General features: G+C 40.2%; 3 protein-coding genes across 11 annotated transcripts; all 3 read left to right on the top strand.

Moving 5' to 3' along the window:
* The first annotated feature begins 25,195 nt into the window (after nt 1-25,195).
* On the top strand, nt 25,196-106,692 carry POC1B (POC1 centriolar protein B). Of its 9 annotated transcripts, none has more exons than XM_068936906.1 (12): nt 25,196-25,483; nt 25,872-25,956; nt 34,565-34,736; nt 35,515-35,694; nt 37,049-37,156; nt 38,083-38,198; nt 38,581-38,714; nt 39,478-39,546; nt 44,006-44,158; nt 53,751-53,837; nt 81,969-82,193; nt 83,474-84,550. In XM_068936906.1, the coding sequence occupies exons 1-12, from the start codon at nt 25,469-25,471 to the stop codon at nt 83,576-83,578; spliced, it is 1,449 nt and encodes a 482-aa protein (XP_068793007.1). In that variant the 5' UTR covers nt 25,196-25,468; the 3' UTR covers nt 83,579-84,550. The 9 variants fall into 9 exon arrangements, with proteins under 9 accessions (XP_068793007.1, XP_068793018.1, XP_068793033.1 ...); XM_068936917.1 differs by lacking the exon at nt 83,474-84,550 and adding an exon at nt 104,498-106,692 and having other exon boundaries at nt 25,268-25,483; XM_068936932.1 differs by lacking the exon at nt 83,474-84,550 and adding an exon at nt 101,198-103,068 and having other exon boundaries at nt 25,268-25,483.
* Nucleotides 26,102-30,951, top strand: GALNT4 (polypeptide N-acetylgalactosaminyltransferase 4). The gene has a single exon (XM_009674606.2). It carries the CDS (start codon nt 26,304-26,306, stop codon nt 28,050-28,052), a length of 1,749 nt encoding a protein of 582 aa, XP_009672901.2. The 5' UTR covers nt 26,102-26,303; the 3' UTR covers nt 28,053-30,951.
* Nucleotides 106,693-124,214: 17,522 nt separating the features above from the next.
* On the top strand, nt 124,215-129,317 carry DUSP6 (dual specificity phosphatase 6). The gene is made up of 3 exons (XM_068936873.1): nt 124,215-125,360; nt 125,957-126,394; nt 127,796-129,317. Exons 1-3 carry the CDS (start codon nt 124,958-124,960, stop codon nt 128,101-128,103), a joined length of 1,149 nt encoding a protein of 382 aa, XP_068792974.1. The 5' UTR covers nt 124,215-124,957; the 3' UTR covers nt 128,104-129,317.
* Nucleotides 129,318-144,179: the final 14,862 nt, after the last annotated feature.

Here is a 144,179-nt window from a genome sequence, read left to right as displayed (position 1 = left end):
AGGAAGAGGAAAATGGAATCATGGAATAGTCTGAAGAAAATAAAGGAAACACATGCATTAATGCCAAACCAATGGGTAAATATAGGAGTTGTAGCAACTGTGTGAGCAGCCTAAAAATGATGAAATGACGCTCAGGGACTTAGAATAATAGCAACTTATCTAGTGTATGTGTTAAAAGTAAACAAAAAAAAATCTAATATTCATGGAACGATAACCCATGTATGGCTGACTTTATTGGGAAGTTGTTCCAAAAGCCTGTTAAGTTCAGTGTCTGCTAGTAGTGCCAGCTTCTGCTGAATCCTAGAAGAATCTAAGCCCTGCATGAATTCGATTGCCTTAACATCAGTATTGCTTTTCTAATGCAACTGCTTGGCTTTAAAGAGCTCCTGCTTTTTCCACCCACCCTCTCCTTTCCCCCCAGCAGTGCATGTCTTCTCATCTTACAGATTTCAAGCCCTCACTGAAATTTCTAAACTTTGGCTGAGCATGGCCAGCATGGAGGGTCCAGCTCCAATTTATTTATCTCCAGACCTAACTGGCCTGCTCATTCAGGGCAATATCATGAGAATTCCTGGGCCAGAGTCAAGAGCCTGAGAGCTGCTCCCATTTATCTTCTCTTCTGGACTGTATACAGAACCATCTACCCACCATCTTCAAGCGACTGCAACATCTATCAAGGAGATGGCTTACACAGTCTGACTCAGAGACCTCCTACAGGTACTAATTGCCTTTCTTTGTCCAGAGTGATTTGGTTAGAAAATTATGGGATTGGCTTAAACACCTGGAAGAGGACAGCATGAAATAAGTAGCTGCCTGGATAGTGGCACTGTTCTGTTGCAACACATAAAGCTAGAGGTAGTACTTAGGACAGCAAATCTAATGAAGCAAAGGAGTCTTCCTCAGTAGTGGAAGCAAATTGGATGTGGCTCTGATGCTTTCTTAATAACTTGACAGTATTATCAGCAAATTATATGTAACAGGGAAAGAGTGATATGGTCCATTCTGCCCAAAATATTAACAGCTGCAAGGAAGCAAGCAGGCTTCTCCTGCCCTCTATAGAGCAGGCAGAAAACTTCTGTTGTCCACTTAAGACTTCATGACTACATTATAGCTTGTTAGTCTTCTGGATCTATACCTAGACGTTATCCAGAAGGATGTTCAGCATTGCAGAAGATAGAAGCATTGCTTCCAGCCATATCTGATTATCTTTAAGGTTTAGTGAATTCCTCTTCAACATCTTACTGCTACTGAGTGTGCCTAACAAACCTAGTTATCTAAAAAACAGTGAAAATGTGAGGCTGAAAAGGGTTCCTTGGCTTGCCCCTTCTGGGAGAAGCTGGGAATTCAAGCTTGTAAAAATGATTAGCAGAGAGATTTCTGAAAAATAACAGCTTTGGCTGATGTAAATGTTAGCTCTATAATACTGAAACATCACCTGACATGTCAATTCTGGTGTACAGACAGATGTCAATCCAGCTGTGTCAATCCAGCTGTGGATCCAGTTGCTCAGTGAAACTAAGTATGCATTCTGTATCCCTTTGATTCATTCTGTATCCCTTTGATCCCTTTGATTCATTCTGTATCCCTTTGATTCATTGCAAAGCAGGCAGTATCTAACAGTACTCTGAACATCTTCATCTGTCTGCTTTCCTAGGATGCCTCTTTTTCAGGGCATGAAGCTGAAGTATACTGGAAGACCGTAAGTACGATTATACAGAAAACTTTCTGTGGCTGCTTTCTTAGTAAAGGCACAACCTTAGCTTTGCTGTATGACAACTGCTAAGGCACAAAGTGACTGCTGGCTTTTCCTGTTCAGGCGTTTTTGAAGCCCCCATGATGGGCATCTAGCAATAGCATAGTTTTGGAAGACACCTTAAGAGGATGATTCTTCCATTCACATCTAGAAGGGAGGGAAGACATTGGGAATGAGTAAGTCACTGTACCAAAGTGAATAAAATGATCTAACTGAATTCTGTCTCTGGAAGAAAGTTCTCAGCACAATCCGTCATGTCACTATAGCTCTATTCTATTTGAATTTATACATTGTTCAAAAGCACTTAAGTTATCTGCATATGTCTTTTGAAGTCAGTATATCCATTTAAAATGAATCAAATTCCATTGAGTTTACTGCTTTTCCATATGCAAGCAGTATTTAATAAGTACTAAATAGATAACTTAAGTATTAAATATAAATACATCCTTTTTCATTTTGAAATCAAATTATAAACAGACTTGAAGACTGTGACAAATCAGAGTTTAGGAACAGCGACTTGCCTTCAAGCTAGTCAGCAACCTGTAGTACTACATTAAAATAAGGCTTCCTTCAGACTGCATTTATTCCCACTAGTTCAGTTACCCAAATCTACTTTATGCATAGACTTTCTGGTAAATGGAAGCATTCATTTTGTCTGAAGATAGTTTGTTTTTATTTTTTAAAGCAAACACTCCCCCACTTTCGTAATTGATAGTGTGAACAATTCTGAACTTAAAATGCAGTTTTGGTTGCAAAATAGTGCCCTTAGAGGCACTAAGGGTATTCTGAGTGAGGCTATTGCAGTCCATTACCCAGTCTCTTTTTCATGCAACATTTCAGTTGCATACAATTCACTTGATTTGACATTTCAGGAAGCAGAGTTGTTGATTTATGACTTTTTTTGTAGAATATACACAGTCCTTTCCTGTCTGCTTCCATAGTTCTAAAAACAGTGGTTTTAGCGGAAAGACTTAGTCTCCTTTGCTCTAGCATATACCACTTAAATTTAAAGGTAGAAGAGCACATGCAGGAAAAACCTGACTGTTTTAGGGCTTAAAATCTAACTGCAGCATATAGCAGAAGTGGCTACAGATATTTGTATGCTAGTAAGACAGTGTGTATTTCAGCTCCAAGTTATGACACTAAGTAGGTGTCTAAATTCCCACTGTAGTTCTCAGAACCTGGAGAGTGATTCAGCTGACCTGCCACTAAGTGTCTGGTTTGATGAACTGAGCGGCTGTGGAGGCTTTAACAGCTAATGGTCTAAAGATAGCATTTGGTTGCCTAAACGCAGGTCTCCGGAGTCATTTTAAGCACTTAGTGGAAGAACCACTATTCTAAAACAGTGCAATTCTCCCCTATGCCCAGTGTCATCTGTGGCATCTGAAGTGGCCCTGTTTGTTCAATGCCACCCATGTGGCTGCACAATCTGGAGCTGAATCCTACTCTATCTAGAAGTTATGATTGCAGTACATCACTGCTTACACCAATATCAAGCTGTCAAATACTGGTAAGCAGAGAGAGTGTGGAGATACTACTAAGCAGTTATGCAAGTGTTTCATGTTCTCCCTTCATGCTTGAAGGTAGCAAAGAAAGCAAAAAAGGTGTACGCTGGTTAATCTCCCTTGTCAACTTAGTCTGCAATAACATGGCAGACAGCATCTCATTCTTTTTATCCTATTTCTCTAAATTGGTACTGAAAAACCTTGGGAGGGAGGGGAAAAAAAAAAAAAAACCTCGATGAGGAAGTTCACAGTATACATGGATAACATGGGTATGGATTAACTAGGGGAAAAGAAGATATGGTATCAACTTCTGAATTTGTGTTATGGATTAGCAAAAGAAACTTAACAAGAGGACAACTTGAAAAGATTAACACAAAGTTTGCTGGGAAATTCCTAAGCAATGGTTGTATTGCATCTTAAACTTCCTTTCCTTATTCTGTTTTTCAAGAAAAACTTAGTTGAACCTTTAGAGCTAGACAAAGCATTCCAGAGACCATTTTGTGTAAAGGTGAAAAAGCAGTCATTGTGGCTTATAATTGATAAGGGAAATGGAACTTCTATCTTGCTTTACTTTGAGGATGCAGAGGCTTTGTATTTACATTATAATGCTCCTTGTGATTCTCTACCAGATACTAGTTTAGCTCAAAACTTTAAAAAGCTTATTTAAAGAACATTTATTTAAGAGCAAATTTAAATAGTGTTTAAATAAAGAGTTTAAACTTCTGAAGTGTTACCCTTAGCCTTTGCTCATGTCTGCATTTCAGCAGTAATTTAGTCTCTTAAAGGATATATGCTTCTTTTGACTACTATTGTTTATCAACTTTACCCATTTAAAAAAAATGTGGCAAAGCTAGTCCAGTTAAATGATATTAGGCAAATACAGAGTGACTGGCAAATCAAAGGACAAGAATGGAGATCCACAAATTTGGGAGCTGGTAATGACTGTCAGCTTGGAAGATAAGCGTTCAGTTTCATCACTGTCTTTGGCAGTCAGCAGAATAATAAGCAAAGTGCTTAGACCTGCCATGATCTCCTTGGTTCAGCAATGGATTGGATAAAATACACCTTTCCCCTTTCAGCCCCTTCCTTTCTCCTCCCTCCATTCCCCCCCGCCCCAAAAAAAAAATAAAGCATTACATCCTTCCCCTAAGTGTAACTTGCCACAATTGTTTACACATACCTAGTGGGCAGGAGTAAAGAAGGTGGAGAGACTCTTCTCAGCATTGCCCAGTGAACAGACAAGAGGCAACGGGCACAAACTGAAACAAAAGAAATTCCATTTAAGCATAGGAAAAAAGCTTTTGTACTGTGAAGATGGTCAAATGCTGGAACAGGTTGCCCAGAGGTTGTGAAGTCTCTATCCTTGGAGATATTCAAAACCTGACAAAATAGTCTTGGACAACTTGCTGTGACTGGCCCTGTTTGGAGCAGGGGTATCGGACTAAACGGTCTCCAGATGTTCCTGCCAACCTCAATCATTCTGTGATTCCGTAAAATCCTTAAGCAAAAGAGAGGGTGAGACTCTATAGGGTTTCTCCATTAGCCTCATGGATGCTATGTGGACGTGGAGATGGAACTCAACAAGCAAATTATCACTGATCAAATGATCATTTTGAGCCAAATAATAAAATTAATGATTAAATTTGCACCAAAACAAGAAAGGAACTGCCACTTGTCTTTCTGTTGTCTTAAACTGACCTGACCAATGGGCTGCTGATATTTTCCTGCTGTAGAGCTCTGACCTCTGTTATAGTAAGCCTTTCTGAGGGATGGCTGATGGGGGGTAGTCTGTGTGTCAAGAATGTCTGTCTTAAAAATGCATCAATGTTAGTTATGCTCTGTGAGAACATGATGGGCCTTCTGAATGTTGATACTCATATTGTTGTTTTTCTAATGGAAGAAGGCTGTCCTTGTAGCTTCAACTTTTCTGTTCAAATCTAGTTCTTTCCATACTTCTTGTCAAAAGAGCTCTCCTTGACAGTACTGGAAGATTATACCATTTTAAAAGTATTTCCAAAATGGTATCATTAAAGCATAATCAACTATACTTTGCTTCATGTTTTTCATCTAAAATGTTACAACTATAAGGCTTCAAGTTATTACTGGACCCTGTACTGACCCCTGGGTGTGACACCGCTAGCTACAGCCCTCCAACTAGACTTCACGCTACTGATCACAACCCTGAGCTCTGCCCTTCAGCTAGTTTTTAGTCCACCTACTGTCTGCTCAACTAGTCTGTAGTTCATCAGTTTGTTTATGAGGGTGTTATGGGAGACAGCACCAAAAGCCTTACTGAAGTCAAGGCAGACTACAGTTTTAACTGATCCAAATAGGGAACATATTTTTAATAATATTTTCAATAATAACGGAAGACAATTTAAACTGGATTGAGAAACTGCCTTTTCTCTTTACCATAGTTCATAGAGTTGTTATCTAATTGAGGGAAATATCAGTTAAATTGAATGAAGTATCAGTTCCACTGTTAAATAGAAATACCCCCTCTTTTGCCTCATTACGATCACACTTGGAGAGTTTAGTGTTATATCAGGCTCAGTTTCTTTTTACTTATTTTCACATAATGGCATACACAATTTTAAATTAATGTAGTTTGCAGATAGTGTTATGCTAATACAGAGAGCCTAATGCTATAAAGCTGCCATTTGAATCTTAAAACAGATGTAACAGGAAAAACTTTGTCAGCTATTCAAAGTGCAAGATGTATGGTAAAACTAGCTAGCTGGCTGACCAAATGTTAAAGTAATGTAAGATGATTCAAGCAGAAATTTGGTATTCTAGCTATTGGAAAAAAAAAACTGAATATCTGCAAAATAGGCTGTCATAGCAATGTGTTATTTATTTAAAAAAAAAAAAGCTTTTGCAATTAAGAAAGATTTTAAATAAGTATGTAGAGAGGATGTGGTGGGAGTGCCTACAACACTAAATCTTTAATATGCTGTGTTTTGGGTCTGTATCTATCTGGATGCCATCTGACTTAATGGTGCAGAAACACTTTAATTTGCTTCTGTACTGCCAGAATATTGCTATGTATTTCACTTCAAAGGCATTAGTGTTTCAATAAAGGATGAAGTAAACTCTATAGCAGGAGGTTAAGAGCTTGGGATAGGAGTGGTTGCCAGGCATACTCTAGATACATCAGTACCTGAACACAATTCTATTACAGCTTTAGCTCTCATTAACTTTATTTTTTTTCAAAAGGACTACAAGCAGTTCAAGTCCAAATATCAATTAAATGATCATGGCAGCTTGATCCTAATCAACATGATCAGCAGTTTTTTTTAATGTGCTTAAATCAAGTGCTACAGGCTTTTTGATCGTTGGATGAGGATCATGAGCTGATAAAATTCCACTTGTGAATGTAATACTGTTTTGTATTAACTTTCTTCATTGCTATCCCTACAGGCAATCAGCAAAGCTGACAAGACTCCTCTATTTGTCTTCCAAAGACATACCTGATCTCTGATATTTTCAGACACGGAAATATATTCCTTTATGCTATTGTAAGCTCAGTTTCAAACACTGCTTTGTCAGTTAAACAGTTAAGCAATAGAAAGTATTTCTAAATTGACTGCAGCTGGGATATTGCCAAAAACAAGACAAACGCTCTTGTGGCTTCCTTGCCTTGCTTCAGCATTGCAAAGCTTGATGGTTGTACTGTAACTTAAAAGCTGGGCCCCTGAGGAAACTTTTTTGAGAAATGCATTCTACCATTGAGCACCCTAATACAACTATATAGCACAAGAACTTTACCTCTGGGAAGAAGTAAAGTTATTCAGTAAAATGGATTAGCCATTCCCAAGAATGAAATGGGAGAGAGAAGTGTTATTTTTCTTTTAACGCTTGTCACTTTGCTGCTATTCTGTCATTTCTCACCTTAGAAAAAGTTTGGACAGTTGTCAAGGAGGCTCTCTTGGTGTTGTGGATCTCTTTGCTATCCCAGTAGAAAACACGGACAAGTTGCAACTTGTTAAATATCCATGTATTCAGCTTTGTCAGTTGTCCAGCAAAACTTGCTGAAACTTTTACCTGTTCTGAGCAAGCTGCTTGGTCCAGTTGCAGGGGCTGGCCTGGCTGCAACAGATCCTTTCACCCTGCAGTGTTCTTAGCCCATGAAACTGGTTCAAGTCACTTCCTCTGCTCTTCTTCATACAGTGTCCTGGCAGTTGTGTCAGTTCAACTGTTTCTGTGACAGCATGGTGAACCACACTGGAACCAATTCTGGTTAAACCTTTGCTACCTAAGCTAGTGCTGCTACTGTGAGAAACGCTTGTCAGATGCTATGAGGTACACAGGCTCCTCTCAGGACAGCAAAACTTGAGGAGAAAGCTTCTCCCCTCTATGGCACCCCAGTAACCTAGAGATGGAAGAAACAACAGCTAACACACTGTGGGCAAAGGAAGTCAAGCAGGAGGTGAAAGGGGAGGGTGGGAGAAAAGCATGAGCAGAAAGGAGGCTGCTTGAAAGCTTCAAAGGAAGCAAAATGAAAACCTGATGGTGTACACTTATATAGACAGGATAGGATTGAAAGGAGCAAAAGGAACAAAGATACAACTCGAAAGGTATGCAACTAGTAAAACAATCCTTCAGGTACAGGCACTAACCTTAAGAGTGCTACAAACTCTGTCCTTCTATCGCTACATATCTTTGCTTGAGCATCTCATTTATTTTCTCCACTTTTTGCTCTCATTTACAGAAGAGAGCCTACTGAGGTCTGTGCTATGAATCTGAATACTTACATTGGACAACCAAAGTGGCTGGTGGTATCATATCACATAACTATCAGCGTTTATCAGGAGCGTAAAAGACTAGAATATCGAATGTTCTAAGTAAATAGATGTGAAAAACTTTTATCTAAAGCTTTTTATTTAAAATACCAAAATTAAGTGTGGCTAACTTTGGAAGGGCTAGTCTAAAACTGGCATGTCACAGTAAAATGTGCCTATGTGTAAGTAAGTGTTCCCATGCTTTTGATAAAGATGCAAGTTTCATGATCACATGAAGTACTAAGGAAGAAACTCTTCCTTGAAACAGAGGGGATGAATAAGGGCCATTTAGTGAAGGAACCTGTTGTAGCAAGCACATAGGATCCTTTTCTAACAACAGCTGGAAAATCCACCCTGTTCTTTAGGTGCCAGCACAAGCTGTTTATATCACCAGTAAGCTGTCATCTTCAAAACAAAGTCTAGTTAGTGATGGGTTCTCTTAAATTAGCATGAAAATAGCCAGCAAACTTAATTTCTGAAGGTTAAGACTTGGCGCAAAAGATTTGAGTGGCGCACAAAGCAAATTAGGTGTTATGGTCCCTAATAGGCCACTTGTGATTACTTAGCTACTTAGTCTACATCAAAGGTACTGCGCTGTGTAGGTGGTAGCCTTACACTATACTAAAGTAAAACCAGATGAAGAGCTCCTACAGCTAAATCATTATTGTAGCAGCCAGCTGCAATGCGGTGGTTCAAAACCTATCCATTCAAAAATTTGACTGCCAGTTTTTGAATGGGCAGAAACCATCAGAGCACGAATCCTGCCACTTTATCTGCAAAAGCTGTTTTGCCCAGATAGCCATCCTAACTTCGAGAGGGGAGAGCCACTTGACTTTTGCTTTCGTTTCTGCAGCGCTCAGGGATTAGGACAACTTTAAAGTGCTGCATATCTTGCCTGCTATGAGGCCCCATCAGCCCTCCCCACAGCTGGGACCAGTCTACGTTGTACCTGTATGCCAAGTGCCACTGGAAAACAGACTGGCTCCAGATGGAGATTTTGTATATTTTATGTCCATGCACAGCAGCCCTATGATTAGAAATGTGCAAAATGACTAAAAACAAATAATGGACAATTCTGTGATATGAAAGATGTTGCAAGGAATCTGAATAGCGTCCTCTCAAAAAACTGTTTACATTTACAGGACAGCAAAGAAAACTTGGGGTATTTTTCTGTGTTTCTCTGTTGTCAAATTTAAGTATTCAGATCTATAGCACAGACCCCATTAGGTTCTCTTCTGTAAATGAAAGCAAGATGTGGAGAAGAAGAACATGGTACATTCCGCTTCTAACTTTTCACCACTCTACAATATATGGGTTGTTAAGTGATTCAGAAGTCTGCCCCTGTGAAAGAAAAGCGGTCATAACGCTGAGATCAGCATAAAATGCCTTGCCTTATTAGTGCCCCTCTAAGAAATCGTAAAGCATGCTGACCCAATTCCAGCTAGGCATGTATTTGGCCTTCCTGCAGGAGAAAAAGGGGAATTTAAAACAAAACAAAAAAGATGTAGAGAGGAACAGTTGCAGCTTGGACTTTCTATCCCCAGAGTAATCCACCATACTAACATGCCTCCTCAGTGGGATGGGTCCCACTGGTTAGATGTATCACTTCACAAGCAGCATTTGACAAGATGCAACTATTCTGTTCGCTCCTTGAATCAGGCTAGTGTCTAGCTGCCTCATTTATGGTAGCAGCTCTTTTGTATTTGATGCAGGTATGCAAACGGAACCATGTAGTTAATTATAAAACATCTGTATATCTGAAGTTCCACAGTACACCTTTTCATCTTTTTGAGTGCAGCAGCTGCACAACTCTGTCATTATCTACTTGTGGGTTTGCCAACTGACATGCTGGAAGATTTTTCCTGTCCAAGCATCCAGTGCTGCAACAGCAAAAAAAAGGTTACATATGCAGTCTTCCTTTCTCTAGGCAAAGAGGTCCTTTCCCTGTTCTGAGATAGCAATGATGCATGACATACATAACAGTTAGCGTTTAGGGTTGCGGATGAAGTGGCAAAAATAGAGTTTGTAAGGCTTTCTACCTCTCCTGTGACTCACTGTTCTCTGTAACAAGCCTGAAACCGAAGCAGCTGACTGCTGATCACGAACACCTGACCTCACCTTACTTCTGTCCCTCTGAAAACTAACCCAAGGGAAGGGTGGAACCAGGTTCTCCAAGTTCTTATAACTGTACTAAAAAGTGTAATTGTCTGTCTAGTTCAGTCCTGAACAATGAACTTTTCTAATTCAATGCCCAAGTCCCTCCGGATCTGTTATGAGACGCTCAGTCAAAGATCCTATTTAGAGGATGAGTAGTAAGCATAAGTAGTGTGGATCTGGGAGAATGGTATTATGACATTGCTAAAGAAACGCATATAATGCACAGGCATGTGCTATGCACTTAAAGTCTATGATGGGGCAGACCCTGGCCTTCATCAAGAACTTGGCAGGAAGAACTAAAGCCACAGGTATATCATGGAACATGCACCAAGGTATGCTGCTGGAGACTGTCTCTACCCCACTCAGTGTACTTTCCTGACTGTTCCCTTCTCCATCTCTCTGGCTACAATATACTCCTCCTCTGTACAGAGGCAAAAGAGGGGACTGTTGAGCTGCAAATCATAGCATAGACCCAGAAGATCAGTTGGGCCATTGTCCTCCCCTTGTCATTTTTGCAACTGCATGCTCCCTTCCTCCACTTGTAGGTGCAGATGTTTAGGCACCTTTAGGTTCCAATAATAGCGGCATTTTTTTCCCCCACTTGTTTCTATAATTACATTAGTTATCACTTCTCTTGTACTTTGTACATGGCAGTTCTGTACATTGGTTTTAAGCACTTTAGGTTTTTGTTACATTTTTATGTGCTTTTACTACTTAATTATATTTGGTATATTCATATGTATTTTTCCCTAGTCCTGCTTCAATAAATGCAGACAAGTAAGCTTATGAAGGATGGGGAGTAAGGTTATTTGCGTTTTCTCCTGAGCTTTCTTCTGACATGAGCCCTGCCACAACTGCTTAAATCAAATGGAACAAGAAGGGATACAACATGCTGTACTCTATTCAGTTCTCATAAACAGACAGGACCTAGTTGGTCTGATCAGAAGCTTGAGCCTTGTGGTTATCTGAAAGGAGGACAGGTCCAAACATGCATTCTGCAATGTGCAGCAGCTACTGAAGCAATAATTAAGGACTCCCAGGCAATAAAAATCAGCTTGCCAGTGAAATAATCCTCTTCACAGGGCAAGAAAAGAAAAAGCAAGTTTCGTGAGCAGAAAAGGTGCTATAGCTCTCACACAAGCTGCATCTTATCTTCAGCCTGAGTTGAACTGCAGAACACGGGCTCTATGCACCCTCTTAAACCAGCCAGTTGCAACAAAGCAAGCCACGGTCTGGAGCCCACCACCACAAAATATCATCTTGCTGATGGGCTCAGCTGCATAGACTAGAATGCATATCCCACAGAATTGTTTGGAAGCTCATGCATGTAAAGCCACCTAGGATCTTTTGTATGTTTATCATACAGAGGTAGCATGTGACAAACACTATCCTTATTGCTGATGTAACCTATCTACCACACAACTGACTGTTGTCTTCTGCACTCCACTCTTCTGCCAGTCAGTCAGGTTTAATGGAAGCTTAATGTCACCAGCTCTCTGAAAACCATAGCGTCCCTCTTCTCCACGGTCAAGGGGACTTGCATGTTCATCTGCTGTTTCAAGAAGCAAGGGGAAGTTTAGCACATATCTCCATTCACAGAATGACAAAATTATGTATATTGTAAGGTAACTCCAGAGGTCATCTAATTCAACCCCTGCTTAAAAGACATCCAGTTATACCAGGTTGCTCAGGAACTAGTTCAGTCAAGTTTCAAATATCTCCAAAGACAAAGATTCCACAACCTCCTTGTGCAATATATTTGACCACCTTTTAGGTAAAACACTTTCTTCCTTGTATCTAGTTGGAATTTCCCATGTTCCAGTTTGTACCCATTGCCTCTCATCCTACCACACTGTACCTCTGAGAACTGTTTGGCTCTACCTTCTCTAATACTCTACTATTAGTTGTGTAAGATCTTCCCTTAGCGTCCTCTTATTAAGGCTGGAGGAATTCAGTTCTCGGCCTCTCCTCCCACATTACGTACTCCAGTCCCTGAATCATCTTGGCTCTGCACTGGTCTCATTCAAGTCAACAATGTCTTGTCTCTCCTTTTGCAGAGAATAAAACTAGACGCAGTGCTCCAGATGTTGTCTTCCAAGCGCTGCATAGAAGAATCACTTCCCTTGACCTCAGCCAGTCAGCCACCAGCATATACTGTTACATGGAGCTGTTCCAGCCTTGATGCACTTGGCTTTACAGAACTTCATGAGGTTCCTATCAGCCCATTTTTCCAGTCTGTTGAGGTTATTATGAATAGCAGCCCTGCTTGCCAGCAGATCAACTGCTCTTCCAAATTTGACAATTGTCTGCAAACGTGCACAGAGCACACTCTACCCCAACATCCAGGTCATTAAAACAAACGTTAAACAGTACTTTCCTAATATCAGTGCTTGAGAGATGCTACTGGAAACTAGCTGTCAGATGGACAGGTGGACATAGGATTTGCGATTGTACATCTAGCCTGGTGGTCCAGCCAGTTTTCCAAGTAATTTATCATCCACCTAGCCAAACCACATCTCACTAGTTTGGCTGTAAATATACTATAGGAGATCATGTCATAGGCCTTGCTGAAGTCAAGGTATATATCATCCACTGTTTTCCCCTGATGTATACAAACGCTCATCTCATCATAGAAGGCAATCAATCAGGTTACTTATGAATGATTTGCCCTTGTTAAATCCATAATGGCTGTTCTCAGTCACCATCTTGTCCTTCATGCATTTCAAAATGGCTTTGAGGAGGATTTGCTCTACAACCTTGCCAGGAACTGAGGCAAGGCTCACCAGTCCATAATTCCCCAGAATCTCCTTTTTGCTCTTGTGAAGTTGGGTGTGCTATTTGCCTTTTTCTAGTCATCAGGAATGTCTCTGGATCAATGTGATATTTCAAAAGTGATGGAATGCAGCCTTGCAATGGTATTATCCAGCTCCCTCAGTGCCCTCTGATATATCTTGTCTGGTCCCATGGACTTGTATATATGCAATTGGTTTAAGTGCTAACTGTATCTTCCTCTACTGGGGATAACGTTTCACCCCTCACACTCTGCTAGTAAGCTCAGGGAATTGGGAGGTTGGAGCACAAACCTTATAATTGAAAATATAGACAAAGAAAAGCATGAAGCACCTGAACCTTGTCCATGTCCTTTGCCAGTAGGTCCCGAGCCCCACTGAGTGGTGGGCCCACACTTTCCACAGCCTTCCTTTTGCTGCCACGGTACTTGAAGAAATTCTTGTTGCTCTTTACATCCCTCTTTACTTCCAGCTCCAGCTGAGCTTTGGCTTTCCTCCATCACTGTGTACTCAGGGGATTACATTAAGACTGCCTTCTTCCTCCTGAAGCTCTACATCCAATCTTCGTCTTCCTATGTTTGCCTCACCGACTTTTACCTCCAGCCACTGCTCCTTGTATACTCAGGCAGCGTATAGGATGGATAATACAGCCAAAGATGAGACCATCAGTATGACTTATCTGAGTAACAATCCAGGCATGTAATACCACCTGCCACATATGACCAAGAAAAAGCACTTTGAAACTACTGGTGTTGCTTGCAAATTTGTACAGCTCAACAAGAATCATCTAAAGAAGATCTGTTCCACCCTGGCTGCCTGTGTAGGAGGCTACAAACCAATCCAGTGAGACCCAGCAATGCCACACTCCAGTGCAGCTTCCGTCAAAATGGCAGGAAGTAGAACTATCACATACCTATCTAAACACATTCCACAACGCAACAGGCCTGCATCCAGCAATCCAAATGCAAGATAAGCTGGAGGAAAAAAGATGCGAGGCAATAAGAAATTTCAGACAGTAATACTTCTGAGGCTTATATCTGCACAGTGTTGCTATTTAAGTGCCTAAGTTAAGACTGCAGCTGTACACTGGAGCATGCAATGGGGGCTCAGTCCTGAATACCCAGAATGAGCACGTGGCTGCAACCCATGACAGTTCCCTTCTGGTACATATGTCCAAACTGGAAAAGAGAGGGAAACACACCAAAAGTCAAGCTGTAACTGAACCATGCACTCAGGCGGGGTAACTCAGAAGCATGCCTGAGGCTGATTTAAGCATATCCACTGAAGCATATATCCAAGTGGCTTCAAGCTATAAATTCTGATTAATAAAGAAATAAGACCCATTTCAAACACTTCAGCCTTCTATTTTGTAGAAATAAACATCCAGTCAACCTTATTAGTCATAACAACTGTTTTAAGAGTGTTTGTATCATGGTCTCTGGAATTGCTATTCATTAGCTTGAGCGCAGTATCATGTTAAGGCTCACGTTCAGATGTCATATAGCTATACTCAGACGATGTAAGCCCTCTAAAAGCTCAGTATAGCACTTGACCTGATTCCTCTACAACTTCAGGTCTGGCTCAGCACAGAATCAGCATTGTTACACTGCTTCGAGTCAAAGCTAGTTCTGGAAGCAATAGAGCATTGCCAGTAATATACTATTAAAAATAAACCTGCGGGGAGCTGCACATGAACTAGTAGTGAGCTGTGTGGAAACAGCTCCATAATCTCTGTTCCTGTGATATAATTACTGACAACTTAAATAATCCACCCATGAGAAATGAAGACTTGATTGTAGTGGAAAGTAGTAGCACTTTCCAATACCATATAGACAACTGTATTTGTATTTGCATGCATATTTACAGTAAATGAGTTTCCTTCACAAATGAGCATCCTAATATGAAATGGGGGGGGGCTACTTCTCCAAAATTCAAATAAGAGATAACTACAAAATACGTGCTTTAGTAACTGCAAATTATAACATGCAAGTCTGAAAGACTAACAATATAAATTAAAAAGTGATTAAATCTCAGGAAAGATAGTAAAGCCTGTCTCCTACCTCAGATTGAAAAAGGATGCCAGATGAAGAAAAAATTGATGGGGACAGTAGAACCTGCTAATTCAAAGGTGTTCTTACCTAGTCAAAATGTAGGGTCGAGGGGAGGAGGGAGCAGGAAGAAGCTTAGTGGACAGGTGGTTTCAGCAGAACGTAGAGAGGAAGCCTAACAGAAGAAAGAAGACTAAATCAAGGTTGTGAAGGAAAGTTTTATATAAAAATTCAGGAAGATGACATTGCTGTAAAGAAGCAACCACCACGATAGCACACTGCACAGGTTGTAGTAGTAAAAACCAATGAAATTTCAAGGGTTTTAATTAATCGTCCCTACAATTATCATATTATTTTTTAGTTTAATTTTTTTGTATTCTAATGAACAGTTGCTTTCAAAATTGAAAGACTTATCCTCTGCTGTGCACACTTACTAGAGGACAATTCAATCGCATGATCTTATCATCAGCTCATAACACTTTTCATTTTAAGAATAGAAAAAGTGATGAGGGAAATCAAGATGTCATGATATAGGCTTAATTTAGCAAATTCACTAGGCATATCTACAAAAGCAGTTTACAAGGACAGAAAAATGCTGTTGGTGAGATGCCACAGAGTTACTTTACAAACCTGCCTCTCCTTGCCATCCATTGGAATCTTTCCATCTTTAACTAAAACTCCTCAATAAGTTCAAAAGAGGGACTATATAGCCAGTGGTTCCGGATGAGTAAACAACTGTGAAGTTTGTAAACACCACTGGAAGGAAGGAGAACTGGTGTGAGAAACGTTAAAAATACAGGGTAATGTAACGTATCTCTAACGATCACTGAAAATGTCTTGTTTAGCGTTACCAACCCTTCTAGCAATCAGTAAATTGTCCTACTTTTAGAGGTAGCAGAAAATTAACCTAAAAATTATTATCTAAAGCGCTTGAAACATTACAGAGCCTTTGTTGTTGTTACTGTTTGAGCATGAGCTGGCAGCTGTATGCTAATGAAACGGAGAAAATGAACTAAGGATGTAGTTTCACAGTCTCTTTAAAACAATGTATTGGCTAGGTATTGCCAAAAGGAGCGGGCCCACACTCAGCAACAAGATCCCACCGCTTACTGTGTGCCAGCTCTAGCATTAATCTGACTCCAATCAAGGCAATAAACTAGCATAACACCAAACCAACAATACATACATAAACAATACACAACAGTTTTGCTGGCTTAGCACTCTAAACCAGTTCTTACCTATGTCAGATGACCACTAATGCCAGTATGAAAAGAAGGAATAATGTTACTCCTTTTGGCAGCAGCTTACCACTAGATTTGTTTAGGTCTATTTTAGTACTACAGCTAAGTATAAATGTAGCACATGGATGCAAGAATATTCAAAATTAACCCAGTTAACTTGATTTAAAAAGCAACTGAAATGAACTAGTCTTAATCTAGCACATTCTAACACACTGTTACTGCATAAACCGTGACACACCTTGCTGATACTGGAGCGTCCATTAAGTTTCAGCCTGCGCTAGGAGCCACTTAAACTAAATTTATAACTTACCAACCTAAGAGATATTTAAAACATAAAATATGGGTTCTGACTCAAGCCTAGGATGCACTGTGAACCCAGGCAGTGCCTACACACCTAATACCTCTTGCTACAACTTGCCGAGAATTCCAGAGTTCAATTATTTTGACTACTTAAATTCCAACCGAATATCTAAGGCAATGAGAGAAACTCTGAAATGACCATTCCATAAAAATCTGAATAGCTAGTATAAAACAAAAACTACAGACACATGCTCAAATACAATGTTACTAATGTAAACTTAACCAGCTAATGTTACAGAAGTGATTACTTCTGTCTTAATATAACATAAAGAATATGAACAATAACAAATAGGATGTGAAGAAGATCCGACACAAAACCGTGGACAAGTCTGAAATAATAGCATTACTTGTGAAAAAAATGTCACAAGCCAAGTACGATTGTGTTATGCTCTTCTGTATGTAATTTTAGCTAGTGGCTTTGCTCAAAAACAGAACTTTGAATTTTATTGCTAAGTAATTATTTTGTTCTGAATACCCTTGAGGTATACCCTGAAATCAGAATTGGGAGTCAGGCACAAATTCTGTTTCTGATGTTGCTGGAATTCCCCATAAAATTTCCACAAATGACTGTAACTTTTTAAAGCATTATTTTCTTCAGAGCCTTTATCTCTGTGTATATCTGTATAAAATTTAGAAAACAAGTAACTTTCTCCCTGTAGAACAAATCACTAACAGAATGAGAAAAATACTTAGTCTCTGCATAAAAAGCACCATATTAAAGTATCCGATTACTTTTTCTGTAATATGCACATCTGGTAATTTTTTATTCAAGCCCACTAGTTCCCCAAAGCCTCAAAGTTTAACACCTATGCATCCCTTCCTGTTTTAGAGATATTAAGTTCTGTTCCTCCAAGTTCAGAATAAAAAACATGCTTGTCTTCCGTCTCCATTGGCATATCATCACCCAACCTCACTGTTATGCTCTGGATTATTATACTACCTTACCTCTCCTTTAAGATCTGAACATGTTTCATTCACTTCCTCATGTTTCTGTCTCACACGATGTTTGTCAATCTACATACAAAGGAAAAAGACTGTGTATTTTGTGAATGTTTCTAACCTCTTTTTGGATTCCTGAAATATACTGATCAATAGTAATTGGAGGTGATAAAAAACAGATGCATTTTCTACATTTCTACAGATGCATTTCTGTATTTTCTAGTTAACTCTAACGTATAGGTAGGTATATTTCCCTTTGGAGAGCTGAGTCCAACATCTCCAGTTTAATCATTCAAAACCTAACTTTTCTAGTTTTAGTATAGTCTGGTTTAAAACAACATGAACTTATCAAATGTTCATGTTAATACAAACTCTGCTAATGTCCAAATACCAAGTTTTTTCTTTAACACCCAGCAAATGGATTTACTGCCACCTTTTATTCCTAAATTTGTTAAGCTAGAATTTGCTAAGTCAGAATTTGATTTCACAAAATTTGGACTTCAAGAAAAGCTTTAGTTTTTCTAAAATTGATCAAGTGAGCTCAGATATCAAGAAGTCTTTTTTCTAGTGACATTTTAATTTCTCTTGTTCCTGCTTATTCCATTTCCTACTTTATTCTCTTTATTAGTTTATGTATAGTGTTGCCTTGTGGTACATAAATAAGTAGATACCTCATCAAGCTACATATCTCCAAATAACACTTCTATGTACTGCAGTTACCTCCTTCTCACTTTCATTGATTTAGTCTTACAATTAATATCCACATTATAATAGATGATGCTATTGTTCAGCTATACTAAATGGAGATATTCCACCAATGCCATTTTATATGGCATCTGCTGAAGCACGAATAAATTTAGTCTAACCTTTGCTGCATTGTACTAAGTTCTTCCCAACTTGTTCTAAACTTCATAAACCTCGTAAGGCACATAAAAACTCCTAATTTTAAACACACTTTACCACATATCTTGCTAAAGTAACTTGATTCCAACGCATCATTTTAAAATATACAATACCCTAAAAAATGGCATGTAAATAGCAAACAGACATCATTATCACACATCAATTTAGAAAACAATTGCTTTACTTACTATCAGAGAAGTTAGACGCGAGCACGCAAATAAAAACCTATTTATCAACATACCCATGCTACTGGCAACACAATTGACATTACTGATATTGGCTATTCATTAAAACATTAAAATAAAAAAAAAGGAGAGAGAGGAAAAGGTTCTTAAAATTTAGAATTGCATATGGGTGTACAGCCAGGTAGTGATGTCACTGCTACAAAATATCATATTAAATCCCAGAAAAGTTCATTAGTCAGACAAATCCCATCACCAGAAAATAATGAGCGGTGGCAAATGTTCTCACAGAATTGAACAATGCATATATAATTATATAAACTGTTATACAGTTATAATCTGGCATTGAAGATAACACTAACAGAGGTTTACATGCAGGTCACTGCATGCTACAATTGCATATTACTATATGAGACATTTTTACTGTGCTGTTTGGGTATCAGGGAGAAATACTTTGGAATTTAATATCTGAAGTCATTAGAAATGACTTTTTTCCATAAAAGCAGCTAATTAAACACAAAAAAATCTTTTTGAATAACAGCCATTTTTATACAAATTCTAATGAATTTAAGACAAGTTCTTTGGCAGAGTAACTGTCGCTGTCAGCTTCTAATCTAGAACATTATTTGGCTTACAGCACCACTTTTAAATTACGTAGTTTTCCTTTCTACATGCTTCCCTTGATGCACTTTAAGATCTCTTATTTATCCTTCAGTAGAAATACAATCTATGTATAAAACAAGGAAAACTCTCTCACATCCATCAGCTGCAAGCACACCTTCCAACATTAAAAACTATTTTTAGATTTCTGTATTTCTTTACCATGTTTAAGCAACTCCCTATTACATGTCCTTGCTTTTTAAGCATTTTTCAAGAATGAATAACTTCTGTATTAAGTCATTTGAGTCTAAATGTAAATTTGTTACCAATGTTCATAAACCATAAAACCAGTTCTTTAAGGAAGGAAAGCTTTTGACATGTTAACCCAACTCACTCTACATAATTTTAAAACACAACTCTAATTACTACTAATTTCTACTTAGAAAATCGCATGATTGGCATGTAATACCTAAATTGTCTGTTTCCGGAAAAAAGAATGCAACCAGTGTTTTGCAGAACACAATAGCTATAATTAATACAATTCTAGAAGTTGAAAATCCCATGTGTAAAAAGGATTAGTATTGGAAATAATGTAATGTATTTGGAAACAGAACAACGAAAGAAAAATATTATAGACATTTCAAATATAAAATATTCCAAAACCAGCTAATTAAGGCTGCCACTTACTTTAGTGAATACAGACCATTTACTAACTGTTATCTGTTTCAATAGAATTCCTGAGCTACCTCATTAGCGCAACTGGAAGATTTTTTAAACTAGTAATAATTAAATACTGGGTAATTTGTCATGTGTGCCTTGGTTTGATAACAGCCTCATCGGCCTTTTTACTTTGTATTGAATTATGGCATACTATTATGTGCACTTCACTTATTAAAAAAAAAAAAATCACAAGTAATCTCCTCCTTTACCATCATCTTTTTGCAAATACAAGAAACTTGTGACATAAAACTGATGTATCTGATGATTGTTCCTTCTTGCATATAGTATGCACAAGCCTTCCAGGGTTCCAAGATCTTACATTTCCTGTAGCTGGAGCGTTTTGTTTTTCAGCTTTTATTTTAGGCGACAAATGGTATGCCAGTAGCACTACGATGCATTTTAAAAGGGCTGAAGCTACTTCCTAGCTGAAAGAGTACTGGCCAAAAACAAATCTAGTATTACCTAGACACTTTTTATTATCAGTTTTTATGCAGTCCTATGACGAGTTAATAGACTGAACATACAATGCATAAGGCTTAGCTATTTTTTCTGTCTTCCTTGTTGCGTTTGATGAATAGCATCATAAACATGAAAAGTCTTCCTGAGCTTTCTCTCAACTTATCAGACACATGTTCTGATACTCAAAACATACCGTAAAACTTACTTTTTTTCCCACAGATGGGTGATTTAATAAAATTTAGACTTCTTTTATATTAAACTGATTTAATCCTTAACCTTATGGAAACAATACAATATAGCTATTTTATACAGGATCAAGTAATATAAAAAAAAATATACCTGAGCTCAAGCTTTCCCACTAAAAACATTTAAGGGTCATCTTCAATAGGTCGTCCTTGGAGTAGAATCATTTCTGAAACTTTCCTCAAGGGACTTTCTTCAAATAACAGATTCTACTATTTTAAAACACATTTTCCTACTGTCTCTCAATTATGTGCCCAGGCTAAACATGAAATCAAAATTATTTAGAATCATCCTTGCATTTCAATCTGTACATACGAACTCACTATCCTTTATTTTCCACGTCCTTGCTTCTGTTGGTGAACAGACTTCAATGGGACTTTGACAACAAAGTTCCTCCAGACCAACAATACTCCACAGGTGACTCAAGGTCTTAACATCTATTTTCACAACTCTTTTAGTGTAGCAGGAAAAGACAGGAGCTCCCAGAGGCTGGAAAGATGCTGGGGGAATACGGGTCTACAACCTTTAACAGAATCTACGTATAGGTAGACTACAGTCTTCTACTGATTGTAAGTGAATGAATAACCGACTTCACACTGGCAAAGCATATGTCACATCCCCCTCTAGTGCCCAAGCTGCATCATAGCCTAGTTCTGTTCCCCCTCCGCCCCACCCCATTCCAACAGCTCAAGGGTCAGAGACGGCTCTTGCAGTCTAAGTATCTGTGTCCTGATAACACAGCTGTGGCCAATGTGAGTCAATACAATAAAATAAAATTGGGGGCGGAGGGGGGGGGGGGTTCAGCTCTCTTTTAAAACAGGAAAAGACATTTAAACCTCTACATTAAAGTTGTATTAAACTTATATTAAAGCTATAAAGTCAAGTTCTCACATCAGACAATTTCAGCTGGACAAGTATATTAGAATTGCCCCCTTGTGCACATTATGTTACTTCAATTATTGTGAAATACCATGGGATTGGTGTAATTTATGCCTGCATTGCAACATATATGCACAAGGGGTAGTAAATTTATCAATGTATCCTTGAATTCTATACATACTTGAATTATGTCCCTTCCTACTATGACCATGCAACCTGCATTAACTTTCAGTATAACCTTAAAGTTTTCCTTCATATACACAATTTCTGTTTGGATTGTTGGGTATTAAAATAGTACTATTGTTTGGAGCATGAGGAAAAAGAAAAATCTAATTTATAGCAAATTTTCATGTTAGAAAGTGAAATGTATGGAAGCTAACATATTGCATATATATTGCTTTATCTCAGTACCTGTGAAAAAATTTCACAGCTGCTGAAGTAAGAGTCCAGTGAAGTATAATGTTTGGAAAATATTTTCTGTTGCACCATTTATCTTTGCCATCACAGCACACAACTTGATACAGTAGAAGGCACTAGTATATTACAGAATTATTCTAAACCTTAAAAAGACAATGTCAACTCATAATTGTATTAAATTATTAGGAGTTACAATTATCTTGAATTAAAAAAAGACGCACGCCAATGAGGAAAAACAGTCACCATAAAAATTACAAAGATTACCTGCCAGCTTTATAACCCTATATGCAACCTTTATATCTTTACATGTAATTTAACAAGGGGAACATTTTGCTTCCTACTCCTACTGGGGAGTCTTCAAAACGCTCTCAGGTGAGGACAGACAGCAAGGAGCAGATTCTCTTTGTAAATTCTATAATTAGCAAAACAACTTTCCAGCACTTCATAGGAAGAGGGATGCCCCTGTCTTTCCCTCCATAGTCATAGTCCTTTGCTTTGTGTTTATCACCTGGCACTTACACTCCAGGAATTTTATGGGCAGCTACACGTTTCAGTTTATTGTCAATACCCAGAGTAAAGGGCAGTGAAGAAGGCAAAAGGAGAAAGATTGAGTATGGTTAGGAATTGCCAGCTCAGACTGTAACTAAAATTGTGTGCGTTTCTGAAGGATTCTTCAGAATCCACTGGATTTTGAGGAGCTTCCAGAATACAGCTGCACTGTATGATGCACCTCAGAACATAGATATCTGAAATACTCAAATACCATATAATACAATTACTACAGCACACTGCATAATTTCGCTCATTCAAGAGAAATGAAAAGGAGAACACAAGACTAACCTAGACCATTCCAAGTTTGGTACTAATACTGCATCCCAGAGGTTACTGGATCTAAATCTAGCTTGGCTATCTCCCTGCTCAAGGTCATCAGCCACTATTAATGAACCCTAAGAGAAAGAGGACGATTGGAACAATGGTTGAAAACAATGGGTAGAAAACGTCAGTAATGGTGAGGAAGCCAACGGAATTTAAGTTTTATTAGTCACTACTAGTCACCACTTCTGCAACATGATAGAATACGGGGCACTCACCATACCATTACTAACTCACCATATCATTACCAACTTTTTTTTCAAATGGTACATTTTCACTTTGTGATAACTAAAGCATATGAGCTAACACAAAGGGATGGATGAGTGAGCTCACGGGGGGAAAAAAAAATCAAAAACAAAAACAGCATCCAAGAACCAATAACGACAGAACTAAGTAAAACGTTAGCTTTACTTAGGTGCAAGTAAAAGTCAATGTGTCCTGTCCACCACTTTTTTTTTAATCTACTTTTATTTTCTGAAGCCATAAAGGTAAATTATCAGTCTGCAAAACACCAATGTAAGGAGTGACTAGAAGGTTTTAGTGTAAACCTCTACATGCTTTTTGTTACAAGCCTGCTTTTTGTAAGCATAGGGTTTCTTTTTTAAAAAAATTATATTAAAGCTGCATTTCATGGTTAAGCATAATTGATTTGGAATTGTTCTGCAACTTAAGAATCTTGCATGTTCGCCTAATTACTGAGCTGATTCTGTAGATATACGTATGAGTTTAATGTCAGATGAAGCTCTGTAAAATGCAGGCTAGAAAAAAAGAGGTAACGACAGCATAAGCTACTTCTTCGTGGTCACTTGAATACTGAACCTCAGTTTTACTAACACAGCCCTTTGTTTTGCTAATTGTTGCTACCTCTTTTTCTGTTAGCACAGCTATCTAAGCAGTATTTTATTCATTGAGATTGATTCCCTTATCTAGCTGACCACGAAGATGCGTAAATATTCACAGCACTAGTAACACCAAATTTTTTGTTTCTAAACAAAAAAAAACCCTAGTAAACAATCTTTTTTAAAAAGTGGAAAAGTGAGTGCTGGCTTGGAAATCTAGAATGCACTAGGAGACCAGGAACCGATGGGGAAAAAGACAGACTCTGTAAGGAAACAACAGTACCTAAACTAGCTTAATATGAAATTACTGCCTGAAGCGTTACAGCAGCAATTTAGAAGTAACAACGTTCAGGTAATATTATTCAGACCCTCCTCAGTTTTGAATATTTTGCCTCCTCCCCACATAACCTGAAAGAAAAGGCCCTCAAGAATAGGCAAATAAAAGCATTGGTACACTTAAAAATAAATCTTGTTCTACTAAAGAGGTAGAATTGTGCATGGAAAAACCAACTCACGATAGCTTACTCTGGTGTCTGAACACGTTATGCTTACCACAGTTACTGTATTATTTTAGGTAAGATAAACCGTAGACTTCCATCCAAAAATAATTTCATACCCGCTGCTCCGCTCCTGGGTTTTAGACTCCTTGAACTTTAAAGTTCCTGAGTATTAAGCTCAGCCTTGCTGATCAGTCAGCCTCCCTAGGTTCCTGAGACAAGAAGTGTCATCACCCAAACGTGCTGGATGCATACAGCTGACAGACAGACCAGGGCCTGGGGAAAGGAGACCCACACTACTCCACCTCAGGGCACGCCCTGGGCCCAGCAGTCAGACCGCAGTAGTCAAGGCAAAAAGAGGAAAGCAGCAGCTCAACCTGCAACCGTGGCAACAGCATTCTCAAGCAGCACTAACAATTTTAAGCAACTCAAAAGCCCCTTTAAGCTTTCCTGAGATTCCTCAGATAATCAAAGGAAAAAAACAATGAAATTCAGAGTACAATATCTTCATTTGAGAACCAACCCAAAATGTAGAGGTTTCCCCATAAGAAAAAGTTGGAAGTTTTGTGCGTGTGGGTGTTTTGGGGTTGCTGTTTTTATACCACAGGTCAACTTTCTAAGTCACGCCCTGCAGCCTCGCTTTCTCCCGCCCCTCCCAACGCAGACCACTGCGGACTGCCGTGCGCTCGCCATCGCGCAGCCGGAGAGCTGGGGCCTAAAGCGGAGCAACGGGCGCCGGGAAGGCCCCGGCCCGGCCCGACTCGGCCCGGCCCGGCCCGGCCCACCTCTGGGCCGCCGCTCCGCAACGCTGCTCCCCCGAGCGCCGCCGCCAACCCAGCGACTGAGCAAATGGCCGCTGGCGCACCGCGAGGGGCGTGCCGCGCGCGCCGGGCTCCGCAGTGGGGGCGGAGCTAACGGCCGCACAGTGCCCGCCCCCGGGGCTTCGGCGGCGGCGGAGCCCCGCCCCCTAGTGGGCGGGGCGCCCTGCTGAGGAAGCGTTGTCCGCTCGCGTGGTAGCCAGGCAACTGTGAAGGGGTGCTGCCGCTCTGCGCCTTTAAGAGGGAGTCGAGCACCTACACGATGGATGGGGCGGGCGCAGCGGGCCGGGCGAGGGCGGAGGCGCGTTCGCCGCCGCTCGAGGGCAGCCGGAGAATGGGCGGATCGAAAGACGCAATGTTGGCGCCGCGCGTGAACTCGGGGCTCGACCGGCCGGGTCTGGAGCGCGGGGGGTTTGACGGCGCGTCCAGGGCAGCCGCCGCCGCGGGAGCCGGCGCCCCGCGCCCATGGCGTCCGCGTTGGTAAGGCCCCGGCCCCGGCCGCGCCGCGCTGCGCTCCGGCGGGGCAGGCGAGCTGCGGCCCCGCCGGGACGGCGGTGGGTGGCGGACGCCGCGCCGGGCGGTGGGCTCACCCCGCCTGGGGTCGACGGAGGGTCTCTCCGGGCGCGACGGGGCCTGCGGCGGGCTGCGGGGCTACCGGCGGAGCGCCCCCCCTGCCCCCCCCCCCCCCCGCCAAGGCCGGGCCGGGCCGGGCCGGTCGCCTCTTGCGAGGGGCGGGAGCTGCGGAGCCCCTGGCAGCTGCCCCGGGCGAGGCAGCCCCGGCGCGCCGCGGGGGTGCGGCCGCCCCTCAGCGCTCCCCGTCGCCGGCAGCGGCGCGGAGCCTCACAGCGTCCGCCTTCCCCCCTTGCAGGAGGACCCCGTCTTGATCCGTCCTTTCCGAGGCCACAAAGCGGCGGTGACCGGCGTCGCCTTCAATGCGGGCGCCACGGGGCTGGGTGAGTGCGCGGGGTCGGGCCGGGGAGGCGGCGGCGGGGCCGGGCTGTGCCGCGCCGGGCGGGCCGAGGAGTCTCTGCCCCTTCCTTAACCGACAACTTTTTGAGCAAACCACGAGGCGGGGGGAGGGGTTTGTCCCGCGGCGAGAGGGGAGGAGGAGGAGGAGGAGGAAGTAAGCGAGGGGAGCGGCGGGGGCGGGGGTGCTCCGTGCCGCTCTTGCCGCCGCGCTGCCCCGCCGAGGAGGGACTGGCCGCCACCTCCGTCGCCGGCGCGGGCCCCGGAGTGGGGCGGGCAGCGGCCGCGGCTCACCGAGCTCCTCTCCGCCGCGGGCTGCTCGTAATCGGCTGCGATGAGGATCCGTCTGGCCAGAAGGTGGACGTGGGTCGGCAGAGGCTGCGTCTTGCTTGGCCTCTTGACGGCCGCTTACTTTGCGGTCGAGCTGTCCGTTTCTTCCTTGGGTGCCTCCCTCGCTGGGGGCAGCATCGCCAGCGGGAAATGGGAGAGGCACTTTTCCGACAGAGCGAGCGAGGCTGTGGATTTGGCTCGTCCGGTTTATGACAAATCCCCGCCCGACTCCCATGCCCCAGGAGAATGGGGTAAGCCCACTCGCCTGCAGCTGAGTCCTGAGGAGAAGAAACAGGAGGCAGAGCTTGTTGAAAAGTATGCGATTAATATTTATGTGAGTGATAAAATCTCTTTCCATCGGCACATTGAGGATAATCGAATGGGTGAATGTAAGACCAAATTTTACAACTACAGAAGACTGCCCACCACGTCTGTCATAATCGCTTTTTACAATGAAGCGTGGTCAACGTTGCTGCGGACAATACATAGTGTTCTTGAAACATCTCCTTCAGTGCTTCTGAAAGAAATTATATTAGTCGATGACTTGAGTGATAAAGTATATTTGAAGGCTGACCTTGAAAAATACATAAGCAACCTGAAAAGAGTTCGCTTGATAAGAACCAACAAACGAGAAGGATTAGTTCGTGCACGCTTAATTGGAGCAACCTTTGCTACTGGTGATGTCCTTACATTTCTAGACTGTCACTGTGAGTGTGTCTCAGGTTGGTTAGAACCACTGCTTGAGAGGATTGCTGAGAATGAGACTGTTATTATTTGTCCTGTTATAGACACCATTGACTGGAACACGTTTGAATACTACATGCAAACAACAGAGCCCATGATCGGGGGTTTTGACTGGCGGTTGACGTTTCAGTGGCACTCTGTGCCGAAGCATGAACGTCTAAGGCGCAAATCTGAAACTGACCCCATCAGATCTCCAACTATGGCTGGTGGTTTGTTTGCTGTCAGCAAGAAGTATTTTGAGTACCTGGGTACATATGATACAGGAATGGATGTTTGGGGAGGGGAGAACTTAGAATTGTCATTTAGGGTTTGGCAGTGTGGAGGCATTTTGGAGATTCATCCATGCTCCCATGTAGGCCATGTGTTTCCGAAGCGTGCACCGTATGCTAGACCAAACTTCCTTCAGAACACAGCACGTGCTGCTGAGGTGTGGATGGATGAGTATAAAGAACACTTTTACAACAGAAATCCTTCAGCAAGAAAAGAAAACTATGGAGACATATCTGAAAGAAAGCTACTAAGGGAACGTCTGAAATGCAGGAGTTTTAAATGGTATTTGAAAAACATATTTTCAGAGTTGCATGTACCGGAAGATCGTCCTGGCTGGCATGGTGCTATCCGCAGCATAGGCATTTCGTCAGAATGCCTAGACTATGCTTTACCAGAGCATAATCCTACAGGGGCTCACCTTTCTCTCTTTGGATGTCATGGTCAAGGAGGCAATCAGTTTTTCGAATACACATCGAATAAGGAGATTAGGTTTAACTCTGTAACTGAACTATGTGCCGAAGTCACTGACCAAGATCTCGTTGGTATGAGGAGCTGCCCAAAAGATGAATCTCCTATCCCAGAAAACATTATTTGGCATTTCAAAGACGACGGGACTATTTATCATCCGCAGTCCGGAAAGTGCCTTAGTGCTTATCGTACAACTGAGGGGCGTCCTGACGTGGAAATGAGAACTTGTAATTCTGCAGATAAAAATCAGATTTGGAAGTTTGAAGAGTAATGGTTACTGGTAGTAAGAATCAAATGGACTATAATCACCAAGGCTTTTACATACATGGTGGGCAAAGGGCAACATTTGATCGTGAATGTCTTCAGAAGTGTCTTCCCTGCAGTGATGTAGAAACTGTTTAGTGCAGTGAACTGTATGGAAAAACAAAAGTAAATAGTGGGGTTTAGTTTCTAAAACATTAAGCCCAGATCTAGGGCTTTTTATTTTTGTAGAGTGTTGATTCGTTATTTTCTTGTTTTGACCTGCCTTGATTCTGGGAAAACAAGGCCTGTTTAGTGGGCTGAAGAGGGTTTGTTTTTTTTTTTAAGCACCAAACCTGCAAGATCATCTATTTTGTAAAAGTAAAGAATTTATACCTTCAGAAGTAAAAGCTAAGGTTCTTGCAGCAATATTAACCAACCTGTTGTGCAGCTGCGTTATAACATGTGTATCTAACACACTAAACAATGCTACGGTAGCATGAGGATGAGTTGACTTTGATGCGGAAAGCAGAATCTGCTTTCTGGATTCTGGCCTTGGAATATTATGTAATTTTACTGGTGAATTTTCATACAAATACCTTGCAGTCCTGCCCCTGTGTGGGAATGCTGATCTGGCAAGGGTGACTCAGGAATCTTCGTATGTTTAGAAACGAGAAGGTAGCAGCAGTGGAAACAAGGACACACTACAGAAAATAAGTGAAAAGAAATAGGGATGGTTAGAAGTAGGAGTTCTGTTGTTACTGGTGAAGCAAAGAGTGCAGACTTGCATTAGCTACTACTGTTTCTTAGTTATATATTTATTATTTACCTAGTCTTTGTCTAAGCTCTTCCACGTTAAGCTTGGCTTCCTAGGGATACAGAGCTTATACGACTGTACCATGTATCAATTTTCCCAGCTCAGAGCAAATTTTGATTACATCTTGCAAGCACTTGTACAAGTTTTGAACTGGCAGCGGGGTGAAGGAGGGAAACGCAAAGGAAAAGTTAGGCTATCTTATGTTTCCACACGTACTGTATTTTGGCAACAGCTGGCAGGCCCTATACCATAGGTGGAGCTTTGAAATAATTGCAGCGTATGCTGCTTCCTTCTAGTCATAGCAGTGTCACAGGAGACTTGGGTGAAGTTGGAGTTACTGAGGCATGGAAAATTTAAGAGGCAAAAGACAAATCTTGGGAAACCAGGGTTTGTTAGGTGGCTCACAGGACATCTTATTTTGAACGCATGTAGTAGTATTCTGTATCCCGTTATGCTAAGTGCTGAAGAATATTGGTGCTTGAACGGTGTCACTAACTCGTCTTCTTGTGTCTGAGTGTGATTACAGACAGTAGATGTGATCGGTACGTTGTGTACTTGAAAAAAATCTTGTTTTAGTATCTATGTTTTTGCCCATATATTATTGAGTTGAACAGTTACCTTAATGTTTCAGGTATTCCAGCTTTTTTTGATTACTTTCATTGAAGTAATAGATGTTTTCAGCAGCCACGATATAGTAAATATTGACATTGGACTGGTAGGCAGGAACTTGAGCTGGTGAGCAATAAGAATGTGGATAAGCACACTTGAGGAATGTAAGTACGTTTAAGTTTGCTGTAGGCCTTGGTAGGTAAAAGAGTTAAAAGGAAGCAAATGACACCTGAAATGAGTAAGGATTTGCCACAGAAAGACAAAGCAAAAGTAAATTAAGATACGCATTTGAATCTAAGTGATTGGAAAGAGCCGAAAGATTCGGGTGACTACTGACAAGCAAATTAAAACAGGCTAAAATAGAAGGGGAACACAGGAGGAAAATTTGAGTCTGGGGATGTAGTGCTGAATCACAGTAAAAATGTTTGCCACTGTGTGGCATGGGTTGTTTTAAGCCTTGATAACTTATTTAAAGAGTTACTTGCAATTTGACTTTTTTTTCTAAGCTGATTTTTGAGGAAAAATGGAAAAATCCTTTACTCTATAAAGGAGGCATTCCCAGAAAATGCAGTTTTCCTATTGTGACAAGGAATTCTTGTGTAGACCTGCAAGTTATGAATCATTTATCAACCTTTAAAAAGACGGCCACCCATTATGTACGGGGGCAGGAAATTATACCAAGTATGTGCTTTTGTGAAAAGCTTGCTGTTAACTGTTACGTTACATAGAAACAAGAGGAAAAAGATGCAGGTACTTCTACATAGCAGTCATCAGTTGTATATGCAATGCATGCTTCCTCAGATGAAAGTAATTCAGCAGTGTGAATATCAACTATGCAGCTTTTTATACGATTTTAAATTTTCTTTAAGACTCGGCAAAAACTAGATTTTGTGTAAAGAGCTCCTTACGTGCTAAATATGACATTCAAAGTGCTATATGAGCAAAAGAATCTAGGTGAACCCATCTGTTAAAGTTTGAAGACCTCTTCTCTGCATGGTTCTGAACCCTTCCTCCTTTGCCCCACCACATCCCAATCTATTTTTGGTTGTTTAAAAACACCAAAGCAAAAAAAAAAATATAGAGCAGAAGTAAATCACCTGACCCTTAAAAATATATATATTATTTCCTCCCGATAGGAACAATTTAAACAAAATAATAATTGTGGTAGGTGGCTGGGGAAGGGGGGGAGAGAGAGAAAGAGAGAGATGGAGGGAGGGAGTAAAGCTACCATTCCAAGTTCAGCTAGCATTAAACTTAATTGTAGCAATGCTACAGAAATACTTTAATCCAAATGTTTTTCAGTGTGTAAAAGATTTCTGGAAAATCTGAAACTCTGGAATATTTTTATATTGTGTTAGAGAATTTGGGAAACATTTGTATATATTTTAAACTACTGATTTTTTTAAGTCACTTAAAAAAAATTGAATGTACATTCAACACTGAATGAATGTGGGAGGGTTTGGGGTTTCTTTTGAAAAATAAAATTCAAAATGATAACTGAATATTGACTAAGTGCTGTTGTGTTGGGTTTTTTATTATTTATTCTCTTCCATTTGTATAAGTATATACAGCATACAGTGAAACTGCCATGAATATCATTAAGCCTATTAAAGATATGTCATAATTTGTCCACTATATTTAAAATCCCAGATTATGTCCCTTGACTGGGGGGAGGGGTTAAGTTAATTTTTTTTTTTTTTTCCTCCTGGTAGGAAATCTTCAGAATCATTGTCAAATATGTTTGCATTGTTACTTTGTAGCTTATCACAGTAAGATTTATAAAGTTCCATCAAAGTTTGATTTTTTTTTTTTTTATTATTTGTTTTCATATTCACACCCATACCTGCACACATCCTGGTATTCCATCTCACCTGTAGTTCGTGCCCTGTGCGAGTTAGTTATGTTGGTGATGCTTCAACACTTGCGACGAAATGTATGACCGAGTGGTCGTACATTTAGCTGTTAAAGTCTGGATGACTGTACCTTTTGGTCTTTGGCAGAACTTAGTTATATTCACAAGCGTGGTGTTTTGGGAAATGGGAATGTAACGGTAATGCCATATTACGATGCTTTATGTCTGTTATACGTATGATTTATATGATCAGTATAGACAATTTAAAAGTATAAACTAAATTTGTATCATTACAAATGCTGCATTTTTTTCTTGGCATAGGAAGCCCAGATACCTGTTTAAAGAACTGCTCAGAACAGTGCGCAAACTCAGCCTTTGCATAATATGTTCTTCATTTTTTGTTGATCAGTTCTGTTATGACTTATATAAGGAAAAATAAATTGTCCAGATAAACTTTATCAGCACTTAATTCTTCCTTTTTCTGTTTTGAGATACCTTAACTATGCTTGAATGTTCACAGAAGAGACTGAGATTAAAAACTGGACTATGTTGCATATTGGAATCAATCTGGTGTGCATTTTCGGTTTTTCTTTCTGGTGGTTTTTTTGAAGTTTGTTGAATACCATTATTGTTGCATCATGGACAAAATGTTTTGACTTTCATTTCTAAGCACAGTTCTAATTATACTGTGTTTTCTGTGAGGGCTGTATGCAACAGCCCTATCTGTGCTATAGGCTTTCTTTAAAAATCATTCAAGACGTCCATATTTCTGTTGTGTTTCAATTCTACTACTGTAATATAGCTTTGGAGATCTGTTTGTGGACCTTTTACTGGTGGCCTGGCAATTAAAAATCAGACTGCAGGGTACTGGCATGTTTATCATGTGCTGACAGAACATAACTGGGTCTGGTCTGTATTGATGTAGAGCACAGTGTGTAGTTTATCTTGAAAGATTCTTGCTCCTTTCTTTTTGAACAGCATGCATGTACAATATGAGCTTGAGATTAAAAAAAATGCATAAAAGGAATAAGAAATAATTCTTAAAATATTGTGCTTGAGTAAATTGGAGAAACATTCTTACAAAGAAAACAAAATCCCTTAAAATGGAATGAAAAGAGAAATAGAAGTTTATTTGGTAATAGTAACTTACTGCATTTTTCATGTATTAAACTATTTAAAAAATTAGTATCGATAATGGAAATTATAGCTGGTAGTAATGTTACCCTGTGGGCTCTCGTATTTAGAGAGTGTGTACCTGTAGTGAAATAAGATAAAATAATGGAAAAAGCCTGAAATAATATTTGCCTTTACACCAAAGTGCTTAGACCTTGTCCATACACACCAAAGTTAATTTCAGTCTGCTCGAGTGGAAAGAGGCTACTTGGTTGAGACTCCTTAAATTTAAGCAGACCTAATTTCCTTTTGGGGGATAGGGGCTAAAATGGAAGATGAAGAATTTTGGCCTAGAGTTTTGCATCCTGGATTTATGTTTCTCCCCTGCTTTTCAAATGTAGATTTGCATTAGCCTGCGTGCCTTAGGAAAATAATTGCACTGCTGTTCAGTCAATCTCTCTCCCTTTCATGGGCAGTGTCTGCTCTTTGACCTTAGGAGCTACTGCTAACTAGGTTTGAAGGGTGGTATCCAATACAACAGCCGTTAAGTGCCTTGATAATGGAGAGGTGAATTGAAGAGCAACCTAGATAAAGATTGAGGGAGGATCTAGTAAGAGTTTAGGCAATAGAAATGAAAACCTTTAGATCATTGCTTGCATCTCATCATCCGTCTGTGAGAGAGCGAGCTACAGGAAACCCAGGCTTTGAATGTACTGCACTATCTTCTTTTAAAATATTTCCTTCAGTTTTAGCAAGCAAAGAGGGCTGGTATTGCATGGCCTGTCAGCAGTTTGCGAGGTACCCCTTTGTGTTCCACTGATAATCGGTGATTCATGCATTACTTATTTTAGAAACCACCAATCTTTTTCTGTTTCACTTTTATAAGATGATGCCTTCAAATTCTACTTTGACTTTTATTTTACTTTTTCCTTCTATCTGTTTTATGCAGCTGTAGATCACGTATTTCTGAATCGGAGGGGGGAAAAAAATCATGCAAGTACAATTAGAAAGAGCTTGCTATAAAATAAGCAGCTTTGAAAAGCTGAAGGAGAAGAAATATCCTATATTTGTGTGTCAAATTCAGGCCTACTGATATGGGTGTAAGGATAGTCTGGTCCACCATCTTTTAGCAGAAAACAATATTTTTTGAAGTAAATAACTGAGCAAAATCTCTGTGGAGAGTTTTAACATCTGATCTTTTGTTCGAGTCTTGCAATGATGTATGTACCAACAAGTAGACTCCTTTCCTTCTTCTACTGGTGTTTGTGCTGTGCTGGTGCCTGGAATAGGTGTTGGGGAAAAGGACTTACTTTCCTTTCCTTCATGTCCTTTCCAGTTTCTAGGAGGTCACTGTTCTTCTTTCCCTCTCTTTTTGTACTAGGAGTAGGAATCTTATAATGCAGGGGGGTGGGAAGCATGAATCCCCCCTTTTTTCATCCCTTTATGGGGTGTCCTGCATGCTAGCACTTAGGAGAGATGAAGATGATAGCAGCTTAGGAATATCTGGCTTATCAGTTTAATTCAGCTGCTCATTGCTTTTGCTGCCTATAGTTTCTTGAAAATGATCAAGCTCTGGTGAAAAGCTATGTGTGCCACCTTAAATGTAGGTGATGTTATCATCTTACAAGTTGACTGTAATAAAAAAAAAATTTTTTTTAATCTAGTTCTTTCTATTAACAGGCAAAAAAACTTCACATTCTAATTTTGAGCTAGACAAATACTAGCAATAAAAAGGTGGTATTTAAATAGAGTTTCAGAGTCATCATATTTGGATATTCATTTCAATTCAGGCATCTAAAGTATTAGAAATGGTATCTTCAATTAGTTCTTTGAGTCGGCGTCTCCTTGAGTTAAATAGTTGGAGCTTTAAAAATATCCTGTCTTGGAGATCAGAGTGAAATACTGAACATTGTGATACACTGAACTTATTGCAAACTGTGTTCTGTTTTGTTCTGAATATTAAGTAATAATAGGTCTGGACTGATACATAATGATGTGCATGATGTTGAGTTTCTTGATTTTATTCTATTTTTTATTTTTAAAGTGCTTTATAAGCCAGTTTGCTCAATACCTGGGACCAATGGTATGATTTCCACTTAGCTAATGATTTGCTTTGATAGATAGATAATATCTTTTAATTATTTCTTGCCAGCTACCTCTTCTTTGGATAGGTTTCTTATGATATGGAAGCTGAAGGCACAGTCCAGAGCGTTCAGATTTGTAGGGCACGTGGAAGCTGTGACCAGTGTACAGTTCTCACCAGATGGGCAACTAGTTGCTTCGGCTTCTCAGGATCGTACTGTCAGACTATGGATTCCTTGTATGTGAGTATAACTGGGCAGTGCTGGTTATGTGGTGTGTGTGTGTCTGTGTGATTGTGTGTGTGTGTTTGTGTGGGGGGTTTTTGTTTCTTATGTGCCCTGTGAATATTGGAGGAACTGTTTGTTAAATGTTTCTGTTTCCTTCCCACATCCCTGACTGGGCTTTGTCAGAAACAGAGATTGGGGAGCACTAACAACACAGTTCTTTACTCCAGGTTGTTCTGCAGTTCCCAAGGAAAAGTGTAGCAATTCAGAGGTCATAATTCCATCAATGTGTAGGACTCCCCTTGGTACTATTTCTCTGGCTTAAAGGATGTATTTCTTTTAATAAGAATTGTGTGACTAGGTCTCATTCTGGGGAGACAAGTTATCAAGAAAACAAAAATAACACTTGAAAAAAGTTATTAGACTTGATTTTCTGTTTAGACTGTTGTTCTCAAGTAGTAGTGATCATGAGCTATTAGAATGATCTTAGAAAGATTAGCACTACTCTAGCTCTTACGCGTTTCCCAGATTGCTGTATTTAAAGCTTTAATTACATTATTTTTCAAATAGTATATGGAGGCAAATGCTGGTACTTAATTGTACTATATTCTAAAATTGGTCATCTAAATATGTATAATTACCTTGAATGTCTACATTCTAGTATTTGCTCTACAAATAGGCAAAATTGTTGGCAACACTACAGTTTAGCCAGCGTACCTTGTTTTTAACTTGGATGAGATGTAGTCTTCCAAATAATTAAACACTTTTTTTTTTTTTTTTCCCCTCCCTCCTCCAGTCATGGAGAATCATCAGTACTAAAAGGTCATACAGCACCTGTTCGTAGCGTGAGCTTCTCACAGGATGGCCACTTTCTAGTATCAGCATCCAATGATAAATCGATAAAAATATGGAGTGTTCACCGTCAGCGCCTTTTCTTTTCTATATCCCAGCACACTCACTGGGTTCGCTGTGCCAAGTAAGTGTTATTTCTACCCTCTTTGTGAGCAAGCAGTTTTGGTGAATTCCTTGCACGGAACTCTTAACAAAGGATATTTATTGCCCAAAGGCAGAACTAAGAGAAGGGAGAAATCTGTGAATGGTAAAACTGATTAAAAAATTACTATTGATTTATCAATCGTGTGTGTGTGTGTGTGTATACACACACATAAATAAAAGTTTTATATATAAACTTTTGTTTATATATAAACAAAATGTGTGTGTGTGTGTGTATATATATATATATATCCTAACTGAAGTTTGAAAGCCTATTATTATTACCCTACATGTATTTATTTATTTAAACATCTGTCATTGACTGTTAAAAGAATTATGGATCAGAATAAACATTATATTAAAGGAGGGGTGGGGTCTTCTGTAATAATTTTCAGTCAATCTCCTGCCCCAGTCACACACGTTTTTGTGCTGTGTTAACTATTTATTTCTTGGCATTCACTCTTATCTAGATTTCTTTATAAACCATGGTAGGGGTTTTTCCAACTATTCTTGGAGAACAGTAAGGGCATAAAAGAGTGGTCATGAGCTGAAATGAGTTAAATTTACAGAATTGGAAAGGGTGAAAGAAAAGATCTTTGTATGGAAAGTTAAGTGCCCTATTTAAAGGAAGAGCAGCTTTTCAAAAGAAGAAGAAGAAAGATATTTCTTTACTGTTTTGTTTCCATATTAACAGAAAATATGCATGTTAACAGAAGATATGTGGCTAAGAGAGTCCAGTAAACATTTCAGGAAGGAAATCTAATACTGGTAAAATGCGGAGCTCTGCAAAGGTCTAAAGTATCTAATGACTGAGGGGAGAAAAAAAAAAAAAGAACTTTTAAGAAATCATATTTGAAAGTTCTTGAGTAGCGTTCCAATATTATTCTTATGCAGTTGATCACGATGAGAAATAATGAGGAATGGTGAAATTATAAACAAATCGGTCTATTTAAAATCTTAGTCTGCTAATTCAGGCATAATCATGCATGTTTTGCTGGCAGTTTGAAAGTCTAGAGAGAACTCACTGGAGAATATGTATGTAGGTTAAAAATGAATGTAAAGTTCCATTTTGTCTTCCCCCCACCCCCATCTATAATTTCTGTGATGAGCTCTCTGGCATCTAAAATGCCTTTCTTAGGCTACTTGTTACTCTCTTTCCCTCACTTATGGAAAAAGCTTTTCTCTTCAATTTTATTACTTACTGAGAAATTCAAAATGCTATTATAACTTTTATTTCCAAGCAGACTTTCTTGATTCTGGTATTTTGCTACTGATATGTGTAATACTAAACATCTGATACTACCTAGAATAGAAATCTACATATTTCCGTATTCCAGATTTTCACCTGATGGAAGAATAATAGCATCTTGCAGTGAAGATAAAACTATTAAAATATGGGATACAAGAAATAAAACATGTGTTGATAGCTTCGTAGATTACGGAGGGTAAGTGCTACTATTTACCAAAAATCAGTAAAAATGTGTAGTTTTAATGAGATTAAATTCATATTTTCTGTTATTAACATCTGTATACCATATCTGAAAATAGATCAAAGTTCTACCATCCATGGAAACTGTAATATTTATTTTGCATTTTTTTTTAAACAGGTTAACTGGCTGTACCTACCCAATTGTTTTCCAATAGTCAAGGAATAACCCAGAGAGAAGTCAGATTATTTTGGGGGTTTTGAATTTGTTCATGTTTCCCTCATGATTTTTTCCTTCTGTTTGGATCACTTTATTTAATACTGGGTGCTTTAGCAGGAAGAAAAGTTTAGGAGTTCTCCACCTTCATGTTCACTAGTGCTGTTGATGAAGAAGGTATTCTGTTAGCTTCAGTGACCTACTTTGTTCAGTTATGAAAAACATAAACTTGCTTTCACTTATTTTCAATGTTCTTATGTCTTAGAATAAAAGTTTTATTTTGCAAATGCCCTAGAATATTAATTTTATACATATGCTTCATTAGTTCTGTGGCTGCCCTCTCTATCCTTTTTCAAACAAAAAGGTTGTCATAACTAAATAGAAAATTATTTGACTAATTGCTTGCAACCCTTGATATTATACTAATATCTTCATGCTCAGGGCTAGCTTTGCAGTACTTTCTTTCAGGAACTTTATACTGTAATGTAAATTGTGAAGATCTGAGCCAGGATGATTGTACTTCTTCTCAGCAAAAGCCAGATTATACGATCTCGTTTGCCAGGCCCATCTTACTTTTTCATCCTTATTTAAATTGTTTGAAATACCTTACTTGAGTTTCCATGCAGGTGGATTCTACGCAAGTAGGTGGCAAATTATGCTGTTTAGTATTAACATCAAATATTTCTAAGGAAATGAATAATCAATCTATTTTCATGAATTATATTTAGATTTGCAAATTTTGTGGATTTCAATCCAAGTGGTACCTGTATAGCTTCTGCAGGTTCCAATCATACAGTGAAACTGTGGGATATTCGAACAAACAAGCTACTACAGCATTACAGAGGTAAAAACAACATAGTTTGTTGCATTTTCTTTAGATTGGATCACTTTGCAATGATATATGACTCATGTTAATTTATGATTTCATTTCTTACTGGGGAAAGTGGAGAAAAAGGTCATATTGGCATTTTGTGAGTATTCTTTCTGCAGATTAGGCAGCCTAAAAAACCCAAACTGAATCCTGGTTATTCCTTTGCAACGGTGCTCTTAACTTTTAGAATAGAACTGCGTAAATGTTTCTCCTATGCACCCAACACTTTGGGTTTTTTTTTTTTCCTGTTAATGGAGTCAGTTTTTCTTTGCAAAATAGAAAAGAAATAATTATTGGAAATGTATGTTTTATTTCTTAAATATATAGTATCTGAATAATGCCTTATGTAAATTAGTTCACAGAGCAGGAGTTAACTGTGTGTCGTTCCATCCTTCTGGTAACTATCTCGTCACTGCTTCTACTGATGGTACCCTTAAGATTTTGGACCTCTTAGAAGGAAGGCTTATTTACACACTTCATGGACACAAGGTATGCACAGTAATTCTATTTAAATTTAGGTCTTAATAGGTTCTGCAAAATCTTTTCAAAGGGAAAATAACCTTTTTGCCATCATGTCTTATGTCTTTCTACTTGTGGAAAAACTTCTAGCAGAGAGCCGAGTGTTGCATCTCCTTCTTCACTTTGGACAAGTTGTATTAATGCATCAGCTTTAGCCCCAGCAATGTCAATATTGTATGCGTGCTTAATGTTAAGTAATATTTCTTGTTCTACATCAATTAACAAATAATTAATTTTAGAAATCAAGAGCTAATTACCTGGCATGTTAGTCCTTTGTGGACTGAAAAATAGTGCAATAGTCTTCCAGTTGGGGGGTGGAGTTCTTGAAAGATATTTTTTGTGAAGAGTAATAGACTTTCTCCTTCACCTCCTAATGCAAAACAAACCCTGCTTTTGATAACAAATCACTCAAACGCACGATCAAATATACATGGCATTATTCAAGACAATTTTTCGTTATTTTAATTCTATCTAAAATCTATGGACAATGCCACTACCTTCCCATATTCGCTTATAGTAGTCATAATGCAGCATCTCATCACGATATAAAATATTCACTCTTTATTAAAGTTGAGTTTCATGAAAATTTCACTGCAAAATTGTTCCTTATCTTGCTAAAATTGAATAATATATTAAACCACTGCATGAAAATATTTTTCTCTTTGCCTTAAAATACTACAATTTCAGTAGTAGCATAATTTTACAGTGCACTAATTACGTGTTTATTTTACAGGGACCGGTCCTTTCTGTGGCTTTTTCAAAAGGTGGTGAAAAATTTGCCTCAGGTGGAGCAGATGCTCAGGTTTGTGGTATTGGGTTTTTAAATAAAACGTCTCCTCAATGTTTGTTACAGTGAATGAGTTAAACGTAATATGCTAAAGTAACGTGTTAATTATGGTATACTGACATGATTCATTTGCATTTCTTCTAGTGTTGTGTTATATAGGCTTTATTTACCATAAAGTTAAATTTGGGGAGGAAAATGCTAAACATATGATTGGAAAAGTTGATCTTAACTACTTTCAGTTGGATGTTATGAAGAGGAGAAGACCACGAAACTGGTCACTTCTTTAATGTAATTTGTGTAACAGAAGTGATTTTTAAGTATAAACACTTTTAAGACATTGCAATTCAATATCAAGAAAGTAGGTTTTTTGCATACACATTTCATTAGGTTTTTGCTTCTTTTGAAGTCACTATTCTAATTTTAAGAATGTACTTCTGGGAAAAGTTTGGCTAGAATTAGAAGGGGGAAAAAATCTTATGTTTTACTAATTTGTGTTAGTGACACCACAAAGAATTGAACTGCATACAAGGAAGAGTTGTTTGAGCACTTAAAACAATAAAAGTTCTTTCCTACTTACGTAGTCCAAGGATTAGAATCTTACAGTCTGTCGAAACGTTCCTTAATATTTGTTGTCGTATTCATTGTTTCCTGTTATAAAAAGCCAGAGCCCAGCATGGGTGTAGAAAACAGTGTTGTAGAAAGGGGGATCTTCTGAATTTGCCATAAACTATGTTTATATTCTGGTAAATATATTTTATGGAATTTGAAATAAGTTTCAACAAGTAACAGAAACGGTCTTGAAAATAAATTCTTCCGAATCAAAAATATCAATATGGTTAAAACGAATACTGCTGTCTGGTTTTCAGTTGATGCTTCAAGTAGTACCCTTACTAGAAATGTCTTGAAAGCACTCAAAAGAAATGAGGGGGCAAAAAAAGTTGCTTTCCATCACAAGCTGTTAACGCGAAGCAATGGTGAGACTAGCAATTATGAGAAAAATGAGAATGTCAGCAATCTTTCAATATTAATTTTGCAAAAAGAAAAAAACCAAGGAGGGCGGGGGGGAAAGGTGAATATTCCTTGAGCTACAATTGTTGTCTTTTGTTTTCATGCTCAAGTTTTTGTACGAGTATTTTTCAGTTCCAGAAGGAAACTTTGATTCTTAGGGAATCCTGAATTGTTGACCTTATTTTCCTGAGAAATTCATTGATGTTTATGGGGACTAGTATAGAGTATTTTTACATTAAATTAACTTGAGGGAAAGTGAAGTGTGTGAGGTATTAAATTAGGTCGCATGATAGCAGATTCATCATAGAAGCTGTGATAAGGGAGGAGTCATAGTATCAAGCCAAACTCAGTCTCCCAGACTGAATGCTGCCATATTCTAGGAATGCCTATGTTATTGCAATATTCCTTTGAACTTGGGGCCTGCTAACTGCATGCATATTTGGTGCAGTGGTGTCATTGCCTTTCTCCTGCTCTGACTCCATACTGTAGAGTCAGTGGCACATGGGATTACAGAGTGAGTGCAATATTGTGCTGCAAAATCTGTAAGATGACTTATGTTTCTCAGCAGTTTGGTGCATCGGTCTCATGCTCAGTGCATGAGAGTAAAGATCCAGTTTCGTAAGTGAGTGATTTCTAGGTAAGTGTATAATAAAAAAAGTGGTCATAGCAGGTCTAGTTGCTAACCCTGTCTTTTATTTTCCATATAAAAAAATATGTATTTTTAATGATTGAAATTCTGAAATTCATCTTTTCATGTGAATGTTCATGTGGGAGAGGGTTACTTATTTTGCTACAACTTTCATTTTTATATCTTAGTTTTAAAATGTACAATGTTAGCTGTTCTGTGATAACTGCTGATATATATGGCTTTATCTATAGCAAACATGAATGTATTCCTCAGCTTCCATTTGCTGGTGTATACATACACGTACTCTGCAAACATCACTGTTTGCTGACCTCTCCGTGTAGCCCTTTCAGGTCTGCCAGCAGAGTAGCTGTGGGAGTACTCTTCAACTTACTTTGAGGGATTTGATATGAGTTACTGCAAATGCAGATCTTTTCAGGTCTACCTTGAGTGAAACAGTTTGAGGAATATGTATTTGAAAAGGTCTATTGGCGGATTTGCATAGGTAAGATCGGCAGAGTCTAGCCGTAGAAATACCATCTTCCTTCTCTAGTGTAGAATCCAAAAGATCCTGTCTGCCCGCAGCATGAGTTAAGGGCAGCTGATCCATTGCAAATTTACCATGGACTGCTTGCTCTGTATGCATTCTTTTGAGACTATTTTATTTTTCAAACAGACAAAAATCTGGTTTTCCTCCATCAAACAAGGAAAACCAGTATCTCTGCTTCTAGTTTCAAGTTTCTTTCTGGTCAGTGCTCAGCCAACAGAGGAGAGCTTTATTCAGAAGCACATTAAGGATATGTAGCAAGCACTGGATACTCCTTTGTTTCTTTCCTTTTGTTTCCTTTACATAAACCTTTTTTTTTTTTTTTTTGATTGATACTTCAGATACTGTGACTATACATTCACATGCCCAATTATTTCACTTACCTGCTTCAGTGAGAAACTTAAGACTTTTTACAGTTACTTTTAAGTGAAAGAGCAAAGTTACACCTGTTCCTTTTGAAATTGCCTTGTGCTGCCTTGCATGAAGACTTCTAATTGAATTCTTGCCATTTGGGGGGGGTGGGGATGGAAATGATTGTCAGCTGACTGCCTGGAGATATAAAGGAAAATACTTCCTTCTGTAACACTCATCTTTCTAAGCTTGTGCAAAGTTGCTTTATACTGTTTGCATCCCAAGTGAGATACCCAATGCATGCATGGATGACTCCTTTCTAGTTTTAATCTTGTTAATTTTTTTATCTGTAACAATAACGCTGCCGTGGCAGATTTCCAGTTTAGAGTGGGGCAAAGCATTTTTTGGAGCTTGAGCAGCTCAAACGGCTCGCTGCTGATGGGAGCATAAGGCTCTATTTCTACTGCTTTGTGGCTATATTCATGTTTACACTCAGTGCTGAGCCAATTCAAATGCTAAGTCAGCAGAAAATTAGCATGGGGAAAACAGGAAAAAACTCAAAACTATAAAAAAAAATGTGAACAATTTTATGTGGGATTGGTGAGCTAAGAATGCTGGCGTTAGTGGGACTATAAAGCTGAGAAGAGGAAGGAGGGAAGAAAGCAGGACCTCTGCTCCCTTTTCAGCACAGTGAGCTGCTCTAAATGAATTCATCATAAACCTGCTTCAGAATCTGGTAGTTATATAGTTTATACGGAGATCCATGCATCCCACTTTCACTCTTACTAATGTTCAAGTTGGTCTGGATGAGTCTTTCTTGGTGTGCTGCGTCTCCTAGCTCTGACATCTGCATATTTAGTCTTCCACTCAGCAGAGTCATGAAAGATGTTCAACTTGATGTGCTTGTAATAATCTAGTTATTTAGGAATATATTAAAAATATAATTTAGCTTATCTGGAATTTCTACCCACAAATCTGCAGTTTCCACTGTTTATATATAGTTTATTAATTCATCAAATATAATTTTTGCTAGACAGGCAAAGGCAAGTAGTTTTTAAGTCAACTTAAGAGCAGAACATGGTCTCATCTTAAGTTTCCTTTAATTTAAAGAGCAGCTATAAAATAAGTGTTTGTCTGCTTGAAACTGCTATCTTTTACTAAAAAGAAGACAGAAGGAAGTTCATAACACTGTTTGCTAAGCACTTAAGGAAAGTGACAGGGATAGTACAAATTGGGTGACTTATGGTAAATTTAATTAAATGTCTGATACTTGCAGTTGTTTTATGACATGATGGAGCAATATTAAGTGTGTTACCATTCTTAGTTTTACTCTACCTAACGCTGAATGTATAAATAGTCTCCTTAATAGGGAGACTAACTTGTACTATCTTACCTCTGCATTCTACTCTCTTACCTCTGCTTTTGGCCATGGTGTGAATGTTTCTGCCTTGAATGAAAACAGTGCAGTTGGAAAGGATTTAGAAAACAGATTCCTATGGCTAAAATACTGGAGCATATTCTTCAGGGTTTCAAGGAACTTGGTCATTTTGCTTATCAAAAGAGAAAGTTTGAGGGGATGACCTGCAAGCCTTTATAGAGGACAGATATAGCAGAAAACAGCTTTGCACAATCTAGTGAGGCAAAAGGCAAAGCAAAATAAAGGATTGCTTTGGGTTTTGCTTTGTTTTTTGATTATTTGAATGTCTTTTAGAGATCTGTAAGACTTCATTTTTTTTTCTAAAAGAGATTAGACTTCAAATATTAGACTTGAAGTACAAGATACTACAGGGGGAGTGCTTATGTTGTAAAAGTGATCAGACTAAATGACAGCAGGCTTAGTCTGATGTTATGATCTAGTAGTAATAACAGAGCTCATTGAATAGTTATGCATTGGGCGTTAATTAGGCTTGAGGTAAAGCTACTGATATGATGGCTTTTTATAGGTATTTCTTTGGAAAACCAACTTTGATTCATTTGATTATAAAGAAGTTCTTAAGCAGCATATTAGAAGAACGCATACTGATGACCCTCCTCATCTTCTTGATATTTACCCAAGGTCACCACATCCGCATGATGAAAAATGTCAGTCAGTTGAGGTGAGTGCAGTAAGTACTCTTAATATATGAAACCCAAAACAGTAAAAACCTTCTGTCTAGCATTTATAGTTAAATGTTGGTTATGTATACCAGAGAATCTTTTTTTGTTGTGTATAGTATTTCAGAAGCAACCATAACTTATGAATTCATATTAAGGTTACTAGGCTAGCTGGTGCTCTTCAGGATTTGTCCAACAGTTCCTTTCATGCTTCTTGTGTAAGGTGTGTACTCTATCACTGACACTTTTACTAGATGTAGTCTGGTGTCTGCTGAAATGAGAACCTGTCAAACTGTTGCAGAAGATATCCAAACATTCAGTGAGCTTATAGGATACTACTGAAAACATATCGCTATCAGCAGGCAAGGTGAACATTGGTATTATTACTAAAATTCAAGAACTTATCCGTTCAGATTATCACAAGTTGTCCCTCTATCTAAGACTCTTGGCTATTTTGAGAAGGGCTTGACATCAATCTAAAACTGTAGAAAGCCTTTTTATGGTTATGGTGATTTTTATGTCATTATAGAGGGGCTGATCCCTGATTTTCTTATAGGTACATGCTGCAGTGACTTTACTTCTGAAGTTTGCTGATGGAAGGTATTAGTGCTGGGAATTGAAGTGAAACGTCCAATATTCAGTTAGTATTTGGAAAGTTCTGTTTAATTCCCATTTGTCAGATTCTCTGAAAGTTGTAATGCTAAAGTAAGTAAACAGTACCATGTCATGGACAAGACCATTCCTTAGTCTGAAATCCCAAGGATATGTTTGTCACTGCCCTTGACAGATCTGGCTAGCTTCTGAGTGGTGACTGCCTACACTTTAATCTCTTCTTTGGCGTTTTCTAGAAAGGTCTAGCGTCTAAGAGTTGCATTTGATGTGAACCCAGGAATGTTTTGATTTCTGCCATGCACAAGTTGTATCCTATAGAAATTCACCATTACCTGCTCTGGTTCTTTTTGTTTATTCATATAAAATGCGAATATCGCTGCCTTGGCATTTGGCTCTTGCCTCAGAGTCCTAAAACACTGAGACTTCAGCATATTTTGTGTGGGTGGTTGACCTTCTCCATGGAATAAACCTGGATGCAAGGGCAGCAGTATTTTACACCTGTAGGAAGCATGTATATGCAATAACACTAGTATAATGATTGACGATATTTTGAGGGGAGCAGGGTGGAAATGACAAAACCTTAATAGAATCCATCAGAAAGTATTTTCATGTGTCTGGTTTGATTGTGAAGTTGGATGTGAAGTTTTCTGATGATTAGCATATGTATGGTTGTTTGACAGCTTGATTAGCAAACTTCTCCGTCAAACAAGGTTGCATTTGTTCTAAGGTCAATGAATGAAGCTGCTGAATGTAATTTTAGTAGCTGCCTTCAGCATAGATAGCACTGGAACACAATCGCAGCATTTGCCATCGGATTTAAACCATTCTTACTGTACCAACAGTTTGCTTTAAGACTCATTCGAACTGCACCCAGCTACAACATGTGCTAAACAAACGTGTTAGCACCTTATTTATTACCAACCCTGAAAGGACACACACACAGGGAATTTTGTAGTTGCATGCCAGGTTATTTACACACTCAGCTTTGGAAGATTTCATTTAAACTAATGTTTGCATTTCTGCATGGCTGTAACATTTGTAATAGCTTATAAGCATATGGATTAGCTGCTCTCTATTAACAAAAGAGTTCTATGGCTTTGTCATTGCAAAGTTTGGGACTCCCATGGTATCTTGCTACAGTTCTTTCCTGGTCCAATTTAAGGATCTTAAAAATAAGGTTGCTGTGTCTGGTTTTCTATTAACATCACTTCATCTGTAGAATAGCTTGTTCTCAAACCACCATGAAGTATATTATATTTACTGATTAGTAAACTGATGCTCGGTTACTGATAAAATGTTAATGTAACACATATTACTGTAAGATTTTTTTTTTTATTTGTAAATTAAACAATTTGAAAAAAGTAATAATCATTAGGCTCGCTTTTGCAACTTGTTTTCAGAATTAATTTAATAATAAAAAAATGTAAAATTTTAGAGAGTGCTAAAGTGAAGTTATCAGGTTTAGTTGCTTCATATATGCCTTTCCCTAGCTTTACTGCCCCTTTCTAACTATCCAAACAAAGAACGTTGTTTGTTAGGGTAAGGAAGAATGGACCTCACTATCTGGATATAGACGTAACTTATCTAGACAAAATAGTATCAGGTTATTACCACCACTGACATGCTTTAGTTACACTAACTATGCTTGCAATTTTACAGTGTTCTGCTTTCCTAAATATTGCCTCCTTATAACTGGACAATGCAGTATTTGCACCCCCGCTGTATTTTGTGCTACTGTACTTTGGATTTCTTGCTCCTCTTTTCAGTTAAAACAAACACACACCTTTTTTTTTAAAACAACCCATCTTTTTTCTTGCAACAAGAAATAGGGAATGTTATCACTATGCAGTCTGACTGCAATACCACCCTTATCCTTCTAGTTATTCATCATGTACACCCGCAATTCAGTTCCTCCTTTCCTGAAGTGTTGATTAAAGGGAGTTTCTGGAGGTCACCTAGCCCTACCTCCTGCTTGCAGTGGGAATGTTTCCAGTGGTTGATCAAAGTGAGCCGTTGCTTTGCCTAGTTGGGTATTGAACAAAGATGGAGATACCACAATCCCTCTGGGTGATCTATTCCAGTGCTGCACAACCCTTCCAGTGAAGCATCTTTTTGGAATATCTGATCTGAGCCCCAGACAAAATGCAGAGTTGCTTGCTTTGTATTTATTGTCTTGTTCATGAGGAGCAGGGGAAGACTGACCTTAACTGAGCTGAAGTAACAGTATTCTTAAGAAACTTCGTGGCATACGCAAGTATTACAAGCAAGCAGACAAGGGAAATAGTTGAAATGCAGGAAACTAAAAGAACAGATGACCTTCTAAGGTTTGCTACAAGCAACTACAATGTCATCTAGATACTCAAGATACATTAAAATGCATTGCCACAAATTATGCTGAGATGGATAAGCTTAGGTGCTTCTGTAGCAAAAATGAAGTTAGATTGCTTTAAGATAAAATTCTAAATGATAGCACACTAAAATTGCAAAGATGTACAGGGAGAACTCGAGGGAAATAATTCCGTCCACACTTTCTTTTCATTGCTAATGTTTTATGCCTCTTCAAGTTGTTCCTGACTGCATTTGAGTAGTTGCTGTTTCCCTGTCCCTGCTTTCCTCAATGTGACAAGGTCTCTGCTATCTTAGAGCCTCATTCTGGGAAAATTGAGCTGGCTCTGCTCAGAGTCTATTCATTTGGTTTTGGAAAGACATTTTTAGTGTTCTTGTGCATCACCTATTGGAAAATGCTGTTCTGAACAAGACAGTTTGCACAAAAGAATTAAGAATTGCAACAGTTGACTGGTGTCACCTGGTATTCTGCCATCACGATAATGACTGAAAGACCTTGAGGCTGGCTTTCACCTTTTCTCAAAACTTTTCCTTACTCTTCAAAGCTATGCACAGAACCAGTCATATTTAAGATATCTTCTGAAGGCCCACCCCTCCACCCTTTCTGCCTGCTTTCTGAAGCAGAATTATCATTTACAATAAATGCCTTACTAATATCTCCTCTTCTTTAGACTGGCGGTAGCCTGAATTTTAACCTACAGCACTGAATTTTATATTCTTGACTTATAAATCTTTACAACTGCACTTCGTTCTGTAGGCTAATACTACTAGCATTGATCAATGTGATTCTTTAATATACAAGTAAGTAGAGGCTTATAACTAGTATTCTAGAATCTGTTTCACTTTTTTAAAGCTTATAACCATTACAAGTATTCAAACAATTTGGAAATCTAAGTAAATGACTCACTCCCTGAAGGTGCCTACTTTTCTCCATTGACCATAGCAGCAATCTTGTGTGACTAGCTCAAATGCAGGAGTCTAGCAATATGTCTGGATTTAGCAGAGATGAACCCTAATCATCCTCTTTTTCTTAGATAAGATATTTTTAGCAATTTGGAAATAGTGTGCATATGCAATTGTGCAGTTGTAGCATGATATGCTAGAAATGATGCATTTCTTTTGGAGACAAATGTATTTCTGAGTTTTCAGTATTTTTGTGTAATTAATCTTTGATATACCAGAGACCTCTTTAAAGTTGTCGAAAGAATGCTCAAACCTCTTTTTATTTTTATTTTTTTTAAAAAAACCACGTTGTTTCAATCTAAGCTGTGATGGTTTTGTATTTTGAGTATAAATATCTTCCCCCCGCCCCACATTAAAAACTTCAGTATAATTGTAGATGTAAATATTTTCCTAGATGACTAAAATAAGGTCTACACTAGGTGGCAGTAGAAATAAGAGAATATATGGCTATTGCTTGTTTGGCCTGATCACTCCAGTCTAAAACACAAACAATTTAATCAAATTTAACTTTAAATTTCTTCCTAGTATGTTTACAAAGAGTATTTCACAGCTAGCTGCATCACTTTTTCAAAAATGTTTTGCATAACTCACTTTAAACTTCATTTAGCTTCATTCTATTACCTCATTAACTTTTGGTATAACATCAATGCCTTATGAAAGGCATTGTAAAAGTATGAAGTGAAACCTGTTGGGCTCTTTTAGAGACTGAATATTCTTTATGCCCCTGCAGATATCACTCTGCTACTTCTAATATTCATTTACTTAAAGTACATGGCAAAGAATTAACATCCTTAGTTGATTCTGCTTCTTTTGATACACCTCTGTTTCTCTGCTGTCTTAAGCAATGCTCCTAATTCCTGCCTCTTACTTTAAGTAGTATATTTTGGTTTTGCTCCACTTTGGTCTTCAGAAATCTCTAACTCCTTACATGAAACTTTTCTTCAACAGTGTATGGGGATTCAGGATGGGGTTTTGTTGTTTTGAGGCTTTTTGTTTGTTTGTTTTTGATGTTATGGATCAAAATTTGATATGTGTCATCATACTGGAAGAAGATAATCCAATTTACCAGATAATTAAATGAAAGTTTTGGACTAGTGATTTTTAAAAACCTTTAATACATGACTGTTCTCTTTACCTCACTTAGTGTTCTGATTTTCTCTCTTGTTTTTTAAATTTAAATTTTTCCAAAAATATTTGATGGGATTATTTCACGGCTAACTAAATCACTTTGTCAGGAGATATGTTGAGTGAGTATTTGAAACTTTTCCATTTAGCTTCATTCCATTACCTCATTAATTTTTAGTGCAATATTAAATGCAAACATGCACAAGAAGGGTTTAGCTACACCCTTCATGCTTTATGTTGCCTTTTCCTCATACATTCTGCTATTCCCGAGTTGTTGCTTAACAATTCTATACGTATTTAGCTCTTTTAATGTGGCTTCTGTGGAGACGGTTGCTGTAGCCCTAGTCAGTGGTTCCAATTCTCCTCCTCTTCCCCTTTCTCTGATAAAGTGGTAGGCAGAACTATTTGCAGAGGAAACCTGCATTCCAGTGCCAGGATGTGATACTTCTGCATAAACAGCACATTTTCTTTACCTGGTCATACCATATATTTAGTTAACAATCTAATATCAGGAAAACCATGTAACTGATTTTACAATAGGTTTGATATATGTAACAAGGAGAAATTATTGCAAAGAAGATGCGCTAAGAGCTCTTAGTAATCATACTACAGTAGCTCAAGTCACTCCTCTACATCAGAATATTGAAAGGTGATGGACGCCTGCTGTCCCTATTCTGCAGAGTCCTGCAAGTGCAGTGTCCTTTCTTCTCTTCAGTACCCAAGTGATACATGTCAGAAAAGGAGCGGAATCAGCTGCCAATAGTATGGCTGATGCTCAGCTGACGTGTTATATTTATTACAGGAAGGTCTGACGCGCAGACGCAAATGAGGCTGATTGTGCTGGACACTAAAAAAACAGTTTAGGACAGTACTTGTTGTCTGTTTCATCTAAATAGATGAGGTGTATATAGAGAAAGAAAGTAAAATTATGGCATCATGTTTTTGTCATGGCAGTAAAGAAGTGCAGTTAAAACTATGAGATTTTCAGATAACCACAAAGTTACTGTGTAGACTGTGTTACCTAGCTCTGTTTCTCCTTTTTTCCCTTTCTTTCTTCCAAGGCCGTTTGACAAAATTGGAAAAAAGAAACACTTGATCCTAATGTCTACAAATTGAGGAAGACTCTTAACAGTTCTCAATTCTTATGGCCCTGTAGGAGAAGTGGTTTCCTGATCACCTCCAAATAGCTTGTTTTCCATTGACCCAACCACAATCTGAATTCAGAGTAAGAATACCTATAAAAGCTGCTCTTGGATAAAGAACAGCTTGTCTAAACTGAATCCAAGCAAGATCTAAGCACTGCTAGTCAGAAATGGCTAAAAAAGCTTTAAAACAGAGTTTGAGATGTCCCTTTAATGAGGACTTGTCATTTCTGAATTGTCAGTGCTGCAAAGCATGAGGATCCTTTTCAGCTTGACCAATCAGGTAACATCTGTATTTAAAGATGTCTTTTTTTCCCCCTCCATCTTGCTAGGAAACTTTGTGGTTCCTTTCCCCTCAATTTTCCTTCTCCTGTGAAGATCTCACTATAGTGAACTTTGCTTGTATTAGTTCCAACCTGAATTTGTGTGATATAAATTACAGAAATTCAAATGAGCTGAATGAAGAGGCTCCAGGCAGTACAAGATGCCATTGCCTGCCTTTCAAGGCTACTAGTTCCAGTTTAAAGTTTCATTCTAGCCACTTGCTTAACTCATGGATCTCTGACCTAAAAGGCTATATTTTCATTTCTAGACCCTAGGATCAAGTAGTTTGGGTTGAGGAAATCTCATTCAGTGACTGCTTCAGTGGGCAGCTCAGGCTGATCCAGCCTGATCCAGCTGCCCTCAGGTGAGATGATAGGCCCTTTCTTCTTGAAAAGGCAAAATAAAATGATCCTTCTATCTAATAAATCTCCAGCAACCAAAAAAAACCTCTATCACTAAGCAGGTGTGGGTATTTATTTTTTAGTTGAAAGTAAGATAGCTGGAAATCTTAATGATTCGAAAGTCATCTAGTCTTTCTTGTGAATTCTGTCGGTCCATAAAATGGTCCACGCATCACACAGAGGGCATATCAGGCTGTGATGCATCCAGATAATAAAATGATAAGGAATATACACATACAGTTTTTATAGGGAGAATATTCTGATTCTTAACTCAAATCCTAAGATAAAAGTGGTAACTTTTTCCACAATTCTTTATATTCTCTTGTTTTTCATTAATATTTTACTTTTCGGGAAAGGGCATTAGTAAAATTATTGTTGAAGTTATAGATTATATGCTAAAACCAACAATAAGTGAGTAGTCAAACTACAATATTGAAAAGTCAAATTTGCAGACCCTGTGATGACATGTATCTGAAATAGAATGCTGCCTCTTGTATTGAAATCAGCCTCTGATATTATCCAGTTTTTCATATAGCTTTAGAGACAGCAGAATTTCAATTTAGCTAGTTCACTTATCACAGAAGTCAGGGTTACCTCATACCTGTTTTCCACAGCATAATTTTTAAAGTTATTGTAAAATATCAGACATATCACATAAGAAGCAAGCACGTAGGCAGAGTCTAGGTATTGGTCTGATAAATGACTAGGGAACCTGAGTGTGATTTCGAAACAGAGCTATGTCACCAGATAGGTGTGTGCTCACATACTGCTTTGATGCTAATGATGTAGCACTGCAGTAAGGCAACTTGGACCCTTACATATCACTGAACTGGAGTGGCTGCAACCACGTTGACCCCGAGTGAAGCAGTTTTACCCTTACTCCTTCCATTTTTTTATTCCAGCGAGCTTCATGCTGACCTACCATAATTTGATGGTAATGAAATTTGGAAGCAGTAGTATGAGACTGATCCAGGATGTGCTAGTTTAGTTCAACAGGCTGGGGACCAGTTTAATATAAAAACCTGAGTGCTGCATACAGAAACCACAGATGGCTGAGCAAACAAGTCCATAGTTGTCCATGACCCCTTCTGCCCTGGGCCATTTCTTCCTTAGTGGAAGGAAGAGCAGGAAACAACTTCACCCACAAGTGACTCAAGCTAGAAAGTAAAACTCGACGATTACCTTCAGAAGCCTTCTAGTTGTTATCATCTAGAGGACAGGTCAAATAAATGCATTTGTGTGCCCACTACTGCTACACGGGGGGAAAAAGGAGGAGTAGAATCACCCACTGTTTCCAAGTAGGGAACTAGGACAGATGCTGGTTAAAGCACTTGAGATAAGATGACTGACTAAGTAAGCCCTTAATTTCTGCCCTTGCAAGCTAGAGGTGCTTCCTGCTTACCAAACAAATTCAGCTGAAGTAGCCAGACACATCAGGCTGTAAACTTTCACAGCTGTCAGTGTTGTGGCAAGTGCTGCGGCTGTCTTATCAGAGAATGCTTGTTTGGCACAAAACAAAGAGTTTCTGGCCAATGAAGTATTTTATCTTAGTGCCTCATGAAAGTGTCTGTGTGCGTGCGTGTTTTTCCAAGAGCAGATTCTCCAAGGCAGATGAAAGTAGCTGATATTGACACGACTTAGGTTTGTAGCTGTCTGCCATTGAACCATAAGGTGCTTTGAATCCTGATATCGTGAAGCTAGGTGATCAGAGTATGAATGCTTTTAGGTGCACCCTCGGTGTGCATGCACCGCTGTTGTGGTGAAGTTGCAAAAGTCCACTGAATGGTGTTTAAGCACATATTCATTTTAGCTGAAGTAAAGTGGGTGCAAAACTGGTGTGGACTAGAGGCAAGCTAGAGCAGCCAGTATGGGTGCAGCAAGCACATGACAGCTACAGCTTACCGTTGGTTGGGTGTAGTTACAGACAACATAAGCTAGCTCCAGTTCTGAAAACTTGCTAGCAGTGGTAAATTAGTGTTCCATATTACTCTAACTTCACCCTATTTCTACTCTGTGCTACTGTACCAACACTAATTCTATTGCCTGTGGCCCTTACTGCTGTAAGGATTACAGTGCAAGGTAGTACATAATCTTATGCATCTGTGTCAATTTAAAACAAAAAAGCATAGGAGTCAGCATAACGTAGGGGAACACATGCGGAACTTTCAGAAGCACCTTCAACTGACAGTTGCTGAGTTTGGAAATTATTTGAATAATACCTGCAGTTCACTGTTTCAGCAGCATCGTTGGCCACTCCGGCAAATTTCTCTAAACTATTATGTAGCTTCAATTTGGGGCAGTTTGAGTTAACTGTCTTGTAAGTCCACTCTGAAATTGTATTTAGGTACTTCGTTTTTATTAATCTGTCATAAAAACTGAATTTCTTAATAGTTATAATTCTTGTAGTAAGGACTCTTGAGTTAGTTTTGGGTGTTTATAAGGCATGAATAATATTTCTGTGATAAATGCATATCTGAATCCTGTTTCTGTATTATATAGCTGCTTGTTACACTGTTGTAGGGGCAACATCCTTCCTCTATTTTTCACAACATTTAAAGCATATTTATAGTTTTTAGTTAATAGTGGTGCCTTAGTGTGGCAAATAGTGCTTTTTATTTCAGTCTTGCTTCTCTTTTTCTACTGATGGTGAAACAGTAATGATTATAATTCATTTTCAACAGGTCAACCCTAGCTTTGATGTGCCTGATACACAAACACATGACCCACCAATCATAGAAATAAGTTCCTCTTCATCTTTCAATACTCTGGTAAGTTACCTTGTGGGTGAAAAGAGGATTGGGCATAGCGTAAATTAACATGTTATTGGAATATATTCTTTTTGTCTATATGGATAAAATATATTTTTAATAACTCTTCAGAGTTCAAGATCCTAAATTCTCAACTTCAGCTTGTTTTCAGTTTCCAAGAATAACCAGAAGATGGTGTAGTAGTAAAGCTTTCACATTATCCCAGTAATTTTATCCTTGTACTGAGCAGATTCTCTAATCATAAGCCCTTCTTAATTATACCTAAATATTGCTGTTATTTGTGTCTTATTCTGAAACACTCTTTCTAACTCTATCTTTCTCTGCAATTAATGGGAAACCTAGAGAATAGTTGCCTCACTGATAAAATTCCAGTAATGATGTTTTAATTTTTCTCCTTTTAAGGCATCGAGTAGTTCTCTAGGAAAGAAAAGGTAACACGTTCTAGGACAGACTGATAGGATTAGATTCTTCTAGCGCTGGGTTTTCATATGACACTGGTATGGCATGTGGGAGGAAAGGAAGGCAGTGTTTTAACGGTACTTTCGTAGGAGGAGAAATATGCTCTCCTGGTATGAAGTCCTAAAAGATGTACTGTTCTAGAATTAGGTTAAAATGAGAATTTCTCTTTTAGCTCTGATTCTGTTCCTGTGAAGGCATGATTTATATCTAGAGTAATGTTAATTGCCCTAACAACAGTTGTACAGCTGAAGGATTATTATCTAAGACTAGGCAGTAGATATGGTTTCTGCTGTTCTATTTGGTCATAAGTGCTTTATGAATAGGCATGTTGTGAGGGTACTTTTTACTTTACTTTAAGGTCATTCGATGAAAATCGTGATATAGTTTACATGTGTGTTTGTTTTTAATCTGCCAAACAGAAATAACTACATATTATTTTTCACTTGATGAGATATGTTAGTTTCATATATTTTAAGGTTTAGCAGTTGTCATGTTGTGTTTTCACAGTGAAATATGGATCTTTAAGATAAGATAATTTATGTCAAAAGAAATAATTTGGAGACTTACAGAAGTCTCTTAAGTAGGTTTGACAGATTGTGGCTTATGGTGGATGCAACTTATTGACTACCCATCACTTTAAAATATGCTATGTTCATTACTGCCTGATCTTAATACTGATCACAGATGTATGTTATACTGTATTTCTTTGTCACGTGTCTGTAAAGCTGCCAATCGTTTAATCTCTTCTCATATGAAAGTACTTTATAAAATTTTATACCTGGAACCCCTCTTAGGGGATCAAACAAGAAAAAGAATAAATAGACCCTCTACAGATAACCTTCTGTTGATTTCTGTCTGACCAGCTTTGGAATCTTATTAAAAATGTTGCTTGAAAATTCATACCTCTTGACTCTGTCAGTACTCACTACATATTTTTTCCATTATCTTGATCTCCTCTTCACCATTGGCTCTCACCTTTCTGTGATGGGTTTCACAGCACCCATCATCTCTTTTTCTTCCATCTAGCAACATTTCTCTATTCTTGTTACTCTGACTATAGCCCTAAGGGCAACTGTTCTGCCCCACCAACCCACTATTAACACAAATCCAGAAACTATGTGCGCGTTTTCTCTGCCACTAGCTCTTTTCCTGCAGTAACACTTCTCCAATTTTGGCAACCCATCTATACCTCCCTACTTTCTAATATCATCTATGTATCTTCAGCATCATCGTGGTATCCAATACCTGTCTGCTGCCTTACCTGCTCCTGTTGCTTGTAGAATGGCTGCCTGTTTCTTAATTGAGCTGTGGGTCAGCCATCAAGTTTCTTCATGTTTTGTTTCCAAAGGGTTCTGGATCTCAGAGACTTAGACCTTTTCATCTGAAGCTGGCTCAGTTACCCTCATATAAAAAGGCCCCTTCTGTAGAGGCCTCATGTCCTTCAGCAGGAAGGAAGGATGCTTGATTTCTCCCCATCTCACTTTCACTTCCAAACTTACCCTTGATGTTATTTATCCTTACTTGTGAGTGGCACTTTTTTTTAAACTCCTCCTCTAATTTGATATCATCATTATGTCCAACTCATTCTCTCTTTTTCTGATTCCAAACCCTGGCTTGCTCTTTTTCTGCTAGTTATCAAAGGCAATCCCCTGTACGTTTTTTGTTTTCCTCTGCAAACTTTATCAAGACCCATCTTAAAGCCACTTGTGGCCTTTTGCTCCTACTTCTACTGGAAGGACTCTTTTCCAGAGTCTTCCTCTTCGGATGACTGGAAATCTTTGTTCAGACTGCCAGCTTAATTCACAGATGTCCTGTGTATACCTGTTTATTCTTGTTCAAGTGTTTTGCCTTTGCTTAAATAGCTCTTCTGCCCTTTTAATAAATTCAGAGAGGAAAAACATACTCTGCACTCATCTATCTTTAAGGATTCTTGTTCAATGACTTTATGTATCAAGCATTTAACACAGCAAGGCTGTAAGGGTCCTTCCAACAGATGGTATTTGCAATATACCTCAGCAAGTCCCTGGACCAGGCTTCTCTAGGACAAATGAAAACACTGAAGCTTTTGTAGGGTCTGTGATGAGTTCCCAAAAGCTCACTAAAAGATCTTCAGGGAGAGTGGAAGTCTCTGCCAAGCCTTGCATCGTTTTGTTGAAAGATAATCAAGCTTCCTGACAGTAAATGGGCTAACTTGTATAAATCTCAAGCCTCTCCAGGAAATAGGAGAAAGACACCCCCTCTCTGCCTCCCCTCCGGCCCCAGTTATCTCTTCTGTGACGATCTTTTTGCTCTTTTTGTATTCTCCCTATTGAGAATCTCTTCAGGCTATTCGAACTGTGTCTCTTCTTACTAGTCATAGGAAATACTTCATAGGAAATACACTAATACTGCCCCTAAGAAGCCTTGGAACGGAACAAAAAGGTACTCCTTTCCCTTTCTTCTGTATAGATTTATTAATAGAAATTATAGAACAGCATAGGTTGAAGGGGATGTTTGGAGGGATTTCATCCAACCACCCACCTAAAGCAAGGTCAACTTGGATCAGGTTGCTAAGGGCCTTGTCCAATTGATTTGTGAATATCTGTAAGAATGGGGATTCCACAAGCTTTCTGGGTAGTTTGTTCTAGCGTTTGACTATATTGTGATGAAAATATTTTTCACAAAATGTAGTTGGAATTTCCCATGTTCCAACTTGCATGTTGCCCCAATCCTACCGCAATGATCCACTAGTAAGTGTCCAGCTCAGTCTTCTCTATGTTCTCCAGTTAGATGAGAATATAGAGCCTTCTCCTGAGCCTTCTCTTAAGGCTGAACAAACCCCATTCTCTCAGCCTCTCCTCATATATCACGTGCTCTGGCCTCCTTACATCTTGCTGGCCCTTCACCGGACTTGCTCCGGGATGTCAAAGTCTTTCCTGTGTAGAGAAGCCCCAAAGTGGATGCAGTAATGCAGGTTAAGGTGCAGTTAAGTACCCTTGTCCTCTATTCTTCACGACAATCTGCCTGGGGAAATATTTTTAAAAATATATGTTTAAATTTATACACTATTATTACCTTTATTGCAAATTCAAATATATTTATATAGTCTTTAGCCATTGCTTTATTTTTTGAGCTTTATCTGTGTGAGAAAAGATTGATCTTACCTCTTTCTCCCACTCTACTTTTCAAGGAATGCATACTGTTTTCAGAAGACATTTTAATTTGTTGCTTTAGCAAAGCCAAGAATCCATAATGGCTTCCGTACTTACAGTGCCGCCTTATGTGTTTTCAAATCTACTTTAAACACCTTATCTTCTCAGCTTGTCCTATCTTCTAAACTGTAAGGCCAATTCTTTTTGAACGTGCTGGGGAAAAAAAATTGTTTCATCCAAGATCTAAAGTGATACGACCTTTTTTTGTAGATTTACAGAAGGGAATGTGATCATTGTGCCAGTGGAAAAACTTTAATGTAAATGTCAATATTGGAGCTGCTTGCTTTGAACTATAATTACAAAACCGTTAAAAATTATTGTATGTATATTGCTATTTTCAGGAGTATAGTTTTGGATTTGATCATTCATTTATTGAGTTCCCCTGTGTGTTACTGAAACCAGTGTGAAAACGGGCTATATATGCTTAACTGTTATTTGAGTAATAGTTAAATAATTCTGTGAATACTTTCTGTGATCTTATATCCAATGAAGATTAATTTTCTTAATAAGATGATAGAAATGTTGTGGATCGGGTGTACAGAGAGATACCATTTGGGAGGACAAAAATTTCAGAAAATGGGTTGATGGATATTCTGATTATTAGAAATAGTTCTGATTTTTTCCAGTCTCCTATTTCTATCAGAGATATTTAAATCTGTTGCATTTGTACCTAAAAAAGAAACAGCCTGACTTTTCAGATGGTAAGGTTCTTCATATATTGTACTACTTAAAATGAGATATGTCTTAGCCTTTTTCACACAGTGTAGATATTCATTGAATTGAGGGTTTTTCTCTTTCCTTTCTTATTGAAGACTCTGTAAACATTATATTGCCTTTCCCCAACTCTTCTTTTCCGCATGTCAAGCAGCTTAATAGTGCTTTGTTTTCTGAGCTATTGAAAAACAAAAGTTGGAAGACTAATCTCCCTTTGAGACTATTTCCTCCTACTTCATCCTCTGATTTTTACTTTTAGTTTTGAAGGAGGCTGGGATTTTGGTGTGGTTGCTGGCTTTTTTTTCTTTTTTCTATTTCTTTCCTTGTTTAAGTCTGTAAGCCAATACACTGGTAACCTCCAGTCCCTGATAAGCTGCTGAGAACAAGGGAAAGTTGATGATGTCTCAGTAGTTTTTACCGACAGCAGCAGGAAATCACTGTATAGGCTCTCTAATGTTCCATCCCTTGACCTTGTTCATGTAAACAGGATTTGAAGGGAGCAAAGCAATGTACTGTGATGTGAAGTCAGAATGTCTGCACTGGTTGTGAGATATCTGCTGATTTTTCTCTTCCAGTTTCTAGTAAACATTGAAAGCAAGACATATTTATTGTTCACATAGAGTATGGTTTCTGTAAAGTTAAGACTTTTAATTATTGGAAGGGGAACACATTCAAGAGCAATTAATAGTACATGCACAGTTTTATTCCTCAATGTAAGACACTATCAACTAGTCTGTACTGCATTTATGCTAGATATTCTGATGCGAAGAGTACAAGCATTTGTATTCTCAATATGTGATGTAGTTGTTATCTCCCTGCTATGTATTTTGGGGTTTAAGTATTTTTGACCCAAATGTTATTGCCTTCTTTATTTGGGGAACAACAACAACAACAAACTCCCACATGTGTTGTGAATTGTGATAGTAATTACGAATGCAGAATTTGCATCTAGTTCTTCCATCTCTCTGTACGTGAAGGCTTACACAACTGTTCCGTCTCACTGGAAGCAACAAGATTTTTGAAGAGATCTTGTGTTAAGCCATGCAAGAAAGATTTTTATCTCAACTGTCTAATTTTGTTGAAGAGAGGATGATAAAAGAAATTTTGTCTTAAAAGTACTTCCTTTCCTTTCCATGCAACTTCAGATTTATTCCGTTTTATATCCTTTCCTGGCTCCAGCCTTACATGGAAACAAAAAACAAGTGCCTTGAATGACGTTAGTGGGAGAGGAAGAGGAAGACATGAAAAATATGAATTACATAGCTAGATTACCTCCTTTGGCGCCCCAGTTCTATTCAGAAGGGAACTTCCAGTGGAGCAAAATTCATGTGGTACTTCACAGTGCGCAATGGCTGTCCTTACTGCTTGTTGCAGTTGGTCCAAAGGCACAAGGAGAACTGCACAACAGCTTCCTGCAGTTCACGGATATCAAGTTTTCTTGGACCTTGGAGATTTAGCCTTTCACTTGAAATCTGATCACTGCATGATATTTGTATGTTGTTCTCTGCTAAAGGAAAGCTACGGCACTATCCCTTTGTACGACTGGAATGCTTGTTCTCTCAGAAAAGGAAAAAGTGTCCTACTTGTATTCCTTGTCCAAAACTGAGTCACCGATTAGACAGAATCAAAGTTCTGCACTGAGGAGGGATCCCAATAGTAGAAGGACTTTGATCGAATTCGATGCTTCCCAGCCTTCCCCAGTCAGTGTGTCTCACATTAGCTTGCCTTCCTCGTTCCCGGACAGAACCTAAGTGCTACTGCAAAGCAGAAAATTAACATTCAGACCATGTAGCAGAAAACTAATCTCAGCATAACAAAGGTCACTTCCTGAGTAGCTGTAAATCTATTTATTTTTTAAATTGCTGCTCTTTATTGCTGCTAAATGTAATAGGAACAAGCTACAAACTCCATGATCCAGATTCCAAATTCCAAACATGGAATGAAATTGCTGAGTAATATGAAGAGATCCTTCTTCTCCAGAAGTCCAGAAGTAAAACTGTCTGTACCTTTTCCATAGATGGGCATACCAAAAACTCTCAAAGAGGCTTTGAATTTCTAATGCTAGGTTTTATAAAAACATCACTGGAATACTGAATGTTGCAAACAGGAACTCAGAGATGTTCAGTATGACAGAATGAAAATAACTAGTAAGCTCTGCCTATTATATCTTTGCAAGTAAGACCTTCCCTCCACCCGATCTTGCTCTTACGCATGCATTTTTTTAGTGTCTTGGCTTACAGCACACTCCAGACAGACCTTTCCTTATGTCTGAGACGTTCTCTGCACCACAGTAGAAGCCAGGTGTGTATACCTCTGCTTTTCTCCTAATCTTTGCTTGCTATATAGGTTCAGTGCATGGGGGGAAGGGTGGGCCTCCTCTCTCTCTGCAGCCTGTCATTTGCTCTCAGGGAAGGAGCAGTCTCCCATCCCTCCTAAAGGCTGCACCTAATCCTTGTACAGCAACAATGAGGCAGCAGACGCTACCTTCTCTGTTGCCCAACCACTGCCTTTCACAGAAAGTATGGTATATACAAACAAAACAGCTATTCTTCTGTCGCAGGTGGCAAGAGGATGAAATATTTGACATTTTCAACAGTGAATTTCTAAACTTGTCTTTTTGACCCTTCGTAGAGGTGCAGGCCTGTTTAAAATGACTTATGTAGTTAATCTGGCAAGAAAAATGCTCTGATAATACTAGCATCAGATAATGATTAGTTTTAAAGATCGGATACATGAAGATGAACTCGGTGTTTGTAATGAAAGAAGAGTATGATCCAGATGGCTTTTGCGTTTTGCAGTGATGATATTCTAACACAGCGTGTAACTGCTGCTTTACAGGGAAAGAACAGGAAATGTGTTGTGCTGCTACGTAATTAGGTAATAATACATGTCTTAATGTTCTTTAATAGGCTTCATTATATTCTTTGAGTGAACTGGAGCTTGAGAGAAAGTCAGGTTTCCACTGGAGACAGAATTCTGAATTTGGGCACTAGAGAGTGCAAGAATATAATATTTGCTGTACTATTTTTAGCCTGCTTTTCTGAGGAAATGTAGCTTATGGGATTGTATGTTTATTTGTCTGTCTCTTGTCTTTTCTCCCTAATAAACCTTTGCTGGTTCTTTTTATTTATTTAATTTTTTTTAACCAAGTTTGGAATTAGCTGTTGGCAGAATGAGGAAGCCAAAGCCACTAAAGAAAAGGCAGGTAGGATGTGACACTGTGAATGTGCTTTGGTGATGGCTGACTGAACGGGCAGCGGTCGCCAATGCTGGACTAAGTACTGACTAGCTGCAATGGACCTGTTCATTCAGAGGGTCAGAGTACATACCGAGGGGCAGAAGTGACCATAAGAGAGTTCAGGAGAGGGACCTAACAGGGCGGGAGGGAACTACAGAAGATTAAGTTTCAGTATTTAGTTTCCTCACATGATAGTTTAATTACATTGCCTTTGCCCAATAGTGACGTTACTTATTAACAAATGCTTTTGCTGGACTATTGGTACCGTTTTGTACGATGAACTGACTAACTATAGATGAATTTTAGAACTGGCAGTCTATTACTTTGCGTACGGCCTTAATCATGCCAACGGTACAATGCTTAAAGACATGGACCAACTTGAAAAACATTCTTTATATTGTTCCTTTAGCAAGTCAGCACATTTCTGGGAACTAGAGGCACAGAAGTTCCAGGTATTATTTCTGTCCCAACTTCCTGAGATACTGTACTTGTACGCTCTGACCTTGTCTGCCAAAGTAATGTCGTCGTCCCCCCACCCCCTTCGGCTGGGAATCGAAGCTGTATTCACAGTTCTCACAGCTGATTCTGAGGCATGCAGAAAATGCCCGACAGCTATCAACCCACACATCCAATAACAACTGCTTCCTTCCTCTTCCTGGGGAAGAGTAACATCCTCTGAGAAGAACCATCTCCTGAGGAATGCAAGAACAGCAGCGAGCCTTTCACACAGGAAATTACTACTCTAGCACTTGCAGAAAAGTGTTTCTGTCACTTGGATTGTCAGTCCATAATGAGCTTCCTGCTGACCTAGGAGATGATTTACTACTGATCTGAAAATGCCATTTGTGAGTCGGTTAGCTTAATAGAAGTTAATGAAGTTAGCATTCAGCGGTTCTGTAAGTCTGTAATCACCTGTTTCAACTTGTGCTACTGCATGAAAAAAGAAGTGTTGAATGCAGTATTCACTGCACTTTAATAGTTCTGAGATAGCACATTCTGGAATATTGAGAATAAAGGAAAAGTTTAGAACAGTTCATAGTATGCAAGTGTCTCAGAAAATGTTGCAAAGTTTTATTTTTGTTTATCTTAAGTTGAATGATAAAACTGTGTCACAGATCAAACATGCCAGAAAAGATGTTAAGGCTGAGATATATCTCTGACTTATCCTTTATTCTTAAATATTACTGAGTCTGAGTTTAGTGTAGCGTGCTATGTAGTGCAGTTTTGAATATAAATGTCTATATAGCATTTTTTATTCAAAATGGTTAATGCAATAGTTTGTTACAAGACTAAAACACTTTAATAGTATCTAAATCTCTTCTTATATTTCTAAATGATGATGCTCGAATAAGTGTGAGCAAATTCTGTTTATGACTTAGATTACAGTGATATCTAAACCCAGAGGATGCCGTCTGCTTAAAAGCTTGTTTGGGTGTTTTCCAAATATATCAACTGTTAAAATAAAATACCTCTCTCCTTGCAAACCTTGCTGCATTACTATCTAGTTTGCTCTAAGAGATGTATTTGTTCTCTCCACTTGAGATGATGGAAATACTGAGTTGAATCCAAAAATGACACGGGTTCCTTAAAACAGGATTTAAAGACTGAGAATTCAATGAAAATTCAGTACTGGTGCAAAAATGTTTTTTTCATAGTAGCTTCATCAGATACATATGAAAAACTTTGAAAACATCTTGTCTCCTATTCTTCCACCAAAATAAATTTGAGGTCGGGAATCAGGTAAGACAGTGCAAAAGTTATGATTCTGTAGTCATTTTAACTTAACAACTGTTCTTGGGTTTTTTGTTTGTTTTGTAGGGTTTTTTTTCCCATTAATTTTATCCAAATCAATTCCCTGATCTGCTCAGCCATCCAATCACTAATGCCAGCACAGAGGAAATAGTAGGGAAAACGTTTGGAGGCTACGTAGGAGGTTAGCACTGACTGTAACCCAACTTAGGTTGTCCAATTTCCATTGAACCACATCCTTAGCATCTAGAAAGGCCATCTGGAGTGATTGCACTGCAACACACGAGTGTTACACATGCATAAAACACGATAGGATTTTGTCTTTCGTAAGATGCAATTCTTGGAAAGATATGACCAATGGAGGTGCTAGTAATGGCTTCCTTTTGTTCAGGCAGACTTGGATTCAGTTCTCCTTTTTCCAGTATAAAAGAGTTTAGCTTGCTTTAATCGATCTGCATGTCTGTAACCTAACCAGCAGATAACTGAGACAGAGACTGAATGGGGCTGCTTCATTCTTCATGGTGGAATTTGAAGCACTGTGAAGCAAAGTTATGGCCAAGATAGTCCCATACTGCATGGAGACGCTGTTTGTGGAAGTATCATCAGCTTGGTTTGGTGCTAGGGAGGGGGAAAGAGAGGAGGGATGCTGTCTTCTGTCCTACTTCTGCATTTGTACTGTGTAGAGAGTGTAGTTGCTGAACCTGAAGTCCTCACTTCTGAGCTAAAGATGAGGTACCTAAAGAACAGATATTTAAATGCAACCCTGAGTTGACGAACTGGTCAAGTGTTTTTACTTTATAGGAAGGCACCGTCTTTTAATATAAAGGTTTAAGAGCATTAATTACTTTCTCTTTAACTTACTCTTAGATAAACCAGCATCAGAAGTTTCTCATTGGATCATGATTTGGAAGAATAATTCTTTCATTCTTATAAGTATTTGCTATACCTTCTTCCAACTTTTTAACACATCTATTTGAAAGTGTAGGTGCAGATTTCCAGCAGTATTTTTCCAGTCTAGTGTAACAGTTGCAGTACTACCTCCTGCTCAATACTAACAGCTAGTTATAACTATGTATAAAAAGTTATTGTAATTCTTAGCTCAATAACCTTATCCTATTATAGTTGTATTGTTCAGGCAGGTATATATGTATCATGACCCTGTAAATCTTTTCAGCATCTCTGCTTTCTATAGTACATCATTCTATGGTACTTCCATTTCTGAGATCGTACTTGTGTATACGATGTTGCATTTCGGTTTTATACTGGATTTGGATTTGAATGATGTTAGATTACCAAGGAACCCTGACTACTCTAGGTATTAGTTTTTGTTATGTCTCTTCTTGTGTCGTCTGTAAACTTTAGCAAAAGCCATTTCTGTTATTCTTCTAGATCACTCGTTCACTTTACATAAAATTGCAGCCAGAACAGATTCTAGCAGAATTACTAAAAACACCATAATTCTATAGTAATTCTATGGTTTAACTGTTTTTGAAGAAAGACTAACTACATGATTGACTTCATACTGCATTAGAACTTAAGATATGTTGATTAAAATTGTGGCATGCATATTATGGATTAAAAACCATGTGTATTTTTATTAGTTACAGTTTGACTAAGTATTTCATCAGAGAGGTCTCGAGTTTGACAGACCCTTTTTTTTTTTTCCTAAACCTTATTGATTTACTACTTGTTATGCCTTAAATCTTTGCTAGTTATGTCCTAGATCAACTTTTCCATATTTGTCCCTGACATCATTCTCAAGGCAACTGTGACCTATGATCACACAGTTATCCTGTTTATCCTTTCTAAATACTGACGGAATGTTAGCTTCCCCACTCTTCTGGTATTTCTCCGTTATTCCCAGATATGTTCAAAATCAACATCACTGCCTTACCAGTTAAGTTAGTTCAAAGCTAGTGAGTACAAATTGTGTAATCCTAGGTTTAAAAAACATTTGCATATAGTATAAGTTGTTTAACAATCTTTTTTGTTATGGTTGGAGTAGAAAGTAGTTTTCCACAAATACAATTACAGCGTTTGTTATCTTCCTAAACAGGGGATAAAAACACTCTATTAACCTCTTAACAATTTTTTTGCACCACTCAATGTCTCTAGGTAGTAAGTATGCCATTGCTAGGATTTCCTTTGCTTCTGATATTTCTAAACTATAGGTAATCCTTGATCTCCAGAAATAATGTAGCCTGTCTTCTTGCAAATTTATGTTTCATAGGTGATTGTAAGCTTTTATTTGTAGCTTTTCACTTGTTTTGAGGTATTTAAAAATTCTTTTTCTCTTGTATGCGTTTCCTAGTGTCTAATAATGTGTAAACTTATGCCAGAGCCTTTCTCTTAGTGAGGGTGCTTCCAGATCTCTCTCTTCTGGCCAGCCATCTATTCTCAGGTAATTTATACAAAATTAGCTTTCTCTAAGATATGTAATTCACTGTCAGACTGTTTTAAATCTGCAACAGGCTCAAAACTTAAAAATAGTTGTGGGGACAGACAGACAGAAATGATAATCTGAGCATCCTTTCCTTAGGAAAATGGACTAAAATGTCCCTCCCCCCCCCCTTTTTTTTTTTTTAAATTACCGCCTAATTCTAGTGCCTATAAAGTTTTTGCTGATGCCTTCAATTCTCCTAATCAGCAGTGTTTCATCACTTCTAAGTTAAGGTGATTCGTGTTATTCTGCCTTTTTAAGTAGTAAAAGCAACAATACGTTCTGTCTGTGAGGGCTGTAAATCCCTGAGACGGCATGCGGCACTTAGGCCTGGAATGCCAGCTGTTGATCTGGGATTACAGTGCCAACTGCTGGGACTTTGCATTCATTTTTATTGTCATTTTAACATCTCTTCAAGTGTAGAGTGCAGCACTCAGTAGGAGTATATCTACTTCCATCTACTTCCTGACTAGACCCCTTTGTATAATAACTGATACTGTATAACTGATTACACATCAGCTTCTTCATTGTTTAGCTCTTCTATTCAGCTGCAAGCACATAGTATTAATCAAATAAAAAATAATAAAGGAGAAATAACAGTATGATACTCTTGTTTATGTGCCTTTCAACATGGTTGATTTTTACATTTCTCAACTATAACCTAGTGGACAGTATATAATGTGGTTTTTCATTACAGTAATTTAGTGAAGTATTTAAATATTATTAGCATCTTTGTTATATACGTTGACATCTTTATATGCACCTTAACATATTGATCTCACTCTGAGCTTTATTTAAAAATTTTGTTTCAATGCAGTTATGTTCCTGATTCTACTGTAATCCATAGAACCAAAATGTCTAAAGAAATGTACATCACTTTCAAAGAAAGTACCATGCAGCTCTGATCACAAGGAAACACAGACAAACGGCAGAATCTGGGCTACTGTCTTAACAAGAGTATCTCATATAAATGTTGTGCTTTTAACTTGATGGATCTCTAGAGAAGGCCTGTGCTAATGTTGTCTTTTATTGCTATTAGAAATTATTTTCCCTAAGATGCAAGCACATAGATTACAAAGAATACCAGTATCACTATGTATTTTCATTAGACTATGAAAAATGATGCATCTTTTCTACATTGCATGTACAATTCCATAAATTTTTGCGTCTTTCAGGCTGCTTCTGGTCATAATAAAGTACCAAAATAATTTACCTTTCATAAGTGTTAAAAGATCATGTTACTAGTGCAAAAAAAGGGGAGTTGCATATTATTTTTCTTTAAAGATAGTCAAACTAAAGCAGAGAAAGGCTGCAATTTGGTCGTCATTACAAAGCAAGAGGACTTTAATTGGGATCTATGGCAATTCTTAAAAAAATTTTCCTCCTCTTCTGTGGTGACGGATGAGACGCGTATTCCAAAGAAATGACAGACAGGAATAGAATACAAATTTCTGATTTTTCTTTGACTTTGTCTAACAAGAGGAACAGATTTCTAGAATAGAAGTGCAATAGTTTATTGCTATATAGTGACATGAGCAAGCTATATCCCTATGTTTTTCAGTTTTGAGCTGTAGATGTATTTTGGCTTTCAGTTCCACTTGTAGAACATACTGGCATTCCTCTTTTGGCTACCAATGTAATTAGTTGTGTTAAAACGATGTTCCTTTCCACTAAAAAGAAATAATTGTTATAGGTATATTTTTGTGTCAGGACTTTGACGCAACATTCATACAGGAGTATACTGAATTGTGTAGACCTGGGTAATAGCAATTGATATTAAATAGTGTTTTAAACTGTGACAGTTCTGATCTGGATGTCACTAATGCAAATATCGGTCCAAGATACTTACTGTACACTATAGGAGCAATAGGAAAGTGAGCAAGCTGAACAGTGCTTTTGTATATATAATTGTGTTGTCATACTGTTTTCTATTTTGATCATAGAGAATGCTACTGTTAATCAATATTTTAAATTTGTCTGACCATTAAACAACAATAACAACACATGTAGCAGCAAACCTAATTAAATAGGCAATGCATGCAGATTTGCAAGGCTATTTAAGGAATGAATTTATCTGGGTGGATATATGAATAAAATAATACATTGTAATTAGTGGATTTTTAATATTTATCTTTAAAAGATAACGTTTTGTTTAGTGTTTTCCATTTATTTTTCTTACACACACACACACACGCCACACTCTTTTAGAACTTTGCATGTTATAAAGTATACAGCTGTTTTTTGTACTAAAGTAATAAGTTTTAAGTTGTTTCATATACGCATGTGTGTGTCTGTGTATAAAACCTTATTTAACAAATTACATTATTTTCTACCTGTATACATTAAATGATGAGAGATATCGTAATCTTCAGAACTTCTTCCTTGCAAAAGACACTACACATTGCTGAATGAAGGTATAAGCCTTGGTCTTGTTTCTCATAAATTGTATATCTGTTTATATCTTTCAACTTTTCCCATTGTATAAGTTTTCAACTTTTCCCGTTATATAAGAAGTTGCAACAAATGGAATTTTCTTCTATACCAAGAATATGTAATAAGAGGCGAGAGTGATGGAATTTAGAACGCTAAATTGTGAATTTCCAAGGCCACCTGACGAGATTGCTTCCCTTCTGCTGTATTCATGAACTGCTGCTGCCTTTCTGCAGCACTGCAGAAGACGACCCCTGTAGTAATCGCAAGGCAGAGCTTCCTCAAGCTGTGTCAGCCTCAAGAATGTTGTGCTGGTGAGAGAGGCAGGAGTTTGTACTAGTTTCTTCTTGGTGGTGAGGTTTTTTTCCCTTTTGGGTTGGGAGGGAGGAAAATCTGATTGAAAAGAAGTCAGCCCAGCCATGTGACATCATTAAAAATATGAATCAGGATCTTAATTCATAAGACATTCCCATGCAAAGAAATGAGAAAAGAGGGACAGAATTTGGCACAGTCATTACTTTCCTTCTCCACCCTTTTGATCAGCCCAGAATTCTGTATTTTGGCTTTCTTCTAGCATCATTTGTGGAAGTGAAGTAGAAAGTAAAACCCTGAATATTAGCTGCCTATTTCTGTGATTCTGAGAATAATTTTATCTGTATTTAGCTTAACAAAAGTCATTATGGTAGTGGATATGACCACTGTGACATTAAGGGCATCTGTTGAGATAGGGATTCCATTTTTTTACTTGGTTAGAACATGATCCCTTTAAATGACATTTTATCCAGTCTCAAAATATTTGCATTCTGGCTTATTTAAATTTAAAAAGCTTAAAAATAATAATATTTTCTCAGCATGCCAAATGTTGTCAGTTCTAAAAGAAGAGATTATTCAATGAGAAAGGTGTAGACACGCTCATTTACCTGAGAACTGGAATCAGCGATCAAGGAGAGCACTTCTAGTTCTATGGTCCCATGAAGTTTAAAAATAACAAATATTCTTGGAATTGTAATTCATTCAATCTGCCACCATCCCTTCCTCCCTTTCACCCCCACCAAATTCAGGTCAGAGCAGCGTTGCCATTTGTCACGTGTTTGCAGTTAGTCATCTCCGATTGTTTGTTAATTTTTGTCACATCAGATAGGGACAAAATTGACTCAAATACAAATGCCAAGTGACAAAAAGTGAGAAGGTGGATGTTTAAAGTCTTGTAGCTAATGAATTCCTTGAGCAGTGAAACTCACTTCCCTGGGTTATCACAGTGAGATTTTTGATTGAGTTCTGATCTTTGATGAACTGCTAGAACTACAAAACGTATTCTTGTATCAGTAAGGTGGTTATTTTGGTTTTCTTAAGTTCCAACTGTCACAGCGCAAAAGTGGGAGAAAATTATGAAGCATTTCAAAATAAAACTATTATTAGCAGCCTTAATGTTTTAGCTGTAATTTTTTTATCATTGAATTCCTTTTTTTTAATACAGCCAAGCAGAATATACCTACCAATCTTATGTACCAAGACATTTAGCATTTTAATTGGTACTGAACAATGTATGTATTTTGACAGAAGTTTGTTAATAGAACACTAAAATAAATGATATTTCCAGAGTATAACAAGCATGTCAGACCACTGCAAAGTAACGCTTTTTGCATACAATTCTTTTTGTATGCAACGCTTGGATAAAACGCTTTTTGTATGCAATTCTCAAAAGCTTTCTTCAGCTGCCTGATTTTATTCCCGTTGCAATAAATTGTAGAGCTCAACTGACTTAGGGAAGAACAAGGTTATGCTAGTGCTGCATAAGCAATTTTTTAAAATCCTGCCTTTTAGCTAAGCTCAACAGCCCTAAATATTGCATTCACCCAGGCAAACTGGACAGCATGTCCAAAAACAGTGTATTATTAATGCTGAGCACTGAAATAAATCACTATGGACTTTTGGTTCTTCCTCCAGTTATTAAACAAAATCTAATAAAAGCATATAAATGTGGCTTTTCAAATAAAATTTTGAAACTTCTTTTTATCCTTATGAGTGTTTTCTGTGACAATATTGTTAAAATACTTGATGTCCTCCTCAAATCTTCCTTCATCATCTGTTATTAATTTTAACATTTTTATTAATAAAATCCTCAGTGAAATGATGAAGAACAGTGTACCACCCTAGCATAGCACAATGATTTTTGTACAGGGGATTTAAATTCTAAGCGGTAAAATGCTGCTCATCTTTTTTTTTAACAATAGCATCTGGCTCTTTGGCAAAGTCTACAAGCAGTCATGTTGGCACCGTTGGGCTTGTCTTTGGACTCTTGTATGCTGGATTGTTAACTGAGTTTCTAATGCTTTTTACTTCCTGACATTTTATTGTAGATAATTTGAACTGGAGGATATTGTTTGCTCCATAGAAGTGGGAGTAAAAACCCAATGGTATTGTAGATAGCCACCCGGTTAACTGGTATTCCCTTTTGTTAACCCTGCTTTGAAGGGAAGTAAAGTCAAAGCTCACAGATCTCATACAAAAGGAGACTTCCCAGTGAATTTCTGTGTGAATGCTCTGCACCTCCTAGCACCCCCTAATGGGATGCAACTTTGGTTTGTCTATGCAATAAAGTTCTGTTGGCATGAGTTATGAAGTACCGTGAAAAAAATTTTATACCGTATCACTGATGTCCTTATGCTGGCAAAAGCTGTTGATATGGATGTGGCTATACCAGCAGGATGGAGCTTCTATTGGTTTTGCGTATAACCTTGAAAGAAGGCTCTGTGTGTGTGTGTGTCTATACGTATATGTATTTTAGATATATATGTATATGCACATACAAAAAAGCAAAAAGGATGCATCACAAAAGATCTTCAATATCATTATATGTTTCTACTGTAGGGGGCTCTGCTAAGGTAGCAGGTGTCTACATAGCAAGAGAGGCTCTGCAGTATAGACAGCTCCGTGCTCTTCCATAGAGCAGCCTCCCAGCCTTTCTTGGGAATTACCAAACTAGTAAAATCACCAAACAGAGTGAAGTCTGTTCACTCTGGAGCACAGAGATTGCAGTTATTCTCAGCTTTCTGCAAGGTTTAGGAGCAGGTTACCCATGTCCTTCAGTCCTTTTCCTTCTCCTTGTCCTAGTAGAATCTTTCACGTTTTTCCTTTCAATAATATTTTTGTTTATTCTTATTGAGATGCAGTATTTAAGATATAGGCATGTTACTTTAGCTCATCTTATTTAAACACAGTATAACTTGATTAAGGATGGTTTTGCCCTAAAAGTTAAGTATAAGAGACATTATATAAGTATATATTGTAATATATTGTATGTGAATCAGTTTGAAAAATTGAACTTGAGAAAAATTTTGATATGGTTTTCCAGGAAGTAAGTATTCCTTCAGATGGAATACCTTAATTTAGGTTTGTTGAACAATCTTTTTTTATTGTAAATTCTTTTTGAACAATGCCAATGAATATGACAGGTGACTTTGCCAGCTATTTAAAGAAGATAAATGAAGTGCTAGCACATATATTTTTTATGACTCTGCACAATAAATCATACTGTTACCAGGTTTTGTTTCTTTGTAAAGTACAGTTAGATTTATAGCTAGCTATGGTCTAAAGGAGAGACTTTCAATTAGTTTCTTAAGTGGGGGGAAGAAGACAGAAAGAAGTCATGAGTAGGCAATCTAGAAGCACAGCCCTCCTTTTCCTGAGTAGACATGCTCTGGATGAGTATTTTGTGCTCTCACTCACATACTTCCCTAGCTCTCAGGCCCACTTCCATCTGTGTATAAAACACAGTAGTGTTTTATAGCTATTTCCTTCTCACGTGAGCACAGGATGATGAAAGGTATTGTCTGGCTCTGTTCCCCCTCTTCTTTTCCTCCGCTCTGCAATCTACAACATTGCTTCCTACCTCAGATACCCTGAACTTGGCTCCATGGCCCTCTCTTCTATCTCACTGCCAGGTCTAAGGTGACCTGGCTCCTTCTGTTCGTCTATTTGATGTGCTCTGCAATCTGCTACCCTGAGGTATCACACAGCCTTTCTAGCATGATGATACATGAAAAAGTCCAAATTTTTTTTAATATTTGTTCTTATTCATTAGCATTTGTAATATCCACCATAGTAGACTATGCTATTTATGGTATTAGAAAGGAAACCCTGGCCATACAGGGTTTTTCAACTGGTTTCATTACTTCACCTACAATATCTATTTCGTTATGTTGCCTGTTTGTGGTACAAGTATTTCTCCTGCCCTTTTTCAACCTTTCTCTGCCCTAGTGTGACTAGCAAGATCTGCGAGCAGAGTATTTAATATAATTTTTAATAGAACTCTATATGGGTTAACACAAGTCATTACTTGAAACTTTAGGATTAATTTTAGCTATAAGATGTTCCCTTGTATGTGTGCACACATGCAGTCCAAAGTAATTTTGCTTAAATTAAAATTGGCTATTTTATTTTTTGAATTGTGAATAGTGGGAATGTTTCTATGGTTTCATGTTATCTGTCCTCAGTTTTACAGAGCTTCCTACTGAAGCTATTTCCAGATAAATTGAAGATCATTTATTACCTTCCTTTACCTTTGTATCATAGGGTACATGTTGTTATTTTTAGTATCTATGGTGCACGTAAGTATTTTTATAATTTATGAAAGTGTTTGAATATGTCTTCCTGAACTGTTATATTTAGAATTGACTTCCTGGCAGGGAATTTCTCACCTTTAGAAATTGAACCTTTAATGATTTCTGTCTCTGGGATAAGTTAGTTTGTGCAAGGTATTCTTTTCTTTTTTTTCCTTCACTTTTCAGTAGTATTGCTGGCTGTATGAGGAGCAAGTGTTCAGTTTTCTCTAAAGGCTTAAGACCTGGTTGTTTGATTAGAATGTGTTTGAGGGGTTGTGTTCTTCTCTTTCATTTACAAACAGCATAGCTACTGTGTTTGGGTACTGTATTTCATTACAAGGGTTAACTTTATTCAAACTGAGTTAAAAAAAGCAAGATAAGCCCTTAAGAAAATGACATTAAAAAACAGAAGATGCTAATTCAGACACTGATTATGCCAATCTATCGTGTAAATGTACACGAATCCAGTGGAAACAGAGCATAGTTATTCATTTTTGTGGATCCCTTTACAGGCTCAGACTGTGACAGTGCAGGGAACTATTGATATTAGCTATAAACAAATTAACATCAACTGCAGAAAATGACCAAAGTCAAAAAAGTAACTTTTTCTGTATTTAAATAAAGCTTAGACATTACTGATAATCTAAGAATTTAGAAAATCTTCTGGAAGCAGGTTACTTATTAAATTGACGTGCTCAAATATTTGCATACTTCTAAGAGTTTTTTGTTGGGAGATTTTAATAAATTTTTGTATACCTTACAGAAAGCCAAGGTTATCTTTGTTTTTCTATGTCTCATTAACATGCATGCAATATGGAGCAAAATTTTGTTGTGTACTAGCTTATTATTTTATGCCATCCCACTAATGGTAAATTTAATGTAGCTGTAATCCTGGTAGAAAATACATAGAATTGATTAATTAGAGCATAGCTGTAGCATCAGGACTTCAGTTAATTTTGTATTGATATTTTTAAACACAATTTAGCAACTGGTTTTTATTGTACTCTACTGACCTCATGACCTCTATAAACCTTGCTGTCATCAGGCTGAATTTCTTATTTGCAAGACCAAGAAAATGGTATGCTCTTTTAGGTGAAAACGTATATTTTGCTAAGGGAAACAACTGGATAATCATACTCAGTTTGTTGGCTGTGAATTTGTATCCTCCTACCTCCAGTCATGGGTAGGTTCTAGATTAAAGTATGTACTACTTTCAGTGATGATACTTGTGCTGGAGAGAAGGAAACTAAATATTTCCTTGACAGATTGAATAAAGTGCACCTGCATATAGTGCTTTCAATTCAAATGTTTTGTTTTTAACTTGGAGATTCTTTTAAGAACTTGAAAAGTTTAACATGATGAAGAAGCCATAAAAGACTTTGAATTAAATGTGAAATTCTGCATTCTCTGCTGTTCTGAAAGAGTTCTGGTAAGACTAGACATGCCTAATCGAAATTTTTTTTAGATATGCTGCATAATTTATCTGTATTTTACTGCTTGAATGCAAAATTTATATAAAATTTTGCAAACTAAATATACACAGACTACCTCATCAGGTAACAAGATACAGAAAACTGTAGTTTGGCACAAGGCAGTTTTTTGCCATGCATAGCGCTGATTCATTTGAGTGCAAGGGAAAGAGAAGAAGTGAAGAGTGCTGTCATCAGCTCAAACTACGGGAAAGTTTTCTACAGTAGAAAATGATAAAATAGAGTGTGACTTAGCATACTTAAAATTAGTCTAATAGATCAGAGAGCTGTAATTTACGTGGATCACTTATTCACTGAAAAAAATAATTTCAAAGCAGTAGAAGCTATCTGTGAGTAACTGGCCTAGTAAAAAAAAACAGAGAAAAAAAATCCACGAACCCCCAGATGTTTCAACATAGCTTATCCACAATGAACCATTTTAGTTTGAGGGTAGGTTCACAAGATGGAGGAAAAAGCAAAAATAGTGATAATGTTGTTACTTCTCCTGAAAAGCTTTCCCCTTTTAAAAGAAAAAAAACAAAAGCAAAAACAGGAAGTTAAGATTTGGTAGATGAGGGACTACGCTGTTATGCTCTTCGGTCTGTTTGAGCCTAATGCCCTACTTATGACTAATTGTTTGTAGTTGTTTTAATCACAGTATCAGCAATGTTTTAGTATTAGTACTCAAATGTACCATGTGTTCAAATTTTAAAGGATTGTTTTTAAAAATCGGGCCATGTCAATTTTTGTGATTCGTTAGGAAGCTTACCAGTGTCACTTTTTCATTTAAGCCCATCTTAATTGTAAGATCGTTAGGGTATTCGTTTGGAAGCTGTTGTATACATTTTCTAAATTCAAAACCCTTAGAAGTTTGAAGACTAAAGATTTTCAGTCGAGTGACATAGACTTGGATTTTTTCATATTTTTTGCTTTGAGGAATTTTCTTTCCAAATGAAACTGTGCTCAGGCATCTTTATATATGGATACATTTTACTCAATTTCTGTCCTTCTGTATCATGAGGTGAAGGGACAGGGTGATTCAGTGGTGGGTTTGTTTTTTTTTTTCCCCTATCTGATCTGTGAGAGTTTCATGGGAAAACACTTGGGAATATGCAGGGGTGATGAGGTTATGTGTAAGCATTTTTCACAAATTCATTAAGTACCACCCACAGAGTTTTGGCTATTTGCTTGACAGAAAACAAAGATGAGCAATTATGGTCTGCTGTTTATGACATCATTCATAGGCTAAATTTAATTTTCTACTGAACATCCGCTTGGTAATGTCATAGTAATAACTTCCTATTGATTAATTAAATCTGTTCCTTTTCCTCCTTATTTGTAACTGACATGAAGTTGCCCGAATGTTTGTCTATTTTATTACTAACGGTCTCTGAATGGAAGCACTGTACACATTTTAATTTTCTTTTTAGCTTTGCTCAGAAGTAACAATTTAAAATTGATTGCCTTATTCAAATTTATTGTCTCAAAATAAGCTGTAGCTCTGAAGTCTTACAGAGAGTTTGGGTTTTGAGCTGTAAGGCTCTTTTACTACATTGCTGGCAATAAGTCGAATATTGTTTATGAACTGGTAATATTTAGAGTACTTTAGAAAGGGACTAGTGTGAAGGAAAGGGAACACTTAATTCATTAAATGATTTATGTAAAAGAGACTGTTAGGCAGAAAGAATTCCTTTAAAAAACATTTTAATAAAACAGCGTTTTATGTTGAATGACAGTGATGGGCATAAACTGATAGGTATCCAAAAGTAAAGGAAGTCTATTTAGACTAGTGTCACTCCTTTATAACAAGTTTTTGGCATATGAATGTTGCTTTAGATTTCAGCAGTTATAGCCCTTTCACTGAGCTGGTGAAGACTGTCGCTTTTATCACATTCTGGATATTTGTAAAGATTTTAAATGCCATCAGATATTAAGTATGTACTTACATTCATGAGGTATCAGGTTTATATTTAAAAAACTTCTAGTACCTGAATTTACAATCATCTGGGCACAACTTAAATGTGTTGGAAACTGTCTCATGTCGTTTATCTCTTATTAATGTTGAAAGTTCTATTATTTTCTGTATTTGATCCTTTCAGGTTTGACAGATATTGAGGTCTCTGCCTTATTTATGTAAGCCCTCCTGTATCACATCATCCCTTTATGTCTTTGAGTATATAACAGAAGAATCATAATTTCCTGCTGAACCCACAAAATTACAGGGAGACTTTTCTAATACGCTGAATTGGCAATATTGGTGTCAATTTACTGAGCTACAAAGCATTTTTCACAGCCTGTTTTTCTGATACATTGGATTTTGGACCACTGTGCAGTTTTACTATACGAAAAAATGTTTGGGGAGATTTTTAGTTGCTTATTATTTGTTCTGTTTACCCAATTTGACAGCTTTCCTACTTGGGTTGAAAGGATCCATTTAGTTTGGCTTTCATAGCAAAATTTGTAATCAGTTTGTGGGAGTTTAAACTGGAAATCTCTACTTTATTTTCAGTCTGTATACAGCTGGCTTGTTGGAAAAGAAACTGAGAAACATCTACTTCAAAGTAGAAATATTTTTAGAAAAACTTATTGATGTCTAATAATGTCAGATTGTTTTCCTCTTCTGGTTCTAAAAATATCCATTAGTTTAAATTAACTTTAACTCTTAATTTAAAAATTATCTGTTTATAATTTGAAGATGAATACCATTAAGTATTAAGTCTATTTTTGATTATTTTTGAGTACTTGGGAATTAATAGATTATCCCAAGAACACTGACTTTGCAAAGCAGTAAGCCATAAGGAAAGTCAAAGAATATTGATTGAAGTTTAAATACGGTTACGTCTGTTTTAACTGTATTGTCTAATTAATTGTATTGTTCAAGCAGCAAGAAGATGGATTTACTTCTCAAAATATCGCTTCAAATAACTCTGAACACTAGACAAACTAAGCTAGTTTTATTTCCAGTGGTTTTATTGGTACCGGTTCTGGAGAAGATATGGGCTCCTATCAGTCTTTCTTGCACTTCTGGAGTTCACAACTTTATTCTTCTATGAGCTAATAAGATGTGAGCTGGTACAACAACGCTTACCTCAGGTGGAATACTTCTAGGATCCCTGGCATGTGTTTCCCTGAATCTTTCAGGAACTTAATCACTTCTGAGACCTGTACTTCTCCATCAGATTTGATGAAAATCAGCAGCAGGTGCCAAAATTTTAAGAGGACACATGCGGGTGTACGCAAAGAATTGCACAAGCTTTACATCATTAAGAAATCACAATACAAACAAATTGTTCCACTCCCAACTGGTGATTTTTCAGTGATGTTTTAACGCTCATCAACTGCCTGCATTTCATAAGGCATGTCATGCCACAGGTCTGCTTGACTGCTGCCATGCAGAATATATAATGCTCTGCCTGCCTTTCCCTAAACATGTGTATCTCTCCTACCCTGCCTCCATTTTTCCTGACGTTTACTGCGACTTAATCAGTGAGCCTACTACCTCTGTCAAATTTAGCCAGTACTAGCTGAGATTTGGAAGCTACTGGGCAAGCAGTGAAGTCTTACAGATAAAAGCAAGGTTTCTGTAATCTCAGTCTCTTTCAGTAGAAATCACACTCTTCTAAATGACTTTCCTGTTGTAGTTAAATATGAGGATGTTGTTCCTTGTAGTTTGAATAGGTTGTAAGACAGGAGTCTCTTAAATGTACGGCAACGTTTTTCATTAACAGTTTAATGCCAAAGCAAGTTTAATCTTTTCCGTGTTAACCAGCATTTGGGACTATCTCCACTTTATGAGTTAGTAAGCATGCCGAAAAGCTTCATTAATCCTGTTTTCCAAGGACCTCAGATGTAACTTGATAAGTCAGAAATTACTCAGTGAGTCTGAGCTCTTCTAGGATATGAATGAAGGGTGTCTCACATACCTAAGTCTACAAAGAGAAGATGTGAACAGTCTTAAGCTGCAATACTCCTATATACTTTGTACATCTAAAAAGGTATGGTGTTACGTTGTAAGCCAGAGTCTGAGATATTCAAAGCACATTCTCTTGAGGGCTTTTAACACACTAATGCAAGGAGCTAAAGCAAAGTACAATTAAATGGGAAATTCATATTTTTTTCCTGTCTACCTTGTCCAAAAATCAAACGGTTAGTATTCTATTTTATTTTGTGCTAACAAGCAGCTCCTTCACAATATATAATTCTTTGGAATGAATTGAACTTGACATCACAAGCTTTTCATATTAAAAAGAATTTGAAATTCACGGTACCAGAGAGAAAGAGGAGGGCTAGTAATTAGATTAGCTAACTAGGAATGGAGAAGTTTTGGATTCCAGTCCCTGCTCTTAAGGACTTTATTAATTTTATCCACTAATTATTTAAAATAAAATATAAAGCTGCTAATGGGAACAGAACTCACCTGCTCCTGACAGAGCATCCTGACCATTGAATGAGAGCTGCTTTCTGTTGGTCTGGGCCAGATTCTAACAGCATGGCTGTAGAGAGGACCCTTTCTTCCACGGTTTCTCACCCTTAATAGGTAACAGATTAGCTGACAAGGCACCGTGCCAAGCCATGAGTTTAAATCACCTTAGACTGAGAAGGGCAATTCTCTGTAGCCTGAGGAAATATTTTAATCACAGAATCACAGAATGGTTTAGGTTGGAAGAGACCTCTGGAGATCATCTAGTCTAACCTCCCTGCTCAAGCAAGGTCCTCTAGAGCATATTTCCCAGGATCACATCCAGATGGGTTTTGAATATCTCCAGCGAAGGAGACTCCACTACCTCTCTGGGCAACCTGTTCCAGTGCTCTGTCACCCTCACAGTGAAGAAGTTTTTCCTCAGGTTTAGGTAGAAATTCCTGTGGTTCAGTTTCTGCCCGTTGCCTCTTGTCCTGTTGCTGGGCACCACGGAGAAGAGGCTGGCCCCATCCTCTTGACACTCCCCCTTCAGATACTTATACACGTTTCTGAGATCGCCTCTCAATCTTCTCTTCTCCAGGCTGAACAGGCCCAGCTCTTGCAGTCTTTCTTCATAGGAGAAGTGCTCCAGCCCTCTACTCATCTTGGTAGCCCTCCGCTGCACTCTCTCCAGTAGTGCCATGTCTCTCTTGTACTGGGGAGCCCAGAGTTGGGCGCGGTACTCCAGGTGAGGCCTCCCCAAGGCTGAGTAGGGGGCAGAATCACTTCCCTCCACCTGCTGGCAACACTCTGCCTAATGCACCCCAGGATCCCATTGGCCTTCTTGGCCACAAGGGCACACTGCTGCCTCGTGGTCAACTCGTTGTCCACCAACACTCCCAGGTCCTTCTCTGCAGAGCTGCTTTCCAGCAGGTCAACCCCCAGCCTGTCCTGGTGCATGGGGTTATTCCTCCCTAGGTGCAGGACACTGCACTTGCCTTTGTTGAACTTCAGGAGGTTCCTCTCCGCCCAGCTCTCCAGCCTGTCCAGCTCCCTCTGAAGGGCAGCACAGTCTTCTGGTGTGTCAGCCACTCCCCCCAGTTTAGTGTCATCAGCAAACTTGCTGAGGGTGCACTCTGTCCCCTCCAGGTCACTGATGAATACATTGAACAAGACTGGACCCTGGACTGATCATTAGGATGTTCCATAAAACAGCCCTGGATGCTTAATGTTAGATGAAATCTGTAGTTTAATGTCTAAAACTCTTTGGTTTTGACATGCTCCAGCATTAATACAAATCACTAGTGGATTTCAGTATGAGCTAGATCAGACCTTCAGTAATTACATGCTTATTTTATTTGTGTAAATCAGTCACCAATCACAGAAAACAAGGCTGGAAGGAAACTGGAGGCACCTTCTAGCCCACTCACCAGATTCTTTCGTAATAATGAAATCAATGCAAGTGACATATTGCCAAATACCATGGTATTATCAAACCTTCAGAAGGGTTCCATATGATTTTGTAGAGTGATGAGATTAAGGTCTGAAATGTATATATGGATATCTGCCACTATTGCTACAAACCCCATGCTCTGCACTTGATGGGTCTCGCTTCAGGGCCGAGACCTGTGCCTGCAGAGTTTAAGCCCACAATGGAGCCTTAACCCAACATGTCAAGACGAGTGGTAAGACCTTCTTCTCTACCCCCATCTTCCTAAGATACAAAACACTCTTACCCCAAAATAAGCTGTACATTCAGCCATTCCCCTCTCTAGACTCACAAACTTCCATTGACTCTGTGGCTGGTACTTGTGCTTTGCTCTTGTGCTTTGCTGGGAAAAATTAAAACTCTGACTGGTGGATGGTGGACACAACTTGCCTTTTGCTCAGTCCTCTCCCAATGATGGAGAATGAAGGAAATGCATGTAGCACTACCCCAGCACTAGGGAAGAAAAGACTTTGAAGGGATGGCACTGAGCAAGACACACGAATAGTATTGTGGATACTGCAGCAGTATCAGATCCTGCTAATATTGATATGATTTAGTATTACATGTATTTAAAATTATGATACTACCATAGTATTTTACCCATTACTATCTGATACTACCTGGTTCAAAGGCAGGGTCAACTGTAGATAAATCATTCTTGACAGAGAGTTGTCTAAACTGTTCCTAAAACCCACTGGTACTGGTGACACATCAGTGTCCTTAGGCAATTTTTAAAAGGTTTGCCACTAATTCTACCTAGCAATTTAAGTTCCGCAAGATTATTTCAGAGATTTAGCAGGACTTTTTTTCAATGACTCACAATGATTTTAAGAACTTCCATTTGAAAATCTGTTCAGCTTTACAACATAAATATTGTAGGTATTTTCTAAATATTGTGTATTATATATACATCAGATAAGACTGTAAAATTTCATCTTTCTGTAGCTAATGGATACTTTCATCAGCTGTCAAGAAATTTCAGAGAGACTGTTGAGCTGTAACTGCTTAAAAGGTTTATTGTGCAGTGGTTGTGGGTATTACAAATATAATTAGAGATAATAAAATATGATTACCTCAGATTATTTTGATTTTGGTTTATTTTTATACTGTCTTAAGCTATAAGAAGTTTTCAGAGAAATCTCAACAAGCCATTATTAAGTCAGGTAAAGTTATGAAGGGCCATGTAGTGAATTAGTGATGATTTAACCTTTACTGACTCAAAAGTGCCATTAAGAACTTGGAGGCACAAATGAAAACAGAAGTGATTGGAAAGACCGTGCTCTTTCACTTACCCTGAAGCAATGTTTATACACATCCACGTTATTTATCTCTTAACTTTGCACTGTGTGGGTCTTCTCAGTAGTTTCCTCCTCCTGTTCTCTGGAGGAATTGGCTTCTCAAAAAGAAATGTAACTGAATAAATAACTAAAAACTATTTAATGCTTTTTATTTTCAAAGAAAACGACATATCTTTTACCACTTCATACTAAATAAAAGTTTCATATTATGATGTTGGAAGGAACCCTTGTGATCATCTGTTCTAATTTGAAAGATGTGATCCATATGATTGCTGTGAATGAACTTCTTTATGAACTAGAGCTATCTTTTGGAAGAAAATTCCGGTTTGGTATTTATTCAAGCTTTAAGTTAAGCTCCAGTAGTAAAGCATTTAGTTCTTCAGTCATATGCACCTGAAACATATTCATGTTGAAATCATTTGTAAAGACTGCTGAGATTTCTCAGTACACCATGAATATTTATCGCCTCATCCATTAAAGCTGAAATTCTCTCCTAGGTCAGAATGAACTGAAGTGTTATGAATCGGACCTGGTACAAGAAGCAAATCTGAAGGCAGTTGTGTGTTTTTATGTATGTGTAAATAGATTCTTATAACATTTTAAAAATAGATTTTTCTGCCTGTTTTCTTGCATGGTTCCAATTAAATGAAGAGGAGGGGAGCTGGATTTTCAAATGGTGTTTTTACATTCAAGGATGATATCAGCAGTGAAGAGTCGCAGTATCCCTCTGCTTCAGGCTTGGCTACAAGTCCCAAAAGGAAATCAGAGAATGAAAGTGAATCAGCTTTGCGTAATGTGGAGAAGCAAAGAGGCATCTCTCCATCCCTGGCTAATGCTTTGGAGCACATAGTGGAGCAGCTGGATGTTTTAACTCTAGTAAGTATGCAATAATAGATAATACTCACTGTGGAGAATGATAATTCTGTCAATGGACAAAAAAATCCAGGAACTGTATTCATAAATGAGAATATTAAAGTCTATGGGGTTATTTTGAATGGTTAGATAGACAAGTGACTGTTTGGGGTTTTTTTTCCGTTCAGAAAATATTAATTTTATTGCATTCCTTGAAGTGAATGCTTCCTGCTTCATAATCGCAAAAATTACTGGTATGTTTTTAACTCTGGAGGGAAAAGGTTGGTATTTTTCAATAGGGAGATCTAGTGTAGATTTACCAGGAGCCAATCGTTGACTAGATATTGTCAGATTCCAGCTTGAACACTCATGCTTTAGCAGGGGATGAACAAGGTAAATTGGCAATGTAAAATTTAATCCTTTTTCAAACTTAGTACTGGAGGTGTTGGCTTAGGTAGGAATCTAAGCAGTGGAATAATTCTAAGTGTCAGTGAAACAGCACAAATATTAGGCTCAGTCAGTAACTCTGAGTCACTTCTTTGCAGGTTCTTAGTGCTTCTTTTTAGTAATGCAGGTTTAACCAATTTATATTTTAAGTTATGACTATGATCTGTAATACGTTAACATTAAACCAAATCAAAAGAGAGCGGCTAAGTTTTTTTCTACATTCTTTTGCAATGTATTGGTTTTCTCAAGAAATAAGTTTTGGTAAGAGTAGAGTAAAAGGCCATCACTTGAAAATTGTGTGTGTCGTAAATTAAATTTAAAAGAAACTATCAGCCTGTGTCCAGAAACCTACCTTTCTTAAAGGAGGGTTAGAGAAAGCCTTTCAGTAGTATATTTTTCTAACATCATTTTTTCTGCATGTCTGAAAAGGTTGTTGGAAGACATCATTTGGGGTCTCCAGTGATGGCTATTTTTCTATTGAAATATAGTTGTAACTTTCACAATAGTATTTCTGAATAATTTATGTATACATATATGTATGTATACACACACACACACACACAGACATATATATATGTATAAATACACACACACACGCACACACATATGCACACACATACTTCTAGGGGAAATATTTTGTGAAAACAGTTTTAAACCTTTAGACAATCTCCACAGATACAAAGCCATTATTACTGAATATAGTACTAAGTAATGGAATAGCTGTGGCAAAGGCATTTTAGGATATTTTTTCTTGTTTAGTTTAAATAACTTTTTTTTTATTTTCTGTGTTGCATGCTTTGATAAATACTGTGTAAGTCATATAAAAACAAATTGAAGGTACTGTCCTCTTCATGCAGACTATTTCAATCCTGGAACAACGGCTCACTTTGACTGAAGATAAATTAAAAGAATGCTTAGAAAATCAGCAAAAAATGTTACCTCAGGGAAGACAGGGAGAATAAAAAACACAAATAATCTGTACTGATGAATATGTTTTCTCAAGGAAATAATAAATGTTGCTTCACTGTATTTGGCTATAAGCAAAAAATAATAATTTATTTTCTTATTTTAACAAGTCAGTTTAATAAAAGTGAAGAAAAAATACACAACACATTTTAAACATTGGTAGCAAGCAGATATTTTTGTTACATATTTAATAAAATGCAGCCCAGCCAAAACTAATAATTTCTCAAATCATTCCCATTGAAAGTTACAGGAGTGTTATTTCAACCTAAGATCTTTAAATACAACTAAGCAACGAACTATGCAATTTTAGATGGATAGTAATTATTATGGAAGTGCACTGTGCAGGTTTTTCAACCTAGAAAAGGGCTGTGAAAATGATGCTCTTTGTGCTAAGGCAATTTTACTCAAGCATCTAAATTAAATAAGACCTAATTACCACTAACTGCTAAAATGCCATGGGTTTTCTGTCTCTTACATTAGTATGTTTTACGAAAAAGTGATGACAGGTGCTCTTCATCTTCTAAATATTTCAGTGGTGATTATAAGATTTTTAAGTGTAAAAACTTTCAGTTCCAAATATAAAAATGAAGTCACTTAAACTTTGAAACAACAGTTGGATCTGTGAATTCAGCTGCAAGATTGGTGCATTATCTTATATTTCCATTCATTATGTAATCCATTAAAAATCATTCTTCATGTTTAGAAGAGCAAATTTACTTTCAGACTTCTGAAGAATGAGAAAACTAAACACAAAATAATATGAAGTCTGTATCCTAAGTACGAAAGATTCTCATCCTCCAAGGACTTGCAGAGGTGCTCAGACTTTGCATGCTATGAATGGCCTCCCCAGAAATCAGTTAACACTGTATAAATTAAGCCATAAATCAGTAAAGACCTTTTGTGAGTCAGTTTGCAATGTATGATGAATTTTGTTTCTATTTCTAATAAAGATATGATTTTTAGAAAGACGTAGAATTGCTGGTATTATTCTTTAATAGAGAACATCTTTCCTTCTTTACGTGGCCATACTATTTTTTAAATGGCAATTGTAGAACACCTCTTGTAAATCCACAGTCAAAACTAAACCATGTTCCCTTTCTGCAGCGTCGTATTTTGTATGTTGAAAAATAAGACAATTGAAATGAGCGTTTTAATCCAGCTCTGCAACTGACTGTACATAGCTAAAGCCCATTTGCTAGACTGAACCTCATTAAAGTCAATAGAATTCAGCTTAAGCACAGAATCTCACTGTGCAAATATTAGTGCAGTTGGAGCCAAAGCAATGAGCAGTAGATTTTTTTAAAACTTTTCATTCTCTTCATAATAATCACTTTTGGATGTCCAGGCATCACCTCAGTTGATTTGTAAACTCTGAATTTTGCCAACGCTTACTACATAATTTCAATTCACTCTTAAGTAGTACTTAAGTAGTATTACTAGTATTGCGAAGAAATAACCTCTTCTTAAAAATTTTTGAGTGCAGCTATTTCTGTGCAACATCCTAGCCACGGAATTTTTGTGAAATTATGGTCTTAAATATTCCAATATATATAGCCTGACCTTTGATTATGCAGTTAGTTATAATGCTATATAATACATAGTTATTAAGTACTGTCTTTTAGATCAGATATGCTTTTCTTTTTGAATTTGTAAATACTTCAGTGATCTTTCATGGTTTCATTAGAAGACAAAAAATGTAACCATTAAAAACTCATGCATGTTTCTTGTTTCCTCTTAATATTTTCTTCCGTTTCTTTTAATTATATGTATATTCTTTTATTTGATTAGGCTTTTCGGGATTATCTATCAACAAGATTTGACAACATTTTTTACTTCTGCATTTTTTTAGTAAACTCCATGCTGAAATTTTCCTTTCTGCCCTAGCTCCTATCACTAATCCTTCTTCCTATTTAGTACATGTTTATTTGGAGCATTTGTTACTTAATCCAGTTTATTCTTCTGTTGTTTATGAATCTGGTGAAATAGCATAACATTTCCAAATGAAGATATGTTCCTATCTTTCTGTCAGGTAGTCTGTTGATTTTGAAATCCTCAACATGCTTGGCATGTAGCATATTTGCATTATGAGAGTTGGTTGTTAGAGCAAAGGATGGAGGTATTTCCTCAAGGTGCAACTGCTCTCCTAAAATGCAGCTACCACCTAGCACAGTATTCCTTTTGAAGAAAATTTGTTGGGGACTAATTATCTCATTCTGTTGATCCGTATAATTTCAAGTAGAGCCACTGAATATAAAAATTTACCTTAAAAAGAGTTGAAGAGGCTGCTTAAACTCTTCATAAGTAAATATTCTCAGTATTTACTGTAGGGTTTGCACTCTGGCTAATATTTGATGACTTGACCCATTTGAATTATCTTTTAGAGATAAATGAACATGAATGCAGTTCAACTTTAGTTGTGCTTCTGAAGTATTTGAAAAAATAATTGCAGAGATCTTTAAATGATTACAAAAGGTATATCTATATTGCAGACTGCAATGAAATTCTGAAATTCCATACTCACTCTAAGAGCTAAACCGTGTACCTGATGCAGTCCAGCATTCCTCAGGCTAATTTATGCTTCTATAAATAAGACATCCTGCTGAAGAAAGACCACTTCCAGTGTCCAGGCCAGCTACTGAGTTAAAAAGCAAAAATGGCTCAATTGCCTATTCAAAAAAACCACAATAGCTGAAGCACATGCTCCAAAATGTGGTAGAGCCCTGATGTTTGTGAGGGAAAGAGAGAATCAGGCAGAATGAACAGCATCTCCTACCAGTGTCACAGGAAGACTGTCACTGGAGAAGCAGACAGAATTTCAAATTCCTCAAGTTTCAAAGTGTTATGAATTAGCTTAGCAACTCAGTGTACATCCGTGGAGATTTCTAAACAAAACAAATTGAAAGAAATGCCAGTTATTAATGTTTCTTAAATGCTCCTTGTAATTCCCATCAAAGTTGAGATGTCAGTTTTAATGGACATAAAGTATGATGCTGAAGCAATAAAGATATTTTTTCTCAGTTTTTCACTTTGGATTGCAATACTCAGTTTCTTTGAGAGCACATTTAGAGCTTCCTAACTCTTGTGGTGCTTATACAGAGAACCTGCACAAATAAGTTACAGTTCTGATTTCCATTTTAGAGGCAGATAATGAGTAGCTAAATGCTGCAACATAAGACTTTATGGCACCGTAAAGTTTTCTTTTGATCTAAACGTACAGGTTTTCAAATACCTGGGTAAAATCAGATGGAGGCATTAGCTTATGCCAATAATCAAGTGTGCTATATAGGACATCCTGACAACTAAAACTATGTATGGATTTATTATTCTAGGGAGGTAGGGAGGGAGTTGTGGTTTTATTTTTTAAAAAAGAACGCCACTACTACTGTTGACATATCTTTTATCAACTTATGGTTTTGAAAAAAACAGTTCCTGAAGATAAATGTACCTAACAACTCTCCATCTTTTTGGGGATTGTTGCTTCTTGCCTTTACACTTGTAAGAGGGTAATACATATTTCATTATTGTAATCTTTAGGTCAAGAAACCTGAACTGTAGGCTTAAATTCTAATTAAAGTAATCTTCCGGAGAAATTGTGGTAGCATAGCTTCTCCTAGCCATTTCAGGATTGCCTGAACAGAGTCCTGTAGTATGAGGGAAGATCTGATTCAGAAAATTAAAAAAAAAAAATCCTGTCTTTATTTAAATAAATATACTGTGCTACTTTTAAGGTAAACAGTTAATTTTTCTCCCTAAAGGTCTTATTACACCATTGCTAAATAATTCTCATTGCCATATCACATCACAAAAGCACTCTGAGTTTTCCACTGAACGAGGGTAGCTGGGATCAGAATGTATTTCCAAGGACATAGTTTTATGTAACCTGTTTACCGTGTACACCTTGTAAAAATCAGAAATTGTAGACTCTTTGCCCTAAACAATTAATGAATATGTATGTACACATTGGATCCAGGAACAGTATGTTTTTGTCAGAGTGTCCCCTCAGGGACTTTTGCACGCTTCGGATGCACAGTACAATTGAAGCCATTTCTTTGTGAGAAAATAGGTTAATGACTTGCCAAAAGGCAGATGTTAATTGGAAAAAGTGCATACGAGTCCTTTTCTTTACAATATATATGGGTTGCATTTGTTATGACTTGCATCCAAGAACAGGTGCAATTTCAATTGACTCAGCTAGCAGGATGTGCTGAGTGCACTCTTCACCAATTTTACTATAAATTTTAAATCCAGCAGGAATATTTAGTTTCTAAGTTGATCAGTGAATGATAAGCTGCATTTATTACCTTTATTACAAAACAAAATTATGACTTGTGAATGTACTTGCACATAAACATCATAATAATATGAGAATGAGGACTGTATTCATCACTGTTGAAGAGGTTTACTGTTGAGCACTGATGAATCTTATACAAGACGAAATATGTCTTCTCTTTCAAAATGCTTCTTTTGTAAGTGAATCAGCAGTTCTACGCAAGGTACCCCTAGTGTATTTATAAATGTAACTTAAAGCAGAAAAATTGCTCATTTTCACTAGTATATTTTCTTGCCACTGAGCTGCATAATCAGAAGCAAATTTAGAAGGAAAAAAAAAGCAAATGGAAAAAAAAAACATCTAGGTGTGATAGAATCAGAAGAGTTTCTGTTTGATAGTTTCATAAAGATGGAGAAATGCAATTAAGGCCTTTTGGAATTTGTACGCTATCGCTGTGGGTCCACCGAAGCAGTTTGGATCCATGTGCCTAGCCTGACCTGGTTCTTGGAGAGACTTTCACTTTCTGTCACCTTAGGAATGTTGAATGTAAAACGGGATGGTATATGGGAAGCAGCTGAATCCGCTTCACCCTGGAATACCTGGTTGCCTCAGAATTAAAGCACAGTGCTAGGGTGGAGAAATCTTGGGTTTGAACATCTGCTCCAAACACAACAGAGTAGATATTTGAAAGATGGCCTTCTACATATTTGATGGGGTGGGTAAACTTAGATTTCTAACTGATGAAGAAAGCTCCTGGGTTAAAGGGAGCGTGTAAGACTTTTAAGAAGTCTTGATCCTGGTTGCTTTTCATGTGAGGCCCAAGCCAATATATCCTTTGAGATACTGACTAGATCGAGACCTATGGTCTAGACTAGTGCAGGAACATCTAGTTCAGGAATTCCACAGGAGCTTTAGCATGAGCAGGGATACTGAAATAATCTGCTGGTGACTGGGGTTACACAATTTTCACATGCCTCCAGCAGGGACTTTGGCATCAGAGGACTCACTACACTTGCAGAGAGACAGGAGTGGGCCGAGAAGAAATGCTGAGCATCTCAATGCCATCTAAATACAGGATTTTGCAACTTAGAATGGTCATTAGAGTCCTAACTCCCTTTGGGGCTTGAGTCCTTACAGACCAGGATAAAAGAGAGAAACAGAAGAACCCGCTTCACTTCAAAGCTGCTGAAGAGGAAGCAATTGCCAGGAGAGGAGAAGAAAAGACTTCCATTACATATCTTTTTCATCCTTTTGTGCTCTATATTGTAAGGAAATAATACTTCTGTCTCAGGTTGTTATCTTCTCCTAATCCCGAGAAGAAGTCCCTGCTCCTTTTAGAGAGATAAAACATTAGAACAAAGAGAAAGTAGCAAGAACTGCTAGTCTCTGTACCACAGAACGTCACTGAAGCCTTTCCTGGCCTGATGGAACCCAAAGATTATATCATTTACTCCAACACTTGCATCAAATGTCAAGATCTATCTGTCATCGTAAGTCAGAGGCAAGGTGTATTTTGCAGTGGTCTATTGTTTACTGGGACTTTATGAGCAAGTGTCACAGAGATAGAAGTCTATGAAGTTCAAAGAACTAAAAGATATTTCTCTGTTTTTTTTAAGAAAAATTCAGATGAGCCATATGCTCTCTTGCTTCATGCTACCTTCAGCTTGCATGTCTCTCAAAATGAAACATTGCAGATACAATACACTTGGGCAGTGAAAAGGACAGAATGCTCCCAGCAGCATTTCTTCCTCATGAGAGCACTCATCTAACACTTTCTAATCATTCTTATTATTTTTATTATAGTCCTGTGATACTTGTTGTGAGCACAAAGCCCAGGACATCTGCTAAAGCCTACAAAGAGCAACTTCAAAGAGAAAGAAGAGACAGCTGGTGATGATTTCCAGCTGACCAAGTACTGCACTGGTTATTGGAGTTATTCTGTTAAAATTAAACGATAGTACACCTAAATTTTGATGTTGCAGGCAAAAGTAGGGTTTAACTCTTAGTCCATAAGACTTGAAAATTCTTGTAATTCACAAGACCAGCTTTAACTTCCAAGAGAATTTTATACGTGTAATAAGATGCCATTAACTTTTCAGTTAAGCAGTAAGTGTAATCAAGCAAAGCATAGTAGAATATAATATTTAATTGTATGTAACCACACTGAGTTATCTGCACCCGTTGCTAAAACACTGTGTGCTTTTGTGCAGCTTTCACAGTCTATTTAGTATAGGCCTAGCCTGTAAACAGCCACATTATTGAGAAACTATAAGAGGTTCATTAGAGAAATTTTGACAGCCTCATTCTAGCTGGTGCTGATATAGTACCACTCCAAGTTATCAAAGAATTTGAGCATGTGTATAACTTCTAAGAATGGAACTGGGCAGCTGAGAAGTGTGCTTCTCAAGTGCCCCTCCAGTCATCCTCTCAATCATCCCCACTGCAGGCTCTCACAAAGTATGCTGCAGCCCTTTTGCAACACAGGCACTTGGATTTTTCTCCATTTCTCTCCAATTTCTCTGCATGCTGGTTGTGTCCCTGCACAAAGCCAGGACGTAGCCAGGGCATGTGCCCGGGGCCAGGTCTGCTAGATGTCTTGCAGAACGTGCCTACCCAGTGGTGTAGACACAACCAATAACATCAGTCACGTTCTTAAAATCACACACAGGTATAAGTGCTGTGCTGACTCAATGGGAAGCTGCTGGCTGAAATCAGTGGGACGTGTCACATGATTGAAGTTACATGCTGAAAATGTCTTCATCTTATGTATTCACATAGCTGAGTGACAAAGAAAATATGAATAGCAACTGATGGCTATTTTTTCAAAGGTATATGAAAGACAAATGCAGTCATTAGAACTTGAGCTCCTGATTAATTTAAATGACTACTTCTTTATTTCACAGCTACCTGATTTAGAGCCTCACATTTCTGATTCTGGAACTCATTCTCAGATAAATGAAGAATTTGCTGGACTAAGTCCCTAATTTGTATGCAGACCCTGTCCTACAGCCTTTTGGGTATTCCTCTGGACGATACACTGAAGTGAGAAAGATTTCCAGTGTCATTCAAAACCACAGAAGAGGAAATATCACTAATTTTGTCTTTTTCCTTTTAGGAAAAAAAAAAGTTCTCAGCTATTCAGCTATTCCAAGTTATATATGTGTTTTCCACATTTATCTCTCTCTTCTGGTGAATAATGACCAAGTTAGTCATTTCAAAGTGGGAGAGTTATGCCTTTGTTACATAATCTGAGTACTGGGGAGGGAATTATCTTTTTTTTTCTGTGTAATGGATTTGGGAGGAACAGGGAAGAATATAAACCTAACAGGTTTTGATATCTGAAAAATGCAATTCAAAACCTAAAATTGAGGGATACAATAAAAGCAGCATATTCTCACCCAGCATCTCACAATTCTTTTTACATTTATATACACTCTAGGGAAGCAAAGCTGAGCCTTCAGCACTTACCATGCTGACAAAACAAGACAGAAATGGCCAATGGCTCATTTTTTAGAGTTGCTCCATATAAGGAGTCACTTGCTACAAAGATATAAAAAATGTAGCCCATTAATGTTGGCTATGACACACCCAGTTTCTTTTTGATTTAAAGAACCATTATGCCACAAAAAACACTGATTGAGAGTTTTCCAACAGAACAAGTTTTTGTCAGAGAATGTCGATTTGTCGTAAGCAGAATGTTTCGCAGAAACATATCTGTTTGGATGAACTTCCGATGAAATACAGGCAGGTTTCCATCACAAGCCTGCCTGATTTCCTGCCAGCTTGTCTGGCAGCTTTCCAGGCTCCACGCCTCCGGGACGGCTCTGGACTGAACCTGTGATTTTCCCTGACTTTTTTTTTTTTTTTTTTGGAATTAGAAGGTCTTGAAAGACGTATACATCAGCTCTGCCTGGCTTTCTCTGATTCTTCAGAATTAGATATGCCTTTTGATAATGGCAGCATCCCACAGCCCAGTGTTTTGATTTGTTATCTGGGACAAACGGAATAGCTTTCCTCCCTCCTAGAGAAAGCGCTCAGGTTTAACAGCCCTGCAACTGAAATATTTTTCATACCAGACTGAGCTTCATTTCTGAGCATTTTCAGGAGACTTCCTAGTGTCAATATTGTTTCATCCTTTTTATTTTCTGAAGTATCATACTGTGGTGTCTCTGAAGTAGCAGCACCCTTCAGCATTGTCTCCTTTTCTTTCTTCTCCTGGGCCAGTTTCTGTTGCAGAGGCTGGGCCTAGGTCTTGAGCATCTCCCTTTGTTGCGGAAATTGTGGAAGTCAGACTGTTTCTTGGGACCTCAGACACAAACATATACTTCAGAAATCTGCCTCTGTGGCCAGCTGATTGTGCTTTGGCTCTGTTGTTTCTTCCTGTTTTATCTGCCCATCTTCAATAGCAGCCAGAGATACTTCTCTGCATTTAGGCCAGAATCTCCTGGGAGATGGGTGTTGTTTCATTTTTTCTCCTTAATGCGGAGTTATCTGAGGACAGGACCTTATGCAGGTGTGTGCCCCAGTTTCTGGGGGCTCAGTAGGTGAAGGAAGGTGGGAAAGGCAGATATTACTTTCCCGCTTCAGGGTTGAAGCTGTAGGCGGCCAATCTTATTGGCCTTTGTACTCCAGACTCACCACTTCTAACAGCGCTCTCTGGGTATATTTCTTACTTCAGTCCATGAGTTTCATCAGCATGTTAATTTTGTCCATGTACTTGGGTTAAATTGGCTTCTGAAAAACATCTGACTGAGAAGAAGCATTTGGCCAACATTGAGAAGCTCTGATGATTTAAACTCTGAAGTTAATTTGGTGTTGATATTACCAAATAGCAGAATCCAGCTGTTGACATGATTTTGATATTTTCTTTAAGCATTAGAGTATCTCACTTTTTCCCAGACCTCTTAGTTTTGGTTATATTTTCTCCATCAGGAAACCCATTACATCAGAAAGCAGATTGCCCGCAAGGCTGGTGCAGCCAAGGGGATCAGAGCAGAGTCAGGAACTATAGAAAGAACAGGGGAAGAAAGGGATGTTCCCCAGTGTAATTTTCAAGGAGATGATATTTGTAAGCCCCAACAGACCCTTAATTCTCAAAGGAGGATAGACTATGAATTTTAAGGGTGAGAGAGGCAGAGGCAATGCCAACAGAAGCTGAGTAGAGCCAGGGATAGCACATGAGAGAGAGGGGGAAGAGGCAAACACGAACCCCATTCTGCATAAGTGCAGCCGCCGATAATCAGGTGGAACAATCTTCCCAAATGCACCCACAGTCTCTGCCTCCTTCTGCACTAACACTTTAGCCCTTCCTATACTGTCTGTCCTATTGTAGCCCATCGATTCTTTGCTTATCTCTTCCTCTCTCTGTTTTCATCCTCTCTTCTCTCCCATCCTTTTCCTCTGAAAATATTTTGCAGCCTACAATTAGTGCACTTGGCTGAAGTCTTGTTGGGCATATCAGGAAGTTTTCCGGATCACTCATGGGTGGAGTTTCCCAAAAGCATCAATTTAGTATTAATGTTGTATAAACAATGGGCCTGCCAAACTCTGAATACTGCGAGGCAACCTCAAAATGTTGTGCCTCCTTGCAAATTTCCACTTCTGTTGCATATTACCTCATACAAGATAGACATCATGATCTCCACACTCACACAACAAAAAATGACTGCAGCTATAACTGCAGCATATGCAAGGAGAAATCTAGCTCTTGTCGTTAATTCTTTTCTTTTGATCAATCTGAAATATTGTTATCAATATTGTTTGGTAGCTGACCATTCAATTACCTCTTAAGAAGCTATAGTTGGTAACACAGTTAAAAGTGCAGGCACATTTTCAAACTTGCGTTAAAATTGCCAAGCTCATTTTTGCCAGCTGTCGTGGGATAATGAGATGTATAATAATGACATTGTTTGCAGAAGCTATGGGATTGAGTTTGAATCAGTACACTGTGTCTGCAAGAGGATTTTAACTAATCATTATAGTTCATATAGCACTAGTACAACCTGAGATAGAGAATGACTTAGCTCATTTGGGAGCCCCTACTCCTGATCAGGAAAGAAGTGGGCAAGAGTGGGTAAGGGTAACCTTCCCTTACCCACTAAAGGGAAGGTAAAGTTTCGCATAAACTGGACGTGCCGCAAATAACCATCATTTCCTACATTTTTTATTATAAGAAGCTGTTCCCACAAGTTTCCTGACCTTTAACTGCCTTGATTAAAGTTTTCCACGCTAGGATGAAATTTTCTGGAAACTTCTAGCTGTTTCTAAGAACAAGATAATATATAACCCCCTTTGGATCTTTCCTGGGGAAGTTCTGACATCAAAGAGTATACGAAAAACTCACAGGAGAGAACTGATGTAGGAGACATTTGATCTGAGAACATAAGTAGGTGGTTTATTGAAAGCCTTTGGAGAGGATGACCCAGGTCGGACAAGAAGCAGATGCAGTGGGACTGAGAATAGCTTGGCGTGGAGATTGAGACTAGGGTAAACAGAGAAAAGAGGAGATCTGAGAGTCACAGAGTGAATGGGAATGGTATGAGATGTCCAAGAATATGAAGCAGGACTGAGGAGATTGGTGGTGATGAAGCAGGAGAAATCAAGCTTAGGGCAACAGGAAGAAATGATCTTTGTTGATTAGACCCTGTTTCCTACCAGTCTGCAATGGTCAAGCCACTCCTCGACTAAACATCCATCGAGCCACTCACTCGATATCCTCCCCCACTGTGTAGTTCCCTGTGGTGCTAGTCACCTATTACAGGTGCTGGTTGCTCCACTAGCTCAAGAGGCAAAGATCAATGATGTGATGAACCTAAAAATACAGAGAAAATATGTAGAGAAAACTGCTTAGAACTGTTTGTTAAAATAATTTTACTAGGGTGCCTCTTGAGAATTGTATTTTATCTTTGCATCTGTATCATCAACCTGGCAGCTGTACTCTGTGTAGGAAGCAGTGGGATGGAGATGTGAAAAGGCTGGCAAAGAGGGGGATGTAAAACCCAAAGCCTGGAGACTGTGAAGTTATATACACTGTGTGTGTTCTGAATTCTTGGTCAAGATCCTAGAGGAACTATGAGGGAAAAAGCAACAGAATTTGGGCACTTCTGAAGAGACAAATAGTGAAAGAGAAACAAATAGTGAAAACAGTGAAAAACAATCCTGTGATTATAGGTCCGCTGAATAGCTTTTACGTCAACAGATAGCTGATGAGGAGTGGGAAGGGCCTTTGGAGGGAAACAATTAGGTCTTCCTTAGAAATATTAAAAGTAAGCTGCAAGTGAGGCATCAGGAAATGCTGCCTACTATCCTGCCTTCGGAAAGGGTTCTGCTATCTATCTAGCTGTGGCTTTATGAATTGTAGTCCATGTTTATTTGCTGCTCTTCCTATTCGATTTTATAATGGTGAGTGCATCCTTTTGCATTTTTTTAAAATCAATTTGGTGCTAGCAAATTGATTTGCCATACTAACAGCCTCTCTCCATCCGTTCAGTCTGTAATGAACAGCCCATGCTGCCTTCCCCTCACGCGTTCGCAACCCTGCTGACTTTAAGGCATTCTCCAGGCTCTGAAGTATCCTGCAGTGTTTTCCCCCGTCTCTGTTTCACCAGTAGCATTGAGTGTTAGTAGGCAGCACTTTGACGGATGTGCCTGCTACTCTCTGCCTGTTGAAGATAGATAAAAACTGCCTGTTAGCTGCATCCCTGTATGTATTCCTCAGGCATGGGAACCTACGTGCCTCGGAAGGGGTGGTGAACTAGGCAGAGCATGATCAGGGACCCTAAAATGTCCAGTTTTGTACAAAACGCAGCACTGTCACTGGGAACCCTTTCTCTCAAGCTGTGACTTCTGTTTCCCTGTTTGTTTTCTCCTCACAAATAGGGAGTTACTGGCGTGATGCATAGTGCGTGGCTGTGTGACAAGGGAAGCTGGGGCTTGCTTTTGAGTGTACCCAACATTTTGGCAGGGAGGGTTTGCAGCAGCAGCCTCAGGTAGATGCATAGGCAGAGATAAAGGAAAGCTGCTCAGTGAACTAGAAATTCCCACACTGTGTTGTCAAACATGCTTGTGCACTGGTGTGTAAAGAGGAAGCTGAGGAGAAGAGAAATGAATTTGAATGCATTTTAATTGGAGTTAGGGGCATATGGTGTGGTGCTATTTGTTTTCCTCTTCCTGCCTCTGCAGTGAGGCTTTAATACTTTCACACATTTGCCTTTATTTGTCATGTCAAAGGGGGAGACAGCAAGAGGCTCCCCCCTCCCCTGCCCTGTATTCGGGGCCGTGCTAACACCCTCTCACTTCACCCTGAACTTTGCCAAAGGAATAATTGTAATTTTCACAAGTACAGCCAGATCCCAAAAGCACATTAAGCAGCTCCAGCTTATTTTTATTAAAGTTTTCAGCTGCTCCTGGGAGAACCTTTGCTATTTTCAGGCGGCAGAAGGGGGTGGATTCAAGAGGAGAGAGGGGGTCCACAATACCACATGCACATCATTCACAGGCAGCTGGATAGTTAGGTTTTATTGTTATGACTGTATATTTAGTGATTTGTAAAAAGCTACTGAGGGAGCTCTTTCCCTTGCTGTACAGCAGTTTGTTAGCTGTAAGATTCAGACATAAGCCTTTAATTATGCCTAGCATCTCCTCAAAAGCAATTTCTATTCTCTCTCTGGCCTCATGCAGCATCTTGGGATGGTCTGCATATGAACGTGAACAAGCTATTGTTTAACATGGCTTTAAATCATGGCAGAAATGTTCTGTAGTATCCACTGGGAAAGGCCTCTCCCTTCTGCCCTCTTCATTTTTCACAGCAGCTTTGGGAAGGAAGGCCAGTAATCACAGAAATTTTGTTTAAAGGTTAAGCACAGAGTATCATATCTTCATACAGATGAAAAATACTGATTACACTGCAAGTTAATAACAGGTGAAGCTGTGGCTCAGAAACATTTAGAAAAGAATGTAAAGCTTATTTATCATTAAGCATCTCTCCCAGTTTTCATGCAGGCATTTTTCCATTCATTTTCCAAAACTGCATATAATATAGTGTGGGCCTTACTTTCTGAGTGTTTGCAGAGGAGTTTGAAGCTAATGCCTACTTTTAAAAATGGCTCAAGCACAGTTTAATTTTAAGCCCATGTGAATCCTGCCCTGCTCCTGCCTCTGCTGACACATACACTCTGTGGTAGATTTTGGCCGGCTCCCAGTGCCTTGGCACCCTAGGTCTGTAGCTCTGGGGTCACCTCAACACTGTCGGAGTTTCTTTGGAAAAGATTTTTTTTTATTATAGCTTCAATTTGTAGAACAAGTGTAAAACATTGGCTAGATGTTATTCAGCTTAGCCTGTATTTGATTGTCCTTTTTGTCCCAAAGTTTCTCTTTCAAATCATGATGACAAAGTTGTATTAAATTTACAACAAAGAGAAGCCGGAGAAGCAGATATATGAATAGCAAACACATGCATAATGTGATGTGAAGAAAGAACCCTGTGCTGGAATGGGCTGGGGGGGAACACATCTATGTTACTGTAACATATTGCTAACACATGCAGGGATCATCCAGATACAGTTTGGAGCCGCTGAGATCCCTATTTGATAGTAAATTTGATAGAATCTACTTTGTAAGTACCATGGCAATGGCTGTACTTTACAGCTTTATAGAGTGATTACCACAGCCACTTATGAGCTATCCTGTAGAGGTTTCCATATACAGGATGTTCCCGATGGAGAGTGTAAAGTTGCTTGTGTAAAGAACGGTAAGTGTAAAGACTCACAGCAAAGAATGAAAGGTGAATATAACATTCTGGCAGTTGTTCAGATCTATCTTTAAAATGAATGAGAAGAAATTGAGTGAATTGAAATGAAATTCACCTACCCAGATCTCAGTGCTACAAAGCAGTTTAGATGTTTTTTCCTTTTCAGGAATATGAAACATTACCAGCTCTTCCAGCGAAACCCAGAGTATGGCCGAGGGGCCACAGCTGTGCCTGGCAGTGAGGATGTATTTGTCCTGAGCGACTGGACAGGCTCTGGGTTCGGGATCTTTGTTCAGAGCTCTTCTGTAGGAGATGAGGGCATACTGCTCTTTTGCAAAAGTAATTCATACTTTTTGTTCTGGTAGTGGTTTAACATTTTATATTTGTTATGCAGAAATAGGTATGCTTGACATTGATTAGTAATACTCATGTTTTGGCTTGGTTTTGCCAGGTGTTTGGAATCTAGAACAGACATTATCTATTACTCTGAACACACTTCTGTGCTCCTTTACTAGCAGCTCTGGCCCCTGTTCTGCTGTCCTTTGAAGTCACCCTTGTGTAGAGAGAGCACTCAAATGGCTGGTCCTTATAATTAGCTTTTCGATATGTTCAGCACCCATAATATCAGATCAGATTTTCAGAAGTGGGTAGCCATCAGCTATGATTATTATAATTAGGGCCAAATTCTCAAAAGAACTTGGCATACTGCCCCAAATCTGTTGTTAGTCCTGGACGCGGGAATAACAGCTCTGATATTGGGGCTCATCTAATGCTGTGCTGCACTGAGCAATCTCAGTTTGGAGGTGTGTGGAGCATCTGAAGGTGGCAGATAATTGCCTTTCTAACGTGGTGCTTCTGGGCTGTGATGCTTGCTGTGCCACAGAAAGACAGAAAACTGAGAATCCAGCTGTTACAAAATGATAGTTACAAGCAGGAGAAATCCATAAATACAATGCACATTTTACATTAATGAAACCAGGCAACTGGCCCACTGCAGGCAGTGATTGTTATGAAATTAGCCCCTCAAGTTTTGGCACTTCGCAGCTAAACATACTAGAGCTGGGCTTTAAACCTTAGGTCTCTAGACTACTTTTAATGGATCTACAAAGGGTACCTAAGAAAACGAAGATTTACATTTATTATGTTGGGATTTTAAACTTCCATCCATATCATCACTGAAAAATGCTTAGTGCTGCCCAATTGAAAACAGTTGAAAAAAGATCACTGGACTAGAGTTATAATCAACCTTAAAATAATAGTTTTGTAGACAGCAACCACTAAACTCATTTAAGTTACTTACAGAAGTAGGTATCTTGAACGTCTGCCTCTTCCAATTGACCTTCAAAAAGTACCCTACCTATTTGGGGATCAGAGTAAGAGAAGGCAGCTTAGCAATGTTTAGACTAATCCCAACAACTGTTAAAAACACAAACAAACAAGGAAGCAAGTAAACACCCTCCCCTCCTCCAACCAAACAACAAAAACAAAGCAAATAAATAAAAAAAAAAACCAAGTCCATTGAAGTAGGCAAGGTCATGGCCTACCTGAATGCTCTTATAACCCCCAGACAGGCAAAACTGCACATGATCAGACGTACCGCTGCAGACACACGGGACTGGCCTGGAGGATGAGCTCTCGCTCTCCAGCTGCACTTCAGTGCTCTGCTAGCATGCTCGGGCTGTGAACCCACAGCCTCAACAGTGAGCAAATGCGCTCACAGTGTGCCTGACACAATATCCCACGACACGCACATACAGTTGCTGAAACCTTGCCCTGCCAAGGTCAGTGGGAATTTTTGTCATTGACTTTGATGGAGGCAGAATTTCCCCACAAGGACACCTCCTCCCAGATGCATGTGCATGTGAGTGTATATGCATATAAATATGTTTTACAGTACAAAGTACTTTTTATAGGAAGGCATCTTCTCTTTTCAAGTGTTTTTCTTCAACTTCATATTGTTTTAAATCAGACCCTCGCTATTACAGTCACAGTGTCTCATAGTGTAATGGTGTTAAAGAAGCCGTCCTGCTCCTGAGCCCTGTAATAACAATCACACCATCAGGAAGAGGAAATGAGCAGTGTAGCACACTCTGTACCTTTCAACCATGAGCTATTGTTAAGAGCACGTTGCTCCAGACAGAGTGGCAGCAAGGCACGGGGTGGGAAGCAGGTGTAACCTGCCAGGAACGCCAGTCTAGCAAAAGTCTTTTATTAATCCAGACAAGTACCCCTCCTTCTCAGCTGCCTCTTGCCACCAAACTGAAAGATATTTTACATTCTTAATGCTCAGTATTTGAAAGCTTAACAAATGCCTTTAGTGTAAATCAAGAGCTCGTTTTCTCATTTTGGCATTTTGGTCGCTCATTTGCAAAGTCTTTGAACTTTTTTCTTCAACTCCTTATCATAACATTTCACATATAACAGTTTGATCTCAGGAAATGTTTCCAGATGCCTTGCTATAGTCTGGGTTCTTTGCTTTTCAGAGGAGCCCGAAATCTCTCCTTGCTTGCCCTGCTTGTCCAGCTCGTTTTTCCTCCGCTCCCTTCAGAAAGGGAAAGTTTCAAAGGCAAGGCTGCCCAGGCTATGTTAGCCCTGGTGGAGTGCTTCAGTCAGGCTAGATCTACACAGCTGTGTCCCCTTCCTCCCCACCCTGACACGGCTGGGTGGGTTTGCACTGCTGCTGGGTGGCCCAAGCCCAACTTGGTTACATCACACCCTAAATTCAATTGCAATGAGAGCAAGTCTGCCCTTCCTGAGCTTCCTTGCTCTTCTCAGTCCCCTACTGAGGTGGTTTATGAACATCAGTGTGGTGGTCCATGCTGGAGTGCATGAAGCCAACAGCCTACACATTCAGATTACTTCTCTGCTTTAGTATGGAGGTCACTGTCCTGCAGTGCAACACTCAGTCCTATTTGTGATCATAGTTAGTTCACCATGCTCTTGATGCTATAATTACTGATAAGTGCTGTTCATCTGCAGCCTTGATTAATACCCTTGTTTTCAGATCCCTGCTGCCTTGTTTGCTGAGCACTTACACACCATGCAATGCAATATAAATGAGTGTGTCCAGCCTAGCTGCCAAACTATAAACAAGCGTGATGTGAAATAACTTCCCTTTCCTCCTCCTGACCATTCAGAATATCATATCTATGCCTGCTACTACCCATCCAGACAATATCCCTGTTCCCCTTCCTCCACTGAGGCCTGGAGATAAACTACTGTCTCACATGCACCAACATGAAATGCATTCTCTGGCTGGTTGTTCTCCATCCAGAATTATCCATCAGCTGCAGGACACAGCTGCTTGGCAAGGGAGTCAATGGACCATGAGAAGACCTGGCATCTTCTGTCCCTTACTAAGCAGTTTCTCCACCACTCCCCTATATTATTTCTGTTCTCATTACAGCTATTGGTCCTCTTCTACTATGGGATACCTTTCAGAAGTAGAATTAGCTACTGTCTCCTCCTCACCCTTATGCAGCATCTCACAGCTGCAATCAGATTGCCTGGTTTTCTTCAGGCATTAGCGCAACACACTACCAAAGGTCCCATTTAACTCTCTCAACATCTTGTTCCTGGCTTTCTTTTCTCTCACAGATGTTCTTGCATCTTCCATGAATGATATCCATGTTCCTGCAAGTTGCTTTATTTAGCTGGGCTGGAAGGATACAGAAAAAGAGTGAATCCTCACCCAGTGGTGTTTCCTCCAAGGGACACATTCTCTTCTCATTTGGGAAGAAAAATACAATTTGTATCTTGTTAACGTATGATTCCCCAGTCATCTGCACTTCTGAGCTTTGTAACTAATTTATGTTCAGTGATGATATGCACGATGAAACTAGAAGCTGCAACCATGATGTATAGATTCAGACTGGGAGAAAAAGACTGGAGACTTTGTGTTAGCAATCACTTCAGCTTTATTTCACTCACTGGTGACACTGGACAATAACAACTTACAGGTAATTTTGGACTGAACAAGATACAGCAAGGCTTTTGACACAGCAAGGCTTTTGACACTGTCTCCCATCACATCCTCCTAGGTAAGCTCAGGAAGTGTGGGCTAGATGAGTGGACGGTGAGGTGGATTGAGAACTGGCTGGATGGCCGAGCTCAGAGGGTTGTGGTCAGTGGCGCAGAGTCAAGTTGGAGGCCTGGAGCTAGTGGTGTCCCCCAGGGGTCAGTCCAGGGTCCGGTCTTGTTCAATATATTCATCAATGACCTGGAGGAAGGGACAGAGTGCACCCTCAGCAAGTTTGCTGATGATACTAAACTGGGGGGAGTGGCTGACACACCAGAAGACTGTGCTGCCATTCCGAGGGAGCTGGACAGGCTGGAGAGCTGGGTGGAGAGCAACCTCCTGAAGTTCAACAAAGGCAAGTGCAGGGTCCTGCACCTGGGCAGGAATAATCCCATGCCCCAGTACAGGCTGGGGGTTGACCTGCTGGAAAGCAGCTCTGCAGAGAAGGACTTGGGAGTGTTGGTGGACAACGAGTTGACCACGAGGCAGCAGTGTGCCCTTGTGGCCAAGAAGGCCAATGGGATCCTGGGGTGCATTAGGCAGAGTGTTGCCAGCAGGTGGAGGGAAGTGATTCTGCCCCCTACTCAGCCCTGGGGAGGCCTCACCTGGACTACTGTGTCCAGTTCTGGGCTCCCCAGTACAAGAGAGACATGGCACTACTGGAGAGAGTGCAGCGGAGGGCTACCAAGATGAGTAGAGGGCTGGAGCACTTCTCCTATGAAGAAAGACTGCAAGAGCTGGGCCTGTTCAGCCTGGAGAAGAGAAGATTGAGAGGCGATCTCAGAAACGTGTATAAGTATCTGAAGGGGGAGTGTCAAGAGGATGGGGCCAGCCTCTTCTCCGTGGTGCCCAGCAACAGGACAAGAGGCAACGGGCAGAAACTGAACCACAGGAAGTTCCATCTGAACCTGAGGAAAAACTTCTTCACTGTGAGGGTGACAGAGCATTGGAACAGGTTGCCCAGAGAGGTGGTGGAGTCTCCTTCGCTGGAGATATTCAAAACCCATCTGGATGTGATCCTGGGAAATATGCTCTAGGTGACCCTGCTTGAACAGGGAGGTTGGACTAGATGATCTCCAGAGGTCCCTTCCAACCTAAACGATTCTGTGATTCTGTGATTCTGTGATCTTTCCCTGTGCTCCAGTAGAAACCCATCCATGGGTGCCCCTGAGAGCTGTCATTGTCTCCTCATCTATCACTTCCCACATGTGGCATCACTTCATCCAGACAACAGTAACTTGCAGTCTACTGTGCCAAGAAACTTTGAAAATGTTCTCAATTTAATACCAGGAAAGGCCATAAGGTAAAATGTCAAATCTCTCAGAAACTGGTTCCGTGCTACTGTAAGTCCATATATAAATGTGGATAGAATCCTATGCTGATTGCCTGTGCTTTGTTTTTGAGCACTGGTAGAATGTACCTTAATAAATCATTTTACACCTTGCTCTGCACCTTTCCATTTTGCATTGCTTTTGTCTGATTAAGAAATAAAGAAGCTGGAAATGGCAAGAAGACATCCAGGCCGCAGCATGTGAACTCAACGGTATTGAGTCCAATCTCTCCTATATTGTAAGTGCCCTTGTAACAGCAACACATTTACCTAGCTAACTCTCTTAGAGCTGCAATGATGCGAGCTGATCCACCAAAGTCTGTTTCTATCCTGATCCCAGCAAAGTCTCAGGAGTTGTAGACTCATCAGTAAGGTGGGGTTGGCAACATATCCATTTCCTGTCCTCCTTCTCCCTGGCACTCCTACAAATTACCTCTTCTTTCCGTTTCCATCTGCCAAAATCTCATGCCTTATAAAAGTAGTACCTGGGCATGATGGAGCATGTGATCTAATGCACTATTAGTATATTTTTGGTGATCTGGTGGACATGACATTGCAACCATTGGTTTACTGAATGTGACCTTTAGACATTTGATTTGTGGCTATCTCTGGGATCCCAACCCCTGAACCACTGTTGTTAGGTTCTGCAAGAATTGATTTGGGGCATTTCTCCTCACTTTGTATATTTGATTGACAGTACCCAGGGGGTTCATCAGAGCTTGTGACAACCTTCAGTTTGCCAGCAGAGGAGGACATCTACGAGCACATTTGCTTAGGTATTGCAGAGAAACAGCAGCAATGGTAGAAATGAATATGGTGTTTAAACTTGAACTAATATCCATTACTTTAGATAAATATATATTTGCATAACTGTACAGCAATATACCTCACAGAAGCAAGGGGAGAAGGAGAAACAAGAAAACATGGGCTGATATGAACTGCAGGAGGCAAGGGAGGAGGGTGGCATGCCTGTTCCAGGCCTGGTCTCATGGTCTCAGGTCTGTTGGCTTGTCTAAGCATGGAGCATTTTTCAGCAGCAGCACTCGGGCTAGGGAGGAGATTTAGAAGCAAGCCATCTCTGCGCTACCATCCCTGCTCCCAGAGGATTTATTAGCTCAAGGGAAGAAACCTGCCTGAGGAGCCCTGGCTCGGTGCCGCCTCAGCAAACATGTCTCCTCAGAAACCAGAGTGCCAGGAAACTAACTCAGCAATGCCTAACCCTCCTCTAAGAATTAGAAGCAGTTGTACCTATGTTGTCTGCATTATTTCCGTTACCAGAAATAGCCAATGTCCTATAAAAGAAATCCATACATCCTCTTTTTTAATGTTAAGAAAGTAGACACTTACCATACTGACTGCTCCCTCGTAGTGACTTGCAGCTCGGGTACACCTGATGGGTGATTGATGCCGCTTAGCAGTGGACAGATGTTAATCCATTCCCTGCAGCTGCCAGCTTCACAGTATTTTCTTTTTAGCACAATGCGCTAAAGAGCAAGCTTTAATGTTGGGTTTGGCAAATGCACTTGGCCTTTTCATGTTTTATTCCCAGAAGGGAATGATCACTTCAAAGGGAGCCGCGAGATCGGTGCTGATCGCCTCTGAGAAGTCTCAGTGCTGATCGCCTCTAAGAAGTCTTCGTCCGTGAAAGAGATTCTGACGTTGACACTTTAGCTTTGCTGTTCAGGAGCAAGAGAGAAGACCTCCTACTATTCGTATAAAAGTAGTAAGATATTACCATAAACAATTGACAAAGATGAAAAACTGAAATGCTTTCTCCAGATCCTCATAATTGCTTACAATTATTTTTCCTAAAGCACCTTTATTTAATTTTGGAATGAGTCCATATGAGTTTTGAAACTTTTCACTAAAAGTGAAATTTTATTTTTTAGTTTTTTGTATTTTCTTTTTATGTCATGACCTCTTAGTAGTGGTATGAATTGTACACCATGTATGTGATATGACACAATGTTTTATGGCAAATCAAAACATTTTACCATTTGAATTGTATTGTTTTATTTTTTAAGTACAACTGCAGCTGCTACTTTGTTTTACAGTTCTTCCCGGCAACATTAGTAGGAGATACTTTTAGCTCAAAGTGCGATGAATTGTTTCAATCCCTCTGATATAACAGCTGCCCATAGTACACTCTGAAAAACAAAGTAAAAGAATTCATATAAGCTGGTGAAATATTTTATGCGTATAGACGTTCGAATTATGAGCATAGTCCTGGCATAGTCATGAAATAGTTTTAAAATCAAATTACATAAAATGATAAAAACAAATGATCAATTAACATCTTGTTTTGAAGCACTATTCATACAGATTAATAAAATATTTACATGGATTGGGGAGGGGATTTCTAATTTGTAGGAAAGCTTGAAGTGACTGTAGCTTGTCTAGGCAGAAATAAAAACAAATTTCAACACATTGAAATTCCCCCAAAGTGGAAATTTCTGGTTCTAATCTACTCTGAAGATCACACAAAAAGCACTTCAGATTTTTATGCCAGCAGATCAGAATGGCATCATTCCTGTCCTTCTGCATGGCAAGGACGATGAAAAATAACATCCGGTGCGTGAGAAAAATAATAAGCTGTGACCTTTTGTAATATAAAGAAAACTAGCTTAGTTGAAATGATATTGTTGGAGCATCGCCCCCTCCTACTGTGGAAGGCGGCCCTCCACTGGCTTAGCTGTCCTGGGGCTCAGTCCCACTCTGCCGGGGTAGTGCCAGCCCTGTGCAGCCGGCGGCCCCAGCTCTGCTTTCCGAGGGGCCAGCGAGACCCTCCCCAGCCCTGCTGGCCTTGGCCATTGCAAACCACCAGCTCCAATCATGGCTCTTTTTTTAACCAAAAGCGATCCATGTGGCATATCATTCAAACCAGTCCCGTGTCGCTTGGTTGTGAGACCCTCTGCAGAATATAAATGCTGTCCTTTCACTGCCCCAAACAGCTGAGCTTTTTGCATCAAAAGAGCTCATCTGACTTGCCCTTTTTTTCTCTGTGAAGAGGGTCCGTGTTTCCAGGAGTTTGCAGGGTGCAGATGTGACAACCACTGAGGGATCAGCACTTGGCCAGCTAGAGACTACCCCTGGGCAGAAGTAAAATGTCAAATTACTTCAGAGCCCATTAAAAAGTAAATGGGCTAAAAGGTGTCCTGCACTTGTGGCATAAATCCTCCATGACTCCTTCACAAGGGTCTGAGGCAAACGATGAATGCACAAGAGTTAAAATGTCTTCAAGTACGAAAAGAAAAATGGCTCATAAGGTCCACTGTTGAAATGAAAAATGACAAACAAAAGCTACTACCTCTTACTCATGACAGAGCTACAGGGGGAAAAAAAGAAATTTGCAGAAATCTAAGCAGCTTCCCTAAACGCACTATTTCTTAATATAAATGAAACATTTTTTCCATGTTACATCTCCAGTGATTATGTTTCTGCTCTGCTCCTTTGGCAATTTGTGAGAGGAACTTGAGATGGGAGACATCGCACCTAATTTGCATTCATATTAGAGCCAAGTTTAAAGCATCTCTTGCTTATGGAGAAGGATTTCACTATTTTTTCCCAAAGAAGTATTTAAGTCTATTGCACATTTAAAATCTTTTTAAAATCAAGCTATCAGAGCCTTGACACCTCTACTTGGAGTTGATTTTTTTCCTAGACCACTGTAAATGATACAATGTCTTTCTTTGTGATAAGCAGATAACATCTAAAATAAAAACACAATTCTCAAGATCTTTCCATGAAACATGCTTACTTACAAATCAGTTTTGTGTTGCATGTTCATATTTAGTTTAGAAGATCTAGGGATTAAATCAAAATGTATTGCTATTTTTGTTTGTATCTCTGAGCATGCGTGTGTGTGTGTGTGTGTGTGTGAATTAGATAATTATGTTATGCTTATGGACTAAGCATAAGAAGTACTAAGCTGGTATTTCTGTCCATCTTGGAATGAAATATTAATTCAGTTTTAATTTCATTCTTTGGAAACTGGAAATGTCACTGTTCATAATATCTGATACTGGAAAGTGAAATAAGAAAAGGAAAAACAAAATTGGTAGTATTTCTTAATCTTAGCACTGTTCAAAAGGGTGTGCAGGCCATGAGTAAGTGTTTGGTCTCTGAGTAATCACACACATTAATAGCGGCAAATCACCTTTCATTTATATGAAAGGAAACAAAACAAACAAAAAACCTCAAGTCCATTATTTAACAAAATACTGAATGAATAAAAGCCAATGCCCAAGGTACTGGGCTACCTGTGAAAGCCTGAGCATGCCCTTTCTCGAGGGAAACAAGATGGGTTTCCCTCAGGGCTGACTGAAAACATAGGCACAGCTTAAATTGTGTGTGTGTGTGTGTGTGTGTGTGCGTGTGTGTGCGCGCACACGTGTGCGTGTAAGAAACCCTGGAAGGCCACAGGGAGCCAAAACCGTTGGTCCTAGGAGGGAGCAGAGCCTGAGCTCCTTGGGGCAGATGCCTGCCACCTTCTACCTGAGAAAAGCCAAGTACAGGCTGCTGTCTGTTCCTTGTCTCTGCAGAGAAAATGGACTTTTGATACCTTCTTTATAAGCCAACAGGACTGTCCCAAAAGTAGGTGTTTGCCTCATGCAGTCAATTTCTGTGTCCCACAGCAGCAGCCCAGCAAGGCTGAGGGCACCAGCCGGCTCGCTAGAGCGGCGGTGAGACTTCCCTGTGGCTTCCCTGTGCTTGGCCCAAGCTGCGGCTCGGGACCCCCGGTTGTGCGTGAGCAGGCTGCTACCTGCGAATCGCTTAACTGCCCCACTAGAGCCCATTCCTGAGCTCTCAGCTGCAGCCTTCGCCCAGGAGCACTCCCAGTGCTTGTATACCCCGTGGGTGAGAAGAAACTGTTCCTTGTCAGCCTTAAAGCAATACCCAGAAAAGGGTGGAGACTAATGACTTTTCCATTATCTGAAGAGCTTACAAACAAAAATTCCTCCCCCGCTCCTCCACCCAAAAGAGCTGGAGCCTCTCCGGGAAGCAGCCTGGTACCTAGCGGCACAAAGCAGCCTCAGTCCAGCACCGGTAAGCACTGAGAAGGAGCCGAAAGAGCTCTTGGGCACCACATGTGTATCACAAGGTTAATTTAGGGCTATATTGAGGGAAAACGATCCAAAAAGCTCCATGCAACTGTAAGGACAGAGATGTTTTTTTTAACTACAGCGTTTTCTTCGTTGCCTACCAAAAACAGAAAATTGCGCTGCTTCAGCTTAGTTCAGAAGCACCGCTGCCGCGGCTAAGCGCGTGGCATGGGCCGCTGTCTTCTGCTCAGAGCTGCTTGCTGTCCAGAAGTGAGTAATGCCTGTTCCTAAATCCCTTAAGGACCAAATCTCTGACATGAACCCAATTCACTCCTCTACCTTTTTGTAGGTCCCCTTATGTCCACATATGGACACAAGCTGCAATAAGTTATTTCAGTTCTGAGAAAGTGTTTGACCTTGGAGCAGAACAAAGGAGAAAGCAGAAACCTGCTGTAAAAGAGTTGGCAGTCTGTGGGTCCGATGCTGCACACACACCCCATAGTGTTTATTGGTACAAGCATCTCGTTGGCAGTAACTGGGCTGTAATAGGGAACTTGCTTAATATTTGATCCTGAAAATACTATCAGCAAGCAAAAGCTGTCAACATGGTAAAGTCTAAATATCAATATCTTAAAACAGGCCTCAGAAATGTATGTGATTTTAAAATTCATCATCAAAAAATAGCAAAAGTAAGGGTTTCAGTTTATATGTTAGGGTGAGCTGTCTCTAACTTCAAGATTTTCTTTCTTAGGCATGAAGTCTACAAAGACCTGTTCTAGTTGTAGAAAATGTGAGATTTTCATGAAATCAGAAGACTTCAGGAGCTGAGGCTTAGTGGAAAACAATATATAGCATGAGATTCACACTAAAATTGGGAGAATGAGCTATACTGCAAAGGTGTGTAGAACTGTAGTAACTTTATCTTCAGGAAACAAACTTTTGCATTAGAAATATCTCCTAAGCCTACATTTTGTCGAAGTCTAAAAAGATGCTTGTTTATGGCCGTTGCAGCAAGCCAACAAAACCTGCGGAGCCCACGCTACGCTCCCCAAAACTCTGCATTACTGGGATACAGGCACAGTGAAACTAGTAGGCAACTGCCACTCAGAGCTGCATTGGCACTGTGTTTTCACAGGGAGTCTGTGCCGGGGAATATTAAGAAATCTTTTCCTTCAGTTTCCATATCGGGTTTTCAGATCAGAGCTCTTCCTAGCCGTTCCTCCTCCAGGCTGCTCACAGTGTGGAGTGCTCTTTTCCTGTTTACCCTTACATGCCTTTTTATTACGAAGCAGGATTTTTTTTTTTTTAAAGCGCACTCAGGCGCCTGCTTGTTTTTTTCTAAAGCTCTACGGGGATTTGCTGGCGTCTTTTGCAGCAGGTCATCCTGTTTTCAGACAAAGTTCCTGTCTTGTTAAAAACAATCATTTCTGGATGTCTCTGTGCAGCTCCTGCCTTTAATCATCCTGAGTCCTTGAGCCATGCAATCCGCGCTACAAATATTTAGGTTTTGTTTGTTTGTTTGTAGCTGGAAAAAAAAGAGAAAAAAAAAGAAAGGAAAAGCCCATAGAAAAATTTGAAGCTGCTGATCTTCTGCAGGGCAGAGGACCACTCCACACACTGTAACAATTTGGATGAGCTATGCACAGGCTGTGCTACGCTCAGGAGGAAGACGATGAAGACTACACTCAGGACAAAGATTACTAACAGAAAAAATGGCAGTAGCATCAAACCCCTTACTGCCATCCAAAATGCCCTCGCTGCTCCCAGTAGGATTATTTATCCAGAGGGAATCTGCAACCCAGCTGCTGAGGACTGGCTCTTGGGCGAGCACCTGCCAGCACAGTTCCTGGCAGCGGCTCTCAGACCTACGGGGCACAGCTAGCCAGGTGGGATGGGCCAGAGGAGGACTGGCCAACCTTTTGGGCATAGTCTGCCCTCTGAACACCCAGCCAAAATAAAAACCCAGCACTGTCTTGTACAATGAAAATAATTTTCAGAGCGGATCAAAGCTCTGCCTCACTTTAAAGTTCATGGACAGGCACTAACAGGGCTACTATAATGCTATATAGCTTGATGTTTTTTAATGTGATGTTGAGAGAAAAACTCAGACAACGATCTGTCATGTTTCATCTATTCTCATTTTGTCTGTGCCCCTATTACTGCAGCAAGGGCAACTATCCAAAGAGTACATCTATGCTGACAACACCTCCTGTGAGTGAGGGGGCTGATATTCTTTTAATTCCACTGGGGCTGGGACAGATATTTTGCATGGCCTAGTTTGAGACAGAGACAGAAGATTACTTTCCCTGGCTCCCTTTATAGTGAATGGTAGAAGTTCTGCTTCTTCCGAAAGGGACTTAGTGCCGTTAAGACAGGATCCCCTCCTGAACCGTGCTCTGTGGGAGCCTCTCCTCATTAACTGGTGAAGCAGGTTAGCAGCCTGCCTTTCAAAAGTTCGACAATGTGAATAAGCCCTCAATAATTGGTGTTAAAAGATGCCAAAGTGTTTAACGGGGTATTAAGCACCTATGCCATCTTAGTAGATGAGGGAACTCAGTTCGCAGAAGGTGATATGTATTGCCTTAAACTAGTACTAGAAATCAAGTCGCTTTTATCTTGCTTTGCACATGGACTTGCTCTGTGTGCCAGGCTGTGCTGTCGCCCGTGGTGCTGCAAGGAGGATGCGGCAGAGCAGAGGACTGCGTCTCTGAGCTCCTGAGCTAGCACATCCCAGCTTCTTGGGAAACTGTTATGATAATAGAAAAAGAAAAAACGCAAAGGCAACTAACTTATTTTCCTTACTGGCTCCAAATTTGCACTACAGCAAGCTGCATCATGAAGAGTCTTGGGTCACTTCCTTGGAGCCACTTACTTGCACAAGGAAAGCTCGGTTTCAAGTGTACCTCCAGGGTTTTGTGTACTGTTATGTTCCAGGAGGTGATGAAATGTGTTTCAAAATATGTATGTCTAAAGGTGTCAGTGCCTGCAGCTCCATTAAGAGAAAGGGTTTATTGTGTGCTTCCCAGTGCTGCACACTCATGCAGAATGATCATCAATCAAAGTTTCAGGCTTTGGTAAATTTACACCTGACAGTTCTTATAGGAAGATGTTACACAATCCCTAACCCAAATGCTTTGATCTCCTCAGTCAAAGTCAATATGTCCAGCTGGATAAATAGCATTAAGCCCAGCGCTGCTTCCTGTGTAAGTGATAAAAAATTGATAAAGTCCTGACTTTCAGAAGCACAGGTGCTTTAAATCAATGGACTACAGTTCACCAAAGCTATTAATATCAACCCTGGGAGCCCTCAGGAGAAGCAAAGAGCTTTTGAAATTGTCATGCTCCTTCATTCAGAACTGGAGTTTAAATGAGATCACTTTTACATGGCCACAAACATTGAGCCATATTCTGGGCCAGCATAAATCAGAATAATGCCATTTGCCTAATTGGATCAAAGTCACACCAGCTGAGATTCAGCCCTCCGACATTGCCAGGCTCCCTGAAACATTACTGAATTAACTTTCGAAGATACGCTCACAGACACAGGCTTACAGAGACAGCTTGGTGTGCCTTGCCCCTAGTCTCTGTCTCAAATAGCTCTCTCTTCACATGCTTTAGACATTTGCCCCCAAACACCTTTCGGGGCCCCAATGTTTTTCAACCTCCACTAGTCTCCTTGGGCTCCTCGTTGATAATGACGAGAGTGCCTCCTCCTCATATTATCACAGACCCTCCTCATGGCCTACCAGACTCTTCCCCCTGCCCTCCTCCTCCTGGCTCTGTTCTCAGCCTTCAGTTACAGCATCAATAATCTATTACAGACTCTGTCTTACTGCCCATTCCCCTCCTCCCCAATAATAATGACATTCCTGAAAGCCTGAGACAAATATCCTGTTACAAAACAGATGATCAGGATGAATATTACTTTCATCCTCTAAGTCACTACTTGTGGGGGAGTGAAGATAGTCTGTTTAACCATATGGATGGTTTTCCATCACTCACAAATGTCACTGACAGCAGGGCAAAGTATTCCTTGATATGATCTTTGAGTTGCTTCACTTAAAACCCCTAATTCTTGGTAGGTAAAATTCACCCTGATCCAAGGGCCACCCGATACAGCAAATACAGCACACATGTTCCTAGGAACCCCTTGAAAAAAAACACTTCAGAGGAACATGGACTTTGTACTAAGAAAATCCTTGGAGAAAATCTTCTGAGGTACTTGTCTCAGAGACTGATTTTAATTGCTCTAAAATGATACCCCATCTTCTTTCTTCCAAGGAGACACTGACTATGGGTTCCTGGTAGTCCTGTGCTTTCCAAAAGGAAATTGCTTCTGAGAAACCCTTCTTTAGTCCTAAGAGGAAGAAAGGAGTCAGAGAACAAAAGCTTCCCAGCCTCTTCTCAAGAAGCATTTAGTACTTCCTCCAAAAATGAGCTAGACCATACCTACAGAGAAGTCTGAGGTGCCTTCTCACCCAGCAGTAAAAACAAAAACAGACGCCCTGAGTTGCAACAACTGTTCTTGCTAGGCAGATTAGGAAGAGTGAAATAAAACAGTCACTATCTGAGGATACTTGTGTTAAGGTCTTTCGTCCTCATGCAAGTAAGGAGAACTCAGACAGAGAAGGGACTAGACTGGCAGCCTGTTCACAACAGGTAGAGACATTTCATGTAGGGCTGTTGTCTCAGGTTCAACAGTCCCATTTGGTGTAGACCTTGCTCCTTCTACCTGACCTCAGACACAGCTCAGCAGTCGCTGAGGGAGCAAAAAGCCTCCTTGCTGTCCCCAGATAGACCGCTCTAAGGGATGGCCTTAGGCAAAAACAACTTTAGCAAATGCTCCTGGCCTGGCCCATGTAGTACTTTCACCATAGGGTGCCTCACAGCAGTGCCTTCAGGACATGCGTCAGGTGCCCAGAAGCTGCTTGTGTATGCACTCTGTTAACCGTAGTGAATGGAGGCAGCTCAACCCTTTTCGGAGGTGTGAGCATGAAGGTCAGGCAGAAGTGGGGGAGGAAGGAAGATAAGGCGCATAACATCGGAGCTGCACAGATCCAAAGGACATGGTGCTGGTGGCACCTTCGCTTTACTTCTGACCTCTGCATGAAGCCAGCTCTGATCCCTCTTGCATGCCTTTCTCATCTCATCCCTACCGTCTCTGAGGTCAGAAGTTCATTTTCTTCTTCTTTTTAAAGGCAGTGTGCTGAATCCAGCTTAATGGGTGATCAGAGCGACTGATCGATTCCAAGCCCTGAGAATAAAAAGCCTTTGGTTAATTTCTCTGTAATTTTGGTCTCATTTGCCTTCTAAAGTAATATGCAATATATTTTTGCAGTGACTCAGATGCAAAATCAATGCACGCTTTGCTTATAAGAGGGAACAGACAATCAACAGCATAAGTCCTATTCCAGACATTGTTTTTGCTTTACCGTGTCAGCTAACCAAACTTGAAAAACTGCTATAACACCACTCACAGGGAGGTGAGACATCACAATTTAAAATGCTTTTTGCAGCACAGGCTGCTGTTATTCTCATGGTTATGAGTTTTCTTATTATTTCTTACTACTATTTTAATGTCAAGGTTGTTATTTGTTATGGAACACACCAATGAGAACTGGTTCTATTTACCTGCAGTTGCCTTTTCACTAAAATCACAGTATCTACTGCTCTGTGTGTTTCCAGTCCAGTCTCTCTGTGCCTGAGAATACCTATCATCTTACTCAGATGAGGTAAAATGCATCAAAGTGTTGGCATCAAATGATACTTCCTCAGTAGAAAACAGCAGGTTTGCATCTGATGATTAGCAGATTGGAAAAAGCTTCCCCCCACCCCACCCCGTAGCAGTACAGCTCTTAGCTTTAACAAATAATAACACAGCATTCATGCATTTACTCTTGTAGATGTTCAGGAAAAAAAAAAAAAGGTCCAGTTAACAAATGCCTTCACAGGAAACATCCTGCTGTACATTTCTGAGGTTGCCCTGGCTGTCACTGTTTGGAAGCTGAAGGAGGCAGACAAGTGACCTCCCCTGGTACGTATGTAACACTTCTTGCTTACCTGACATAGCAGAGGCATCGCATGTGTTGTTAATGATTTTCAAGGATTGGAAACAATTGTTTTTAAATGATTAGTCTGTGTCTGAATCTAAGAGAAATTAATGTTATCAATGAGCATAGAGAGCTAGCTCTTGGTACACAAGAATTTATGCTTATTTTTCTCCAGTTTTCTCTAAGTAACTACAGGCATTAACATGGGTAGTGGTTGAAAGCATTAAGCTAGACTGAAGAGCGCTCTCATCCTGAGTACTTAATGCAGAAGACATAGTTCCTTTATTTACTTTGCACAGATCCTGGAGAGGAAATATGAGGCACTGAGAGTCCCTTTGTTTTTGCTCACTGCATTTAAGCAATTCCTCCCGCACACATCAGAACAATGAATCCCTTCAGTCTGTCAGGCTGCTAGTGATATAAGGCCATAGATTCACACTGCAGATCTCCAGAATTTTCTGATTTTTAGAGGAGCAATTGGATGACTGTTCTGACTGTAGATTCAGACTTTGAGGCTGCTATTTTCAGAGGTGAGAGATATATTGAACTCCTTTAGGCTAAGAGTCTGAGGTGGCATAATATACTCATTAATAAGCCAGAACATCTGGGCTGGAATTGTCCTCACTAATTAGGACAATTCTTGGCCAAAAAGATATTAGTTGGAGCCCAAAGAGCACAGTTGAACTCACTGATTCCTCATCATATACTGCCACTGGCAGAGTCCTCATCTTATATACTTTCAGTCTCAGTAAGGACTTGCTAATTGCTATGTGGGCAAGCACCCACACAGCTGATGGGTCCAGTCTCCCTCCATTCCCATAGAGCATGTAATGTAGCTCTTCTTTGAAACTGACTCCAGAAAACATAACTTTTAGAAGAAAAATATCCTTTAGCCCTTTGATCACTCCCCAGCAGCCACTGACAAATGCCCTCATGCTGGACAGTCACTCAGGCATGTCAGCTGGATGCTCATCACCATTCAGAGTTGTGACCTGCTTCACTGATTGCACTATGTAGAAGCAGAAACAGTATATCAAGGCCATGATCATTTGAAAAATGTAATATTTACCCAGAACAAAAATCTACTGGCTAATTTGACTGGACATATTTGGTACCAAGAGCACAACTTGGATAAAACAAAAAACGAAAGTGAAAAAATGATGATATTGCACAACACCTTTTGCTTTATCGCATTTTACCTCTTATCCAGCCCAGCCCTGCTTGGACAGTTTCTTGAAACCTACTCCTCATGAGCTCTTCCAGTTACCATGGATTAACTTTGCAGTGTGGTAATTGCTATGTTCTTAGGCATTTTCTCTGTGCTAGAAGAGAGGCCTCCCTCCATGGAGGTGAAGAACTTTATTTTCACAGTTCCCTCCTTGTCTCATGCCTTTAAGTGCCTCCTCAGAACCTTCTTGTGATTCTTAGCTGGCAGAGTCCCATTAAAGGTCATAAGTAGCCGGTGCAATACATCAGTCTCCAGGCACAAAACATGGCAGGGCCTCCTGCCTTTTTTATTCTTACAGTAATTAGCTTTTGATTGCTACCTGTTTAATCCTTAGAGAGAAATCTTCTCTGCAAATACCATTTGGACACTGATCTAGTATGACTAATTTAGATATCTTGCTCTTGGGAGACAAACCAGTTTTTCTTATTTCCCTGTATAGTTCACGTAGAAGAGCAGTCACCTCCATATCCACCATACTTAAGTGGGGTACCTAATCTGCTCACCTTGAATACAGCTCGTAAGACATTGCAAGTGTTGGTTTGGAGGCTGCATTATCATTTTACAGCCAAAAACTATACAGGCAAAAAAGTCAGGCAAACTAAAACTCAAAAAAAAAAAAAAAAAAGGTGTTGAGGGTGGGTGTGATGATGAAAAAGCTGACGGGCCCTTACATTCAGTGGCAGTAATTAGCTTTACATAGTAAATTCCAGGCATATGGCATAACAACTTTCACACTCTCTTATATGATTTAAAATGGTTGTCACAAATTTTCGTCTTACTGCAACTGTGAAAAATCTCCTGTTTTCTTACTGCTCCAGTATCTTGCCCTGACAACTGAGATTTCAAAAAATGCCCCCCAAATCCATTTAAGGTAGTGATGTGTGTTTAATGCAAGAGAACAACAATTCAGGTATTTTTGACTGAAAAGAACTCAGTTAAGCTGCCAGAAATGTCAAAAGTTCCTTGCTACTCTGACACTTACGTAATTGTTCTGTGAACACCCACACACCGGAATAGACCTACTCCACCAAAAATTGCAGGGCTGAGTCACTGAGCGTTCTTCTACGTATCCAAAGACCTAACCATATAGGATACATCATCCATAGCGTAATTCTAATGTGATTTCCCTAATTCAATAAAATTACAGTTCACTCAGGAAAAAAAAAAAAAGGATAATATATATTTAGGATCGGCCCACCCATTGAGGAGGAAGAAGCCAAGAACAACAGCGCTGCTGAAAACCTGCCTTAGCTCCATACAAGGGCAAGGCTGGGATTAGATGCGGTGGCCTGGATCTTCTGGATTCTCCTTGCTGAAATGAGACACAAAAGCAACTATATCTACAACCTACTCCGTTTTGCCCTTTGTAGTATTCTCCTTCCACAGAGTAGAAAAGGAAGAGGGAAGCTGCAGGGAGAACCACAGACAGGAGAGTCTCTCACCTGCAGGAACTGTGGCACTTGTGGCTGTCCCCGGCAGCCTTGCAGAGAGACCTTTGTCTCCAGGAGGTCCCTCCACAAGATCCGGGAGTTTGATCCTCTGCTTGTTCCTCAGGGGGACAAACCCTTATCTCCCTAATGAATTGCAGGTAAGGGTGAAACTTCAGAGGACTCACTTTCTGCTATGAAAATAATTTTTCTGAATCCTGTTATTACAGCTGGCCACGAAAGATCTTCTTTGCAGGACTCCCCTCCACACAGCTTACCCTAGCCCTGGGCTGAGACGCTTACGGGGCAAACTCAAAAGGGAGCACAACTAAATCCTTACTCTTATTTCCTCCACTCTTCTGCATTACTCAGTGTCTCCCCCATCCAAATTCTGATGTGATCCAGAAATGCTTAACTTCTCTGATCTGATGGGACTGCACCATGAAATGATGCAGATCAGTACAAAATGGGACTGAGATCAAAACAAAACAATAAATCAACATTTATAACACTTAACAAGGAAAACCACTGAGTGAGGGCAGGGAGGCTGCAACACACCACTGGCAAGCATAGGGGTGTGTATGTTGTACATATCTCTACAACAACCTCTTGTCAACACTTGAAGAGAGATGTATGTGCACAGTTTAGCCAGAATAGGTAACTTTATGAGATAGGTTTACACTTTACAGCTATACTACAAAACTGCTCAGAGAAAGTAATAATTTAATGTAATTTACCTTGCAGCATGCTGGTGGTAACAACGTACCGAATGAATAACAGAAACTGTGACCATAAACGGCACTGTGATCATCATGCCACTGTGCTCTGACACACTAAGTGGTGACCTGATATTTGGATGGGACAGCTCTAACACTAAATCCTCATAAAATCTAAGCAGTAAACTTAATAGCAGTAATTCTCTTGTCAACATTTGAGCTTACACACACACCCAGTCTTCAAGGTATGTTGTATACAATCACGCTCTTAAATACTGGATCAAAGACGCAGAAATAACTGCCATAGCTATCTATGGTTATACCTCAAGATGTATGCCTTTTAAAGGATTGCACACCATAAATAAATACTTACTTAAATAAATACATACTAATATGCCCAACCCAGTACTGTCCCGGGCATTTTTGATACCGCTCCATGTTTAGGGCATTACCTTTTACCTCTTCATTCTAATTACTCCTAGTTCTTTCCCACCAGCTGAATTCTCTCCTTCTTTCAAATTAAAGAAAATTACTAGATTGCTATGTGGGACTTAGAAAGCGCGGTGCCCACTTTGCATGACTGTAGTTCAGCAGTTTTCTGCCTTTCTCCCACTTTTTTTTTTTTTTTTAAGAAACGTAGTACAGTAAAACCAGAAAACTGGGCCGCTGCATCTCAGCACGCACACACTCATGTAACTGCGTGTGCTCACACGCTGCGCCCTCGAAGCCTGCAGCGCCGCTGGTGCTTCAAATTCAGCATGTGATTTGAGCCCTTTTTTTAACCGAGACATAACAAGGCATTTTAGCAGCTAGGTCAGGCCATCAGTTTGGTGCTCCCCTGCAATGAACGTTTACTAAATTGAGTTTGACAGCAGATCACGTGGGGAACCCCCAGCCTGACTGACTCTGGTGAAAGGTATTAATAAGGAAATTCTTGCTTCTGCCAGTGCATTCACCCTGCTCAGTGTAGCTCTTGCCTGGCCCAGGAGAGGTCCCCATGAGGGTTACGTCTGTGAAAAGTAAAACAGAAGCGCTAAATGGGAGTTGCAGATGCCAGTACATGTGTCTGTCCATGGCTCCCCCCTCTGACATCCTAGAGCCAGCCTGTGTGCTTGTCTCCATCAGGTCCCCAGGACACATTCCAGAGGCCATATAAAAAACAGACTGTGGAAACTGAATTGTTCATGCCTGGGTTAGACTCCTAATTGCCTCTCTTTGGAACCAGAACATACGATAGCTGCCCCGCATTTCTCTTCCTGAATATGCCCGTCCCAGGAAGAAGATCCTTCTCTTATGTAATCTTCTGTCCTCGCTCTGCTCTCTGCACAGCTGATTTAACCTGCACCGAGCAGTCGCGGTGCTTGTTTACTCTTTTCACAGTCTAGAACAAGCCTTCAGTCATCCCAGGGGCAGACTTTATTCCTAGGGTCAGAGCTTGTGACGAGAAAGAGAGATCTGGGATCAAAGGGCCTTGCAAACGCAGAGGAAAATAAATCTTTAGCATTGGGAAGAGAGTTCCTTGATGCTGTCAGGTTCGCTTCTTTGCAAGGTAAGTGAATGGGATGAAGACGGAACGGTGCTATTGGAGTCACCTACCTCAGCACAGCGCTAATGCCTCCCCAGGTAAGCCCACACGTTGGTGCCTAGTGCCTCGTAAGCCCTTCCAAGCACATCAAAACAGGGAGCGCTAAAGGGATTACAGTATTTTCTCAGCGGCCTCATCTGGTGTTGTGCATGTGCCCAGTACAGCATGATACAGGCTGCCCCTGAATAGCAGGCAACATCAGAGGAAAATATACCAGTACCGTACACTTGGACACAATTGAACTCCTTGGGATTGGTAAAGAAATAATACAAACACGTTGCTCTCCCTATATAAATAACAAAACATTTCTGTAGTATGGGTGGGTCAGGACTCTTTGATAGGTGGTGCTATTTTCTAAACTGGTTTATTCATTTAACCACTGCCACTAAATTTAAGGGGATATCAGTATTTTCATTTAATCATACAGTCTCAGCACCATTTTTCAAGTTCATTCTGCTTTTCTTATTTGTCTCTAACACACAGTTCAAATTAATACACCGCTAGTTATAAGAAAATGATGCACAAGCGTACTTTTGTTTTCATCATTTTTATTATTCTGCCCACTGGTGCAACATTTCTCTTGCCAGCAGAACGCAAACCACTGTGAAGCGATACATAGGTCAGTGTCACCAAAACTGCGACTACTAGTGGTATCACCTAGTGGGAGGAAAAAGAAAAAAGACTGAGAGTCTCTTCTCCATGTATTTACTCAGACCTCTCTCACCTGAGTAGCTGTGAACCACCTATGTGCTGGCTTGTGTGCCTGGCCAGGGCACTGTATGAGTCTGGCTAAATGTGTGCCTTGTACTGCCCTCCTGAAAGCTTAATTTTATCCTCTAAGTGAGGAGAACCCTGGAGCCATTAGTGATCTGCTGTCAAATAAAACTTCTCACCTCTTCGCACCCTGAGGAACCACTTGGAGAACGCATGTATAAGCTAAATGCAGATGCAAACTTAGCTTAGGCTAAAAAGGAAGCCAAAAGTAAACAAAACCTCTTGAATAAATGCATTTCCGTAGCAGCTGTTAAGTATTTTAAAGCCTCATTCCTAAGTAATTGTTAATTACATTACTTTATTACAAGGCACAATTAAATATGTGCTTCAGGTCATCCAGCTATTTGCTGTTTCAAGGAAAGCACTTGAGTCAAAAGGATTTCCTAAATGGAGTCATTCAGTGTTTTATTTCTTCAACTTCAGGAATTATTCTAGATGTGATATATAATTGGACATTGAATAATCAGTTAAATGTCATTTCCAGAAATTGTTTGTGCTTTACATAAAACAAGTAAAATGCTTTACAGGGCACTTTTGTTCTCTGTTTGAGGCACCCTGCAGTAACCAGTTCTGCACCAAAGGCCCTACCCTTCACCGCCAGTTTGGTCTGGGAGGACAAATCTTACAGTCTTGGGTCTGACCTGTATTTCTATTTTCAAATAGATCATTCACACAAATTAGCATAGACTGAGACCTTTAATTCTCACTTCTTTTGAAATTAATAGGAACTGTGAGAGGGCTCACAGATAAGCCTGGGGGTGAGAATCACAGACTCTAAGTACCCAAAAGATCGGGCTAGTCACTGTGGGCCCCATTTAGAGCCAATGGAGAGAAATGAGCACTTCCAGAGTGCAATTCGTCCTCTCTGAAGGCATCCTGAAAGTGAGTATTAAGGGAAACAACTAGCTGAAAGGTGAAAGTCTAATTTTTGTCATCTACAGCTGAATAACTACCATCACAGGTATCTGCAGATTCAAGTATCAAGAGCCTCAAAATTCATGCCCAGCTGCCACCTGTGAGGAGAGAAACCAATATTTCTGTTGCAGACATTTCTGAATCACCTGTGCTTCCAGTGCTGAGTTGAGCTGGCCTCTCAACCAAAATCCTGACACCAGCATGTTTCGTGCTTCTTGGCCTTCGGCAGCAGGCAATCCCAGACCATACTTCACAGGCCTTGCATAAAACAGCACCAAGGCAAAAGGTCTCTCTGCCACTTTAATTCAGGTCATCAGAGGGTGGAAAACCAAGACTGGAGTCCGTACTGTAGTGAATATTTATTTATGCAAAGTGGGAAAGGTCTGACCAAAGAAACAGCAAAGCCCCTACTGAATCTTGTTCCAGATGAAGTAGAAGAGAGTTGCAAACTTGTACCTTCACAGGAAGAAAGTACACTATGTAAGAAAAAAAGTTCTCATCCTTAGTGTCTAATGCAAGACGAAACCTCACCAGTAGTTAGAGGCCTGAGATGCCCTTGCCCCATTGCCTCAGTGGCTTTGGTTCTCACATGGCAAGCTTCAGCCTGCGTGTGGTGGAGGAAGCCCTGGTACAAACTCAAAGGGTGCCGCTAGTATTGTACTTGTGTAACTCTGCTACAGTGCAAGCTCTTCTTGCTGGGTTGAGAGCCAGCAAACATCACCCTCTGACTCCTGCCATGCAATGAGCTGTCATCAGCCGTCATCGTAACAAGTCTCTGCACCCAGTCCCACTTGGGAAATACAACTCTCCTGAGGATGCTTTATCTAACTTCTTATTGCCTTCATATATTTAGCCTCAATGCTCATAACATTTAAACCAGAGATGATATTACTAATTCTTATTCGCCTTTGCTGTATGTTTTGAGATCTGTAGGTGTACACTTTTTTAAAGTACTATTATTATTTATTATTACATTATTATTAGGTAGGTGTCTCAATGGGTTTGATAAACTGCTTGCATAATATGTAAATTTCAGTTAAAATATTGAATGACTAAGATTTTATTTTAAATCGCTGCCATAAAGTGTCATTGAAAATGCCCTGAAGACGATAATCAGAACATATTTTCTTCCTAAAATATTTTAGTCATCAGAGAAGCAAGTTTACCTTATATGAACATGGAAGTAGTTGACGGAAATAATCTGAGGGTTGTTCTGTTTTCTGCATACCCAAACTCTGCCATGCATTGGTGTTTTTCTGTGCATCTTCATTTAAAAATGTAATCAAAGTACAATGTAACCTTGAAGAATCACGTTAACTAACAATTACATGACTTAAAGAGAATAAATTGTATTTATCATTGTGTCAAGCTTGCTGGGAGCTGTCAAAGTGTTATACTGAATTTGTGCCAGTCTCTTTTAGGTCACATTCACTACCTTTTAACATGACTCCGTTACCTTGTTTTCTAAGCTGACGTATTTGGGGATGGAGGAAAGGGTGGGATGGAACTGATCATGTGAGGATTCTTCTGGCTGTAGTTTCTGTTGGGATAAAGGCTAACAGAGAAAATACAGCTGATTATTAGCATAAACGAGTAACCAGAATTATTCAAAATGGTTGCAAGACAAGCACTGCATTAAATAGCACCTTACAAGGTAACTGCAGTTAAGATTGCTTGAGAATTTCCATTTCAGTTGTTCATGCAGTGCAAAACTTACATTTCCAGAACTTCCATTTTTTGGTCTGAAATCCATGGTTAAGTATGTCTTAGGGTTGGATTATCTAATTTTGTAAAATTTAAGGAGAACTTGATCATCTGATGTACTTGGGAAGAAGGGTAGAGAATAAACACGATTCTAATTTAAAGAAAGAAAGAAAAAAAAAAAGTAGGGCTTAAATTATGATCTGATTATTCATTCTTCCAGGACTGTACTAGTTGTCATACTGATACAGAGCAAAGCAACAGGGCCAGCTCCAAAGAGTATGCCATACTGTGGGAGCCCTGACCTAGATTAGACTTAAACATAGCAGAAAACAAAACAAAAAAGCCAAATTAAAAAAAAAAAAAACAACAGAGACTGCTGTTCTGATCTGTCACAGCTATGAACATTTAAACCCCATCCCCTGAGTGTCCGGAGATGAATAACAGCAGAAGCACATGGCAAGACCTACCTGCAGCTCCGTACGCGAGAAGGCAGGACTGCGGTGGGCAAGGCGGATTGAGCAACGGGACATGTTACACGGCGCGTGGGCATGTGTCCTGCGAATCTCACACCAGTCAAGCCAAATCCCCCTTTGGCTTTGGCCCCCTTTGTTTAGGGACAGGGCAAGGTTTATGCAACATGTACCACTTTGAAGCCTTCAGAACAGGTAGCAAGCCAGGCTCCTGTCAAAATCCTTGCTAGGAACACGTTGTTAGTGCTATCTGGGTGTTATCGCTTCTTGAAACTCAGTGACTGATGTCCCAACTTTAATTTACATCACGTATGTTTGCTACACAGACAACACAGGACTATCTGTGCAACTCTCTGTTCCCAGGGTCAACACACTCCAGCAACTCAATACCTAGGGAACCTCCTTCAGCGCAGGTTAAAAATAATCAGCCAGGAGCTCAGGAGCGCTATAAACGAGATTAGCCTCCTCAGAACAATTTTACTCCCGGCCAGATGTTGGCAACGGGATTAGAATTTAGGCCAGGCTTCTCCCCATTTATTTGCACTCTCCGCTTTTTCACTCACCCGTTTTATCAGCCGCACCTCGCACCACCCCCGCCCGCCTCAGCCTCCGGCCTCCGGCGCCGCGGGGACCGCAGCGCCCTTCCGCAGCGCTGCGGCCCCGGGGGCGGGGAAGCCCCCGGACGGCGCCGGCGGCGCCTCGGCCCCCTGCCGCGGCAGCGCTCCCTATGACCCGGGTTTGGGGCGGGGGGTGGGAAGGCGCCACGGGGCTCCCCGCAGGACACGGTAACGCCGGCCCACGCCTTGGCGCCGGCACTTGCACAATTAACGTCTACCTGGAGGGGCTGGCAGCGGCTGCGGAGGGTCGCTTTCCCCGCGAACGCTTTGCAGCCGTCCGCCCGGGCGCTCCCAGGCTTTTAGCAGTGGCCGCAGGCTACTCGTAACGGGGTGCCGGGTCCTCGGCTGCGTTTCCTGCACCAAATAAAGCCGGGTCGCGTAGGAAGAGATTAGCTCGGGGTTTACCCTTCCGCCGTCTAAAGATCAGCTGAGGACAAAGGCTACCCGCCTCCCTAAAAATGGGATTCCCGGAATGCCCTCATGAAAAGGCAGGCTCAGAGCGGCACAAGGGAATTGGGGGGGGGGGGGGGGAAGGCTAGGCAAGAGGTTCCTCGCAAGCTTAGTATTTAGGCGAGCCAACATGGAGGGAAAGAAGGTGCCTTTTGTTCCGCGCCGTGGCACTGCGCGGCCTGCGGCGGCGGGGGGCACCGCCGCGGCCCTCACCTGCCCTCGGGCCCCCGCCCGCCCGCCGCGCCGCGGCTGCCGCTTGTTTGCACTCGGCTTATCCGGAGCGGAAATTCCTTTCCGTTTTTGTGAATGACAAACTCATTAACAATTCATCAACACAACCTGTTCCAGCCGGCCCGTCGCCGCGGCAACAGCCCCTTCCGCGCGCCCCCATTGGCTGCGCCGGAGAATGTATCCATTGAGACGTTCCGTGTTTGTATCCATTGAGGAGCTGCCGGGCGCCGGGGGTGTGCGGGGCCGATTCAAAGGGACATTGATCGCGTCGGGGGCGCGGAGCGGCGGCTGCGGCGGGGAAGGGGCCGGTGCTGCCGCTGCCGCGCAGCGGCGCGCAGCCAGGCGGGCGGCCCGCGCGCTGCTTTCGGGCTGAGGCGGGGAGCCCGAGCCGGTGGCACGTTAATTGGATTTCATTCACTCGGGGCGGAGGAAAAGCCCAAGGGCTTCGGCTGGAGAGGCGATTAGGCAGGTTCATTCAGGGATTCATTGACAAAATAGAGGAGAGCGGGCAGGCTGGCTGTACGCGCGCACACGCACACACACACAGGCAAACACACGTACAGGCAGACAGACACATACACACACACACACGCCGGGGCTGCTTCTCCCTCCCCGTGACTCCACCGCCGCCCGGCGCGGGGGAGGCGGCGCGGGGGGGGCTGCGTGATTCATTTTCCTGGGGCGGAGGGAGATAAGTTGTGCGGAGTTGGAGGGGCGCAGCCGCTCGCCGAGCCAGCCGCATGCCTCTGTGAGAGAGAGGGGCGCTTCCAGAGCACGCTGCGCTCCCCCCGTCCTTCCTCATGCTAGATACGTTCAGACCCGTCCCTTTCGCGTCGGAAATGGCGATTAGTAAATCCGTGGCGTGGCTGAACGAGCAGCTGGAGATGGGCAACGACAGGCTGCTGCTGATGGACTGTCGGCCGCAGGAGTTGTACGAATCGTCCCACATCGAGTCGGCCATCAACGTGGCCATCCCCGGCATCATGCTGCGGCGGCTGCAGAAGGGCAACCTGCCGCTGCGCTCCCTGGTCGCTAGCAGCGAGGAGGACCGGGAGCGCTTCGCCCGCCGGTGCGGCACCGACACCGTGGTGCTGTACGACGAGCACAGCCGCGACTGGAACGAGAACACGGGCGGCGAGTCCGTGCTGGGGCTGCTCCTCAAGCGCCTCAAAGACGAGGGCTGCAAGGCGTTTTATCTGGAAGGTGAGAGCCGCCGCCGGGCCGGGGCGGGGGGGGAGCTCGCTGCCTGCAGCGGGGCCGGGGGTCGGGCGGGCGAGCCCCGGGGTGGGAGGTAATGCGGAGCCCCGGGCCCGGCTCCGGACCCCGCAGCCTCCTCCGGGCTTTGCGCACTGACACTCGGGGCGGACGTTAGCTGGGCAGGAGGCTTTTCCCCGTGGCCCCCCGCGCCCCTGTGCTTGCTTTGTGCGAAGAGACCTCGAAGGAATCGCTGTAGCAGCGTGTGCAGGACAGGGCTAACGGGGCCCCGGCGTGAGCTAGGAAGAGAGGAAGGAATTGCCCCTAGACGTCCCTCCAGAGGTCCCCGGTAGGGCAAAGCGGCAGCGAGCTTTAATCTCGACCGTACGGGCGCTCCCCCCCCCGCAGCAGGCGATTTTGCTAAACCTTCTTTTACGTGAGTCCGTCTTGCGTGAGAATGTGACTTATCTTTTCTTTTCCCCGGGGCTCGAGGGGGTGGGAAGCGGATGCCCATTAGCAGAGAGAGCCGTAGCGGAGAAATAAGTCAATCTGCCGTCATGTATCAGGTTGCATTTTTTTTTCCCCCGCTTTGCTTTTCTCCCCAGGTGGTTTCAGCAAGTTCCAGGCCGAGTTCGCCCTGCACTGTGAAACTAACCTAGACAGTTCATGTAGCAGCAGCTCCCCTCCTCTGCCAGTCCTGGGCTTGGGAGGCCTCCGGATCAGCTCCGATTCCTCCTCAGACATTGAGTCTGACATTGACAGAGACCCCAATAGTGCCACCGACTCCGATGGCAGCCCTCTCTCCAACAACCAGCCTTCCTTCCCAGTGGAGATTTTACCCTACCTCTACTTAGGCTGTGCCAAGGACTCCACTAATCTGGACGTTTTAGAAGAGTTCGGCATTAAATACATCTTGAATGTTACCCCCAACCTGCCTAATCTCTTTGAAAATGCCGGCGAATTTAAGTACAAGCAGATCCCAATCTCTGACCACTGGAGCCAAAACCTGTCCCAGTTCTTTCCTGAGGCCATCTCCTTTATAGGTGAGACCCGGTTGCTTGCTAACAGCTGCATGGCAATTCGCAAATTCAATTTATTTTGCAGAATTCAAAAGATTTCGGGCGAGAAGGGGTAGCTGTCTCTGGGAGCTGCTCGGCTTTCTGATTTTGTTGAAGCTGACTTACATTGAGGGGAGGGTGCTATTTCCAGGTTTATTGATGAAACCCGGTGAATTGTGACCGACGTTTGCAGGTTACAAACGCATACCTGGTTTAGCTGGCTGTTGGGTCGCTCTGGGAATCCTCCCAGAGCCGCTTGTGTTGATGCTGGGCACTGAGCAATGCGCAGGATGGGAAATATTTTTAAACCTGTTTAAAAAAAAAAAAAAAACAAAACAAAACCAAAAAACTAGGGGCTCATAGTTTGTGTCCTTTTTCTGTTCTTTTTTTTTTTTTCCTCTCCCTGCAGGTTACTGAAGAGTAGTATAATAAAAATAAACTATGTAGGAAGCTAACTTTAGCTTTTTTAAATACAATTTATTCATAACGGTATTCCTGGCAAATATATAATGAGAGGTTTAATTAAATCTCGAGGTAATAACGATATACCTCTCAGGCTCGGTTAGCCTGCCCCTAAATGTTACCCATCAGCTTTGAAAACGGACGGGCTCGTGGGCTGAAGGAGTTCTGGTTAAAATTTGTACTTTTCCTTCATTTCAGTGAAGACTAAAGTCACCGGATCGGGTGCGGTGGGGTGGGCATCACGTTATCTGTTGGGAAGCTGTGCTGTAATCCGGTTGAATGATACCGGTAATAGTGGAGAATGTAGGTAATCTGAGCCCAGCAGGAAGAAATGTGGGCTGGAAGCCACAAAGAAACTAATCTCCAGGCATTGTAATGCATTTCCTATTACAAAGGAACCCATTTTCAACCAATGTTGACATCCTGTTCCTCCTAATGGGCTGTCCCCTGTGACTTCCCTCATTCTTTTAAAATGCCTGAATACCTCCATTGTTAGCTGCACAACAGTTGGAGAATAATTTAATAGACCTTTGCAGTCTGCTGGTCTGTATAAAAGGCATTCAATGACATATTGCAGGATTTCCATGCTGGGGCAAGGGGCCTGTAAGAATTTAAGGCAAATTTCCAAGCCACAGAGTGCCTTTTAAAACTGGCTTTTTAAACAGTGTCATGCAGTGTATCTTGCTGCTTCTCCCTCGTTCTTAATTTTCTCAGCTTTTGGACTCTGGTACGAATGCTTAGGGGGCTAAAGTCTCCTCTTGTCCTCATTTCAAACCGGTGAAGTTAACCCTTGCGTTGCCCTGTCAGCCACTGAGATCAGAATCACCCTTTCTTCTTACTTGATACTTCTCTTGTTCGTGTTGTGAGATCAGTTACCGACCTGCTGGCTTAGGTGTCCTTCTCTGTCTCTTTGTCCCTGTACAGATGAAGCTCGGGGGAAGAACTGTGGGGTCCTGGTGCATTGCTTAGCGGGGATCAGCCGCTCGGTCACAGTGACAGTGGCCTACCTCATGCAGAAGCTCAACCTGTCCATGAACGACGCCTATGATATCGTCAAGATGAAGAAATCCAACATTTCACCCAATTTCAACTTCATGGGCCAGCTACTGGACTTTGAGCGAACTCTGGGGCTGAGCAGCCCCTGCGACAACCGAGTGCCGACCCAGCAGCTGTACTTCACCACCCCTTCCAACCAGAACGTCTTCCAGGTGGACTCCCTGCAGTCCACGTGAGCTCCCGTGGCCTCCCTCGCTCCTCACGGGATCATTCCTCAGTGGTTTCTCTTTGGCAGTGGTAAAGCAAACACAGCTTTCTCTTTTTCTGGTCTCTGGTGTCAAAAAGCAGCTGCCGATGCACGCTAGGAAAGGTTACACGGTGCGAGCTCGGCTATTGCAAAGGGAGGGAAGGTGGTGAGATCCCTGGGAAGGAAGGTAGTGAGCAGCCAGCAGGGAGGCAGCACTGGGTGCACAGTTGTTCCTGCTCCCGCAGTGGCTTGGATCTGAGGACTTCCAAAGGGGTTTGGGTAAGACTGGACAGACTGAGCACATGTTCTCTAGAGACTGGGACTATACTACTTCCTTTTTTGCTTTTGGATCTCTGGCATACGTTTTTGTCTTCAGTGAAGACTGTTTGTTTGTTTTTGTTTTGTTCTGTTTTAATTTAGAGGAGCCAAAGAAAGAGATTTCAGCTTAGTGTATTTGGAGTACTTGTTTGCCAGGAGCTCAGTAGTATTCTACTTGATCAATGTAAATATTTAATCTTAAATTGATTTGCATTTTTTTTTTAATTCACATGTTTTCAAGAAGTCAATCCAAGGGACGTCTACACTTTTGTTCTCTTCATAAATTTTGCTTTTTTTTTTTTCATTGCAAAGAATATATTTGCAGCATGCTTAATTTTATTGTTCAACTGAAGCAAGCTTTCCATGGGAGAGAAATGGCAGTGGAGAGAAGTCTGCAAATCATGTTTTGTGAGCAAGTACAGTCTCTTCTTTCATATATTTTTCTTTTCCTTGTGGTGATTTTTTTTTTCCTCACACTTTTGATGTAGTTTCACATGATATATATATATATTTTTAAATTAAATTAATTTTGCCTTACCTTTTGTAAATAGGTCATCTGGGAGGAGGTTGGTCTTTGAATGCAAAAGATTTTTGATCACTTTTTAAAACTTTCAGATGTGCTAAACAGTGCATTACCTCTGTACAAATTCTTCAGGGAGCTTCACCTCAAATGCAATATTTTGTGTCTTTTTTTTTTCTTTTTTTGTATAAAACTGGAAGTATGTGTGAGCATTTGTACCTGTGTGTGCGCACAGTGAACCTGCACACGGTTGCCAATAAGGGAGAGTCTAATTCATGGTGTAAAAGTTTTAAGATGGAATTTATTATAAGAATGTAAAACCTTAAATTATTAATAAATAAATAACTATTTTTGGCTATTGAGAACCTGGCTGGTTTATTCCTGCTTTCTCCTCTATGTGGGTGTGGTTAATTGCGCATATACATATGGTTATGTTTAAAGGTAATGATTGCTTTCAATAGCTTTTGTACAGCCCTTAAGACAATAAAGTCTTAATCTCCCCCTTCCCCCTTTTTGATCCGCTGATGCCTAAATGAATAAACAGTGCATATATTGGATTATTGTCTTGCCTTGGTGAAGGGAGCACTTTTGAAGGCCTTTTGGTTTAATTCTAAAACAGTGCCCCATGGATTGGGGCTTACCCCATGGATGCAGCTGACCCTGGGACATAAGGATCCCTTCTAGGGCATGGAGCTGCTGTTTTCTGGCTCTGGTTAGAAGCGTTTGCGTTCTCTTTGAGACACCAGGTGATGGTGTTTTTGTGATCTCCTGCCCAGCAGGAAGTCATTTCACAGATCCATAAGCAGTTTTAGACAGTAAATGACTTTCTGTCGCTGTACAGCCATGTTGCACCTTAGCAGGTGAAGGCAAGAAGGAAACTCTCTATATGACATTAGTCACCTCACTTCCTTTTTTGGACCATTCAAGTAGTGCTGTCTATGCAGAAGGGAAAAGGGGGGATTATTGCAATTGCAACATTTCCTGCTGTAATTTATTTTCATTAACATCCTTCCTAATAAGAAGTGGCCCAAGGTAGGGTGGTGCCAAATGCTGTGTGCAGGACTCCTGGCCGTCAAGGAACATTTAATGTAATTTTAGTAACTGCAAGTGTGTGAAATGAAAAGCAAACAAAACATGGGAAAAAAGTGAGTCAGTGTCTCATGCAGTAGTGGCCTAGATTGAGTGCATAAACTGTGAAAGTAGAAGTGGGTTGCAGTTAAACTTGGCTTGTGCTAATCCAGTTTTGAACGGTTTCCGCTCTTGGCATTCCCTATACTGCTCTGTTCAAAGTGGAGATTTGCAAGCAGCTCTAGCAATTTCCTGTCCAGCTGCAGCTCAAGTGATTTTTTTTTTTTTTTTTAATATGGTCTGTGGATAATTTTAGCCAGTTTCCTCTTTGTGGATTATTAATCTGCTTTCGTTGTAGAACCTACATAGCTGTGTCCCTACTGTTCTGCTGAAGTCAACAGATGGCCTCCCCGCCACTTCCTCTCGCTTCGCTGTGGGTTTGTTGTCAGGCCACTTCTGAAATTAATAGTATTTTCTGGCTGACTGCCACAGGCCATTACCACAAAGGGGAAGTAACACATCTGAATAGCAGGAAGCCGAGCAGGGTCACAGTGTGAACTGAACCTGTTGAGCACAGTTGGGCCTCTCCCATTCAGCAAGTGTACAGCTCCTCTCCCCCCACCCCGTTTTAATACATATTGCATATATAAACAGCTTGCTCAGAGTGCCTCAGCTGTTTACACTAGGTAAATATTTCCGGCGCAATGAATTGCAAATGTTAATGGTGACTAGGTACCCGTTAAATGTGAGGAGGTAAATAACAGCGTGCAACAATGTAGCCTAGGGGAGGGCCTTTGCTTTTTTTTTTTTTTTTTGCAAACTACTTTGAAAAGTTAGTACTCACAAGGGCTTCCTGCTTCCTTCCTGCTTCACTGGATGACTAACACTAAATGGGTAGTTCTGCAATTCATCATTTTTCGGCAAGCAAAAAAGGCCAGTTTTGCTCTCATAGACAGCATCACTCAGCAGAGTTAGGCAGAAAACTTGTTCCAATTGTTATTTTTCCTCAAATGAGCCCCGAACCAGGCTTGTTAGTCAGAAGCCTCTGCTGAACTTGAACCAGGACTGGATGAAAACAGCTGTGGTCACAGACAAACCCAAACTAGAGCTGGAACTGAACCAAAAACTGGTTAAACCGCTATTTTTGCTGAGGATGTTTGCATATGCTGATATGCTCGCTCTTAATCACAGATGGTTTCGAGAGAAAAGAGCTGGGGGCTTCCCAACTGCAATCTCTTCCCCCTCCCCCCCCCCCAATGTAGTTCTACCCCAGCATGCTGCAGGGACCGATTTATGCCACACAAGCACTTGCCAACTTTTCTGAGTCCAGGGTCTACTGCTCCTGCAGTTCCCCCCAGCACTTGTTTCAAACTAATTCGCTTCCTCTCCCTTCTGCCTTGTTTCAGTCCTTGTTGGGATGGGGCAGAGGTCTCAGGCTTCTGGGAAGGTTGGCAGCTTTTGCGGTTCCTCAGCTGGTAAAGTAATTTGTAAAGGGAAGAATAAATCCTTTGTGTCTGTAGGGATAGGCCCTATGTATATAAGGGAAACGGGGTGGGGGGAGATCTGCTGCAGTTAAAAAAAATCACAACCTGCATCATATTGCAACGTGGAAGTGTGAGACAGTGAATTACTTCAGAAGTTACTCAGCTCCTAGAAAGGAGAACTGTACCATCCAAGAATGAATCCCGCAAGGTGTGAGTACTCTCGCATAACCCATTTCTGCCTTTAGCATAAGGAGTGAAATTATGTCCCATGGTACTAATGTCCCCTTTGCTCCAGTCAGGCTAAGGTTTCCCTCAGTGCCTGGATGTGCATTAGCACTTTGCTTTCCATTTTCTGTGCAAAAGCGTAGCACAGTTCATCGCACTGCTTCCTCTTCTTGTATTTCCTCTTTCCTGTTCACATCCTTTCAAACCACTATACTGCCACCTTCAAAATGTCGTCCACCTCCTTCTGTTTTTATGTCCACCATTTTCTCTTTCCCCGTTCCCTTCTTGTCCTTTTTTAATGTTGTTTCTCCTCATCTTCTGTTCTTCCATAGACCTTTTCCTAAACCCCATGGTTCTTACTCATTTCTCTTCTCACCCTTTTCTCTTTTCCCCTCTTTGCTCCCTTCCTGTTTTGCTTGTGCTTCCAAACCCAGCCACATTTTCTCCTAGCTTTAAGCCTCTCTTCTCCTCTTGGATTTCACAGTAAAAGAACAGAATGAGTTTCATAGACTAGAGCAGTTTTACTGAGTTATAGGAAGGGTGTATGTGAGAGGAAGAAGGAAGAAAATTCCACTGCCATTTTCTTACCAGTTCCCAGGAGACAAAGTTACTCCTCTTCTCCTTGCCTGCCTCTCTGTAGGTAGGGCTCTTTATGGCTTCCTGAAGGGTCACTTATGAGAAGGACTGGCAGAGCAGCAAGGTGCTACCACAGCTTTGTGTCTCAAGCACGCTTTCCAGATACGTGATCATTTAGTCTGGTTAGCTCTGGCAAAACTTACCCCCGGCAAGTAATCACGGAGAAAAATCCTGGGTCCTTGCTCTGCATAGCACCCAGCTCTCTCCCACAGAGAAGGGGAAGGGGATCATGAAGAAGCAGCCTTTGCTCAGAGGTCCCACTGAGTCTCTTGTGCTGCAGAGCATTGACTCCCTCTTTGAGGAGCAGGGAGTGGGGAGGAAAGTGAGGAAAAGCTAAACATGTGGCCACCAAAAGAGCTGTATTAGCAAAACTGAAGCCAGGCTAAATGATCAACTACCTGGAGAGCATTTCTCCAGCTTCTTTTGCATCCTGAAAGGTTTATCCAAAAAACTGTATCTGTCAAGAAGGGTGATGACCCTTACTTTATTCAGAGCCCTAGCAAAAACAGTTGCATTTGAACATTTAAACTCGGCTACAGCTTAGGCCCTCACTCCACACCTATCAAAGTCACTGAAAGCTTTGCTCAAGTGAAAACGTAGAACAAATTGCTAAACTCACTCAGTGCCCCCCTAGGCCTGGGACATATAGCATAGATGTAGGGGTGTGTGTATGTGTTCAGCATCATGCAGTTACCCCAGAAAACACAGGTCTGGGGTCAAACTCCTTCATCACACAGCGGCACATGTGGGTAACTGCTGCAACACCAGTGAAATGCTGCATTTGGGCAAGAGGGCTGAGTTTGTGGCGACATCTTATCGCCAAAGGGAAATACAGGCTACCCACTGGTGTTTTCTGATGACATGTAGTGACACTGAGGTCTCCAGACTCTGCCTTTTCCTTCCCAACAGCCAGAAACGGAGGGTGCTCTATCATGTTTCTTCTTTCTTCATAGCTCAATTTGAGAGAAAGATGTGCTGTAACTTAGTAGATTGCGCACACAGAAAGCTAGTATGAGAGTCGCCACTGCCTTTTGAGTGAAGCGCTTGTCTCTGTAAGGAAAGGAAAAAACTCTCTTAGATGCTCTCTGTTGTTTGTTATCACAGGAATCTGCAAGTGCTGAGGGAATTTTGGAGCGCTCACAGCCATAGCTTTTCCTCATAAGGCAAAGATGAAGGATGTTGACTAACCACAAACACAAGGAGATGATTATCGGATGGAAAGTGGGGTATGGAGACTGTTTAGGAAATATTTCTTAATGACAGAAGATGCATTCAGGACTATATTTGAGAGATGCAATGGAAAGTGCGCCCTGCTTCACTTCACAGCTGCAATCCCCAGGACGCAGGAAGCGCACAGAAAAGCTGGCGCTATCCCATCCTTCGGCTGTTCCAGCGCTGCAGATACCAGCGACATGAAATGATACGATGTGGGAGGTCTGTTTACTTTAATATGGAGACCGTGGCGAAGCACTTTGCTCATTTTGCCAGAGGCACAAGTGTTTTGGAAAGTCCTGCTGCTGAGGTCTTCTACCTCTCCGAATTGGCAATGTTCTCATATAACCACAGGACCTTTTTTTTTTTTTAAAATGCATTTCTTTGTTTTTCTGTTAAAACCATGTTCTGGGGCATTATGGAAGTCTCTTTTTTTCTTTTTTCTTTTTTTTTTTTTTTCCTGCTGACCTCAACTTTGTAGGAAATAAATTCCCATCTGGAAGTGAAACCATCTGAAAAACAGATTGATGGCTGACACTTGGTTTATTCAGGGCAGAAGTTCTTTACAGATTAAAGGTGGCGTTTTTTTCCTTTAATGGAAATGTCCTTACAAAAACAGCCAGAAAGCACTAAAGCACTATTATTTACTATTTGTGAAAACACACGAGCTGTTCGGTTGATAGGTTGGACACTCAAATGATCTATATCAGCATAAGCGGGAACGACCACTGGAGACTGCCACAGTCTGGTCGTCATGACAATCTGGAATGCTTTGGTGACGTTATCTGCTTCTATATAGTAATCAGTGATGGATATTAGTCTTTTGTAGAGCCTTTTTCATTAAATACAGTAATATAGGATTCTGAACAAAACATACAGCTAGAAAGTTAAAATGTCTCAATATTGTGAAAGAGAACTTTTCTCCTTATTTTTAAATATAGCACCTTTAGTGTCCTGGGGACCTATTAACACATAAATAATAACTCAGAATCAGTGAGAGCTCAGCAGTTGCTCTATTGATTAGGATTTCCTGTGTTAGCAGTGATATAAATTACATTCACCTTCTCAGTGTTTCTATCGCATTCATTTGTTGAGGAGTTTCTAATAAAGAAATGAAAAGAAATGTAGCTCAGCACCCTCATCCAAGCTGAAATTCACCCTGTGCTGAAGTCTAACATTGAGCTCTTGTTTCTTTTAAGCAGTAGAAAGGCTTCGAGTAATGCCTGGACTCTGTGCAGGGTGTTTTTGTTATAAATACAGACAAAATGTGTCTGATCTCTGGCAATATAAAACAGGAACAACAAATTAGCCTTTCACACACACCTTTAGAGTTCCTCACCCAGGTTTTTTTTGTTTTAAGTGACATTTTGCAGGCTACTGTATGTGAACAAAAGCTTTTTTATATTCATAAATTACCAACAGAGCAGACAGCAATGCCTATTATTAAGGTGGACCAATGCTTCCTCTTATAAGAGGACTTTCTTTTCAGATGTTTATAACTTTGCCAGACTTTGTTTGGACTTGAATATAAATGCCTCAGGCTGATCTATAAAGATAAAAAGAAATGAATATCCCCCTGAAAATGTCATCCTGAAAGACTTGGCCCTTTTTTCTGAAGAAAATGCCCTGTTTTTTGTCTATGTAACAAAATCTGTTACTGTTTCCTTGAACAGCTTCGGCGCTCTGTGCCTGGAGGAAGGGACATGAAATCTGGCAGGGTGTGTCAGGAATGTGCCTGTCGCTACTTCCACAAAACGCTCAGTTTGCCCAAGCTTTCAGCATTTGGAAAATGGCAATTTGCACGCGCCAAGCAATTATATTTTGAACTTTCTTTTTAAGTCAGCACCACTCAGATTTAGCTGGCATGCTTCTGGCATCGAGCAGACTGCAGAAATGCCAGCACCACAGCGTGACGGCGCGTGCGTCCCCCGTCCAGGATGGCAAGGCCAAAAGGACTTCCCAGTTTTAGCCTCCTCTGTGAAGGTGGCACCCCGGCAAGGAGGAAAGCGAAGAGGGAGGCCAAGTGATGGTGATACACAGGTAGGTACCACATTAATGTTATGATTCAAAACCTACAGGATGCCAAATGTTACAGGCATTATTAGGTGCCAAGACTGTCATGTTATTGCAGTATTTTCCATACTTGCTTTGATCTTGGTTTATACGTGGAGTCAGTTTGAGTTTTGTCATCCAAGAGGTGTGTCAGTGAGGTGGAGGGCTGTGTAGTGAGTCCCATACCCTGAAGGGATGTGAAAAAGGAGGAGGAGATCTCTACCTCCACCTCAGGATCCTCCAGACTCCTTGCCACAGTAATGCCTTGGGAACTGGGAGGCATTAACAGAGATGGAGGAAGAAAGAGCCGCCTGGGAAACGCAGAGATCCCACCAGTGACAGGGTTGGAGAACACCCAGGTGAGGAAACAGGCACAGCGGATGTGAGAGGTACGGCTGGCCTTAGCAGAGCTTCACTTGAGAGCTGGACAGAGTCTGGAGCAAGGAGCAAGGAAGAGGCAGAGAGCAAAGGAGGGACCGTGAGGGGCCTGGAGGTGATGTTTGAGTGAGACAAGGAAGTGCTGTGCGGGGACTTCCAGGAGAGGTCTTGGCATGCGGTCCAACTGTACAGCCAAGCAGCCTTAACTACTAACTGCTACAAAAAGCCGCAGTCCTGTCCTTTGCCACTTCCCTGGACATACGGTCCCTTTCACCAGCACTAGTGTTCATCCAGCTCTGGCATGGTCTGGTTTAGGGAGCTAAACCGGAAGACAATTGATCTTTTTTTTTTTTTGGCAGGATTATTTTGCTGCTGGTTAGCTACTCCTGTTAGGCCTGCATAGTTAAGAAGGGTGCCCATCCCAGAAGACAGAAGGAGGTGGGACAGCAGAAACCAGCCAACACATCTTCATCAGTGTAGCTTTCGTGTCAAGTTACATCCAAGACAGCTTTGATGAGAAGCAGGGTCTATTGCCCCAAAATGGAGAAGTCTAATTACAAAGCTATTTTGTTTCTGTACCAGAGCAGTATTGGTCACACCTAGCTCAAGTGTCGCTGCACTGTGCAGTGTAAATACCCTTTACATTCTTGTTTTCCCAAGGCAAAATATGTAGGAGATAAGTCATCTATGAATAATTTTGGGGTTAGACAGCAGAGAATATGCACGTCAGGTGACAGAAAGCTGGGTATCTTGGTGAGGTTGCTGCTGGAAAGGCAAGAGCTGAGGAAATGTAGCTACTTCTGGGGTTCATCCACAGTTAAACTTGTACTTAGGTGTCTCAGGTGGCAGCTAGGTGTGCAAGTTCTTCAAAGTGCTTGACATCACAGCCTTGATAACATTCTTGTAATAGAGTTTTTGTTTCATGCCAGCAATACATATTTCAGCCCCTGTGATGAGGTCTAAAAGAATAGCATTCCTATGGTTTTACACAGGAGTAGCAGAAATCACACTGAAGCCCTCAGTTTGTTATGAGAGTATTAAGGTCTTAAAAGACCCTGTCAATTACAGTGGGAGAAAATTAGCGGGATTCTTATTTTTTTATGCTTCAAAGTGTATGTAAGCTTCCTATGATGGGATTTAGTCATCTGATATGTTTATACAGTACCTAGGCTGATGAGAACTGGTTAGAGCTATGGGGTATTATTGTGATGTGAATAATAAATATGATAATGTCTTACTGAGGTTGCAAGAAAATTTCACTGTTATTTATGAGTCCTGCACATCCAGGTACAATGTGTGGCTTGACTTAAATAACATGCATGTTGCTATATTACAGAATGGCAGTTCTTATCTTCGCCCTTGGATTGTTGAATCATATTACTGAGTTCAATGAGATTATTCCTCTCAGTAAAGTTATTCATGCGCTTAATTATTGGCAAAATCAGACACACTGGGGTATTCTTTTGGCTGTGAAAATACATTGCAGAGTACAGGCTGTATAATAATCAATAATATTGGCTAATGATTGGAGAAGCCAGAAATTATTGGGCGGGGCAATTTCCCACATTACTGGAATTTTCTGAATTAACGAACGATTTAAATGTCCTTGTGTTTCGGCTACTCAGCATAAGGGAGGAAGAAGCTGTGTGTTTGAGAAGCACAGAGCCCTCACACCCTGGGGAACTGGTCCTGCAAAGAATCTTCAAAGAGAGAATTTGGGCAGCTCAATCCCAAATCACTAGCCACTATGGTAAACTCCTTCCTACCCCTTTGCTTTTGAGAGAATCACAGATAGGGCTATGACAGTGCTAAATGGAGAGCCTACAACAAATCTGAAGTGATCCAGGGATGAATCAGGTCCAGAAACCACAAGTATGAGTGTTATTACTTATGGAAAAAAGAAAAATAGACTTTCTAATGTATTCTTGTAAATATGAGTTACTGTTTTTTAAGAAATGTATAAAGGAAGCTGTATTGTTCCCATCTGAATGTCAAATGATTCTGTTCCTTGTGCCTGCTACCTACTGTTATGATAAAGATTGATTCATCCTCTGTCAAAGTTTCTAGCTGTTTCTGTGTTTCAGGTGTCTGTCTAGAAGTCACAATTGCTGTCAAGCAGGTCTTTGATCTATTGGTAATCACAGACCTGGCTAAAGACAGTGGGTTTGCTTCTTTTACACTCAGTACAGGAACATTTAATAAATGCTCTTTTATACAGAGAGGGTAGGAAGCAGACATGGGCTACGGCCCAAGGCATGGAGTGCGTGACAAAGCTTGAGCAGTACTTAACTGCTTGGTCTGTGCATGCAAGAACAAGAATATGATGTGCGAGTTGTTGTTTGTACAGAAAAGAAACAAGTCACCAGACTTTAAGAGAAACAGTCATGGTCGTTACATGGAGATGGAGCAGAGAGTCAGGGTGCAGTCTAATGCTAGCCCAGGCCATCAAATGATCAGATGCCTCTGAAAAGGCAACCTATTCCCTTTCTTCTTCCTCTCAGCTTTCAGTTGTGTCCGCTTGCCTCTCCCTTTGCTGTTAAAAGCTCGTGTTTGTCTGCAAAACCCTGCAAAAAAAGGTCAATATTTTTCTGGTGATCCAGCCCTGATGTAGCACACCATGAGGTCAGAAAACATCTGACTCAGTGCAATGCTGGGAATAGGAGCGTGCAATTGATGGCAAAAGGAGAGGAGACAGAACTGAATCTTTGGCATTAGCTTGCTCTGAGATTGGCTTAGCTATAAAATCAAATCATGGCCTCACTGTTCTGGGCATTAATTAGAGAGACAGGCTGGGGGGTTTCTGAGAGAGTAAACTGCCTGTTGATATCTGTTTCTATTGGGTTCATGGTAAAAAATCTTCAAGAAATAAAATGGGATGGAACTCACCAGACTCACACATTTGTTCTTTTTTGTAATCGAAAGAAGCCTGCAAGACCCCCAGCCTGGCTTATTAGCTGACCAACAGCCATGAGATCTGCTTGTAAAACTATTAGTTCCTTACAGAGGAAGGCTACATAATTTCCTGTAGCATCATTTTCTGTCTACTTTTTCTTCACATTCTGAACAAACCTTTGTGTAACAGCCACAAAGTCCTTATAAATCAAATTCTAAAAATAAAAGCTACCTTAATTGAAGAAGTTTTATATGGTGTTTTGATGGGCAGTTGTCACTAGCAGCAACAAAATGCCATACTGGAGAGCTAAAACAGGAGAGGGTATGGATATCGGCATTTTAGTTAAGAGATAGGTTTCTGTTCTAGCCTGAACAGCAGACGACCTAACACCAAATTGTTTTAGTCACACCAATATAGCTTGCTTTACTAGTACAGTTACACTGGTTAATTTAACCTGTGAGGCATCTACACAAGGCAGAAGTCTACTAGATTTAGTGTTGCTTCTAGTGTAGCAGAGAGCAGTTGTTTCTAATATGATCCTTGAAGAAATATATTATAGTGTCTACTGTATCATGTATCCTGCTCCTGTGATAGGTTCCAGAAAAAAGGCACCCTTTGCTTCAGTGGAATTTAGCATTGTTGTTGTTCTATCTATCTAGGGTAATTCACATGGCCATAATTAGCATAAAAATGCACTTGTCATTTTGTATCTCCATGTCAGAAGAATGCTTCAAAAGGAAAAAAAAGCTTCATGACCGTGATTAGTCATCACCAATTATTTTACTCTAGTATAATTAGAAGTAAATATATTCAAAACCTACCCATCACAAAAGAAAGCTATGAGTGATGAGACCTGTTTCATTTAGTTCATATATGGAGAAAGTTTTCATTTTTCATGACAGTGAAAGTGAAGTGATCATGAAGTGATGCTAACGTGGGTTTTTTAAAATCTGCAGGGAAATGCAAGCAAAATGACAGGGAACTAAAAAATTCTGGATATCACCTTTTTTCCTAGAGACACTGGAACAACTTGTTCTGCCCACAACCTGGAGATGCCCTTGTATGCCATCTCCTTGGGGGGAAGATGTGGGGCGGGAGTCGTCTTCTCCTGTGCACTCAAGCATCCCACCAAGTTCAGAGTTGTCCTTGCTACTCTTAGTCTTGTACAAAACGCTTTTTCTGCCATGATGGTGCCTGTGTGAACTACTCTGGGAAGCTCCAGCATTAGCAGGGGACACACAAGAAAATCCTTCTAATAGCTAAGCCTGGAAGCAGAAACCAGTATCTATTCTACTGTGCTTGGCTTGATCCAGCTGGTGAATGCAGCACCATTAAATGCATCTTTGCCCCAGGGAGTGACCTGCTAGGTAATTCTACCACTGTGCTGATTGCCATCAGTTACAGAGGATTTCCAAAGATACCCCAAATCCCCTTGCCTATGTAAGGTGAAGCATTTCAGTCCCTTTCCTGAAAGCAAACGAGACAGCCAGGGTGCTCAGCAACATGCTCATCAGGACCTGGCATGTGAAACAGCTGGCCTGAGCGGTTAGGCTCTTCAGCTCCCATATAGGGACTAAAACTCCATTGGCAGCAAGAGGCAATGGCCTGCTCATAGTGACGGGTGAGAACAAGGTCCCGCTGATCCTGTCTGAACTGCCAGCTTTGATACCGGTGAGGTGGCGGTGGCATACTTGTTATCCTTGACGGCACAGTGTGGAAATAATTTTGGAGAGACTCCACACCGTGGAATGAGCACTGCCTTGATCTGTGATGGATTTTTGAGGCCAAATCTGTTTGTATTATGAATGTCTAAAAATTCTCACTAATTAGGCTAATTCCTTGAAAAACTCCTCGGTCTATGCTGTGAAAGCAGTAGAGGCACAAAAACTAGCCTCTTGCTAAATACAGGACACAACTACTAGTCAGTTATCCTTCACGGACACTGCTCTGATCTGGAATATTCTTCCTCCACTGCATATGCAGGTTTGAACTTGTTTATCCTTCTGGCCATACTGCAAGTCCCATTTATCTCCAGGACTCCAAAGTCAGGAGAAGGAACCTCTCCGTTTCTACCGAATTTTGCATTTTGGGGACTTTTGGGAAAGAGAGATTAAAGCAATAGATTTTTAATTTAGTAAATCAAATAGCTTTAGGAAACAGGGTGCCCCCCCAGATAAAAGGTGGCCCCAAAAATAAGATCTTCTATTTTTGTCTTATTGAAAAAAGAGACTAAAAATAAATTGCCAAACCAAAGTTAGCCAATAGATTCGTTATTACTAACTGCGCTTTCACCTTTTTAAAGCAACATTCTAGCCTTCCTTTCGTATCTTGTACTCAGCTAGTTTCCAGAGAAAAAGCAGTCAATTCTGCATTATCTCAGTAGGACAGTTTTAATTTTAACACTATCTGCCCTGATCTTTCTTTGTCCAGTTAACATTTCCTTGACCCAGAGTTCAACTCCTTTTACAAAGTAACCTCAGGCTTTGATGGTAGTAATTCTACCTTCACCCCAACTGATTCTGAATACATAACCTCAAGGCCCAAAAGAGAAGATTAGCGGACTTTACCCTAATTACTTGTTATTGTGTAGTTGTTAAAAAAGATTTTGGCTCCAGAAAATGAGGCTGTAGCCAGACAGAAGTTAGCCTGGGGTTCAAAAGTCTAGCAATCTTTGGCTCCACAGGCCTATAAAAGCAAAGTGTTGACTGAATGCAAACAGCCTGCCTTCTGAGAGGCCCCGTCGGAGGGAATGACAGCAGGCCATCCGTCATGAGGAACAGCGGGGGTCGGAGAGGTTCCTCTAATGACTCCTCACTGGCCTGTTAATGGATAGCTCCATTTGATTTCTCCTTCAGTGAGAATGCCAGATTTTGTGATGCCTGTAACACACAGACCTTTTCTTGTGCTCTCTGTTCTCGGAGTTTCATAAAGGATGAGCCAGGCTGGGTGCACGGCTGGAAAAAGTCCCCCTGGTGTGCCAGGTGCTTACAATATAATAATATACCACTTTTCTAGATGCTTATTTTTGGTTATCGTACTAATCACTGAACAGCAATTAATGATGACTGTTGCATCAGGAAAGGATCGAGGTTCCTCTAGTGAAGTGAGAAGTAGTCAGTCAGCTCCCCACCTTCAAGCATTAAATGTCGTGAGAGGTCAAAAGGTTTTGCAAGGAATGCAAAGTTTCAAATATTTTTAATTAAGCTACATCCTTTGAAATTCTTTCAAGTCAATCTTCAAACAAATCAGGTCTTAAATCAACACACTTTAAAAACACATACACCTCTGGTAAGTGCCTTCATGCAAGCTCTACTGAGCATCACAAAAAGCAATTAATTTAATTTTATGTAAGTCATTAAAGAGCTCCACTTATTTTCATGTTCTTTCACCATACAATATATTAATATTCCTTCTGCTGAATGGCTGAACGCCTTGTTCAATGTCACGTTTATGTGTCTGTGTTTCAATGCGTTTACTATCTGAATTTACCAACGTTTGAAATACAAAGGTTACGAGGAGGTTTTGGAATATCAGTGTTTTTGTTAACCTAAAGCATGGCTGTGTCTTTGTTTGTTTTTTATAATCTATTTTTATGAAATGCCTGTCTCTCAGAGAGTTACTGATTGGGGGATATTTTCATCATCCTATAAATAGAAGCTGTAGCTGACATACAAATAACTGTACTCATCACTGGAGTTTAAGGCTCTTTTGGAAAGTTTCACTTGCATGAAAAGATATGGCAGCTAGCTAAATTCCACAATAAATTACATAAAATAACAACATCAAACCCAACCCAAACATTTAAAATGTACTAAATCCTCATTAGAAGGTAGCAACTGATTTTGTTTCAGTCATGCCTGTCAGTTTCAGATCTGCACATTTTCTGGGTTATTTTTGTGACTACCACACATGGGATTCAAAGGACTCTGTTAACAAAGACCTTTGATCCCTGGATTAACTCTTCTAACACTCTTCTTAAGCAACTAGGAAAATAAAATTATTACCTCATTATCTATTTTGGCTTCTATCTATAACTGGCCTCTGAAGGAAAGGTCTGGAGGAGCCACGTGATTCTCCTGAGTGAAAGTTGATTGCCAGGAATCACACCTATCAGTGTGAATAGTTCAAATTCCAGCCCTAAGCCTGAAGTGAGCCCAGCAAAGTCGTTCTTTTGGGAGCTCTGGTGTCTGCTTTGTGGCTACATCTGTGCTGCAGAGGCTGCTGCCCCAAAAGAGTAATCTCTGACCCCAGGCCAAATGGTGCAAGATGACCCCTGTCCACATTGCTGAGGAGCAGCTCTCTTTGGAGCAGCGTGGCCCTGTTCTGGGTAGGGTTTGGCCCAAGTCTCCTCCGGTCCTGTATGGCCCTGAGAGATAATCATTATGTGTTTGTGGTTTACTAATTCAAAGTATGTATTGCCTGCTCGGAGTGTGCCGTGACAGCATGTAGGGGATTTGAGGACACAAGGCCTATTGGAATAACATCAGACAACTGTCATAGGCTGAGGGAGTTAAACTTGCTGCAGTCCAAGTCCATTTCATCTGTCTGGAGCAGAGCCTGGAGCAAACTGTCCTGTCAACTGTGTCCAGGATTCCTCTCCAAGGAAACTAGTTATTTCACTTCAGAAGGGAGCCTGCAAGTGAACTAGCATATATGCAACATGAATGATGAGACGATCCCATGCTGGCAGCAAACGGGAAGTTGAAGTATGTGGCAGTGCAGACTTCTATTGATCTTTCACAGAGGCGTTTCATCCATAGCAAGCTATAGTTTATGTCTAAAAATATCCCACATTCAATACTTGATGTAGCTAATGTTTCTTTAGTTCAAACTAGGATATTCAGTTTTCAGCAATGGAGTTTTTTAGCAAGGGCCTTTATTCCAAGCTTAGCTGATGCAAGTCCTTTTTCACGTTGAGTATAGTCACTGCACAGGCACAGCTACACCTGCTGTCAAACCTGGCCTAATCTGGAATGAAGACAGTATCTAATGAAATTGTAATTTGGTTGTACTCTGAAAGCTCTATATCTTTGGCATTATACTTTGAGTGGGTTCAGTTCTAAATATGTAGCATATCCTGTTTTGTGAGAAGCAGAATAAGGAAGCCAAACTTCCTATGGATTTTCATCTGACCTTCCCATGGATAATCATAGCTTCTCTCAGAAGTCCGTGAGACTTCCCCACTCTTATACGTCTCCATTCCCTTCATGTCTGCTACACATCCTCAGGTTAGTCCTAATTTATTGCTATTTCCTCTAATTCCCTGTTCTATCACCCCC

Source organism: Struthio camelus, chromosome 1, assembly GCF_040807025.1.
Source record: "Struthio camelus isolate bStrCam1 chromosome 1, bStrCam1.hap1, whole genome shotgun sequence".
Classification (NCBI taxonomy): Eukaryota; Metazoa; Chordata; class Aves; order Struthioniformes; family Struthionidae; genus Struthio; species Struthio camelus.
The sequence above is the reverse complement of the archived record's forward strand: the minus strand, read 5'-3'. Positions and strand labels throughout refer to the sequence as shown.

Bases quoted from the DNA above. Each gene is read 5' to 3' on its own strand.
- POC1B (XM_068936906.1), top strand. The intron at 35,695-37,048 runs GTAAGTGTTATT...TCCGTATTCCAG, and splicing joins CACTGGGTTCGCTGTGCCAA to ATTTTCACCTGATGGAAGAA. The intron at 38,715-39,477 runs GTATGCACAGTA...TTTATTTTACAG, and splicing joins ACACACTTCATGGACACAAG to GGACCGGTCCTTTCTGTGGC.
- GALNT4 (XM_009674606.2), top strand. From the start codon at position 26,304: ATGAGGATCCGTCTGGCCAGAAGGTGGACGTGGGTCGGCAGAGGCTGC.
- DUSP6 (XM_068936873.1), top strand. From the start codon at position 124,958: ATGCTAGATACGTTCAGACCCGTCCCTTTCGCGTCGGAAATGGCGATT. The intron at 125,361-125,956 runs GTGAGAGCCGCC...TTTTCTCCCCAG, and splicing joins CAAGGCGTTTTATCTGGAAG to GTGGTTTCAGCAAGTTCCAG. The intron at 126,395-127,795 runs GTGAGACCCGGT...GTCCCTGTACAG, and splicing joins TGAGGCCATCTCCTTTATAG to ATGAAGCTCGGGGGAAGAAC.